The sequence below is a fragment of the Carcharodon carcharias genome, chromosome 11 (assembly GCF_017639515.1).
Source record: "Carcharodon carcharias isolate sCarCar2 chromosome 11, sCarCar2.pri, whole genome shotgun sequence".
Classification (NCBI taxonomy): domain Eukaryota; kingdom Metazoa; phylum Chordata; class Chondrichthyes; order Lamniformes; family Lamnidae; genus Carcharodon; species Carcharodon carcharias.
Genome location: NC_054477.1, coordinates 92,115,860 through 92,237,755, shown reverse-complemented (window position 1 = coordinate 92,237,755; position 121,896 = coordinate 92,115,860). Strand labels below are relative to the sequence as shown.

At 51.3% G+C, this 121,896-nt stretch overlaps 1 pseudogene; it reads left to right on the top strand.

Moving 5' to 3' along the window:
• The first annotated feature begins 611 nt into the window (after nt 1–611).
• On the top strand, nt 612–79,736 carry LOC121283903 (annotated as a pseudogene).
• Nucleotides 79,737–121,896: the final 42,160 nt, after the last annotated feature.

Here is a 121,896-nt window from a genome sequence, read left to right as displayed (position 1 = left end):
ATAGGGAAAGGACAAGGTAAAAAGCAGTGCAGAGATTAGGGTAATGAAAATCAGAGTATGGCAGGAAGGAACAGAGCTTATAAACTTAAGAGTCATCAGCAGATAAGGCCAGAGGTGGCAAAAATGATAGAGTTGAAGTCTTTGTATCTGAATGCATGCAGCTTTCATAACAAAATAGATGAATTGTTGGCACTAATAGAAATAAATATGTATGACCTGATAGCCATTACAGAGACATGGTTGCAGAGTGACCAAGGCTGGGACCTGAAATTAGGGTATTTGACATTTTGAAAAAAATAGGAATCTAGGAATAGGTGGGCTGTTAATTAAGGATGACCTTAGAGAGATGAACTTAGCTTGAAAGAGCAAGATGTAGAACCAGTTTGGGTAGGGATAAGAAATAGGAAAGAAAACTTGCAGGAATAGATTATAGGCCCCCTAATAGTTATGCTGTAGGACAGAATTTACAGGAAGAAATAACTGGGGCATGTAAGAAAGGTACTGCAATATGGAGATTGGGACCAGGGAGAAGTTGAGAGTGGGTTGGTGAAAGGGGTAGTGAGAGACCGAAGGAGAGTGGGACAAGGAGACAGCGACTCTGCACAGTGGACATGTCCTGGATAGTCCGACCGGCCCTTGGCCTGATACCTCCTACAGTGCGGAATGCTTCTGTTCGACATAGTCACTGGCAGATGTCCCTGTTAGCACTCAGAGACTCCTTACCAATGAGAGCTGAACCTAAGCAAAAGAAGAAAGTGGATCCCAGGAGAAAACAGGCAGTGAGAGACCGTCTGAGAAAAAGAGTGAAGAAATTGGAACGGAAGATTGAAAACAGCGCGAGAGGAGAGTCAGTCGGGAGATTGAAAACAGCGCGAGAGGAGAGTCAGTCGGGAGATTGAAAACAGCGCGAGAGGAGAGTCAGTCGGGAGATTGAAAACAGTGCGAGAGGAGAGTCAGTCGGGAGATTGAAAACAGCGCGAGAGGAGAGTCAGTCGGGAGATTGAAAACAGCGCGAGAGGAGAGTCAGTCGGGAGATTGAAAACAGCGCGAGAGGAGAGTCAGTCGGGAGATTGAAAACAGCGCGAGAGGAGAGTCAGTCGGGAGATTGAAAACAGCGCGAGAGGAGAGTCAGTCGGGAGATTGAAAACAGCGCGAGAGGAGAGTCAGTCGGGAGATTGAAAACAGCGCGAGAGGAGAGTCAGTCGGGAGATTGAAAACAGCGCGAGAGGAGAGTCAGTCGGGAGATTGAAAACAGCGCGAGAGGAGAGTCAGTCGGGAGATTGAAAACAGCGCGAGAGGAGAGGTGATTGGGAGATTGAAAACAGCGCGAGAGGAGAGTCAGTCGGGAGATTGAAAACAGCGCGAGAGGAGAGTCAGTCGGGAGATTGAAAACAGCGCGAGAGGAGAGACACTCGGGAGATTGAAAACAGCGCGAGAGGAGAGTCAGTCGGGAGATTGAAAACAGCGCGAGAGGAGAGTCAGTCGGGAGATTGAAAACAGCGCGAGAGGAGAGTCAGTCGGGAGATTGAAAACAGCGCGAGAGGAGAGTCAGTCGGGAGATTGAAAACAGCGCGAGAGGAGAGTCAGTCGGGAGATTGAAAACAGCGCGAGAGGAGAGTCAGTCGGGAGATTGAAAACAGCGCGAGAGGAGAGTCAGTCGGGAGATTGAAAACAGCGCGAGAGGAGAGTCAGTCTGGAGATTGAAAACAGCGCGAGAGGAGAGTCAGTCTGGAGATTGAAAACAGCGCGAGAGGAGAGTCAGTCTGGAGATTGAAAACAGCGCGAGAGGAGAGTCAGTCTGGAGATTGAAAACAGCGCGAGAGCAGAGTCAGTCTGGAGATTGAAAACAGCGCGAGAGGAGAGTCAGTCGGGAGATTGAAAACAGCGCGAGAGGAGAGGTGATTGGGAGATTGAAAACAGCGCGAGAGGAGAGTCAGTCTGGAGATTGAAAACAGCGCGAGAGGAGAGTCAGTCTGGAGATTGAAAACAGCGCGAGAGCAGAGTCAGTCTGGAGATTGAAAACAGCGCGAGAGGAGAGTCAGTCTGGAGATTGAAAACAGTGCGAGAGGAGAGTCAGTCGGGAGATTGAAAACAGCGCGAGAGGAGAGGTGATTGGGAGATTGAAAACAGCGCGAGAGGAGAGTCAGTCGGGAGATTGAAAACAGCGCGAGAGGAGAGGTGATTGGGAGATTGAAAACAGCGCGAGAGGAGAGTCAGTCGGGAGATTGAAAACAGCGCGAGAGGAGAGTCAGTCGGGAGATTGAAAACAGCGCGAGAGGAGAGTCAGTCGGGAGATTGAAAACAGCGCGAGAGGAGAGTCAGTCGGGAGATTGAAAACAGCGCGAGAGGAGAGTCAGTCGGGAGATTGAAAACAGCGCGAGAGGAGAGTCAGTCGGGAGATTGAAAACAGCGCGAGAGGAGAGTCAGTCGGGAGATTGAAAACAGCGCGAGAGGAGAGTCAGTCGGGAGATTGAAAACAGCGCGAGAGGAGAGTCACTCGGGAGATTGAAAACAGCACGAGAGGAGAGTCACTCGGGAGATTGAAAACAGCGCGAGAGGAGAGGTGATTGGGAGATTGAAAACAGCGCGAGAGGAGAGTCACTCGGGAGATTGAAAACAGCGCGAGAGGAGAGTCACTCGGGAGATTGAAAACAGCGCGAGAGGAGAGTCAGTCGGGAGATTGAAAACAGCGCGAGAGGAGAGTCAGTCGGGAGATTGAAAACAGCGCGAGAGGAGAGTCAGTCGGGAGATTGAAAACAGCGCGAGAGGAGAGTCAGTCGGGAGATTGAAAACAGCGCGAGAGGAGAGTCAGTCGGGAGATTGAAAACAGCGCGAGAGGAGAGTCAGTCGGGAGATTGAAAACAGCGCGAGAGGAGAGTCAGTCGGGAGATTGAAAACAGCGCGAGAGGAGAGTCAGTCGGGAGATTGAAAACAGCGCGAGAGGAGAGTCAGTCGGGAGATTGAAAACAGCGCGAGAGGAGAGTCAGTCGGGAGATTGAAAACAGCGCGAGAGGAGAGACACTCGGGAGATTGAAAACAGCGCGAGAGGAGAGTCAGTCGGGAGATTGAAAACAGCGCGAGAGGAGAGTCAGTCGGGAGATTGAAAACAGCGCGAGAGGAGAGTCAGTCGGGAGATTGAAAACAGCGCGAGAGGAGAGTCAGTCGGGAGATTGAAAACAGCGCGAGAGGAGAGTCAGTCGGGAGATTGAAAACAGCGCGAGAGGAGAGTCAGTCGGGAGATTGAAAACAGCGCGAGAGGAGAGTCAGTCGGGAGATTGAAAACAGCGCGAGAGGAGAGTCAGTCGGGAGATTGAAAACAGCGCGAGAGGAGAGTCAGTCGGGAGATTGAAAACAGCGCGAGAGGAGAGTCAGTCGGGAGATTGAAAACAGCGCGAGAGGAGAGTCAGTCGGGAGATTGAAAACAGCGCGAGAGGAGAGTCAGTCGGGAGATTGAAAACAGCGCGAGAGGAGAGTCAGTCGGGAGATTGAAAACAGCGCGAGAGGAGAGTCAGTCGGGAGATTGAAAACAGCGCGAGAGGAGAGTCAGTCGGGAGATTGAAAACAGCGCGAGAGGAGAGTCAGTCGGGAGATTGAAAACAGCGCGAGAGGAGAGTCAGTCGGGAGATTGAAAACAGCGCGAGAGGAGAGTCAGTCGGGAGATTGAAAACAGCGCGAGAGGAGAGTCAGTCGGGAGATTGAAAACAGCGCGAGAGGAGAGTCAGTCGGGAGATTGAAAACAGCGCGAGAGGAGAGTCAGTCGGGAGATTGAAAACAGCGCGAGAGGAGAGTCAGTCGGGAGATTGAAAACAGCGCGAGAGGAGAGTCAGTCGGGAGATTGAAAACAGCGCGAGAGGAGAGTCAGTCGGGAGATTGAAAACAGCGCGAGAGGAGAGTCAGTCGGGAGATTGAAAACAGCGCGAGAGGAGAGTCAGTCGGGAGATTGAAAACAGCGCGAGAGGAGAGTCAGTCGGGAGATTGAAAACAGCGCGAGAGGAGAGTCAGTCGGGAGATTGAAAACAGCGCGAGAGGAGAGTCAGTCGGGAGATTGAAAACAGCGCGAGAGGAGAGTCAGTCGGGAGATTGAAAACAGCGCGAGAGGAGAGTCAGTCGGGAGATTGAAAACAGCGCGAGAGGAGAGTCAGTCGGGAGATTGAAAACAGCGCGAGAGGAGAGTCAGTCGGGAGATTGAAAACAGCGCGAGAGGAGAGTCAGTCGGGAGATTGAAAACAGCGCGAGAGGAGAGTCAGTCGGGAGATTGAAAACAGCGCGAGAGGAGAGTCAGTCGGGAGATTGAAAACAGCGCGAGAGGAGAGTCAGTCGGGAGATTGAAAACAGCGCGAGAGGAGAGTCAGTCGGGAGATTGAAAACAGCGCGAGAGGAGAGTCAGTCGGGAGATTGAAAACAGCGCGAGAGGAGAGTCAGTCGGGAGATTGAAAACAGCGCGAGAGGAGAGTCAGTCGGGAGATTGAAAACAGCGCGAGAGGAGAGTCAGTCGGGAGATTGAAAACAGCGCGAGAGGAGAGTCAGTCGGGAGATTGAAAACAGCGCGAGAGGAGAGTCAGTCGGGAGATTGAAAACAGCGCGAGAGGAGAGTCAGTCGGGAGATTGAAAACAGCGCGAGAGGAGAGTCAGTCGGGAGATTGAAAACAGCGCGAGAGGAGAGTCAGTCGGGAGATTGAAAACAGCGCGAGAGGAGAGTCAGTCGGGAGATTGAAAACAGCGCGAGAGGAGAGTCAGTCGGGAGATTGAAAACAGCGCGAGAGGAGAGTCAGTCGGGAGATTGAAAACAGCGCGAGAGGAGAGTCAGTCGGGAGATTGAAAACAGCGCGAGAGGAGAGTCAGTCGGGAGATTGAAAACAGCGCGAGAGGAGAGTCAGTCGGGAGATTGAAAACAGCGCGAGAGGAGAGTCAGTCGGGAGATTGAAAACAGCGCGAGAGGAGAGTCAGTCGGGAGATTGAAAACAGCGCGAGAGGAGAGTCAGTCGGGAGATTGAAAACAGCGCGAGAGGAGAGTCAGTCGGGAGATTGAAAACAGCGCGAGAGGAGAGTCAGTCGGGAGATTGAAAACAGCGCGAGAGGAGAGTCAGTCGGGAGATTGAAAACAGCGCGAGAGGAGAGTCAGTCGGGAGATTGAAAACAGCGCGAGAGGAGAGTCAGTCGGGAGATTGAAAACAGCGCGAGAGGAGAGACACTCGGGAGATTGAAAACAGCGCGAGAGGAGAGTCAGTCGGGAGATTGAAAACAGCGCGAGAGGAGAGTCAGTCGGGAGATTGAAAACAGCGCGAGAGGAGAGTCAGTCGGGAGATTGAAAACAGCGCGAGAGGAGAGTCAGTCGGGAGATTGAAAACAGCGCGAGAGGAGAGTCAGTCGGGAGATTGAAAACAGCGCGAGAGGAGAGACACTCGGGAGATTGAAAACAGCGCGAGAGGAGAGTCAGTCGGGAGATTGAAAACAGCGCGAGAGGAGAGTCAGTCGGGAGATTGAAAACAGCGCGAGAGGAGAGTCACTCGGGAGATTGAAAACAGCGCGAGAGGAGAGTCAGTCGGGAGATTGAAAACAGCGCGAGAGGAGAGTCAGTCGGGAGATTGAAAACAGCGCGAGAGGAGAGTCAGTCGGGAGATTGAAAACAGCGCGAGAGGAGAGTCAGTCGGGAGATTGAAAACAGCGCGAGAGGAGAGTCAGTCGGGAGATTGAAAACAGCGCGAGAGGAGAGTCAGTCGGGAGATTGAAAACAGCGCGAGAGGAGAGTCAGTCGGGAGATTGAAAACAGCGCGAGAGGAGAGTCAGTCGGGAGATTGAAAACAGCGCGAGAGGAGAGTCAGTCGGGAGATTGAAAACAGCGCGAGAGGAGAGTCAGTCGGGAGATTGAAAACAGCGCGAGAGGAGAGTCAGTCGGGAGATTGAAAACAGCGCGAGAGGAGAGTCAGTCGGGAGATTGAAAACAGCGCGAGAGGAGAGTCAGTCGGGAGATTGAAAACAGCGCGAGAGGAGAGTCAGTCGGGAGATTGAAAACAGCGCGAGAGGAGAGTCAGTCGGGAGATTGAAAACAGCGCGAGAGGAGAGTCAGTCGGGAGATTGAAAACAGCGCGAGAGGAGAGTCAGTCGGGAGATTGAAAACAGCGCGAGAGGAGAGTCAGTCGGGAGATTGAAAACAGCGCGAGAGGAGAGTCAGTCGGGAGATTGAAAACAGCGCGAGAGGAGAGTCAGTCGGGAGATTGAAAACAGCGCGAGAGGAGAGTCAGTCGGGAGATTGAAAACAGCGCGAGAGGAGAGTCAGTCGGGAGATTGAAAACAGCGCGAGAGGAGAGTCAGTCGGGAGATTGAAAACAGCGCGAGAGGAGAGTCAGTCGGGAGATTGAAAACAGCGCGAGAGGAGAGTCAGTCGGGAGATTGAAAACAGCGCGAGAGGAGAGTCAGTCGGGAGATTGAAAACAGCGCGAGAGGAGAGTCAGTCGGGAGATTGAAAACAGCGCGAGAGGAGAGTCAGTCGGGAGATTGAAAACAGCGCGAGAGGAGAGACAGTCGGGAGATTGAAAACAGCGCGAGAGGAGAGTCAGTCGGGAGATTGAAAACAGCGCGAGAGGAGAGTCAGTCGGGAGATTGAAAACAGCGCGAGAGGAGAGTCAGTCGGGAGATTGAAAACAGCGCGAGAGGAGAGTCAGTCGGGAGATTGAAAACAGCGCGAGAGGAGAGTCAGTCGGGAGATTGAAAACAGCGCGAGAGGAGAGTCAGTCGGGAGATTGAAAACAGCGCGAGAGGAGAGTCAGTCGGGAGATTGAAAACAGCGCGAGAGGAGAGTCAGTCGGGAGATTGAAAACAGCGCGAGAGGAGAGTCAGTCGGGAGATTGAAAACAGCGCGAGAGGAGAGTCAGTCGGGAGATTGAAAACAGCGCGAGAGGAGAGTCAGTCGGGAGATTGAAAACAGCGCGAGAGGAGAGTCAGTCGGGAGATTGAAAACAGCGCGAGAGGAGAGTCAGTCGGGAGATTGAAAACAGCGCGAGAGGAGAGTCAGTCGGGAGATTGAAAACAGCGCGAGAGGAGAGTCAGTCGGGAGATTGAAAACAGCGCGAGAGGAGAGTCAGTCGGGAGATTGAAAACAGCGCGAGAGGAGAGTCAGTCGGGAGATTGAAAACAGCGCGAGAGGAGAGTCAGTCGGGAGATTGAAAACAGCGCGAGAGGAGAGTCAGTCGGGAGATTGAAAACAGCGCGAGAGGAGAGTCAGTCGGGAGATTGAAAACAGCGCGAGAGGAGAGTCAGTCGGGAGATTGAAAACAGCGCGAGAGGAGAGTCAGTCGGGAGATTGAAAACAGCGCGAGAGGAGAGTCAGTCGGGAGATTGAAAACAGCGCGAGAGGAGAGTCAGTCGGGAGATTGAAAACAGCGCGAGAGGAGAGTCAGTCGGGAGATTGAAAACAGCGCGAGAGGAGAGTCAGTCGGGAGATTGAAAACAGCGCGAGAGGAGAGTCAGTCGGGAGATTGAAAACAGCGCGAGAGGAGAGTCAGTCGGGAGATTGAAAACAGCGCGAGAGGAGAGTCAGTCGGGAGATTGAAAACAGCGCGAGAGGAGAGACACTCGGGAGATTGAAAACAGCGCGAGAGGAGAGTCAGTCGGGAGATTGAAAACAGCGCGAGAGGAGAGTCAGTCGGGAGATTGAAAACAGCGCGAGAGGAGAGACACTCGGGAGATTGAAAACAGCGCGAGAGGAGAGTCAGTCGGCAGATTGAAAACAGCGCGAGAGGAGAGTCAGTCGGGAGATTGAAAACAGCGCGAGAGGAGAGTCAGTCGGGAGATTGAAAACAGCACGAGAGGAGAGTCAGTCGGGAGATTGAAAACAGCGCGAGAGGAGAGTCAGTCGGCAGATTGAAAACAGCGCGAGAGGAGAGTCAGTCGGGAGATTGAAAACAGCGCGAGAGGAGAGGTGATTGGGAGATTGAAAACAGCGCGAGAGGAGAGTCAGTCGGGAGATTGAAAACAGCGCGAGAGGAGAGAAACTCGGGAGATTGAAAACAGCGCGAGAGGAGAGTCAGTCGGGAGATTGAAAACAGCGCGAGAGGAGAGTCAGTCGGGAGATTGAAAACAGCGCGAGAGGAGAGTCAGTCGGGAGATTGAAAACAGCGCGAGAGGAGAGTCAGTCGGGAGATTGAAAACAGCGCGAGAGGAGAGTCAGTCGGGAGATTGAAAACAGCGCGAGAGGAGAGTCAGTCGGGAGATTGAAAACAGCGCGAGAGGAGAGTCAGTCGGGAGATTGAAAACAGCGCGAGAGGAGAGTCAGTCGGGAGATTGAAAACAGCGCGAGAGGAGAGTCAGTCGGGAGATTGAAAACAGCGCGAGAGGAGAGGTGATTGGGAGATTGAAAACAGCGCGAGAGGAGAGTCAGTCGGGAGATTGAAAACAGCGCGAGAGGAGAGTCAGTCGGGAGATTGAAAACAGCGCGAGAGGAGAGTCAGTCGGGAGATTGAAAACAGCGCGAGAGGAGAGTGAGTCGGGAGATTGAAAACAGCGCGAGAGGAGAGTCAGTCGGCAGATTGAAAACAGCGTGAGAGGAGAGACACTCGGGAGATTGAAAACAGCGCGAGAGGAGAGTCAGTCGGGAGATTGAAAACAGCGCGAGAGGAGAGACACTCGGGAGATTGAAAACAGCGCGAGAGGAGAGTCAGTCGGGAGATTGAAAACAGCGCGAGAGGAGAGACACTCGGGAGATTGAAAACAGCGCGAGAGGAGAGTCAGTCGGGAGATTGAAAACAGCGCGAGAGGAGAGTCAGTCGGGAGATTGAAAACAGCGCGAGAGGAGAGACAGTCGGGAGATTGAAAACAGCGCGAGAGGAGAGTCAGTCGGGAGATTGAAAACAGCGCGAGAGGAGAGACAGTCGGGAGATTGAAAACAGCGCGAGAGGAGAGTCAGTCGGGAGATTGAAAACAGCGCGAGAGGAGAGTCACTCGGGAGATTGAAAACAGCGCGAGAGGAGAGACACTCGGGAGATTGAAAACAGCGCGAGAGGAGAGACACTCGGGAGATTGAAAACAGCGCGAGAGGAGAGACACTCGGGAGATTGAAAACAGCGCGAGAGGAGAGTCAGTCGGGAGATTGAAAACAGCGCGAGAGGAGAGTCAGTCGGGAGATTGAAAACAGCGCGAGAGGAGAGTCAGTCGGGAGATTGAAAACAGCGCGAGAGGAGAGTCAGTCGGGAGATTGAAAACAGCGCGAGAGGAGAGTCAGTCGGGAGATTGAAAACAGCGCGAGAGGAGAGTCAGTCGGGAGATTGAAAACAGCGCGAGAGGAGAGTCAGTCGGGAGATTGAAAACAGCGCGAGAGGAGAGTCAGTCGGGAGATTGAAAACAGCGCGAGAGGAGAGTCAGTCGGGAGATTGAAAACAGCGCGAGAGGAGAGTCAGTCGGGAGATTGAAAACAGCGCGAGAGGAGAGTCAGTCGGGAGATTGAAAACAGCGGAAGAGGAGAGTCAGTCGGGAGATTGAAAACAGCGCGAGAGGAGAGTCAGTCGGGAGATTGAAAACAGCGCGAGAGGAGAGTCAGTCGGGAGATTGAAAACAGCGCGAGAGGAGAGTCAGTCGGGAGATTGAAAACAGCGCGAGAGGAGAGTCAGTCGGGAGATTGAAAACAGCGCGAGAGGAGAGTCAGTCGGGAGATTGAAAACAGCGCGAGAGGAGAGTCAGTCGGGAGATTGAAAACAGCGCGAGAGGAGAGTCAGTCGGGAGATTGAAAACAGCGCGAGAGGAGAGTCAGTCGGGAGATTGAAAACAGCGCGAGAGGAGAGTCAGTCGGGAGATTGAAAACAGCGCGAGAGGAGAGTCAGTCGGGAGATTGAAAACAGCGCGAGAGGAGAGTCAGTCGGGAGATTGAAAACAGCGCGAGAGGAGAGTCAGTCGGGAGATTGAAAACAGCGCGAGAGGAGAGTCAGTCGGGAGATTGAAAACAGCGCGAGAGGAGAGTCAGTCGGGAGATTGAAAACAGCGCGAGAGGAGAGTCAGTCGGGAGATTGAAAACAGCGCGAGAGGAGAGTCAGTCGGGAGATTGAAAACAGCGCGAGAGGAGAGTCAGTCGGGAGATTGAAAACAGCGCGAGAGGAGAGTCAGTCGGGAGATTGAAAACAGCGCGAGAGGAGAGTCACTCGGGAGATTGAAAACAGCGCGAGAGGAGAGGTGATTGGGAGATTGAAAACAGCGCGAGAGGAGAGTCAGTCGGGAGATTGAAAACAGCGCGAGAGGAGAGTCAGTCGGGAGATTGAAAACAGCGCGAGAGGAGAGTCAGTCGGGAGATTGAAAACAGCGCGAGAGGAGAGACACTCGGGAGATTGAAAACAGCGCGAGAGGAGAGTCAGTCGGGAGATTGAAAACAGCGCGAGAGGAGAGTCAGTCGGGAGATTGAAAACAGCGCGAGAGGAGAGTCAGTCGGGAGATTGAAAACAGCGCGAGAGGAGAGTCAGTCGGGAGATTGAAAACAGCGCGAGAGGAGAGACACTCGGGAGATTGAAAACAGCGCGAGAGGAGAGTCAGTCGGGAGATTGAAAACAGCGCGAGAGGAGAGTCAGTCGGGAGATTGAAAACAGCGCGAGAGGAGAGTCAGTCGGGAGATTGAAAACAGCGTGAGAGGAGAGGTGATTGGGAGATTGAAAACAGCGCGAGAGGAGAGTCAGTCGGGAGATTGAAAACAGCGCGAGAGGAGAGACACTCGGGAGATTGAAAACAGCGCGAGAGGAGAGGTGATTGGGAGATTGAAAACAGCGCGAGAGGAGAGTCAGTCGGGAGATTGAAAACAGCGCGAGAGGAGAGTCAGTCGGGAGATTGAAAACAGCGCGAGAGGAGAGTCAGTCGGGAGATTGAAAACAGCGCGAGAGGAGAGTCAGTCGGGAGATTGAAAACAGCGCGAGAGGAGAGTCAGTCGGGAGATTGAAAACAGCGCGAGAGGAGAGTCAGTCGGGAGATTGAAAACAGCGCGAGAGGAGAGTCAGTCGGGAGATTGAAAACAGCGCGAGAGGAGAGTCAGTCGGGAGATTGAAAACAGCGCGAGAGGAGAGTCAGTCGGGAGATTGAAAACAGCGCGAGAGGAGAGACACTCGGGAGATTGAAAACAGCGCGAGAGGAGAGTCAGTCGGGAGATTGAAAACAGCGCGAGAGGAGAGTCAGTCGGGAGATTGAAAACAGCGTGAGAGGAGAGACACTCGGGAGATTGAAAACAGCGCGAGAGGAGAGTCAGTCGGGAGATTGAAAACAGCGCGAGAGGAGAGTCAGTCGGGAGATTGAAAACAGCGCGAGAGGAGAGTCAGTCGGGAGATTGAAAACAGCGCGAGAGGAGAGTCAGTCGGGAGATTGAAAACAGCGCGAGAGGAGAGACACTCGGGAGATTGAAAACAGCGCGAGAGGAGAGTCAGTCGGGAGATTGAAAACAGCGCGAGAGGAGAGTCAGTCGGGAGATTGAAAACAGCGCGAGAGGAGAGACAGTCGGGAGATTGAAAACAGCGTGAGAGGAGAGGTGATTGGGAAATTGAAAACAGCGCGAGAGGAGACTCAGTCGGGAGATTGAAAACAGCGCGAGAGGAGAGACACTCGGGAGATTGAAAACAGCGCGAGAGGAGAGGTGATTGGGAGATTGAAAACAGCGCGAGAGGAGAGTCAGTCGGGAGATTGAAAACAGCGCGAGAGGAGAGTCAGTCGGGAGATTGAAAACAGCGCGAGAGGAGAGTCAGTCGGGAGATTGAAAACAGCGCGAGAGGAGAGACACTCGGGAGATTGAAAACAGCGCGAGAGGAGAGTCAGTCGGGAGATTGAAAACAGCGCGAGAGGAGAGTCAGTCGGGAGATTGAAAACAGCGCGAGAGGAGAGTCAGTCGGGAGATTGAAAACAGCGCGAGAGGAGAGTCAGTCGGGAGATTGAAAACAGCGCGAGAGGAGAGACACTCGGGAGATTGAAAACAGCGCGAGAGGAGAGTCAGTCGGGAGATTGAAAACAGCGCGAGAGGAGAGACAGTCGGGAGATTGAAAACAGCGCGAGAGGAGAGTCAGTCGGGAGATTGAAAACAGCGCGAGAGGAGAGTCAGTCGGGAGATTGAAAACAGCGCGAGAGGAGAGACACTCGGGAGATTGAAAACAGCGCGAGAGGAGAGTCAGTCGGGAGATTGAAAACAGCGCGAGAGGAGAGTCAGTCGGGAGATTGAAAACAGCGTGAGAGGAGAGACACTCGGGAGATTGAAAACAGCGCGAGAGGAGAGTCAGTCGGGAGATTGAAAACAGCGCGAGAGGAGAGTCAGTCGGGAGATTGAAAACAGCGCGAGAGGAGAGTCAGTCGGGAGATTGAAAACAGCGCGAGAGGAGAGTCAGTCGGGAGATTGAAAACAGCGCGAGAGGAGAGACACTCGGGAGATTCAAAACAGCTCGAGAGGAGAGTCAGTCGGGAGATTGAAAACAGCGCGAGAGGAGAGTCAGTCGGGAGATTGAAAACAGCGCGAGAGGAGAGTCAGTCGGGAGATTGAAAACAGCGTGAGAGGAGAGGTGATTGGGAGATTGAAAACAGCGCGAGAGGAGAGTCAGTCGGGAGATTGAAAACAGCGCGAGAGGAGAGACACTCGGGAGATTGAAAACAGCGCGAGAGGAGAGGTGATTGGGAGATTGAAAACAGCGCGAGAGGAGAGTCAGTCGGGAGATTGAAAACAGCGCGAGAGGAGAGTCAGTCGGGAGATTGAAAACAGCGCGAGAGGAGAGTCAGTCGGGAGATTGAAAACAGCGCGAGAGGAGAGACACTCGGGAGATTGAAAACAGCGCGAGAGGAGAGTCAGTCGGGAGATTGAAAACAGCGCGAGAGGAGAGTCAGTCGGGAGATTGAAAACAGCGCGAGAGGAGAGTCAGTCGGGAGATTGAAAACAGCGCGAGAGGAGAGTCAGTCGGGAGATTGAAAACAGCGCGAGAGGAGAGTCAGTCGGGAGATTGAAAACAGCGCGAGAGGAGAGTCAGTCGGGAGATTGAAAACAGCGCGAGAGGAGAGTCAGTCGGGAGATTGAAAACAGCGCGAGAGGAGAGTCAGTCGGGAGATTGAAAACAGCGCGAGAGGAGAGTCAGTCGGGAGATTGAAAACAGCGCGAGAGGAGAGTCAGTCGGGAGATTGAAAACAGCGCGAGAGGAGAGTCAGTCGGGAGATTGAAAACAGCGCGAGAGGAGAGTCAGTCGGGAGATTGAAAACAGCGCGAGAGGAGAGTCAGTCGGGAGATTGAAAACAGCGCGAGAGGAGAGTCAGTCGGGAGATTGAAAACAGCGCGAGAGGAGAGTCAGTCGGGAGATTGAAAACAGCGCGAGAGGAGAGTCAGTCGGGAGATTGAAAACAGCGCGAGAGGAGAGTCAGTCGGGAGATTGAAAACAGCGCGAGAGGAGAGTCAGTCGGGAGATTGAAAACAGCGCGAGAGGAGAGTCAGTCGGGAGATTGAAAACAGCGCGAGAGGAGAGTCAGTCGGGAGATTGAAAACAGCGCGAGAGGAGAGTCAGTCGGGAGATTGAAAACAGCGCGAGAGGAGAGTCAGTCGGGAGATTGAAAACAGCGCGAGAGGAGAGTCAGTCGGGAGATTGAAAACAGCGCGAGAGGAGAGTCAGTCGGGAGATTGAAAACAGCGCGAGAGGAGAGTCAGTCGGGAGATTGAAAACAGCGCGAGAGGAGAGTCAGTCGGGAGATTGAAAACAGCGCGAGAGGAGAGTCAGTCGGGAGATTGAAAACAGCGCGAGAGGAGAGTCAGTCGGGAGATTGAAAACAGCGCGAGAGGAGAGTCAGTCGGGAGATTGAAAACAGCGCGAGAGGAGAGTCAGTCGGGAGATTGAAAACAGCGCGAGAGGAGAGTCAGTCGGGAGATTGAAAACAGCGCGAGAGGAGAGTCAGTCGGGAGATTGAAAACAGCGCGAGAGGAGAGTCAGTCGGGAGATTGAAAACAGCGCGAGAGGAGAGTCAGTCGGGAGATTGAAAACAGCGCGAGAGGAGAGTCAGTCGGGAGATTGAAAACAGCGCGAGAGGAGAGTCAGTCGGGAGATTGAAAACAGCGCGAGAGGAGAGTCAGTCGGGAGATTGAAAACAGCGCGAGAGGAGAGTCAGTCGGGAGATTGAAAACAGCGCGAGAGGAGAGTCAGTCGGGAGATTGAAAACAGCGCGAGAGGAGAGTCAGTCGGGAGATTGAAAACAGCGCGAGAGGAGAGTCAGTCGGGAGATTGAAAACAGCGCGAGAGGAGAGTCAGTCGGGAGATTGAAAACAGCGCGAGAGGAGAGTCAGTCGGGAGATTGAAAACAGCGCGAGAGGAGAGTCAGTCGGGAGATTGAAAACAGCGCGAGAGGAGAGTCAGTCGGGAGATTGAAAACAGCGCGAGAGGAGAGTCAGTCGGGAGATTGAAAACAGCGCGAGAGGAGAGTCAGTCGGGAGATTGAAAACAGCGCGAGAGGAGAGTCAGTCGGGAGATTGAAAACAGCGCGAGAGGAGAGTCAGTCGGGAGATTGAAAACAGCGCGAGAGGAGAGTCAGTCGGGAGATTGAAAACAGCGCGAGAGGAGAGTCAGTCGGGAGATTGAAAACAGCGCGAGAGGAGAGTCAGTCGGGAGATTGAAAACAGCGCGAGAGGAGAGTCAGTCGGGAGATTGAAAACAGCGCGAGAGGAGAGTCAGTCGGGAGATTGAAAACAGCGCGAGAGGAGAGTCAGTCGGGAGATTGAAAACAGCGCGAGAGGAGAGTCAGTCGGGAGATTGAAAACAGCGCGAGAGGAGAGTCAGTCGGGAGATTGAAAACAGCGCGAGAGGAGAGTCAGTCGGGAGATTGAAAACAGCGCGAGAGGAGAGTCAGTCGGGAGATTGAAAACAGCGCGAGAGGAGAGTCAGTCGGGAGATTGAAAACAGCGCGAGAGGAGAGTCAGTCGGGAGATTGAAAACAGCGCGAGAGGAGAGTCAGTCGGGAGATTGAAAACAGCGCGAGAGGAGAGTCAGTCGGGAGATTGAAAACAGCGCGAGAGGAGAGTCAGTCGGGAGATTGAAAACAGCGCGAGAGGAGAGTCAGTCGGGAGATTGAAAACAGCGCGAGAGGAGAGTCAGTCGGGAGATTGAAAACAGCGCGAGAGGAGAGTCAGTCGGGAGATTGAAAACAGCGCGAGAGGAGAGTCAGTCGGGAGATTGAAAACAGCGCGAGAGGAGAGTCAGTCGGGAGATTGAAAACAGCGCGAGAGGAGAGTCAGTCGGGAGATTGAAAACAGCGCGAGAGGAGAGTCAGTCGGGAGATTGAAAACAGCGCGAGAGGAGAGTCAGTCGGGAGATTGAAAACAGCGCGAGAGGAGAGTCAGTCGGGAGATTGAAAACAGCGCGAGAGGAGAGTCAGTCGGGAGATTGAAAACAGCGCGAGAGGAGAGTCAGTCGGGAGATTGAAAACAGCGCGAGAGGAGAGTCAGTCGGGAGATTGAAAACAGCGCGAGAGGAGAGTCAGTCGGGAGATTGAAAACAGCGCGAGAGGAGAGTCAGTCGGGAGATTGAAAACAGCGCGAGAGGAGAGTCAGTCGGGAGATTGAAAACAGCGCGAGAGGAGAGTCAGTCGGGAGATTGAAAACAGCGCGAGAGGAGAGTCAGTCGGGAGATTGAAAACAGCGCGAGAGGAGAGTCAGTCGGGAGATTGAAAACAGCGCGAGAGGAGAGTCAGTCGGGAGATTGAAAACAGCGCGAGAGGAGAGTCAGTCGGGAGATTGAAAACAGCGCGAGAGGAGAGTCAGTCGGGAGATTGAAAACAGCGCGAGAGGAGAGTCAGTCGGGAGATTGAAAACAGCGCGAGAGGAGAGTCAGTCGGGAGATTGAAAACAGCGCGAGAGGAGAGTCAGTCGGGAGATTGAAAACAGCGCGAGAGGAGAGTCAGTCGGGAGATTGAAAACAGCGCGAGAGGAGAGTCAGTCGGGAGATTGAAAACAGCGCGAGAGGAGAGTCAGTCGGGAGATTGAAAACAGCGCGAGAGGAGAGTCAGTCGGGAGATTGAAAACAGCGCGAGAGGAGAGTCAGTCGGGAGATTGAAAACAGCGCGAGAGGAGAGTCAGTCGGGAGATTGAAAACAGCGCGAGAGGAGAGTCAGTCGGGAGATTGAAAACAGCGCGAGAGGAGAGTCAGTCGGGAGATTGAAAACAGCGCGAGAGGAGAGTCAGTCGGGAGATTGAAAACAGCGCGAGAGGAGAGTCAGTCGGGAGATTGAAAACAGCGCGAGAGGAGAGTCAGTCGGGAGATTGAAAACAGCGCGAGAGGAGAGTCAGTCGGGAGATTGAAAACAGCGCGAGAGGAGAGTCAGTCGGGAGATTGAAAACAGCGCGAGAGGAGAGTCAGTCGGGAGATTGAAAACAGCGCGAGAGGAGAGTCAGTCGGGAGATTGAAAACAGCGCGAGAGGAGAGTCAGTCGGGAGATTGAAAACAGCGCGAGAGGAGAGTCAGTCGGGAGATTGAAAACAGCGCGAGAGGAGAGTCAGTCGGGAGATTGAAAACAGCGCGAGAGGAGAGTCAGTCGGGAGATTGAAAACAGCGCGAGAGGAGAGTCAGTCGGGAGATTGAAAACAGCGCGAGAGGAGAGTCAGTCGGGAGATTGAAAACAGCGCGAGAGGAGAGTCAGTCGGGAGATTGAAAACAGCGCGAGAGGAGAGTCAGTCGGGAGATTGAAAACAGCGCGAGAGGAGAGTCAGTCGGGAGATTGAAAACAGCGCGAGAGGAGAGTCAGTCGGGAGATTGAAAACAGCGCGAGAGGAGAGTCAGTCGGGAGATTGAAAACAGCGCGAGAGGAGAGTCAGTCGGGAGATTGAAAACAGCGCGAGAGGAGAGTCAGTCGGGAGATTGAAAACAGCGCGAGAGGAGAGTCAGTCGGGAGATTGAAAACAGCGCGAGAGGAGAGTCAGTCGGGAGATTGAAAACAGCGCGAGAGGAGAGTCAGTCGGGAGATTGAAAACAGCGCGAGAGGAGAGTCAGTCGGGAGATTGAAAACAGCGCGAGAGGAGAGTCAGTCGGGAGATTGAAAACAGCGCGAGAGGAGAGTCAGTCGGGAGATTGAAAACAGCGCGAGAGGAGAGTCAGTCGGGAGATTGAAAACAGCGCGAGAGGAGAGTCAGTCGGGAGATTGAAAACAGCGCGAGAGGAGAGTCAGTCGGGAGATTGAAAACAGCGCGAGAGGAGAGTCAGTCGGGAGATTGAAAACAGCGCGAGAGGAGAGTCAGTCGGGAGATTGAAAACAGCGCGAGAGGAGAGTCAGTCGGGAGATTGAAAACAGCGCGAGAGGAGAGTCAGTCGGGAGATTGAAAACAGCGCGAGAGGAGAGTCAGTCGGGAGATTGAAAACAGCGCGAGAGGAGAGTCAGTCGGGAGATTGAAAACAGCGCGAGAGGAGAGTCAGTCGGGAGATTGAAAACAGCGCGAGAGGAGAGTCAGTCGGGAGATTGAAAACAGCGCGAGAGGAGAGTCAGTCGGGAGATTGAAAACAGCGCGAGAGGAGAGTCAGTCGGGAGATTGAAAACAGCGCGAGAGGAGAGTCAGTCGGGAGATTGAAAACAGCGCGAGAGGAGAGTCAGTCGGGAGATTGAAAACAGCGCGAGAGGAGAGTCAGTCGGGAGATTGAAAACAGCGCGAGAGGAGAGTCAGTCGGGAGATTGAAAACAGCGCGAGAGGAGAGTCAGTCGGGAGATTGAAAACAGCGCGAGAGGAGAGTCAGTCGGGAGATTGAAAACAGCGCGAGAGGAGAGTCAGTCGGGAGATTGAAAACAGCGCGAGAGGAGAGTCAGTCGGGAGATTGAAAACAGCGCGAGAGGAGAGTCAGTCGGGAGATTGAAAACAGCGCGAGAGGAGAGTCAGTCGGGAGATTGAAAACAGCGCGAGAGGAGAGTCAGTCGGGAGATTGAAAACAGCGCGAGAGGAGAGTCAGTCGGGAGATTGAAAACAGCGCGAGAGGAGAGTCAGTCGGGAGATTGAAAACAGCGCGAGAGGAGAGTCAGTCGGGAGATTGAAAACAGCGCGAGAGGAGAGTCAGTCGGGAGATTGAAAACAGCGCGAGAGGAGAGTCAGTCGGGAGATTGAAAACAGCGCGAGAGGAGAGTCAGTCGGGAGATTGAAAACAGCGCGAGAGGAGAGTCAGTCGGGAGATTGAAAACAGCGCGAGAGGAGAGTCAGTCGGGAGATTGAAAACAGCGCGAGAGGAGAGTCAGTCGGGAGATTGAAAACAGCGCGAGAGGAGAGTCAGTCGGGAGATTGAAAACAGCGCGAGAGGAGAGTCAGTCGGGAGATTGAAAACAGCGCGAGAGGAGAGTCAGTCGGGAGATTGAAAACAGCGCGAGAGGAGAGTCAGTCGGGAGATTGAAAACAGCGCGAGAGGAGAGTCAGTCGGGAGATTGAAAACAGCGCGAGAGGAGAGTCAGTCGGGAGATTGAAAACAGCGCGAGAGGAGAGTCAGTCGGGAGATTGAAAACAGCGCGAGAGGAGAGTCAGTCGGGAGATTGAAAACAGCGCGAGAGGAGAGTCAGTCGGGAGATTGAAAACAGCGCGAGAGGAGAGTCAGTCGGGAGATTGAAAACAGCGCGAGAGGAGAGTCAGTCGGGAGATTGAAAACAGCGCGAGAGGAGAGTCAGTCGGGAGATTGAAAACAGCGCGAGAGGAGAGTCAGTCGGGAGATTGAAAACAGCGCGAGAGGAGAGTCAGTCGGGAGATTGAAAACAGCGCGAGAGGAGAGTCAGTCGGGAGATTGAAAACAGCGCGAGAGGAGAGTCAGTCGGGAGATTGAAAACAGCGCGAGAGGAGAGTCAGTCGGGAGATTGAAAACAGCGCGAGAGGAGAGTCAGTCGGGAGATTGAAAACAGCGCGAGAGGAGAGTCAGTCGGGAGATTGAAAACAGCGCGAGAGGAGAGTCAGTCGGGAGATTGAAAACAGCGCGAGAGGAGAGTCAGTCGGGAGATTGAAAACAGCGCGAGAGGAGAGTCAGTCGGGAGATTGAAAACAGCGCGAGAGGAGAGTCAGTCGGGAGATTGAAAACAGCGCGAGAGGAGAGTCAGTCGGGAGATTGAAAACAGCGCGAGAGGAGAGTCAGTCGGGAGATTGAAAACAGCGCGAGAGGAGAGTCAGTCGGGAGATTGAAAACAGCGCGAGAGGAGAGTCAGTCGGGAGATTGAAAACAGCGCGAGAGGAGAGTCAGTCGGGAGATTGAAAACAGCGCGAGAGGAGAGTCAGTCGGGAGATTGAAAACAGCGCGAGAGGAGAGTCAGTCGGGAGATTGAAAACAGCGCGAGAGGAGAGTCAGTCGGGAGATTGAAAACAGCGCGAGAGGAGAGTCAGTCGGGAGATTGAAAACAGCGCGAGAGGAGAGTCAGTCGGGAGATTGAAAACAGCGCGAGAGGAGAGTCAGTCGGGAGATTGAAAACAGCGCGAGAGGAGAGTCAGTCGGGAGATTGAAAACAGCGCGAGAGGAGAGTCAGTCGGGAGATTGAAAACAGCGCGAGAGGAGAGTCAGTCGGGAGATTGAAAACAGCGCGAGAGGAGAGTCAGTCGGGAGATTGAAAACAGCGCGAGAGGAGAGTCAGTCGGGAGATTGAAAACAGCGCGAGAGGAGAGTCAGTCGGGAGATTGAAAACAGCGCGAGAGGAGAGTCAGTCGGGAGATTGAAAACAGCGCGAGAGGAGAGTCAGTCGGGAGATTGAAAACAGCGCGAGAGGAGAGTCAGTCGGGAGATTGAAAACAGCGCGAGAGGAGAGTCAGTCGGGAGATTGAAAACAGCGCGAGAGGAGAGTCAGTCGGGAGATTGAAAACAGCGCGAGAGGAGAGTCAGTCGGGAGATTGAAAACAGCGCGAGAGGAGAGTCAGTCGGGAGATTGAAAACAGCGCGAGAGGAGAGTCAGTCGGGAGATTGAAAACAGCGCGAGAGGAGAGTCAGTCGGGAGATTGAAAACAGCGCGAGAGGAGAGTCAGTCGGGAGATTGAAAACAGCGCGAGAGGAGAGTCAGTCGGGAGATTGAAAACAGCGCGAGAGGAGAGTCAGTCGGGAGATTGAAAACAGCGCGAGAGGAGAGTCAGTCGGGAGATTGAAAACAGCGCGAGAGGAGAGTCAGTCGGGAGATTGAAAACAGCGCGAGAGGAGAGTCAGTCGGGAGATTGAAAACAGCGCGAGAGGAGAGTCAGTCGGGAGATTGAAAACAGCGCGAGAGGAGAGTCAGTCGGGAGATTGAAAACAGCGCGAGAGGAGAGTCAGTCGGGAGATTGAAAACAGCGCGAGAGGAGAGTCAGTCGGGAGATTGAAAACAGCGCGAGAGGAGAGTCAGTCGGGAGATTGAAAACAGCGCGAGAGGAGAGTCAGTCGGGAGATTGAAAACAGCGCGAGAGGAGAGTCAGTCGGGAGATTGAAAACAGCGCGAGAGGAGAGTCAGTCGGGAGATTGAAAACAGCGCGAGAGGAGAGTCAGTCGGGAGATTGAAAACAGCGCGAGAGGAGAGTCAGTCGGGAGATTGAAAACAGCGCGAGAGGAGAGTCAGTCGGGAGATTGAAAACAGCGCGAGAGGAGAGTCAGTCGGGAGATTGAAAACAGCGCGAGAGGAGAGTCAGTCGGGAGATTGAAAACAGCGCGAGAGGAGAGTCAGTCGGGAGATTGAAAACAGCGCGAGAGGAGAGTCAGTCGGGAGATTGAAAACAGCGCGAGAGGAGAGTCAGTCGGGAGATTGAAAACAGCGCGAGAGGAGAGTCAGTCGGGAGATTGAAAACAGCGCGAGAGGAGAGTCAGTCGGGAGATTGAAAACAGCGCGAGAGGAGAGTCAGTCGGGAGATTGAAAACAGCGCGAGAGGAGAGTCAGTCGGGAGATTGAAAACAGCGCGAGAGGAGAGTCAGTCGGGAGATTGAAAACAGCGCGAGAGGAGAGTCAGTCGGGAGATTGAAAACAGCGCGAGAGGAGAGTCAGTCGGGAGATTGAAAACAGCGCGAGAGGAGAGTCAGTCGGGAGATTGAAAACAGCGCGAGAGGAGAGTCAGTCGGGAGATTGAAAACAGCGCGAGAGGAGAGTCAGTCGGGAGATTGAAAACAGCGCGAGAGGAGAGTCAGTCGGGAGATTGAAAACAGCGCGAGAGGAGAGTCAGTCGGGAGATTGAAAACAGCGCGAGAGGAGAGTCAGTCGGGAGATTGAAAACAGCGCGAGAGGAGAGTCAGTCGGGAGATTGAAAACAGCGCGAGAGGAGAGTCAGTCGGGAGATTGAAAACAGCGCGAGAGGAGAGTCAGTCGGGAGATTGAAAACAGCGCGAGAGGAGAGTCAGTCGGGAGATTGAAAACAGCGCGAGAGGAGAGTCAGTCGGGAGATTGAAAACAGCGCGAGAGGAGAGTCAGTCGGGAGATTGAAAACAGCGCGAGAGGAGAGTCAGTCGGGAGATTGAAAACAGCGCGAGAGGAGAGTCAGTCGGGAGATTGAAAACAGCGCGAGAGGAGAGTCAGTCGGGAGATTGAAAACAGCGCGAGAGGAGAGTCAGTCGGGAGATTGAAAACAGCGCGAGAGGAGAGTCAGTCGGGAGATTGAAAACAGCGCGAGAGGAGAGTCAGTCGGGAGATTGAAAACAGCGCGAGAGGAGAGTCAGTCGGGAGATTGAAAACAGCGCGAGAGGAGAGTCAGTCGGGAGATTGAAAACAGCGCGAGAGGAGAGTCAGTCGGGAGATTGAAAACAGCGCGAGAGGAGAGTCAGTCGGGAGATTGAAAACAGCGCGAGAGGAGAGTCAGTCGGGAGATTGAAAACAGCGCGAGAGGAGAGTCAGTCGGGAGATTGAAAACAGCGCGAGAGGAGAGTCAGTCGGGAGATTGAAAACAGCGCGAGAGGAGAGTCAGTCGGGAGATTGAAAACAGCGCGAGAGGAGAGTCAGTCGGGAGATTGAAAACAGCGCGAGAGGAGAGTCAGTCGGGAGATTGAAAACAGCGCGAGAGGAGAGTCAGTCGGGAGATTGAAAACAGCGCGAGAGGAGAGTCAGTCGGGAGATTGAAAACAGCGCGAGAGGAGAGTCAGTCGGGAGATTGAAAACAGCGCGAGAGGAGAGTCAGTCGGGAGATTGAAAACAGCGCGAGAGGAGAGTCAGTCGGGAGATTGAAAACAGCGCGAGAGGAGAGTCAGTCGGGAGATTGAAAACAGCGCGAGAGGAGAGTCAGTCGGGAGATTGAAAACAGCGCGAGAGGAGAGTCAGTCGGGAGATTGAAAACAGCGCGAGAGGAGAGTCAGTCGGGAGATTGAAAACAGCGCGAGAGGAGAGTCAGTCGGGAGATTGAAAACAGCGCGAGAGGAGAGTCAGTCGGGAGATTGAAAACAGCGCGAGAGGAGAGTCAGTCGGGAGATTGAAAACAGCGCGAGAGGAGAGTCAGTCGGGAGATTGAAAACAGCGCGAGAGGAGAGTCAGTCGGGAGATTGAAAACAGCGCGAGAGGAGAGTCAGTCGGGAGATTGAAAACAGCGCGAGAGGAGAGTCAGTCGGGAGATTGAAAACAGCGCGAGAGGAGAGTCAGTCGGGAGATTGAAAACAGCGCGAGAGGAGAGTCAGTCGGGAGATTGAAAACAGCGCGAGAGGAGAGTCAGTCGGGAGATTGAAAACAGCGCGAGAGGAGAGTCAGTCGGGAGATTGAAAACAGCGCGAGAGGAGAGTCAGTCGGGAGATTGAAAACAGCGCGAGAGGAGAGTCAGTCGGGAGATTGAAAACAGCGCGAGAGGAGAGTCAGTCGGGAGATTGAAAACAGCGCGAGAGGAGAGTCAGTCGGGAGATTGAAAACAGCGCGAGAGGAGAGTCAGTCGGGAGATTGAAAACAGCGCGAGAGGAGAGTCAGTCGGGAGATTGAAAACAGCGCGAGAGGAGAGTCAGTCGGGAGATTGAAAACAGCGCGAGAGGAGAGTCAGTCGGGAGATTGAAAACAGCGCGAGAGGAGAGTCAGTCGGGAGATTGAAAACAGCGCGAGAGGAGAGTCAGTCGGGAGATTGAAAACAGCGCGAGAGGAGAGTCAGTCGGGAGATTGAAAACAGCGCGAGAGGAGAGTCAGTCGGGAGATTGAAAACAGCGCGAGAGGAGAGTCAGTCGGGAGATTGAAAACAGCGCGAGAGGAGAGTCAGTCGGGAGATTGAAAACAGCGCGAGAGGAGAGTCAGTCGGGAGATTGAAAACAGCGCGAGAGGAGAGTCAGTCGGGAGATTGAAAACAGCGCGAGAGGAGAGTCAGTCGGGAGATTGAAAACAGCGCGAGAGGAGAGTCAGTCGGGAGATTGAAAACAGCGCGAGAGGAGAGTCAGTCGGGAGATTGAAAACAGCGCGAGAGGAGAGTCAGTCGGGAGATTGAAAACAGCGCGAGAGGAGAGTCAGTCGGGAGATTGAAAACAGCGCGAGAGGAGAGTCAGTCGGGAGATTGAAAACAGCGCGAGAGGAGAGTCAGTCGGGAGATTGAAAACAGCGCGAGAGGAGAGTCAGTCGGGAGATTGAAAACAGCGCGAGAGGAGAGTCAGTCGGGAGATTGAAAACAGCGCGAGAGGAGAGTCAGTCGGGAGATTGAAAACAGCGCGAGAGGAGAGTCAGTCGGGAGATTGAAAACAGCGCGAGAGGAGAGTCAGTCGGGAGATTGAAAACAGCGCGAGAGGAGAGTCAGTCGGGAGATTGAAAACAGCGCGAGAGGAGAGTCAGTCGGGAGATTGAAAACAGCGCGAGAGGAGAGTCAGTCGGGAGATTGAAAACAGCGCGAGAGGAGAGTCAGTCGGGAGATTGAAAACAGCGCGAGAGGAGAGTCAGTCGGGAGATTGAAAACAGCGCGAGAGGAGAGTCAGTCGGGAGATTGAAAACAGCGCGAGAGGAGAGTCAGTCGGGAGATTGAAAACAGCGCGAGAGGAGAGTCAGTCGGGAGATTGAAAACAGCGCGAGAGGAGAGTCAGTCGGGAGATTGAAAACAGCGCGAGAGGAGAGTCAGTCGGGAGATTGAAAACAGCGCGAGAGGAGAGTCAGTCGGGAGATTGAAAACAGCGCGAGAGGAGAGTCAGTCGGGAGATTGAAAACAGCGCGAGAGGAGAGTCAGTCGGGAGATTGAAAACAGCGCGAGAGGAGAGTCAGTCGGGAGATTGAAAACAGCGCGAGAGGAGAGTCAGTCGGGAGATTGAAAACAGCGCGAGAGGAGAGTCAGTCGGGAGATTGAAAACAGCGCGAGAGGAGAGTCAGTCGGGAGATTGAAAACAGCGCGAGAGGAGAGTCAGTCGGGAGATTGAAAACAGCGCGAGAGGAGAGTCAGTCGGGAGATTGAAAACAGCGCGAGAGGAGAGTCAGTCGGGAGATTGAAAACAGCGCGAGAGGAGAGTCAGTCGGGAGATTGAAAACAGCGCGAGAGGAGAGTCAGTCGGGAGATTGAAAACAGCGCGAGAGGAGAGTCAGTCGGGAGATTGAAAACAGCGCGAGAGGAGAGTCAGTCGGGAGATTGAAAACAGCGCGAGAGGAGAGTCAGTCGGGAGATTGAAAACAGCGCGAGAGGAGAGTCAGTCGGGAGATTGAAAACAGCGCGAGAGGAGAGTCAGTCGGGAGATTGAAAACAGCGCGAGAGGAGAGTCAGTCGGGAGATTGAAAACAGCGCGAGAGGAGAGTCAGTCGGGAGATTGAAAACAGCGCGAGAGGAGAGTCAGTCGGGAGATTGAAAACAGCGCGAGAGGAGAGTCAGTCGGGAGATTGAAAACAGCGCGAGAGGAGAGTCAGTCGGGAGATTGAAAACAGCGCGAGAGGAGAGTCAGTCGGGAGATTGAAAACAGCGCGAGAGGAGAGTCAGTCGGGAGATTGAAAACAGCGCGAGAGGAGAGTCAGTCGGGAGATTGAAAACAGCGCGAGAGGAGAGTCAGTCGGGAGATTGAAAACAGCGCGAGAGGAGAGTCAGTCGGGAGATTGAAAACAGCGCGAGAGGAGAGTCAGTCGGGAGATTGAAAACAGCGCGAGAGGAGAGTCAGTCGGGAGATTGAAAACAGCGCGAGAGGAGAGTCAGTCGGGAGATTGAAAACAGCGCGAGAGGAGAGTCAGTCGGGAGATTGAAAACAGCGCGAGAGGAGAGTCAGTCGGGAGATTGAAAACAGCGCGAGAGGAGAGTCAGTCGGGAGATTGAAAACAGCGCGAGAGGAGAGTCAGTCGGGAGATTGAAAACAGCGCGAGAGGAGAGTCAGTCGGGAGATTGAAAACAGCGCGAGAGGAGAGTCAGTCGGGAGATTGAAAACAGCGCGAGAGGAGAGTCAGTCGGGAGATTGAAAACAGCGCGAGAGGAGAGTCAGTCGGGAGATTGAAAACAGCGCGAGAGGAGAGTCAGTCGGGAGATTGAAAACAGCGCGAGAGGAGAGTCAGTCGGGAGATTGAAAACAGCGCGAGAGGAGAGTCAGTCGGGAGATTGAAAACAGCGCGAGAGGAGAGTCAGTCGGGAGATTGAAAACAGCGCGAGAGGAGAGTCAGTCGGGAGATTGAAAACAGCGCGAGAGGAGAGTCAGTCGGGAGATTGAAAACAGCGCGAGAGGAGAGTCAGTCGGGAGATTGAAAACAGCGCGAGAGGAGAGTCAGTCGGGAGATTGAAAACAGCGCGAGAGGAGAGTCAGTCGGGAGATTGAAAACAGCGCGAGAGGAGAGTCAGTCGGGAGATTGAAAACAGCGCGAGAGGAGAGTCAGTCGGGAGATTGAAAACAGCGCGAGAGGAGAGTCAGTCGGGAGATTGAAAACAGCGCGAGAGGAGAGTCAGTCGGGAGATTGAAAACAGCGCGAGAGGAGAGTCAGTCGGGAGATTGAAAACAGCGCGAGAGGAGAGTCAGTCGGGAGATTGAAAACAGCGCGAGAGGAGAGTCAGTCGGGAGATTGAAAACAGCGCGAGAGGAGAGTCAGTCGGGAGATTGAAAACAGCGCGAGAGGAGAGTCAGTCGGGAGATTGAAAACAGCGCGAGAGGAGAGTCAGTCGGGAGATTGAAAACAGCGCGAGAGGAGAGTCAGTCGGGAGATTGAAAACAGCGCGAGAGGAGAGTCAGTCGGGAGATTGAAAACAGCGCGAGAGGAGAGTCAGTCGGGAGATTGAAAACAGCGCGAGAGGAGAGTCAGTCGGGAGATTGAAAACAGCGCGAGAGGAGAGTCAGTCGGGAGATTGAAAACAGCGCGAGAGGAGAGTCAGTCGGGAGATTGAAAACAGCGCGAGAGGAGAGTCAGTCGGGAGATTGAAAACAGCGCGAGAGGAGAGTCAGTCGGGAGATTGAAAACAGCGCGAGAGGAGAGTCAGTCGGGAGATTGAAAACAGCGCGAGAGGAGAGTCAGTCGGGAGATTGAAAACAGCGCGAGAGGAGAGTCAGTCGGGAGATTGAAAACAGCGCGAGAGGAGAGTCAGTCGGGAGATTGAAAACAGCGCGAGAGGAGAGTCAGTCGGGAGATTGAAAACAGCGCGAGAGGAGAGTCAGTCGGGAGATTGAAAACAGCGCGAGAGGAGAGTCAGTCGGGAGATTGAAAACAGCGCGAGAGGAGAGTCAGTCGGGAGATTGAAAACAGCGCGAGAGGAGAGTCAGTCGGGAGATTGAAAACAGCGCGAGAGGAGAGTCAGTCGGGAGATTGAAAACAGCGCGAGAGGAGAGTCAGTCGGGAGATTGAAAACAGCGCGAGAGGAGAGTCAGTCGGGAGATTGAAAACAGCGCGAGAGGAGAGTCAGTCGGGAGATTGAAAACAGCGCGAGAGGAGAGTCAGTCGGGAGATTGAAAACAGCGCGAGAGGAGAGTCAGTCGGGAGATTGAAAACAGCGCGAGAGGAGAGTCAGTCGGGAGATTGAAAACAGCGCGAGAGGAGAGTCAGTCGGGAGATTGAAAACAGCGCGAGAGGAGAGTCAGTCGGGAGATTGAAAACAGCGCGAGAGGAGAGTCAGTCGGGAGATTGAAAACAGCGCGAGAGGAGAGTCAGTCGGGAGATTGAAAACAGCGCGAGAGGAGAGTCAGTCGGGAGATTGAAAACAGCGCGAGAGGAGAGTCAGTCGGGAGATTGAAAACAGCGCGAGAGGAGAGTCAGTCGGGAGATTGAAAACAGCGCGAGAGGAGAGTCAGTCGGGAGATTGAAAACAGCGCGAGAGGAGAGTCAGTCGGGAGATTGAAAACAGCGCGAGAGGAGAGTCAGTCGGGAGATTGAAAACAGCGCGAGAGGAGAGTCAGTCGGGAGATTGAAAACAGCGCGAGAGGAGAGTCAGTCGGGAGATTGAAAACAGCGCGAGAGGAGAGTCAGTCGGGAGATTGAAAACAGCGCGAGAGGAGAGTCAGTCGGGAGATTGAAAACAGCGCGAGAGGAGAGTCAGTCGGGAGATTGAAAACAGCGCGAGAGGAGAGTCAGTCGGGAGATTGAAAACAGCGCGAGAGGAGAGTCAGTCGGGAGATTGAAAACAGCGCGAGAGGAGAGTCAGTCGGGAGATTGAAAACAGCGCGAGAGGAGAGTCAGTCGGGAGATTGAAAACAGCGCGAGAGGAGAGTCAGTCGGGAGATTGAAAACAGCGCGAGAGGAGAGTCAGTCGGGAGATTGAAAACAGCGCGAGAGGAGAGTCAGTCGGGAGATTGAAAACAGCGCGAGAGGAGAGTCAGTCGGGAGATTGAAAACAGCGCGAGAGGAGAGTCAGTCGGGAGATTGAAAACAGCGCGAGAGGAGAGTCAGTCGGGAGATTGAAAACAGCGCGAGAGGAGAGTCAGTCGGGAGATTGAAAACAGCGCGAGAGGAGAGTCAGTCGGGAGATTGAAAACAGCGCGAGAGGAGAGTCAGTCGGGAGATTGAAAACAGCGCGAGAGGAGAGTCAGTCGGGAGATTGAAAACAGCGCGAGAGGAGAGTCAGTCGGGAGATTGAAAACAGCGCGAGAGGAGAGTCAGTCGGGAGATTGAAAACAGCGCGAGAGGAGAGTCAGTCGGGAGATTGAAAACAGCGCGAGAGGAGAGTCAGTCGGGAGATTGAAAACAGCGCGAGAGGAGAGTCAGTCGGGAGATTGAAAACAGCGCGAGAGGAGAGTCAGTCGGGAGATTGAAAACAGCGCGAGAGGAGAGTCAGTCGGGAGATTGAAAACAGCGCGAGAGGAGAGTCAGTCGGGAGATTGAAAACAGCGCGAGAGGAGAGTCAGTCGGGAGATTGAAAACAGCGCGAGAGGAGAGTCAGTCGGGAGATTGAAAACAGCGCGAGAGGAGAGTCAGTCGGGAGATTGAAAACAGCGCGAGAGGAGAGTCAGTCGGGAGATTGAAAACAGCGCGAGAGGAGAGTCAGTCGGGAGATTGAAAACAGCGCGAGAGGAGAGTCAGTCGGGAGATTGAAAACAGCGCGAGAGGAGAGTCAGTCGGGAGATTGAAAACAGCGCGAGAGGAGAGTCAGTCGGGAGATTGAAAACAGCGCGAGAGGAGAGTCAGTCGGGAGATTGAAAACAGCGCGAGAGGAGAGTCAGTCGGGAGATTGAAAACAGCGCGAGAGGAGAGTCAGTCGGGAGATTGAAAACAGCGCGAGAGGAGAGTCAGTCGGGAGATTGAAAACAGCGCGAGAGGAGAGTCAGTCGGGAGATTGAAAACAGCGCGAGAGGAGAGTCAGTCGGGAGATTGAAAACAGCGCGAGAGGAGAGTCAGTCGGGAGATTGAAAACAGCGCGAGAGGAGAGTCAGTCGGGAGATTGAAAACAGCGCGAGAGGAGAGTCAGTCGGGAGATTGAAAACAGCGCGAGAGGAGAGTCAGTCGGGAGATTGAAAACAGCGCGAGAGGAGAGTCAGTCGGGAGATTGAAAACAGCGCGAGAGGAGAGTCAGTCGGGAGATTGAAAACAGCGCGAGAGGAGAGTCAGTCGGGAGATTGAAAACAGCGCGAGAGGAGAGTCAGTCGGGAGATTGAAAACAGCGCGAGAGGAGAGTCAGTCGGGAGATTGAAAACAGCGCGAGAGGAGAGTCAGTCGGGAGATTGAAAACAGCGCGAGAGGAGAGTCAGTCGGGAGATTGAAAACAGCGCGAGAGGAGAGTCAGTCGGGAGATTGAAAACAGCGCGAGAGGAGAGTCAGTCGGGAGATTGAAAACAGCGCGAGAGGAGAGTCAGTCGGGAGATTGAAAACAGCGCGAGAGGAGAGTCAGTCGGGAGATTGAAAACAGCGCGAGAGGAGAGTCAGTCGGGAGATTGAAAACAGCGCGAGAGGAGAGTCAGTCGGGAGATTGAAAACAGCGCGAGAGGAGAGTCAGTCGGGAGATTGAAAACAGCGCGAGAGGAGAGTCAGTCGGGAGATTGAAAACAGCGCGAGAGGAGAGTCAGTCGGGAGATTGAAAACAGCGCGAGAGGAGAGTCAGTCGGGAGATTGAAAACAGCGCGAGAGGAGAGTCAGTCGGGAGATTGAAAACAGCGCGAGAGGAGAGTCAGTCGGGAGATTGAAAACAGCGCGAGAGGAGAGTCAGTCGGGAGATTGAAAACAGCGCGAGAGGAGAGTCAGTCGGGAGATTGAAAACAGCGCGAGAGGAGAGTCAGTCGGGAGATTGAAAACAGCGCGAGAGGAGAGTCAGTCGGGAGATTGAAAACAGCGCGAGAGGAGAGTCAGTCGGGAGATTGAAAACAGCGCGAGAGGAGAGTCAGTCGGGAGATTGAAAACAGCGCGAGAGGAGAGTCAGTCGGGAGATTGAAAACAGCGCGAGAGGAGAGTCAGTCGGGAGATTGAAAACAGCGCGAGAGGAGAGTCAGTCGGGAGATTGAAAACAGCGCGAGAGGAGAGTCAGTCGGGAGATTGAAAACAGCGCGAGAGGAGAGTCAGTCGGGAGATTGAAAACAGCGCGAGAGGAGAGTCAGTCGGGAGATTGAAAACAGCGCGAGAGGAGAGTCAGTCGGGAGATTGAAAACAGCGCGAGAGGAGAGTCAGTCGGGAGATTGAAAACAGCGCGAGAGGAGAGTCAGTCGGGAGATTGAAAACAGCGCGAGAGGAGAGTCAGTCGGGAGATTGAAAACAGCGCGAGAGGAGAGTCAGTCGGGAGATTGAAAACAGCGCGAGAGGAGAGTCAGTCGGGAGATTGAAAACAGCGCGAGAGGAGAGTCAGTCGGGAGATTGAAAACAGCGCGAGAGGAGAGTCAGTCGGGAGATTGAAAACAGCGCGAGAGGAGAGTCAGTCGGGAGATTGAAAACAGCGCGAGAGGAGAGTCAGTCGGGAGATTGAAAACAGCGCGAGAGGAGAGTCAGTCGGGAGATTGAAAACAGCGCGAGAGGAGAGTCAGTCGGGAGATTGAAAACAGCGCGAGAGGAGAGTCAGTCGGGAGATTGAAAACAGCGCGAGAGGAGAGTCAGTCGGGAGATTGAAAACAGCGCGAGAGGAGAGTCAGTCGGGAGATTGAAAACAGCGCGAGAGGAGAGTCAGTCGGGAGATTGAAAACAGCGCGAGAGGAGAGTCAGTCGGGAGATTGAAAACAGCGCGAGAGGAGAGTCAGTCGGGAGATTGAAAACAGCGCGAGAGGAGAGTCAGTCGGGAGATTGAAAACAGCGCGAGAGGAGAGTCAGTCGGGAGATTGAAAACAGCGCGAGAGGAGAGTCAGTCGGGAGATTGAAAACAGCGCGAGAGGAGAGTCAGTCGGGAGATTGAAAACAGCGCGAGAGGAGAGTCAGTCGGGAGATTGAAAACAGCGCGAGAGGAGAGTCAGTCGGGAGATTGAAAACAGCGCGAGAGGAGAGTCAGTCGGGAGATTGAAAACAGCGCGAGAGGAGAGTCAGTCGGGAGATTGAAAACAGCGCGAGAGGAGAGTCAGTCGGGAGATTGAAAACAGCGCGAGAGGAGAGTCAGTCGGGAGATTGAAAACAGCGCGAGAGGAGAGTCAGTCGGGAGATTGAAAACAGCGCGAGAGGAGAGTCAGTCGGGAGATTGAAAACAGCGCGAGAGGAGAGTCAGTCGGGAGATTGAAAACAGCGCGAGAGGAGAGTCAGTCGGGAGATTGAAAACAGCGCGAGAGGAGAGTCAGTCGGGAGATTGAAAACAGCGCGAGAGGAGAGTCAGTCGGGAGATTGAAAACAGCGCGAGAGGAGAGTCAGTCGGGAGATTGAAAACAGCGCGAGAGGAGAGTCAGTCGGGAGATTGAAAACAGCGCGAGAGGAGAGTCAGTCGGGAGATTGAAAACAGCGCGAGAGGAGAGTCAGTCGGGAGATTGAAAACAGCGCGAGAGGAGAGTCAGTCGGGAGATTGAAAACAGCGCGAGAGGAGAGTCAGTCGGGAGATTGAAAACAGCGCGAGAGGAGAGTCAGTCGGGAGATTGAAAACAGCGCGAGAGGAGAGTCAGTCGGGAGATTGAAAACAGCGCGAGAGGAGAGTCAGTCGGGAGATTGAAAACAGCGCGAGAGGAGAGTCAGTCGGGAGATTGAAAACAGCGCGAGAGGAGAGTCAGTCGGGAGATTGAAAACAGCGCGAGAGGAGAGTCAGTCGGGAGATTGAAAACAGCGCGAGAGGAGAGTCAGTCGGGAGATTGAAAACAGCGCGAGAGGAGAGTCAGTCGGGAGATTGAAAACAGCGCGAGAGGAGAGTCAGTCGGGAGATTGAAAACAGCGCGAGAGGAGAGTCAGTCGGGAGATTGAAAACAGCGCGAGAGGAGAGTCAGTCGGGAGATTGAAAACAGCGCGAGAGGAGAGTCAGTCGGGAGATTGAAAACAGCGCGAGAGGAGAGTCAGTCGGGAGATTGAAAACAGCGCGAGAGGAGAGTCAGTCGGGAGATTGAAAACAGCGCGAGAGGAGAGTCAGTCGGGAGATTGAAAACAGCGCGAGAGGAGAGTCAGTCGGGAGATTGAAAACAGCGCGAGAGGAGAGTCAGTCGGGAGATTGAAAACAGCGCGAGAGGAGAGTCAGTCGGGAGATTGAAAACAGCGCGAGAGGAGAGTCAGTCGGGAGATTGAAAACAGCGCGAGAGGAGAGTCAGTCGGGAGATTGAAAACAGCGCGAGAGGAGAGTCAGTCGGGAGATTGAAAACAGCGCGAGAGGAGAGTCAGTCGGGAGATTGAAAACAGCGCGAGAGGAGAGTCAGTCGGGAGATTGAAAACAGCGCGAGAGGAGAGTCAGTCGGGAGATTGAAAACAGCGCGAGAGGAGAGTCAGTCGGGAGATTGAAAACAGCGCGAGAGGAGAGTCAGTCGGGAGATTGAAAACAGCGCGAGAGGAGAGTCAGTCGGGAGATTGAAAACAGCGCGAGAGGAGAGTCAGTCGGGAGATTGAAAACAGCGCGAGAGGAGAGTCAGTCGGGAGATTGAAAACAGCGCGAGAGGAGAGTCAGTCGGGAGATTGAAAACAGCGCGAGAGGAGAGTCAGTCGGGAGATTGAAAACAGCGCGAGAGGAGAGTCAGTCGGGAGATTGAAAACAGCGCGAGAGGAGAGTCAGTCGGGAGATTGAAAACAGCGCGAGAGGAGAGTCAGTCGGGAGATTGAAAACAGCGCGAGAGGAGAGTCAGTCGGGAGATTGAAAACAGCGCGAGAGGAGAGTCAGTCGGGAGATTGAAAACAGCGCGAGAGGAGAGTCAGTCGGGAGATTGAAAACAGCGCGAGAGGAGAGTCAGTCGGGAGATTGAAAACAGCGCGAGAGGAGAGTCAGTCGGGAGATTGAAAACAGCGCGAGAGGAGAGTCAGTCGGGAGATTGAAAACAGCGCGAGAGGAGAGTCAGTCGGGAGATTGAAAACAGCGCGAGAGGAGAGTCAGTCGGGAGATTGAAAACAGCGCGAGAGGAGAGTCAGTCGGGAGATTGAAAACAGCGCGAGAGGAGAGTCAGTCGGGAGATTGAAAACAGCGCGAGAGGAGAGTCAGTCGGGAGATTGAAAACAGCGCGAGAGGAGAGTCAGTCGGGAGATTGAAAACAGCGCGAGAGGAGAGTCAGTCGGGAGATTGAAAACAGCGCGAGAGGAGAGTCAGTCGGGAGATTGAAAACAGCGCGAGAGGAGAGTCAGTCGGGAGATTGAAAACAGCGCGAGAGGAGAGTCAGTCGGGAGATTGAAAACAGCGCGAGAGGAGAGTCAGTCGGGAGATTGAAAACAGCGCGAGAGGAGAGTCAGTCGGGAGATTGAAAACAGCGCGAGAGGAGAGTCAGTCGGGAGATTGAAAACAGCGCGAGAGGAGAGTCAGTCGGGAGATTGAAAACAGCGCGAGAGGAGAGTCAGTCGGGAGATTGAAAACAGCGCGAGAGGAGAGTCAGTCGGGAGATTGAAAACAGCGCGAGAGGAGAGTCAGTCGGGAGATTGAAAACAGCGCGAGAGGAGAGTCAGTCGGGAGATTGAAAACAGCGCGAGAGGAGAGTCAGTCGGGAGATTGAAAACAGCGCGAGAGGAGAGTCAGTCGGGAGATTGAAAACAGCGCGAGAGGAGAGTCAGTCGGGAGATTGAAAACAGCGCGAGAGGAGAGTCAGTCGGGAGATTGAAAACAGCGCGAGAGGAGAGTCAGTCGGGAGATTGAAAACAGCGCGAGAGGAGAGTCAGTCGGGAGATTGAAAACAGCGCGAGAGGAGAGTCAGTCGGGAGATTGAAAACAGCGCGAGAGGAGAGTCAGTCGGGAGATTGAAAACAGCGCGAGAGGAGAGTCAGTCGGGAGATTGAAAACAGCGCGAGAGGAGAGTCAGTCGGGAGATTGAAAACAGCGCGAGAGGAGAGTCAGTCGGGAGATTGAAAACAGCGCGAGAGGAGAGTCAGTCGGGAGATTGAAAACAGCGCGAGAGGAGAGTCAGTCGGGAGATTGAAAACAGCGCGAGAGGAGAGTCAGTCGGGAGATTGAAAACAGCGCGAGAGGAGAGTCAGTCGGGAGATTGAAAACAGCGCGAGAGGAGAGTCAGTCGGGAGATTGAAAACAGCGCGAGAGGAGAGTCAGTCGGGAGATTGAAAACAGCGCGAGAGGAGAGTCAGTCGGGAGATTGAAAACAGCGCGAGAGGAGAGTCAGTCGGGAGATTGAAAACAGCGCGAGAGGAGAGTCAGTCGGGAGATTGAAAACAGCGCGAGAGGAGAGTCAGTCGGGAGATTGAAAACAGCGCGAGAGGAGAGTCAGTCGGGAGATTGAAAACAGCGCGAGAGGAGAGTCAGTCGGGAGATTGAAAACAGCGCGAGAGGAGAGTCAGTCGGGAGATTGAAAACAGCGCGAGAGGAGAGTCAGTCGGGAGATTGAAAACAGCGCGAGAGGAGAGTCAGTCGGGAGATTGAAAACAGCGCGAGAGGAGAGTCAGTCGGGAGATTGAAAACAGCGCGAGAGGAGAGTCAGTCGGGAGATTGAAAACAGCGCGAGAGGAGAGTCAGTCGGGAGATTGAAAACAGCGCGAGAGGAGAGTCAGTCGGGAGATTGAAAACAGCGCGAGAGGAGAGTCAGTCGGGAGATTGAAAACAGCGCGAGAGGAGAGTCAGTCGGGAGATTGAAAACAGCGCGAGAGGAGAGTCAGTCGGGAGATTGAAAACAGCGCGAGAGGAGAGTCAGTCGGGAGATTGAAAACAGCGCGAGAGGAGAGTCAGTCGGGAGATTGAAAACAGCGCGAGAGGAGAGTCAGTCGGGAGATTGAAAACAGCGCGAGAGGAGAGTCAGTCGGGAGATTGAAAACAGCGCGAGAGGAGAGTCAGTCGGGAGATTGAAAACAGCGCGAGAGGAGAGTCAGTCGGGAGATTGAAAACAGCGCGAGAGGAGAGTCAGTCGGGAGATTGAAAACAGCGCGAGAGGAGAGTCAGTCGGGAGATTGAAAACAGCGCGAGAGGAGAGTCAGTCGGGAGATTGAAAACAGCGCGAGAGGAGAGTCAGTCGGGAGATTGAAAACAGCGCGAGAGGAGAGTCAGTCGGGAGATTGAAAACAGCGCGAGAGGAGAGTCAGTCGGGAGATTGAAAACAGCGCGAGAGGAGAGTCAGTCGGGAGATTGAAAACAGCGCGAGAGGAGAGTCAGTCGGGAGATTGAAAACAGCGCGAGAGGAGAGTCAGTCGGGAGATTGAAAACAGCGCGAGAGGAGAGTCAGTCGGGAGATTGAAAACAGCGCGAGAGGAGAGTCAGTCGGGAGATTGAAAACAGCGCGAGAGGAGAGTCAGTCGGGAGATTGAAAACAGCGCGAGAGGAGAGTCAGTCGGGAGATTGAAAACAGCGCGAGAGGAGAGTCAGTCGGGAGATTGAAAACAGCGCGAGAGGAGAGTCAGTCGGGAGATTGAAAACAGCGCGAGAGGAGAGTCAGTCGGGAGATTGAAAACAGCGCGAGAGGAGAGTCAGTCGGGAGATTGAAAACAGCGCGAGAGGAGAGTCAGTCGGGAGATTGAAAACAGCGCGAGAGGAGAGTCAGTCGGGAGATTGAAAACAGCGCGAGAGGAGAGTCAGTCGGGAGATTGAAAACAGCGCGAGAGGAGAGTCAGTCGGGAGATTGAAAACAGCGCGAGAGGAGAGTCAGTCGGGAGATTGAAAACAGCGCGAGAGGAGAGTCAGTCGGGAGATTGAAAACAGCGCGAGAGGAGAGTCAGTCGGGAGATTGAAAACAGCGCGAGAGGAGAGTCAGTCGGGAGATTGAAAACAGCGCGAGAGGAGAGTCAGTCGGGAGATTGAAAACAGCGCGAGAGGAGAGTCAGTCGGGAGATTGAAAACAGCGCGAGAGGAGAGTCAGTCGGGAGATTGAAAACAGCGCGAGAGGAGAGTCAGTCGGGAGATTGAAAACAGCGCGAGAGGAGAGTCAGTCGGGAGATTGAAAACAGCGCGAGAGGAGAGTCAGTCGGGAGATTGAAAACAGCGCGAGAGGAGAGTCAGTCGGGAGATTGAAAACAGCGCGAGAGGAGAGTCAGTCGGGAGATTGAAAACAGCGCGAGAGGAGAGTCAGTCGGGAGATTGAAAACAGCGCGAGAGGAGAGTCAGTCGGGAGATTGAAAACAGCGCGAGAGGAGAGTCAGTCGGGAGATTGAAAACAGCGCGAGAGGAGAGTCAGTCGGGAGATTGAAAACAGCGCGAGAGGAGAGTCAGTCGGGAGATTGAAAACAGCGCGAGAGGAGAGTCAGTCGGGAGATTGAAAACAGCGCGAGAGGAGAGTCAGTCGGGAGATTGAAAACAGCGCGAGAGGAGAGTCAGTCGGGAGATTGAAAACAGCGCGAGAGGAGAGTCAGTCGGGAGATTGAAAACAGCGCGAGAGGAGAGTCAGTCGGGAGATTGAAAACAGCGCGAGAGGAGAGTCAGTCGGGAGATTGAAAACAGCGCGAGAGGAGAGTCAGTCGGGAGATTGAAAACAGCGCGAGAGGAGAGTCAGTCGGGAGATTGAAAACAGCGCGAGAGGAGAGTCAGTCGGGAGATTGAAAACAGCGCGAGAGGAGAGTCAGTCGGGAGATTGAAAACAGCGCGAGAGGAGAGTCAGTCGGGAGATTGAAAACAGCGCGAGAGGAGAGTCAGTCGGGAGATTGAAAACAGCGCGAGAGGAGAGTCAGTCGGGAGATTGAAAACAGCGCGAGAGGAGAGTCAGTCGGGAGATTGAAAACAGCGCGAGAGGAGAGTCAGTCGGGAGATTGAAAACAGCGCGAGAGGAGAGTCAGTCGGGAGATTGAAAACAGCGCGAGAGGAGAGTCAGTCGGGAGATTGAAAACAGCGCGAGAGGAGAGTCAGTCGGGAGATTGAAAACAGCGCGAGAGGAGAGTCAGTCGGGAGATTGAAAACAGCGCGAGAGGAGAGTCAGTCGGGAGATTGAAAACAGCGCGAGAGGAGAGTCAGTCGGGAGATTGAAAACAGCGCGAGAGGAGAGTCAGTCGGGAGATTGAAAACAGCGCGAGAGGAGAGTCAGTCGGGAGATTGAAAACAGCGCGAGAGGAGAGTCAGTCGGGAGATTGAAAACAGCGCGAGAGGAGAGTCAGTCGGGAGATTGAAAACAGCGCGAGAGGAGAGTCAGTCGGGAGATTGAAAACAGCGCGAGAGGAGAGTCAGTCGGGAGATTGAAAACAGCGCGAGAGGAGAGTCAGTCGGGAGATTGAAAACAGCGCGAGAGGAGAGTCAGTCGGGAGATTGAAAACAGCGCGAGAGGAGAGTCAGTCGGGAGATTGAAAACAGCGCGAGAGGAGAGTCAGTCGGGAGATTGAAAACAGCGCGAGAGGAGAGTCAGTCGGGAGATTGAAAACAGCGCGAGAGGAGAGTCAGTCGGGAGATTGAAAACAGCGCGAGAGGAGAGTCAGTCGGGAGATTGAAAACAGCGCGAGAGGAGAGTCAGTCGGGAGATTGAAAACAGCGCGAGAGGAGAGTCAGTCGGGAGATTGAAAACAGCGCGAGAGGAGAGTCAGTCGGGAGATTGAAAACAGCGCGAGAGGAGAGTCAGTCGGGAGATTGAAAACAGCGCGAGAGGAGAGTCAGTCGGGAGATTGAAAACAGCGCGAGAGGAGAGTCAGTCGGGAGATTGAAAACAGCGCGAGAGGAGAGTCAGTCGGGAGATTGAAAACAGCGCGAGAGGAGAGTCAGTCGGGAGATTGAAAACAGCGCGAGAGGAGAGTCAGTCGGGAGATTGAAAACAGCGCGAGAGGAGAGTCAGTCGGGAGATTGAAAACAGCGCGAGAGGAGAGTCAGTCGGGAGATTGAAAACAGCGCGAGAGGAGAGTCAGTCGGGAGATTGAAAACAGCGCGAGAGGAGAGTCAGTCGGGAGATTGAAAACAGCGCGAGAGGAGAGTCAGTCGGGAGATTGAAAACAGCGCGAGAGGAGAGTCAGTCGGGAGATTGAAAACAGCGCGAGAGGAGAGTCAGTCGGGAGATTGAAAACAGCGCGAGAGGAGAGTCAGTCGGGAGATTGAAAACAGCGCGAGAGGAGAGTCAGTCGGGAGATTGAAAACAGCGCGAGAGGAGAGTCAGTCGGGAGATTGAAAACAGCGCGAGAGGAGAGTCAGTCGGGAGATTGAAAACAGCGCGAGAGGAGAGTCAGTCGGGAGATTGAAAACAGCGCGAGAGGAGAGTCAGTCGGGAGATTGAAAACAGCGCGAGAGGAGAGTCAGTCGGGAGATTGAAAACAGCGCGAGAGGAGAGTCAGTCGGGAGATTGAAAACAGCGCGAGAGGAGAGTCAGTCGGGAGATTGAAAACAGCGCGAGAGGAGAGTCAGTCGGGAGATTGAAAACAGCGCGAGAGGAGAGTCAGTCGGGAGATTGAAAACAGCGCGAGAGGAGAGTCAGTCGGGAGATTGAAAACAGCGCGAGAGGAGAGTCAGTCGGGAGATTGAAAACAGCGCGAGAGGAGAGTCAGTCGGGAGATTGAAAACAGCGCGAGAGGAGAGTCAGTCGGGAGATTGAAAACAGCGCGAGAGGAGAGTCAGTCGGGAGATTGAAAACAGCGCGAGAGGAGAGTCAGTCGGGAGATTGAAAACAGCGCGAGAGGAGAGTCAGTCGGGAGATTGAAAACAGCGCGAGAGGAGAGTCAGTCGGGAGATTGAAAACAGCGCGAGAGGAGAGTCAGTCGGGAGATTGAAAACAGCGCGAGAGGAGAGTCAGTCGGGAGATTGAAAACAGCGCGAGAGGAGAGTCAGTCGGGAGATTGAAAACAGCGCGAGAGGAGAGTCAGTCGGGAGATTGAAAACAGCGCGAGAGGAGAGTCAGTCGGGAGATTGAAAACAGCGCGAGAGGAGAGTCAGTCGGGAGATTGAAAACAGCGCGAGAGGAGAGTCAGTCGGGAGATTGAAAACAGCGCGAGAGGAGAGTCAGTCGGGAGATTGAAAACAGCGCGAGAGGAGAGTCAGTCGGGAGATTGAAAACAGCGCGAGAGGAGAGTCAGTCGGGAGATTGAAAACAGCGCGAGAGGAGAGTCAGTCGGGAGATTGAAAACAGCGCGAGAGGAGAGTCAGTCGGGAGATTGAAAACAGCGCGAGAGGAGAGTCAGTCGGGAGATTGAAAACAGCGCGAGAGGAGAGTCAGTCGGGAGATTGAAAACAGCGCGAGAGGAGAGTCAGTCGGGAGATTGAAAACAGCGCGAGAGGAGAGTCAGTCGGGAGATTGAAAACAGCGCGAGAGGAGAGTCAGTCGGGAGATTGAAAACAGCGCGAGAGGAGAGTCAGTCGGGAGATTGAAAACAGCGCGAGAGGAGAGTCAGTCGGGAGATTGAAAACAGCGCGAGAGGAGAGTCAGTCGGGAGATTGAAAACAGCGCGAGAGGAGAGTCAGTCGGGAGATTGAAAACAGCGCGAGAGGAGAGTCAGTCGGGAGATTGAAAACAGCGCGAGAGGAGAGTCAGTCGGGAGATTGAAAACAGCGCGAGAGGAGAGTCAGTCGGGAGATTGAAAACAGCGCGAGAGGAGAGTCAGTCGGGAGATTGAAAACAGCGCGAGAGGAGAGTCAGTCGGGAGATTGAAAACAGCGCGAGAGGAGAGTCAGTCGGGAGATTGAAAACAGCGCGAGAGGAGAGTCAGTCGGGAGATTGAAAACAGCGCGAGAGGAGAGTCAGTCGGGAGATTGAAAACAGCGCGAGAGGAGAGTCAGTCGGGAGATTGAAAACAGCGCGAGAGGAGAGTCAGTCGGGAGATTGAAAACAGCGCGAGAGGAGAGTCAGTCGGGAGATTGAAAACAGCGCGAGAGGAGAGTCAGTCGGGAGATTGAAAACAGCGCGAGAGGAGAGTCAGTCGGGAGATTGAAAACAGCGCGAGAGGAGAGTCAGTCGGGAGATTGAAAACAGCGCGAGAGGAGAGTCAGTCGGGAGATTGAAAACAGCGCGAGAGGAGAGTCAGTCGGGAGATTGAAAACAGCGCGAGAGGAGAGTCAGTCGGGAGATTGAAAACAGCGCGAGAGGAGAGTCAGTCGGGAGATTGAAAACAGCGCGAGAGGAGAGTCAGTCGGGAGATTGAAAACAGCGCGAGAGGAGAGTCAGTCGGGAGATTGAAAACAGCGCGAGAGGAGAGTCAGTCGGGAGATTGAAAACAGCGCGAGAGGAGAGTCAGTCGGGAGATTGAAAACAGCGCGAGAGGAGAGTCAGTCGGGAGATTGAAAACAGCGCGAGAGGAGAGTCAGTCGGGAGATTGAAAACAGCGCGAGAGGAGAGTCAGTCGGGAGATTGAAAACAGCGCGAGAGGAGAGTCAGTCGGGAGATTGAAAACAGCGCGAGAGGAGAGTCAGTCGGGAGATTGAAAACAGCGCGAGAGGAGAGTCAGTCGGGAGATTGAAAACAGCGCGAGAGGAGAGTCAGTCGGGAGATTGAAAACAGCGCGAGAGGAGAGTCAGTCGGGAGATTGAAAACAGCGCGAGAGGAGAGTCAGTCGGGAGATTGAAAACAGCGCGAGAGGAGAGTCAGTCGGGAGATTGAAAACAGCGCGAGAGGAGAGTCAGTCGGGAGATTGAAAACAGCGCGAGAGGAGAGTCAGTCGGGAGATTGAAAACAGCGCGAGAGGAGAGTCAGTCGGGAGATTGAAAACAGCGCGAGAGGAGAGTCAGTCGGGAGATTGAAAACAGCGCGAGAGGAGAGTCAGTCGGGAGATTGAAAACAGCGCGAGAGGAGAGTCAGTCGGGAGATTGAAAACAGCGCGAGAGGAGAGTCAGTCGGGAGATTGAAAACAGCGCGAGAGGAGAGTCAGTCGGGAGATTGAAAACAGCGCGAGAGGAGAGTCAGTCGGGAGATTGAAAACAGCGCGAGAGGAGAGTCAGTCGGGAGATTGAAAACAGCGCGAGAGGAGAGTCAGTCGGGAGATTGAAAACAGCGCGAGAGGAGAGTCAGTCGGGAGATTGAAAACAGCGCGAGAGGAGAGTCAGTCGGGAGATTGAAAACAGCGCGAGAGGAGAGTCAGTCGGGAGATTGAAAACAGCGCGAGAGGAGAGTCAGTCGGGAGATTGAAAACAGCGCGAGAGGAGAGTCAGTCGGGAGATTGAAAACAGCGCGAGAGGAGAGTCAGTCGGGAGATTGAAAACAGCGCGAGAGGAGAGTCAGTCGGGAGATTGAAAACAGCGCGAGAGGAGAGTCAGTCGGGAGATTGAAAACAGCGCGAGAGGAGAGTCAGTCGGGAGATTGAAAACAGCGCGAGAGGAGAGTCAGTCGGGAGATTGAAAACAGCGCGAGAGGAGAGTCAGTCGGGAGATTGAAAACAGCGCGAGAGGAGAGTCAGTCGGGAGATTGAAAACAGCGCGAGAGGAGAGTCAGTCGGGAGATTGAAAACAGCGCGAGAGGAGAGTCAGTCGGGAGATTGAAAACAGCGCGAGAGGAGAGTCAGTCGGGAGATTGAAAACAGCGCGAGAGGAGAGTCAGTCGGGAGATTGAAAACAGCGCGAGAGGAGAGTCAGTCGGGAGATTGAAAACAGCGCGAGAGGAGAGTCAGTCGGGAGATTGAAAACAGCGCGAGAGGAGAGTCAGTCGGGAGATTGAAAACAGCGCGAGAGGAGAGTCAGTCGGGAGATTGAAAACAGCGCGAGAGGAGAGTCAGTCGGGAGATTGAAAACAGCGCGAGAGGAGAGTCAGTCGGGAGATTGAAAACAGCGCGAGAGGAGAGTCAGTCGGGAGATTGAAAACAGCGCGAGAGGAGAGTCAGTCGGGAGATTGAAAACAGCGCGAGAGGAGAGTCAGTCGGGAGATTGAAAACAGCGCGAGAGGAGAGTCAGTCGGGAGATTGAAAACAGCGCGAGAGGAGAGTCAGTCGGGAGATTGAAAACAGCGCGAGAGGAGAGTCAGTCGGGAGATTGAAAACAGCGCGAGAGGAGAGTCAGTCGGGAGATTGAAAACAGCGCGAGAGGAGAGTCAGTCGGGAGATTGAAAACAGCGCGAGAGGAGAGTCAGTCGGGAGATTGAAAACAGCGCGAGAGGAGAGTCAGTCGGGAGATTGAAAACAGCGCGAGAGGAGAGTCAGTCGGGAGATTGAAAACAGCGCGAGAGGAGAGTCAGTCGGGAGATTGAAAACAGCGCGAGAGGAGAGTCAGTCGGGAGATTGAAAACAGCGCGAGAGGAGAGTCAGTCGGGAGATTGAAAACAGCGCGAGAGGAGAGTCAGTCGGGAGATTGAAAACAGCGCGAGAGGAGAGTCAGTCGGGAGATTGAAAACAGCGCGAGAGGAGAGTCAGTCGGGAGATTGAAAACAGCGCGAGAGGAGAGTCAGTCGGGAGATTGAAAACAGCGCGAGAGGAGAGTCAGTCGGGAGATTGAAAACAGCGCGAGAGGAGAGTCAGTCGGGAGATTGAAAACAGCGCGAGAGGAGAGTCAGTCGGGAGATTGAAAACAGCGCGAGAGGAGAGTCAGTCGGGAGATTGAAAACAGCGCGAGAGGAGAGTCAGTCGGGAGATTGAAAACAGCGCGAGAGGAGAGTCAGTCGGGAGATTGAAAACAGCGCGAGAGGAGAGTCAGTCGGGAGATTGAAAACAGCGCGAGAGGAGAGTCAGTCGGGAGATTGAAAACAGCGCGAGAGGAGAGTCAGTCGGGAGATTGAAAACAGCGCGAGAGGAGAGTCAGTCGGGAGATTGAAAACAGCGCGAGAGGAGAGTCAGTCGGGAGATTGAAAACAGCGCGAGAGGAGAGTCAGTCGGGAGATTGAAAACAGCGCGAGAGGAGAGTCAGTCGGGAGATTGAAAACAGCGCGAGAGGAGAGTCAGTCGGGAGATTGAAAACAGCGCGAGAGGAGAGTCAGTCGGGAGATTGAAAACAGCGCGAGAGGAGAGTCAGTCGGGAGATTGAAAACAGCGCGAGAGGAGAGTCAGTCGGGAGATTGAAAACAGCGCGAGAGGAGAGTCAGTCGGGAGATTGAAAACAGCGCGAGAGGAGAGTCAGTCGGGAGATTGAAAACAGCGCGAGAGGAGAGTCAGTCGGGAGATTGAAAACAGCGCGAGAGGAGAGTCAGTCGGGAGATTGAAAACAGCGCGAGAGGAGAGTCAGTCGGGAGATTGAAAACAGCGCGAGAGGAGAGTCAGTCGGGAGATTGAAAACAGCGCGAGAGGAGAGTCAGTCGGGAGATTGAAAACAGCGCGAGAGGAGAGTCAGTCGGGAGATTGAAAACAGCGCGAGAGGAGAGTCAGTCGGGAGATTGAAAACAGCGCGAGAGGAGAGTCAGTCGGGAGATTGAAAACAGCGCGAGAGGAGAGTCAGTCGGGAGATTGAAAACAGCGCGAGAGGAGAGTCAGTCGGGAGATTGAAAACAGCGCGAGAGGAGAGTCAGTCGGGAGATTGAAAACAGCGCGAGAGGAGAGTCAGTCGGGAGATTGAAAACAGCGCGAGAGGAGAGTCAGTCGGGAGATTGAAAACAGCGCGAGAGGAGAGTCAGTCGGGAGATTGAAAACAGCGCGAGAGGAGAGTCAGTCGGGAGATTGAAAACAGCGCGAGAGGAGAGTCAGTCGGGAGATTGAAAACAGCGCGAGAGGAGAGTCAGTCGGGAGATTGAAAACAGCGCGAGAGGAGAGTCAGTCGGGAGATTGAAAACAGCGCGAGAGGAGAGTCAGTCGGGAGATTGAAAACAGCGCGAGAGGAGAGTCAGTCGGGAGATTGAAAACAGCGCGAGAGGAGAGTCAGTCGGGAGATTGAAAACAGCGCGAGAGGAGAGTCAGTCGGGAGATTGAAAACAGCGCGAGAGGAGAGTCAGTCGGGAGATTGAAAACAGCGCGAGAGGAGAGTCAGTCGGGAGATTGAAAACAGCGCGAGAGGAGAGTCAGTCGGGAGATTGAAAACAGCGCGAGAGGAGAGTCAGTCGGGAGATTGAAAACAGCGCGAGAGGAGAGTCAGTCGGGAGATTGAAAACAGCGCGAGAGGAGAGTCAGTCGGGAGATTGAAAACAGCGCGAGAGGAGAGTCAGTCGGGAGATTGAAAACAGCGCGAGAGGAGAGTCAGTCGGGAGATTGAAAACAGCGCGAGAGGAGAGTCAGTCGGGAGATTGAAAACAGCGCGAGAGGAGAGTCAGTCGGGAGATTGAAAACAGCGCGAGAGGAGAGTCAGTCGGGAGATTGAAAACAGCGCGAGAGGAGAGTCAGTCGGGAGATTGAAAACAGCGCGAGAGGAGAGTCAGTCGGGAGATTGAAAACAGCGCGAGAGGAGAGTCAGTCGGGAGATTGAAAACAGCGCGAGAGGAGAGTCAGTCGGGAGATTGAAAACAGCGCGAGAGGAGAGTCAGTCGGGAGATTGAAAACAGCGCGAGAGGAGAGTCAGTCGGGAGATTGAAAACAGCGCGAGAGGAGAGTCAGTCGGGAGATTGAAAACAGCGCGAGAGGAGAGTCAGTCGGGAGATTGAAAACAGCGCGAGAGGAGAGTCAGTCGGGAGATTGAAAACAGCGCGAGAGGAGAGTCAGTCGGGAGATTGAAAACAGCGCGAGAGGAGAGTCAGTCGGGAGATTGAAAACAGCGCGAGAGGAGAGTCAGTCGGGAGATTGAAAACAGCGCGAGAGGAGAGTCAGTCGGGAGATTGAAAACAGCGCGAGAGGAGAGTCAGTCGGGAGATTGAAAACAGCGCGAGAGGAGAGTCAGTCGGGAGATTGAAAACAGCGCGAGAGGAGAGTCAGTCGGGAGATTGAAAACAGCGCGAGAGGAGAGTCAGTCGGGAGATTGAAAACAGCGCGAGAGGAGAGTCAGTCGGGAGATTGAAAACAGCGCGAGAGGAGAGTCAGTCGGGAGATTGAAAACAGCGCGAGAGGAGAGTCAGTCGGGAGATTGAAAACAGCGCGAGAGGAGAGTCAGTCGGGAGATTGAAAACAGCGCGAGAGGAGAGTCAGTCGGGAGATTGAAAACAGCGCGAGAGGAGAGTCAGTCGGGAGATTGAAAACAGCGCGAGAGGAGAGTCAGTCGGGAGATTGAAAACAGCGCGAGAGGAGAGTCAGTCGGGAGATTGAAAACAGCGCGAGAGGAGAGTCAGTCGGGAGATTGAAAACAGCGCGAGAGGAGAGTCAGTCGGGAGATTGAAAACAGCGCGAGAGGAGAGTCAGTCGGGAGATTGAAAACAGCGCGAGAGGAGAGTCAGTCGGGAGATTGAAAACAGCGCGAGAGGAGAGTCAGTCGGGAGATTGAAAACAGCGCGAGAGGAGAGTCAGTCGGGAGATTGAAAACAGCGCGAGAGGAGAGTCAGTCGGGAGATTGAAAACAGCGCGAGAGGAGAGTCAGTCGGGAGATTGAAAACAGCGCGAGAGGAGAGTCAGTCGGGAGATTGAAAACAGCGCGAGAGGAGAGTCAGTCGGGAGATTGAAAACAGCGCGAGAGGAGAGTCAGTCGGGAGATTGAAAACAGCGCGAGAGGAGAGTCAGTCGGGAGATTGAAAACAGCGCGAGAGGAGAGTCAGTCGGGAGATTGAAAACAGCGCGAGAGGAGAGTCAGTCGGGAGATTGAAAACAGCGCGAGAGGAGAGTCAGTCGGGAGATTGAAAACAGCGCGAGAGGAGAGTCAGTCGGGAGATTGAAAACAGCGCGAGAGGAGAGTCAGTCGGGAGATTGAAAACAGCGCGAGAGGAGAGTCAGTCGGGAGATTGAAAACAGCGCGAGAGGAGAGTCAGTCGGGAGATTGAAAACAGCGCGAGAGGAGAGTCAGTCGGGAGATTGAAAACAGCGCGAGAGGAGAGTCAGTCGGGAGATTGAAAACAGCGCGAGAGGAGAGTCAGTCGGGAGATTGAAAACAGCGCGAGAGGAGAGTCAGTCGGGAGATTGAAAACAGCGCGAGAGGAGAGTCAGTCGGGAGATTGAAAACAGCGCGAGAGGAGAGTCAGTCGGGAGATTGAAAACAGCGCGAGAGGAGAGTCAGTCGGGAGATTGAAAACAGCGCGAGAGGAGAGTCAGTCGGGAGATTGAAAACAGCGCGAGAGGAGAGTCAGTCGGGAGATTGAAAACAGCGCGAGAGGAGAGTCAGTCGGGAGATTGAAAACAGCGCGAGAGGAGAGTCAGTCGGGAGATTGAAAACAGCGCGAGAGGAGAGTCAGTCGGGAGATTGAAAACAGCGCGAGAGGAGAGTCAGTCGGGAGATTGAAAACAGCGCGAGAGGAGAGTCAGTCGGGAGATTGAAAACAGCGCGAGAGGAGAGTCAGTCGGGAGATTGAAAACAGCGCGAGAGGAGAGTCAGTCGGGAGATTGAAAACAGCGCGAGAGGAGAGTCAGTCGGGAGATTGAAAACAGCGCGAGAGGAGAGTCAGTCGGGAGATTGAAAACAGCGCGAGAGGAGAGTCAGTCGGGAGATTGAAAACAGCGCGAGAGGAGAGTCAGTCGGGAGATTGAAAACAGCGCGAGAGGAGAGTCAGTCGGGAGATTGAAAACAGCGCGAGAGGAGAGTCAGTCGGGAGATTGAAAACAGCGCGAGAGGAGAGTCAGTCGGGAGATTGAAAACAGCGCGAGAGGAGAGTCAGTCGGGAGATTGAAAACAGCGCGAGAGGAGAGTCAGTCGGGAGATTGAAAACAGCGCGAGAGGAGAGTCAGTCGGGAGATTGAAAACAGCGCGAGAGGAGAGTCAGTCGGGAGATTGAAAACAGCGCGAGAGGAGAGTCAGTCGGGAGATTGAAAACAGCGCGAGAGGAGAGTCAGTCGGGAGATTGAAAACAGCGCGAGAGGAGAGTCAGTCGGGAGATTGAAAACAGCGCGAGAGGAGAGTCAGTCGGGAGATTGAAAACAGCGCGAGAGGAGAGTCAGTCGGGAGATTGAAAACAGCGCGAGAGGAGAGTCAGTCGGGAGATTGAAAACAGCGCGAGAGGAGAGTCAGTCGGGAGATTGAAAACAGCGCGAGAGGAGAGTCAGTCGGGAGATTGAAAACAGCGCGAGAGGAGAGTCAGTCGGGAGATTGAAAACAGCGCGAGAGGAGAGTCAGTCGGGAGATTGAAAACAGCGCGAGAGGAGAGTCAGTCGGGAGATTGAAAACAGCGCGAGAGGAGAGTCAGTCGGGAGATTGAAAACAGCGCGAGAGGAGAGTCAGTCGGGAGATTGAAAACAGCGCGAGAGGAGAGTCAGTCGGGAGATTGAAAACAGCGCGAGAGGAGAGTCAGTCGGGAGATTGAAAACAGCGCGAGAGGAGAGTCAGTCGGGAGATTGAAAACAGCGCGAGAGGAGAGTCAGTCGGGAGATTGAAAACAGCGCGAGAGGAGAGTCAGTCGGGAGATTGAAAACAGCGCGAGAGGAGAGTCAGTCGGGAGATTGAAAACAGCGCGAGAGGAGAGTCAGTCGGGAGATTGAAAACAGCGCGAGAGGAGAGTCAGTCGGGAGATTGAAAACAGCGCGAGAGGAGAGTCAGTCGGGAGATTGAAAACAGCGCGAGAGGAGAGTCAGTCGGGAGATTGAAAACAGCGCGAGAGGAGAGTCAGTCGGGAGATTGAAAACAGCGCGAGAGGAGAGTCAGTCGGGAGATTGAAAACAGCGCGAGAGGAGAGTCAGTCGGGAGATTGAAAACAGCGCGAGAGGAGAGTCAGTCGGGAGATTGAAAACAGCGCGAGAGGAGAGTCAGTCGGGAGATTGAAAACAGCGCGAGAGGAGAGTCAGTCGGGAGATTGAAAACAGCGCGAGAGGAGAGTCAGTCGGGAGATTGAAAACAGCGCGAGAGGAGAGTCAGTCGGGAGATTGAAAACAGCGCGAGAGGAGAGTCAGTCGGGAGATTGAAAACAGCGCGAGAGGAGAGTCAGTCGGGAGATTGAAAACAGCGCGAGAGGAGAGTCAGTCGGGAGATTGAAAACAGCGCGAGAGGAGAGTCAGTCGGGAGATTGAAAACAGCGCGAGAGGAGAGTCAGTCGGGAGATTGAAAACAGCGCGAGAGGAGAGTCAGTCGGGAGATTGAAAACAGCGCGAGAGGAGAGTCAGTCGGGAGATTGAAAACAGCGCGAGAGGAGAGTCAGTCGGGAGATTGAAAACAGCGCGAGAGGAGAGTCAGTCGGGAGATTGAAAACAGCGCGAGAGGAGAGTCAGTCGGGAGATTGAAAACAGCGCGAGAGGAGAGTCAGTCGGGAGATTGAAAACAGCGCGAGAGGAGAGTCAGTCGGGAGATTGAAAACAGCGCGAGAGGAGAGTCAGTCGGGAGATTGAAAACAGCGCGAGAGGAGAGTCAGTCGGGAGATTGAAAACAGCGCGAGAGGAGAGTCAGTCGGGAGATTGAAAACAGCGCGAGAGGAGAGTCAGTCGGGAGATTGAAAACAGCGCGAGAGGAGAGTCAGTCGGGAGATTGAAAACAGCGCGAGAGGAGAGTCAGTCGGGAGATTGAAAACAGCGCGAGAGGAGAGTCAGTCGGGAGATTGAAAACAGCGCGAGAGGAGAGTCAGTCGGGAGATTGAAAACAGCGCGAGAGGAGAGTCAGTCGGGAGATTGAAAACAGCGCGAGAGGAGAGTCAGTCGGGAGATTGAAAACAGCGCGAGAGGAGAGTCAGTCGGGAGATTGAAAACAGCGCGAGAGGAGAGTCAGTCGGGAGATTGAAAACAGCGCGAGAGGAGAGTCAGTCGGGAGATTGAAAACAGCGCGAGAGGAGAGTCAGTCGGGAGATTGAAAACAGCGCGAGAGGAGAGTCAGTCGGGAGATTGAAAACAGCGCGAGAGGAGAGTCAGTCGGGAGATTGAAAACAGCGCGAGAGGAGAGTCAGTCGGGAGATTGAAAACAGCGCGAGAGGAGAGTCAGTCGGGAGATTGAAAACAGCGCGAGAGGAGAGTCAGTCGGGAGATTGAAAACAGCGCGAGAGGAGAGTCAGTCGGGAGATTGAAAACAGCGCGAGAGGAGAGTCAGTCGGGAGATTGAAAACAGCGCGAGAGGAGAGTCAGTCGGGAGATTGAAAACAGCGCGAGAGGAGAGTCAGTCGGGAGATTGAAAACAGCGCGAGAGGAGAGTCAGTCGGGAGATTGAAAACAGCGCGAGAGGAGAGTCAGTCGGGAGATTGAAAACAGCGCGAGAGGAGAGTCAGTCGGGAGATTGAAAACAGCGCGAGAGGAGAGTCAGTCGGGAGATTGAAAACAGCGCGAGAGGAGAGTCAGTCGGGAGATTGAAAACAGCGCGAGAGGAGAGTCAGTCGGGAGATTGAAAACAGCGCGAGAGGAGAGTCAGTCGGGAGATTGAAAACAGCGCGAGAGGAGAGTCAGTCGGGAGATTGAAAACAGCGCGAGAGGAGAGTCAGTCGGGAGATTGAAAACAGCGCGAGAGGAGAGTCAGTCGGGAGATTGAAAACAGCGCGAGAGGAGAGTCAGTCGGGAGATTGAAAACAGCGCGAGAGGAGAGTCAGTCGGGAGATTGAAAACAGCGCGAGAGGAGAGTCAGTCGGGAGATTGAAAACAGCGCGAGAGGAGAGTCAGTCGGGAGATTGAAAACAGCGCGAGAGGAGAGTCAGTCGGGAGATTGAAAACAGCGCGAGAGGAGAGTCAGTCGGGAGATTGAAAACAGCGCGAGAGGAGAGTCAGTCGGGAGATTGAAAACAGCGCGAGAGGAGAGTCAGTCGGGAGATTGAAAACAGCGCGAGAGGAGAGTCAGTCGGGAGATTGAAAACAGCGCGAGAGGAGAGTCAGTCGGGAGATTGAAAACAGCGCGAGAGGAGAGTCAGTCGGGAGATTGAAAACAGCGCGAGAGGAGAGTCAGTCGGGAGATTGAAAACAGCGCGAGAGGAGAGTCAGTCGGGAGATTGAAAACAGCGCGAGAGGAGAGTCAGTCGGGAGATTGAAAACAGCGCGAGAGGAGAGTCAGTCGGGAGATTGAAAACAGCGCGAGAGGAGAGTCAGTCGGGAGATTGAAAACAGCGCGAGAGGAGAGTCAGTCGGGAGATTGAAAACAGCGCGAGAGGAGAGTCAGTCGGGAGATTGAAAACAGCGCGAGAGGAGAGTCAGTCGGGAGATTGAAAACAGCGCGAGAGGAGAGTCAGTCGGGAGATTGAAAACAGCGCGAGAGGAGAGTCAGTCGGGAGATTGAAAACAGCGCGAGAGGAGAGTCAGTCGGGAGATTGAAAACAGCGCGAGAGGAGAGTCAGTCGGGAGATTGAAAACAGCGCGAGAGGAGAGTCAGTCGGGAGATTGAAAACAGCGCGAGAGGAGAGTCAGTCGGGAGATTGAAAACAGCGCGAGAGGAGAGTCAGTCGGGAGATTGAAAACAGCGCGAGAGGAGAGTCAGTCGGGAGATTGAAAACAGCGCGAGAGGAGAGTCAGTCGGGAGATTGAAAACAGCGCGAGAGGAGAGTCAGTCGGGAGATTGAAAACAGCGCGAGAGGAGAGTCAGTCGGGAGATTGAAAACAGCGCGAGAGGAGAGTCAGTCGGGAGATTGAAAACAGCGCGAGAGGAGAGTCAGTCGGGAGATTGAAAACAGCGCGAGAGGAGAGTCAGTCGGGAGATTGAAAACAGCGCGAGAGGAGAGTCAGTCGGGAGATTGAAAACAGCGCGAGAGGAGAGTCAGTCGGGAGATTGAAAACAGCGCGAGAGGAGAGTCAGTCGGGAGATTGAAAACAGCGCGAGAGGAGAGTCAGTCGGGAGATTGAAAACAGCGCGAGAGGAGAGTCAGTCGGGAGATTGAAAACAGCGCGAGAGGAGAGTCAGTCGGGAGATTGAAAACAGCGCGAGAGGAGAGTCAGTCGGGAGATTGAAAACAGCGCGAGAGGAGAGTCAGTCGGGAGATTGAAAACAGCGCGAGAGGAGAGTCAGTCGGGAGATTGAAAACAGCGCGAGAGGAGAGTCAGTCGGGAGATTGAAAACAGCGCGAGAGGAGAGTCAGTCGGGAGATTGAAAACAGCGCGAGAGGAGAGTCAGTCGGGAGATTGAAAACAGCGCGAGAGGAGAGTCAGTCGGGAGATTGAAAACAGCGCGAGAGGAGAGTCAGTCGGGAGATTGAAAACAGCGCGAGAGGAGAGTCAGTCGGGAGATTGAAAACAGCGCGAGAGGAGAGTCAGTCGGGAGATTGAAAACAGCGCGAGAGGAGAGTCAGTCGGGAGATTGAAAACAGCGCGAGAGGAGAGTCAGTCGGGAGATTGAAAACAGCGCGAGAGGAGAGTCAGTCGGGAGATTGAAAACAGCGCGAGAGGAGAGTCAGTCGGGAGATTGAAAACAGCGCGAGAGGAGAGTCAGTCGGGAGATTGAAAACAGCGCGAGAGGAGAGTCAGTCGGGAGATTGAAAACAGCGCGAGAGGAGAGTCAGTCGGGAGATTGAAAACAGCGCGAGAGGAGAGTCAGTCGGGAGATTGAAAACAGCGCGAGAGGAGAGTCAGTCGGGAGATTGAAAACAGCGCGAGAGGAGAGTCAGTCGGGAGATTGAAAACAGCGCGAGAGGAGAGTCAGTCGGGAGATTGAAAACAGCGCGAGAGGAGAGTCAGTCGGGAGATTGAAAACAGCGCGAGAGGAGAGTCAGTCGGGAGATTGAAAACAGCGCGAGAGGAGAGTCAGTCGGGAGATTGAAAACAGCGCGAGAGGAGAGTCAGTCGGGAGATTGAAAACAGCGCGAGAGGAGAGTCAGTCGGGAGATTGAAAACAGCGCGAGAGGAGAGTCAGTCGGGAGATTGAAAACAGCGCGAGAGGAGAGTCAGTCGGGAGATTGAAAACAGCGCGAGAGGAGAGTCAGTCGGGAGATTGAAAACAGCGCGAGAGGAGAGTCAGTCGGGAGATTGAAAACAGCGCGAGAGGAGAGTCAGTCGGGAGATTGAAAACAGCGCGAGAGGAGAGTCAGTCGGGAGATTGAAAACAGCGCGAGAGGAGAGTCAGTCGGGAGATTGAAAACAGCGCGAGAGGAGAGTCAGTCGGGAGATTGAAAACAGCGCGAGAGGAGAGTCAGTCGGGAGATTGAAAACAGCGCGAGAGGAGAGTCAGTCGGGAGATTGAAAACAGCGCGAGAGGAGAGTCAGTCGGGAGATTGAAAACAGCGCGAGAGGAGAGTCAGTCGGGAGATTGAAAACAGCGCGAGAGGAGAGTCAGTCGGGAGATTGAAAACAGCGCGAGAGGAGAGTCAGTCGGGAGATTGAAAACAGCGCGAGAGGAGAGTCAGTCGGGAGATTGAAAACAGCGCGAGAGGAGAGTCAGTCGGGAGATTGAAAACAGCGCGAGAGGAGAGTCAGTCGGGAGATTGAAAACAGCGCGAGAGGAGAGTCAGTCGGGAGATTGAAAACAGCGCGAGAGGAGAGTCAGTCGGGAGATTGAAAACAGCGCGAGAGGAGAGTCAGTCGGGAGATTGAAAACAGCGCGAGAGGAGAGTCAGTCGGGAGATTGAAAACAGCGCGAGAGGAGAGTCAGTCGGGAGATTGAAAACAGCGCGAGAGGAGAGTCAGTCGGGAGATTGAAAACAGCGCGAGAGGAGAGTCAGTCGGGAGATTGAAAACAGCGCGAGAGGAGAGTCAGTCGGGAGATTGAAAACAGCGCGAGAGGAGAGTCAGTCGGGAGATTGAAAACAGCGCGAGAGGAGAGTCAGTCGGGAGATTGAAAACAGCGCGAGAGGAGAGTCAGTCGGGAGATTGAAAACAGCGCGAGAGGAGAGTCAGTCGGGAGATTGAAAACAGCGCGAGAGGAGAGTCAGTCGGGAGATTGAAAACAGCGCGAGAGGAGAGTCAGTCGGGAGATTGAAAACAGCGCGAGAGGAGAGTCAGTCGGGAGATTGAAAACAGCGCGAGAGGAGAGTCAGTCGGGAGATTGAAAACAGCGCGAGAGGAGAGTCAGTCGGGAGATTGAAAACAGCGCGAGAGGAGAGTCAGTCGGGAGATTGAAAACAGCGCGAGAGGAGAGTCAGTCGGGAGATTGAAAACAGCGCGAGAGGAGAGTCAGTCGGGAGATTGAAAACAGCGCGAGAGGAGAGTCAGTCGGGAGATTGAAAACAGCGCGAGAGGAGAGTCAGTCGGGAGATTGAAAACAGCGCGAGAGGAGAGTCAGTCGGGAGATTGAAAACAGCGCGAGAGGAGAGTCAGTCGGGAGATTGAAAACAGCGCGAGAGGAGAGTCAGTCGGGAGATTGAAAACAGCGCGAGAGGAGAGTCAGTCGGGAGATTGAAAACAGCGCGAGAGGAGAGTCAGTCGGGAGATTGAAAACAGCGCGAGAGGAGAGTCAGTCGGGAGATTGAAAACAGCGCGAGAGGAGAGTCAGTCGGGAGATTGAAAACAGCGCGAGAGGAGAGTCAGTCGGGAGATTGAAAACAGCGCGAGAGGAGAGTCAGTCGGGAGATTGAAAACAGCGCGAGAGGAGAGTCAGTCGGGAGATTGAAAACAGCGCGAGAGGAGAGTCAGTCGGGAGATTGAAAACAGCGCGAGAGGAGAGTCAGTCGGGAGATTGAAAACAGCGCGAGAGGAGAGTCAGTCGGGAGATTGAAAACAGCGCGAGAGGAGAGTCAGTCGGGAGATTGAAAACAGCGCGAGAGGAGAGTCAGTCGGGAGATTGAAAACAGCGCGAGAGGAGAGTCAGTCGGGAGATTGAAAACAGCGCGAGAGGAGAGTCAGTCGGGAGATTGAAAACAGCGCGAGAGGAGAGTCAGTCGGGAGATTGAAAACAGCGCGAGAGGAGAGTCAGTCGGGAGATTGAAAACAGCGCGAGAGGAGAGTCAGTCGGGAGATTGAAAACAGCGCGAGAGGAGAGTCAGTCGGGAGATTGAAAACAGCGCGAGAGGAGAGTCAGTCGGGAGATTGAAAACAGCGCGAGAGGAGAGTCAGTCGGGAGATTGAAAACAGCGCGAGAGGAGAGTCAGTCGGGAGATTGAAAACAGCGCGAGAGGAGAGTCAGTCGGGAGATTGAAAACAGCGCGAGAGGAGAGTCAGTCGGGAGATTGAAAACAGCGCGAGAGGAGAGTCAGTCGGGAGATTGAAAACAGCGCGAGAGGAGAGTCAGTCGGGAGATTGAAAACAGCGCGAGAGGAGAGTCAGTCGGGAGATTGAAAACAGCGCGAGAGGAGAGTCAGTCGGGAGATTGAAAACAGCGCGAGAGGAGAGTCAGTCGGGAGATTGAAAACAGCGCGAGAGGAGAGTCAGTCGGGAGATTGAAAACAGCGCGAGAGGAGAGTCAGTCGGGAGATTGAAAACAGCGCGAGAGGAGAGTCAGTCGGGAGATTGAAAACAGCGCGAGAGGAGAGTCAGTCGGGAGATTGAAAACAGCGCGAGAGGAGAGTCAGTCGGGAGATTGAAAACAGCGCGAGAGGAGAGTCAGTCGGGAGATTGAAAACAGCGCGAGAGGAGAGTCAGTCGGGAGATTGAAAACAGCGCGAGAGGAGAGTCAGTCGGGAGATTGAAAACAGCGCGAGAGGAGAGTCAGTCGGGAGATTGAAAACAGCGCGAGAGGAGAGTCAGTCGGGAGATTGAAAACAGCGCGAGAGGAGAGTCAGTCGGGAGATTGAAAACAGCGCGAGAGGAGAGTCAGTCGGGAGATTGAAAACAGCGCGAGAGGAGAGTCAGTCGGGAGATTGAAAACAGCGCGAGAGGAGAGTCAGTCGGGAGATTGAAAACAGCGCGAGAGGAGAGTCAGTCGGGAGATTGAAAACAGCGCGAGAGGAGAGTCAGTCGGGAGATTGAAAACAGCGCGAGAGGAGAGTCAGTCGGGAGATTGAAAACAGCGCGAGAGGAGAGTCAGTCGGGAGATTGAAAACAGCGCGAGAGGAGAGTCAGTCGGGAGATTGAAAACAGCGCGAGAGGAGAGTCAGTCGGGAGATTGAAAACAGCGCGAGAGGAGAGTCAGTCGGGAGATTGAAAACAGCGCGAGAGGAGAGTCAGTCGGGAGATTGAAAACAGCGCGAGAGGAGAGTCAGTCGGGAGATTGAAAACAGCGCGAGAGGAGAGTCAGTCGGGAGATTGAAAACAGCGCGAGAGGAGAGTCAGTCGGGAGATTGAAAACAGCGCGAGAGGAGAGTCAGTCGGGAGATTGAAAACAGCGCGAGAGGAGAGTCAGTCGGGAGATTGAAAACAGCGCGAGAGGAGAGTCAGTCGGGAGATTGAAAACAGCGCGAGAGGAGAGTCAGTCGGGAGATTGAAAACAGCGCGAGAGGAGAGTCAGTCGGGAGATTGAAAACAGCGCGAGAGGAGAGTCAGTCGGGAGATTGAAAACAGCGCGAGAGGAGAGTCAGTCGGGAGATTGAAAACAGCGCGAGAGGAGAGTCAGTCGGGAGATTGAAAACAGCGCGAGAGGAGAGTCAGTCGGGAGATTGAAAACAGCGCGAGAGGAGAGTCAGTCGGGAGATTGAAAACAGCGCGAGAGGAGAGTCAGTCGGGAGATTGAAAACAGCGCGAGAGGAGAGTCAGTCGGGAGATTGAAAACAGCGCGAGAGGAGAGTCAGTCGGGAGATTGAAAACAGCGCGAGAGGAGAGTCAGTCGGGAGATTGAAAACAGCGCGAGAGGAGAGTCAGTCGGGAGATTGAAAACAGCGCGAGAGGAGAGTCAGTCGGGAGATTGAAAACAGCGCGAGAGGAGAGTCAGTCGGGAGATTGAAAACAGCGCGAGAGGAGAGTCAGTCGGGAGATTGAAAACAGCGCGAGAGGAGAGTCAGTCGGGAGATTGAAAACAGCGCGAGAGGAGAGTCAGTCGGGAGATTGAAAACAGCGCGAGAGGAGAGTCAGTCGGGAGATTGAAAACAGCGCGAGAGGAGAGTCAGTCGGGAGATTGAAAACAGCGCGAGAGGAGAGTCAGTCGGGAGATTGAAAACAGCGCGAGAGGAGAGTCAGTCGGGAGATTGAAAACAGCGCGAGAGGAGAGTCAGTCGGGAGATTGAAAACAGCGCGAGAGGAGAGTCAGTCGGGAGATTGAAAACAGCGCGAGAGGAGAGTCAGTCGGGAGATTGAAAACAGCGCGAGAGGAGAGTCAGTCGGGAGATTGAAAACAGCGCGAGAGGAGAGTCAGTCGGGAGATTGAAAACAGCGCGAGAGGAGAGTCAGTCGGGAGATTGAAAACAGCGCGAGAGGAGAGTCAGTCGGGAGATTGAAAACAGCGCGAGAGGAGAGTCAGTCGGGAGATTGAAAACAGCGCGAGAGGAGAGTCAGTCGGGAGATTGAAAACAGCGCGAGAGGAGAGTCAGTCGGGAGATTGAAAACAGCGCGAGAGGAGAGTCAGTCGGGAGATTGAAAACAGCGCGAGAGGAGAGTCAGTCGGGAGATTGAAAACAGCGCGAGAGGAGAGTCAGTCGGGAGATTGAAAACAGCGCGAGAGGAGAGTCAGTCGGGAGATTGAAAACAGCGCGAGAGGAGAGTCAGTCGGGAGATTGAAAACAGCGCGAGAGGAGAGTCAGTCGGGAGATTGAAAACAGCGCGAGAGGAGAGTCAGTCGGGAGATTGAAAACAGCGCGAGAGGAGAGTCAGTCGGGAGATTGAAAACAGCGCGAGAGGAGAGTCAGTCGGGAGATTGAAAACAGCGCGAGAGGAGAGTCAGTCGGGAGATTGAAAACAGCGCGAGAGGAGAGTCAGTCGGGAGATTGAAAACAGCGCGAGAGGAGAGTCAGTCGGGAGATTGAAAACAGCGCGAGAGGAGAGTCAGTCGGGAGATTGAAAACAGCGCGAGAGGAGAGTCAGTCGGGAGATTGAAAACAGCGCGAGAGGAGAGTCAGTCGGGAGATTGAAAACAGCGCGAGAGGAGAGTCAGTCGGGAGATTGAAAACAGCGCGAGAGGAGAGTCAGTCGGGAGATTGAAAACAGCGCGAGAGGAGAGTCAGTCGGGAGATTGAAAACAGCGCGAGAGGAGAGTCAGTCGGGAGATTGAAAACAGCGCGAGAGGAGAGTCAGTCGGGAGATTGAAAACAGCGCGAGAGGAGAGTCAGTCGGGAGATTGAAAACAGCGCGAGAGGAGAGTCAGTCGGGAGATTGAAAACAGCGCGAGAGGAGAGTCAGTCGGGAGATTGAAAACAGCGCGAGAGGAGAGTCAGTCGGGAGATTGAAAACAGCGCGAGAGGAGAGTCAGTCGGGAGATTGAAAACAGCGCGAGAGGAGAGTCAGTCGGGAGATTGAAAACAGCGCGAGAGGAGAGTCAGTCGGGAGATTGAAAACAGCGCGAGAGGAGAGTCAGTCGGGAGATTGAAAACAGCGCGAGAGGAGAGTCAGTCGGGAGATTGAAAACAGCGCGAGAGGAGAGTCAGTCGGGAGATTGAAAACAGCGCGAGAGGAGAGTCAGTCGGGAGATTGAAAACAGCGCGAGAGGAGAGTCAGTCGGGAGATTGAAAACAGCGCGAGAGGAGAGTCAGTCGGGAGATTGAAAACAGCGCGAGAGGAGAGTCAGTCGGGAGATTGAAAACAGCGCGAGAGGAGAGTCAGTCGGGAGATTGAAAACAGCGCGAGAGGAGAGTCAGTCGGGAGATTGAAAACAGCGCGAGAGGAGAGTCAGTCGGGAGATTGAAAACAGCGCGAGAGGAGAGTCAGTCGGGAGATTGAAAACAGCGCGAGAGGAGAGTCAGTCGGGAGATTGAAAACAGCGCGAGAGGAGAGTCAGTCGGGAGATTGAAAACAGCGCGAGAGGAGAGTCAGTCGGGAGATTGAAAACAGCGCGAGAGGAGAGTCAGTCGGGAGATTGAAAACAGCGCGAGAGGAGAGTCAGTCGGGAGATTGAAAACAGCGCGAGAGGAGAGTCAGTCGGGAGATTGAAAACAGCGCGAGAGGAGAGTCAGTCGGGAGATTGAAAACAGCGCGAGAGGAGAGTCAGTCGGGAGATTGAAAACAGCGCGAGAGGAGAGTCAGTCGGGAGATTGAAAACAGCGCGAGAGGAGAGTCAGTCGGGAGATTGAAAACAGCGCGAGAGGAGAGTCAGTCGGGAGATTGAAAACAGCGCGAGAGGAGAGTCAGTCGGGAGATTGAAAACAGCGCGAGAGGAGAGTCAGTCGGGAGATTGAAAACAGCGCGAGAGGAGAGTCAGTCGGGAGATTGAAAACAGCGCGAGAGGAGAGTCAGTCGGGAGATTGAAAACAGCGCGAGAGGAGAGTCAGTCGGGAGATTGAAAACAGCGCGAGAGGAGAGTCAGTCGGGAGATTGAAAACAGCGCGAGAGGAGAGTCAGTCGGGAGATTGAAAACAGCGCGAGAGGAGAGTCAGTCGGGAGATTGAAAACAGCGCGAGAGGAGAGTCAGTCGGGAGATTGAAAACAGCGCGAGAGGAGAGTCAGTCGGGAGATTGAAAACAGCGCGAGAGGAGAGTCAGTCGGGAGATTGAAAACAGCGCGAGAGGAGAGTCAGTCGGGAGATTGAAAACAGCGCGAGAGGAGAGTCAGTCGGGAGATTGAAAACAGCGCGAGAGGAGAGTCAGTCGGGAGATTGAAAACAGCGCGAGAGGAGAGTCAGTCGGGAGATTGAAAACAGCGCGAGAGGAGAGTCAGTCGGGAGATTGAAAACAGCGCGAGAGGAGAGTCAGTCGGGAGATTGAAAACAGCGCGAGAGGAGAGTCAGTCGGGAGATTGAAAACAGCGCGAGAGGAGAGTCAGTCGGGAGATTGAAAACAGCGCGAGAGGAGAGTCAGTCGGGAGATTGAAAACAGCGCGAGAGGAGAGTCAGTCGGGAGATTGAAAACAGCGCGAGAGGAGAGTCAGTCGGGAGATTGAAAACAGCGCGAGAGGAGAGTCAGTCGGGAGATTGAAAACAGCGCGAGAGGAGAGTCAGTCGGGAGATTGAAAACAGCGCGAGAGGAGAGTCAGTCGGGAGATTGAAAACAGCGCGAGAGGAGAGTCAGTCGGGAGATTGAAAACAGCGCGAGAGGAGAGTCAGTCGGGAGATTGAAAACAGCGCGAGAGGAGAGTCAGTCGGGAGATTGAAAACAGCGCGAGAGGAGAGTCAGTCGGGAGATTGAAAACAGCGCGAGAGGAGAGTCAGTCGGGAGATTGAAAACAGCGCGAGAGGAGAGTCAGTCGGGAGATTGAAAACAGCGCGAGAGGAGAGTCAGTCGGGAGATTGAAAACAGCGCGAGAGGAGAGTCAGTCGGGAGATTGAAAACAGCGCGAGAGGAGAGTCAGTCGGGAGATTGAAAACAGCGCGAGAGGAGAGTCAGTCGGGAGATTGAAAACAGCGCGAGAGGAGAGTCAGTCGGGAGATTGAAAACAGCGCGAGAGGAGAGTCAGTCGGGAGATTGAAAACAGCGCGAGAGGAGAGTCAGTCGGGAGATTGAAAACAGCGCGAGAGGAGAGTCAGTCGGGAGATTGAAAACAGCGCGAGAGGAGAGTCAGTCGGGAGATTGAAAACAGCGCGAGAGGAGAGTCAGTCGGGAGATTGAAAACAGCGCGAGAGGAGAGTCAGTCGGGAGATTGAAAACAGCGCGAGAGGAGAGTCAGTCGGGAGATTGAAAACAGCGCGAGAGGAGAGTCAGTCGGGAGATTGAAAACAGCGCGAGAGGAGAGTCAGTCGGGAGATTGAAAACAGCGCGAGAGGAGAGTCAGTCGGGAGATTGAAAACAGCGCGAGAGGAGAGTCAGTCGGGAGATTGAAAACAGCGCGAGAGGAGAGTCAGTCGGGAGATTGAAAACAGCGCGAGAGGAGAGTCAGTCGGGAGATTGAAAACAGCGCGAGAGGAGAGTCAGTCGGGAGATTGAAAACAGCGCGAGAGGAGAGTCAGTCGGGAGATTGAAAACAGCGCGAGAGGAGAGTCAGTCGGGAGATTGAAAACAGCGCGAGAGGAGAGTCAGTCGGGAGATTGAAAACAGCGCGAGAGGAGAGTCAGTCGGGAGATTGAAAACAGCGCGAGAGGAGAGTCAGTCGGGAGATTGAAAACAGCGCGAGAGGAGAGTCAGTCGGGAGATTGAAAACAGCGCGAGAGGAGAGTCAGTCGGGAGATTGAAAACAGCGCGAGAGGAGAGTCAGTCGGGAGATTGAAAACAGCGCGAGAGGAGAGTCAGTCGGGAGATTGAAAACAGCGCGAGAGGAGAGTCAGTCGGGAGATTGAAAACAGCGCGAGAGGAGAGTCAGTCGGGAGATTGAAAACAGCGCGAGAGGAGAGTCAGTCGGGAGATTGAAAACAGCGCGAGAGGAGAGTCAGTCGGGAGATTGAAAACAGCGCGAGAGGAGAGTCAGTCGGGAGATTGAAAACAGCGCGAGAGGAGAGTCAGTCGGGAGATTGAAAACAGCGCGAGAGGAGAGTCAGTCGGGAGATTGAAAACAGCGCGAGAGGAGAGTCAGTCGGGAGATTGAAAACAGCGCGAGAGGAGAGTCAGTCGGGAGATTGAAAACAGCGCGAGAGGAGAGTCAGTCGGGAGATTGAAAACAGCGCGAGAGGAGAGTCAGTCGGGAGATTGAAAACAACAGCGCGAGAGGAGAGTCAGTCGGGAGATTGAAAACAGCGCGAGAGGAGAGTCAGTCGGGAGATTGAAAACAGCGCGAGAGGAGAGTCAGTCGGGAGATTGAAAACAGCGCGAGAGGAGAGTCAGTCGGGAGATTGAAAACAGCGCGAGAGGAGAGTCAGTCGGGAGATTGAAAACAGCGCGAGAGGAGAGTCAGTCGGGAGATTGAAAACAGCGCGAGAGGAGAGTCAGTCGGGAGATTGAAAACAGCGCGAGAGGAGAGTCAGTCGGGAGATTGAAAACAGCGCGAGAGGAGAGTCAGTCGGGAGATTGAAAACAGCGCGAGAGGAGAGTCAGTCGGGAGATTGAAAACAGCGCGAGAGGAGAGTCAGTCGGGAGATTGAAAACAGCGCGAGAGGAGAGTCAGTCGGGAGATTGAAAACAGCGCGAGAGGAGAGTCAGTCGGGAGATTGAAAACAGCGCGAGAGGAGAGTCAGTCGGGAGATTGAAAACAGCGCGAGAGGAGAGTCAGTCGGGAGATTGAAAACAGCGCGAGAGGAGAGTCAGTCGGGAGATTGAAAACAGCGCGAGAGGAGAGTCAGTCGGGAGATTGAAAACAGCGCGAGAGGAGAGTCAGTCGGGAGATTGAAAACAGCGCGAGAGGAGAGTCAGTCGGGAGATTGAAAACAGCGCGAGAGGAGAGTCAGTCGGGAGATTGAAAACAGCGCGAGAGGAGAGTCAGTCGGGAGATTGAAAACAGCGCGAGAGGAGAGTCAGTCGGGAGATTGAAAACAGCGCGAGAGGAGAGTCAGTCGGGAGATTGAAAACAGCGCGAGAGGAGAGTCAGTCGGGAGATTGAAAACAGCGCGAGAGGAGAGTCAGTCGGGAGATTGAAAACAGCGCGAGAGGAGAGTCAGTCGGGAGATTGAAAACAGCGCGAGAGGAGAGTCAGTCGGGAGATTGAAAACAGCGCGAGAGGAGAGTCAGTCGGGAGATTGAAAACAGCGCGAGAGGAGAGTCAGTCGGGAGATTGAAAACAGCGCGAGAGGAGAGTCAGTCGGGAGATTGAAAACAGCGCGAGAGGAGAGTCAGTCGGGAGATTGAAAACAGCGCGAGAGGAGAGTCAGTCGGGAGATTGAAAACAGCGCGAGAGGAGAGTCAGTCGGGAGATTGAAAACAGCGCGAGAGGAGAGTCAGTCGGGAGATTGAAAACAGCGCGAGAGGAGAGTCAGTCGGGAGATTGAAAACAGCGCGAGAGGAGAGTCAGTCGGGAGATTGAAAACAGCGCGAGAGGAGAGTCAGTCGGGAGATTGAAAACAGCGCGAGAGGAGAGTCAGTCGGGAGATTGAAAACAGCGCGAGAGGAGAGTCAGTCGGGAGATTGAAAACAGCGCGAGAGGAGAGTCAGTCGGGAGATTGAAAACAGCGCGAGAGGAGAGTCAGTCGGGAGATTGAAAACAGCGCGAGAGGAGAGTCAGTCGGGAGATTGAAAACAGCGCGAGAGGAGAGTCAGTCGGGAGATTGAAAACAGCGCGAGAGGAGAGTCAGTCGGGAGATTGAAAACAGCGCGAGAGGAGAGTCAGTCGGGAGATTGAAAACAGCGCGAGAGGAGAGTCAGTCGGGAGATTGAAAACAGCGCGAGAGGAGAGTCAGTCGGGAGATTGAAAACAGCGCGAGAGGAGAGTCAGTCGGGAGATTGAAAACAGCGCGAGAGGAGAGTCAGTCGGGAGATTGAAAACAGCGCGAGAGGAGAGTCAGTCGGGAGATTGAAAACAGCGCGAGAGGAGAGTCAGTCGGGAGATTGAAAACAGCGCGAGAGGAGAGTCAGTCGGGAGATTGAAAACAGCGCGAGAGGAGAGTCAGTCGGGAGATTGAAAACAGCGCGAGAGGAGAGTCAGTCGGGAGATTGAAAACAGCGCGAGAGGAGAGTCAGTCGGGAGATTGAAAACAGCGCGAGAGGAGAGTCAGTCGGGAGATTGAAAACAGCGCGAGAGGAGAGTCAGTCGGGAGATTGAAAACAGCGCGAGAGGAGAGTCAGTCGGGAGATTGAAAACAGCGCGAGAGGAGAGTCAGTCGGGAGATTGAAAACAGCGCGAGAGGAGAGTCAGTCGGGAGATTGAAAACAGCGCGAGAGGAGAGTCAGTCGGGAGATTGAAAACAGCGCGAGAGGAGAGTCAGTCGGGAGATTGAAAACAGCGCGAGAGGAGAGTCAGTCGGGAGATTGAAAACAGCGCGAGAGGAGAGTCAGTCGGGAGATTGAAAACAGCGCGAGAGGAGAGTCAGTCGGGAGATTGAAAACAGCGCGAGAGGAGAGTCAGTCGGGAGATTGAAAACAGCGCGAGAGGAGAGTCAGTCGGGAGATTGAAAACAGCGCGAGAGGAGAGTCAGTCGGGAGATTGAAAACAGCGCGAGAGGAGAGTCAGTCGGGAGATTGAAAACAGCGCGAGAGGAGAGTCAGTCGGGAGATTGAAAACAGCGCGAGAGGAGAGTCAGTCGGGAGATTGAAAACAGCGCGAGAGGAGAGTCAGTCGGGAGATTGAAAACAGCGCGAGAGGAGAGTCAGTCGGGAGATTGAAAACAGCGCGAGAGGAGAGTCAGTCGGGAGATTGAAAACAGCGCGAGAGGAGAGTCAGTCGGGAGATTGAAAACAGCGCGAGAGGAGAGTCAGTCGGGAGATTGAAAACAGCGCGAGAGGAGAGTCAGTCGGGAGATTGAAAACAGCGCGAGAGGAGAGTCAGTCGGGAGATTGAAAACAGCGCGAGAGGAGAGTCAGTCGGGAGATTGAAAACAGCGCGAGAGGAGAGTCAGTCGGGAGATTGAAAACAGCGCGAGAGGAGAGTCAGCCGGGAGATTGAAAACAGCGCGAGAGGAGAGTCAGTCGGGAGATTGAAAACAGCGCGAGAGGAGAGTCAGTCGGGAGATTGAAAACAGCGCGAGAGGAGAGTCAGTCGGGAGATTGAAAACAGCGCGAGAGGAGAGTCAGTCGGGAGATTGAAAACAGCGCGAGAGGAGAGTCAGTCGGGAGATTGAAAACAGCGCGAGAGGAGAGTCAGTCGGGAGATTGAAAACAGCGCGAGAGGAGAGTCAGTCGGGAGATTGAAAACAGCGCGAGAGGAGAGTCAGTCGGGAGATTGAAAACAGCGCGAGAGGAGAGGTGATTGGGAGATTGAAAACAGCGCGAGAGGAGAGGTGATTGGGAGATTGAAAACAGCGCGAGAGGAGAGTCAGTCGGGAGATTGAAAACAGCGCGAGAGGAGAGTCAGTCGGGAGATTGAAAACAGCGCGAGAGGAGAGTCACTCGGGAGATTGAAAACAGCGCGAGAGGAGAGTCAGTCGGGAGATTGAAAACAGCGCGAGAGGAGAGCACTTCGGGAGATTGAAAACAGCGCGAGAGGAGAGTCAGTCGGGAGATTGAAAACAGCGCGAGAGGAGAGTCAGTCGGGAGATTGAAAACAGCGCGAGAGGAGAGGTGATTGGGAGATTGAAAACAGCGCGAGAGGAGAGTCAGTCGGGAGATTGAAAACAGCGCGAGAGGAGAGTCATTCGGGAGATTGAAAACAGCGCGAGAGGAGAGTCAGTCGGGAGATTGAAAACAGCGCGAGAGGAGAGTCAGTCGGGAGATTGAAAACAGCGCGAGAGGAGAGTCAGTCGGGAGATTGAAAACAGCGCGAGAGGAGAGTCAGTCGGGAGATTGAAAACAGCGCGAGAGGAGAGTCAGTCGGGAGATTGAAAACAGCGCGAGAGGAGAGTCAGTCGGGAGATTGAAAACAGCGCGAGAGGAGAGTCAGTCGGGAGATTGAAAACAGCGCGAGAGGAGAGTCAGTCGGGAGATTGAAAACAGCGCGAGAGGAGAGTCAGTCGGGAGATTGAAAACAGCGCGAGAGGAGAGTCAGTCGGGAGATTGAAAACAGCGCGAGAGGAGAGTCAGTCGGGAGATTGAAAACAGCGCGAGAGGAGAGTCAGTCGGGAGATTGAAAACAGCGCGAGAGGAGAGTCAGTCGGGAGATTGAAAACAGCACCAGAGGAGAGTCAGTCGGGAGATTGAAAACAGCGCGAGAGAAGAGTCAGTCGGGAGATTGAAAACAGCGCGAGAGGAGAGGTCATTGGGAGATTGAAAACAGCGCGAGAGGAGAGTCAGTCGGGAGATTGAAAACAGCGCGAGAGAAGAGTCAGTCGGGAGATTGAAAACAGCGCGAGAGGAGAGTCAGTCGGGAGATTGAAAACAGCGCGAGAGGAGAGTCAGTCGGGAGATTGAAAACAGCGCGAGAGGAGAGGTCAGTCGGGAGATTGAAAACAGCGCGAGAGGAGAGTCAGTCGGGAGATTGAAAACAGCGCGAGAGAAGAGTCAGTCGGGAGATTGAAAACAGCGCGAGAGGAGAGTCAGTCGGGAGATTGAAAACAGCGCGAGAGGAGAGTCAGTCGGGAGATTGAAAACAGCGCGAGAGGAGAGTCATTCGGGAGATTGAAAACAGCGCGAGAGCAGAGGTCGATTCGGGAGATTGAAAACAGCGCGAGAGGAGAGTCAGTCGGGAGATTGAAAACAGCGCGAGAGGAGAGTCAGTCGGGAGATTGAAAACAGCGCGAGAGGAGAGTCAGTCGGGAGATTGAAAACAGCGCGAGAGGAGAGTCAGTCGGGAGATTGAAAACAGCGCGAGAGGAGAGTCAGTCGGGAGATTGAAAACAGCGCGAGAGGAGAGTCAGTCGGGAGATTGAAAACAGCGCGAGAGGAGAGTCAGTCGGGAGATTGAAAACAGCGCGAGAGGAGAGTCAGTCGGGAGATTGAAAACAGCGCGAGAGGAGAGTCAGTCGGAGATTGAAAACAGCGCGAGAGGAGAGGTCAGTCGGGAGATTGAAAACAGCGCGAGAGGAGAGTCAGTCGGGAGATTGAAAACAGCGCGAGAGGAGAGTCAGTCGGGAGATTGAAAACAGCGCGAGAGGAGAGTCAGTCGGGAGATTGAAAACAGCGCGAGAGGAGAGTCAGTCGGGAGATTGAAAACAGCGCGAGAGGAGAGTCAGTCGGGAGATTGAAAACAGCGCGAGAGGAGAGTCAGTCGGGAGATTGAAAACAGCGCGAGAGGAGAGTCAGTCGGGAGATTGAAAACAGCGCGAGAGGAGAGTCAGTCGGGAGATTGAAAACAGCGCGAGAGGAGAGTCAGTCGGGAGATTGAAAACAGCGCGAGAGGAGAGTCAGTCGGGAGATTGAAAACAGCGCGAGAGGAGAGTCAGTCGGGAGATTGAAAACAGCGCGAGAGGAGAGTCAGTCGGGAGATTGAAAACAGCGCGAGAGGAGAGTCAGTCGGGAGATTGAAAACAGCGCGAGAGGAGAGTCAGTCGGGAGATTGAAAACAGCGCGAGAGGAGAGTCAGTCGGGAGATTGAAAACAGCGCGAGAGGAGAGTCAGTCGGGAGATTGAAAACAGCGCGAGAGGAGAGTCAGTCGGGAGATTGAAAACAGCGCGAGAGGAGAGTCAGTCGGGAGATTGAAAACAGCGCGAGAGGAGAGTCAGTCGGGAGATTGAAAACAGCGCGAGAGGAGAGTCAGTCGGGAGATTGAAAACAGCGCGAGAGGAGAGTCAGTCGGGAGATTGAAAACAGCGCGAGAGGAGAGTCAGTCGGGAGATTGAAAACAGCGCGAGAGGAGAGTCAGTCGGGAGATTGAAAACAGCGCGAGAGGAGAGTCAGTCGGGAGATTGAAAACAGCGCGAGAGGAGAGTCAGTCGGGAGATTGAAAACAGCGCGAGAGGAGAGTCAGTCGGGAGATTGAAAACAGCGCGAGAGGAGAGTCAGTCGGGAGATTGAAAACAGCGCGAGAGGAGAGTCAGTCGGGAGATTGAAAACAGCGCGAGAGGAGAGTCAGTCGGGAGATTGAAAACAGCGCGAGAGGAGAGTCAGTCGGGAGATTGAAAACAGCGCGAGAGGAGAGTCAGTCGGGAGATTGAAAACAGCGCGAGAGGAGAGTCAGTCGGGAGATTGAAAACAGCGCGAGAGGAGAGTCAGTCGGGAGATTGAAAACAGCGCGAGAGGAGAGTCAGTCGGGAGATTGAAAACAGCGCGAGAGGAGAGTCAGTCGGGAGATTGAAAACAGCGCGAGAGGAGAGTCAGTCGGGAGATTGAAAACAGCGCGAGAGGAGAGTCAGTCGGGAGATTGAAAACAGCGCGAGAGGAGAGTCAGTCGGGAGATTGAAAACAGCGCGAGAGGAGAGTCAGTCGGGAGATTGAAAACAGCGCGAGAGGAGAGTCAGTCGGGAGATTGAAAACAGCGCGAGAGGAGAGTCAGTCGGGAGATTGAAAACAGCGCGAGAGGAGAGTCAGTCGGGAGATTGAAAACAGCGCGAGAGGAGAGTCAGTCGGGAGATTGAAAACAGCGCGAGAGGAGAGTCAGTCGGGAGATTGAAAACAGCGCGAGAGGAGAGTCAGTCGGGAGATTGAAAACAGCGCGAGAGGAGAGTCAGTCGGGAGATTGAAAACAGCGCGAGAGGAGAGTCAGTCGGGAGATTGAAAACAGCGCGAGAGGAGAGTCAGTCGGGAGATTGAAAACAGCGCGAGAGGAGAGTCAGTCGGGAGATTGAAAACAGCGCGAGAGGAGAGTCAGTCGGGAGATTGAAAACAGCGCGAGAGGAGAGTCAGTCGGGAGATTGAAAACAGCGCGAGAGGAGAGTCAGTCGGGAGATTGAAAACAGCGCGAGAGGAGAGTCAGTCGGGAGATTGAAAACAGCGCGAGAGGAGAGTCAGTCGGGAGATTGAAAACAGCGCGAGAGGAGAGTCAGTCGGGAGATTGAAAACAGCGCGAGAGGAGAGTCAGTCGGGAGATTGAAAACAGCGCGAGAGGAGAGTCAGTCGGGAGATTGAAAACAGCGCGAGAGGAGAGTCAGTCGGGAGATTGAAAACAGCGCGAGAGGAGAGTCAGTCGGGAGATTGAAAACAGCGCGAGAGGAGAGTCAGTCGGGAGATTGAAAACAGCGCGAGAGGAGAGTCAGTCGGGAGATTGAAAACAGCGCGAGAGGAGAGTCAGTCGGGAGATTGAAAACAGCGCGAGAGGAGAGTCAGTCGGGAGATTGAAAACAGCGCGAGAGGAGAGTCAGTCGGGAGATTGAAAACAGCGCGAGAGGAGAGTCAGTCGGGAGATTGAAAACAGCGCGAGAGGAGAGTCAGTCGGGAGATTGAAAACAGCGCGAGAGGAGAGTCAGTCGGGAGATTGAAAACAGCGCGAGAGGAGAGTCAGTCGGGAGATTGAAAACAGCGCGAGAGGAGAGTCAGTCGGGAGATTGAAAACAGCGCGAGAGGAGAGTCAGTCGGGAGATTGAAAACAGCGCGAGAGGAGAGTCAGTCGGGAGATTGAAAACAGCGCGAGAGGAGAGTCAGTCGGGAGATTGAAAACAGCGCGAGAGGAGAGTCAGTCGGGAGATTGAAAACAGCGCGAGAGGAGAGTCAGTCGGGAGATTGAAAACAGCGCGAGAGGAGAGTCAGTCGGGAGATTGAAAACAGCGCGAGAGGAGAGTCAGTCGGGAGATTGAAAACAGCGCGAGAGGAGAGTCAGTCGGGAGATTGAAAACAGCGCGAGAGGAGAGTCAGTCGGGAGATTGAAAACAGCGCGAGAGGAGAGTCAGTCGGGAGATTGAAAACAGCGCGAGAGGAGAGTCAGTCGGGAGATTGAAAACAGCGCGAGAGGAGAGTCAGTCGGGAGATTGAAAACAGCGCGAGAGGAGAGTCAGTCGGGAGATTGAAAACAGCGCGAGAGGAGAGTCAGTCGGGAGATTGAAAACAGCGCGAGAGGAGAGTCAGTCGGGAGATTGAAAACAGCGCGAGAGGAGAGTCAGTCGGGAGATTGAAAACAGCGCGAGAGGAGAGTCAGTCGGGAGATTGAAAACAGCGCGAGAGGAGAGTCAGTCAGGAGATTGAAAACAGCGCGAGAGGAGAGTCAGTCGGGAGATTGAAAACAGCGCGAGAGGAGTCAGTCGGGAGATTGAAAACAGCGCGAGAGGAGAAGTCAGTCGGGAGATTGAAAAGAGCGTGAGAGGAGAGGTCAGTCGGGAGATTTAAAACAGCGCGACAGGAGAGTCAGTCGGGAGATTGAAAACAACGCGAGAGGAGAGTCAGTCAGGAGATTGAAAACAGCGCGAGAGGAGTCAGTCGGGAGATTGAAAACAGCGCGAGAGGAGAGTCAGTCGGGAGATTGAAAACAGCGCGAGAGGAGAGGTGATTGGCAGATTGAAAACAGCGCGAGAGGAGGGTCAGTGGGGAGACTGAAAACAGCGCGAGAGGAGAGTCAGTCGGGAGATTGAAAACAGCGCGAGAGGAGAGTCAGTCGGGAGATTGAAAACAGCACGAGAGGAGAGTCAGTCGGGAGATTGAAAACAGCGCGAGAGGAGAGTCAGTCGGGAGATTGAAAACAGCGCGAGAGGAGAGTCAGTCGGGAGATTGAAAACAGCGCGAGAGGAGAGACACTCGGGAGATTGAAAACAGCGCGAGAGGAGAGTCAGTCGGGAGATTGAAAACAGCGCGAGAGGAGAGTCAGTCGGGAGATTGAAAACAGCGCGAGAGGAGAGTCAGTCGGGAGATTGAAAACAGCGCGAGAGGAGAGTCAGTCGGGAGATTGAAAACAGCGCGAGAGGAGAGTCAGTCGGGAGATTGAAAACAGCGCGAGAGGAGAGTCAGTCGGGAGATTGAAAACAGCGCGAGAGGAGAGTCAGTCGGGAGATTGAAAACAGCGCGAGAGGAGAGTCAGTCGGGAGATTGAAAACAGCGCGAGAGGAGAGTCAGTCGGGAGATTGAAAACAGCGCGAGAGGAGAGTCAGTCGGGAGATTGAAAACAGCGCGAGAGGAGAGTCAGTCGGGAGATTGAAAACAGCGCGAGAGGAGAGTCAGTCGGGAGATTGAAAACAGCGCGAGAGGAGAGTCAGTCGGGAGATTGAAAACAGCGCGAGAGGAGAGTCAGTCGGGAGATTGAAAACAGCGCGAGAGGAGAGTCAGTCGGGAGATTGAAAACAGCGCGAGAGGAGAGTCAGTCGGGAGATTGAAAACAGCGCGAGAGGAGAGTCAGTCGGGAGATTGAAAACAGCGCGAGAGGAGAGTCAGTCGGGAGATTGAAAACAGCGCGAGAGGAGAGTCAGTCGGGAGATTGAAAACAGCGCGAGAGGAGAGTCAGTCGGGAGATTGAAAACAGCGCGAGAGGAGAGTCAGTCGGGAGATTGAAAACAGCGCGAGAGGAGAGTCAGTCGGGAGATTGAAAACAGCGCGAGAGGAGAGTCAGTCGGGAGATTGAAAACAGCGCGAGAGGAGAGTCAGTCGGGAGATTGAAAACAGCGCGAGAGGAGAGTCAGTCGGGAGATTGAAAACAGCGCGAGAGGAGAGTCAGTCGGGAGATTGAAAACAGCGCGAGAGGAGAGTCAGTCGGGAGATTGAAAACAGCGCGAGAGGAGAGTCAGTCGGGAGATTGAAAACAGCGCGAGAGGAGAGTCAGTCGGGAGATTGAAAACAGCGCGAGAGGAGAGTCAGTCGGGAGATTGAAAACAGCGCGAGAGGAGAGTCAGTCGGGAGATTGAAAACAGCGCGAGAGGAGAGTCAGTCGGGAGATTGAAAACAGCGCGAGAGGAGAGTCAGTCGGGAGATTGAAAACAGCGCGAGAGGAGAGTCAGTCGGGAGATTGAAAACAGCGCGAGAGGAGAGTCAGTCGGGAGATTGAAAACAGCGCGAGAGGAGAGTCAGTCGGGAGATTGAAAACAGCGCGAGAGGAGAGTCAGTCGGGAGATTGAAAACAGCGCGAGAGGAGAGTCAGTCGGGAGATTGAAAACAGCGCGAGAGGAGAGTCAGTCGGGAGATTGAAAACAGCGCGAGAGGAGAGTCAGTCGGGAGATTGAAAACAGCGCGAGAGGAGAGTCAGTCGGGAGATTGAAAACAGCGCGAGAGGAGAGTCAGTCGGGAGATTGAAAACAGCGCGAGAGGAGAGTCAGTCGGGAGATTGAAAACAGCGCGAGAGGAGAGGTCAGTCGGGAGATTGAAAACAGCGCGAGAGGAGAGTCAGTCGGGAGATTGAAAACAGCGCGAGAGGAGAGTCAGTCGGGAGATTGAAAACAGCGCGAGAGGAGAGTCAGTCGGGAGATTGAAAACAGCGCGAGAGGAGAGTCAGTCGGGAGATTGAAAACAGCGCGAGAGGAGAGTCAGTCGGGAGATTGAAAACAGCGCGAGAGGAGAGTCAGTCGGGAGATTGAAAACAGCGCGAGAGGAGAGTCAGTCGGGAGATTGAAAACAGCGCGAGAGGAGAGTCAGTCGGGAGATTGAAAACAGCGCGAGAGGAGAGTCAGTCGGGAGATTGAAAACAGCGCGAGAGGAGAGTCAGTCGGGAGATTGAAAACAGCGCGAGAGGAGAGTCAGTCGGGAGATTGAAAACAGCGCGAGAGGAGAGTCAGTCGGGAGATTGAAAACAGCGCGAGAGGAGAGTCAGTCGGGAGATTGAAAACAGCGCGAGAGGAGAGTCAGTCGGGAGATTGAAAACAGCGCGAGAGGAGAGTCAGTCGGGAGATTGAAAACAGCGCGAGAGGAGAGTCAGTCGGGAGATTGAAAACAGCGCGAGAGGAGAGTCAGTCGGGAGATTGAAAACAGCGCGAGAGGAGAGTCAGTCGGGAGATTGAAAACAGCGCGAGAGGAGAGTCAGTCGGGAGATTGAAAACAGCGCGAGAGGAGAGTCAGTCGGGAGATTGAAAACAGCGCGAGAGGAGAGTCAGTCGGGAGATTGAAAACAGCGCGAGAGGAGAGTCAGTCGGGAGATTGAAAACAGCGCGAGAGGAGAGTCAGTCGGGAGATTGAAAACAGCGCGAGAGGAGAGTCAGTCGGGAGATTGAAAACAGCGCGAGAGGAGAGTCAGTCGGGAGATTGAAAACAGCGCGAGAGGAGAGTCAGTCGGGAGATTGAAAACAGCGCGAGAGGAGAGTCAGTCGGGAGATTGAAAACAGCGCGAGAGGAGAGTCAGTCGGGAGATTGAAAACAGCGCGAGAGGAAAGACACTCGGGAGTTTGAAAACAGCGCGAGAGGAGAGTCAGTCGGGAGATTGAAAACAGCGCGAGAGGAGAGTCAGTCGGGAGATTGAAAACAGCGCGAGAGGAGAGTCAGTCGGGAGATTGAAAACAGCGCGAGAGGAGAGTCAGTCGGGAGATTGAAAACAGCGCGAGAGGAGAGACACTCGGGAGATTGAAAACAGCGCGAGAGGAGAGTCAGTCGGGAGATTGAAAACAGCGCGAGAGGAGAGTCAGTCGGGAGATTGAAAACAGCGCGAGAGGAGAGTCAGTCGGGAGATTGAAAACAGCGCGAGAGGAGAGTCAGTCGGGAGATTGAAAACAGCGCGAGAGGAGAGTCAGTCGGGAGATTGAAAACAGCGCGAGAGGAGAGTCAGTCGGGAGATTGAAAACAGCGCGAGAGGAGAGTCATTCGGGAGATTGAAAACAGCGCGAGAGGAGAGTCAGTCGGGAGATTGAAAACAGCGCGAGAGGAGAGTCAGTCGGGAGATTGAAAACAGCGCGAGAGGAGAGTCAGTCGGGAGATTGAAAACAGCGCGAGAGGAGAGTCAGTCGGGAGATTGAAAACAGCGCGAGAGGAGAGTCAGTCGGGAGATTGAAAACAGCGCGAGAGGAGAGTCAGTCGGGAGATTGAAAACAGCGCGAGAGGAGAGTCAGTCGGGAGATTGAAAACAGCGCGAGAGGAGAGTCAGTCGGGAGATTGAAAACAGCGCGAGAGGAGAGTCAGTCGGGAGATTGAAAACAGCGCGAGAGGAGAGTCAGTCGGGAGATTGAAAACAGCGCGAGAGGAGAGTCAGTCGGGAGATTGAAAACAGCGCGAGAGGAGAGTCAGTCGGGAGATTGAAAACAGCGCGAGAGGAGAGTCAGTCGGGAGATTGAAAACAGCGCGAGAGGAGAGTCAGTCGGGAGATTGAAAACAGCGCGAGAGGAGAGTCAGTCGGGAGATTGAAAACAGCGCGAGAGGAGAGTCAGTCGGGAGATTGAAAACAGCGCGAGAGGAGAGTCAGTCGGGAGATTGAAAACAGCGCGAGAGGAGAGTCAGTCGGGAGATTGAAAACAGCGCGAGAGGAGAGTCAGTCGGGAGATTGAAAACAGCGCGAGAGGAGAGTCAGTCGGGAGATTGAAAACAGCGCGAGAGGAGAGTCAGTCGGGAGATTGAAAACAGCGCGAGAGGAGAGTCAGTCGGGAGATTGAAAACAGCGCGAGAGGAGAGTCAGTCGGGAGATTGAAAACAGCGCGAGAGGAGAGTCAGTCGGGAGATTGAAAACAGCGCGAGAGGAGAGACACTCGGGAGATTGAAAACAGCGCGAGAGGAGAGGTGATTGGGAGATTGAAAACAGCGCGAGAGGAGAGTCAGTCGGGAGATTGAAAACAGCGCGAGAGGAGAGGTGATTGGGAGATTGAAAACAGCGCGAGAGGAGAGTCAGTCGGGAGATTGAAAACAGCGCGAGAGGAGAGACACTCGGGAGATTGAAAACAGCGCGAGAGGAGAGTCAGTCGGGAGATTGAAAACAGCGCGAGAGGAGAGTCAGTCGGGAGATTGAAAACAGCGCGAGAGGAGAGGTGATTGGGAGATTGAAAACAGCGCGAGAGGAGAGACACTCGGGAGATTGAAAACAGCGCGAGAGGAGAGTCAGTCGGGAGATTGAAAACAGCGCGAGAGGAGAGGTGATTGGGAGATTGAAAACAGCGCGAGAGGAGAGTCAGTCGGGAGATTGAAAACAGCGCGAGAGGAGAGGTGATTGGGAGATTGAAAACAGCGCGAGAGGAGAGTCAGTCGGGAGATTGAAAACAGCGCGAGAGGAGAGGTGATTGGGAGATTGAAAACAGCGCGAGAGGAGAGACACTCGGGAGATTGAAAACAGCGCGAGAGGAGAGTCAGTCGGGAGATTGAAAACAGCGCGAGAGGAGAGTCAGTCGGGAGATTGAAAACAGCGCGAGAGGAGAGGTGATTGGGAGATTGAAAACAGCGCGAGAGGAGAGTCATTCGGGAGATTGAAAACAGCGCGAGAGGAGAGTCAGTCGGGAGATTGAAAACAGCGCGAGAGGAGAGTCAGTCGGGAGATTGAAAACAGCGCGAGAGGAGAGTCAGTCGGGAGATTGAAAACAGCGCGAGAGGAGAGGTGATTGGGAGATTGAAAACAGCACGAGAGGAGAGTCAGTCGGGAGATTGAAAACAGCGCGAGAGGAGAGTCAGTCGGGAGATTGAAAACAGCGCGAGAGGAGAGGTGATTGGGAGATTGAAAACAGCACGAGAGGAGAGTCAGTCGGGAGATTGAAAACAGCGCGAGAGGAGAGGTGATTGGGAGATTGAAAACAGCGCGAGAGGAGAGTCAGTCGGGAGATTGAAAACAGCACGAGAGGAGAGTCAGTCGGGAGATTGAAAACAGCGCGAGAGGAGAGTCAGTCGGGAGATTGAAAACAGCGCGAGAGGAGAGTCAGTCGGGAGATTGAAAACAGCGCGAGAGGAGAGTCAGTCGGGAGATTGAAAACAGCGCGAGAGGAGAGTCAGTCGGGAGATTGAAAGCAGCGCGAGAGGAGAGACACTCGGGAGATTGAAAACAGCGCGAGAGGAGAGACACTCGGGAGATTGAAAACAGCGCGAGAGGAGAGTCAGTCGGGAGATTGAAAACAGCGCGAGAGGAGAGACACTCAGGAGATTGAAAACAGCGCGAGAGGAGAGTCAGTCGGGAGATTGAAAACAGCGCGAGAGGAGAGTCAGTCGGGAGATTGAAAACAGCGCGAGAGGAGAGACACTCGGGAGATTGAAAACAGCGCGAGAGGAGAGTCAGTCGGGAGATTGAAAGCAGCGCGAGAGGAGAGACAGTCGGGAGATTGAAAACAGCGCGAGAGGAGAGACACTCGGGAGATTGAAAACAGCGCGAGAGGAGAGTCAGTCGGGAGATTGAAAACAGCGCGAGAGGAGAGACACTCAGGAGATTGAAAACAGCGCGAGAGGAGAGTCAGTCGGGAGATTGAAAACAGCGCGAGAGGAGAGTCAGTCGGGAGTTTGAAAACAGTGCGAGAGGAGAGTCAGTCGGGAGATTGAAAACAGCGCGAGAGGAGAGTCAGTCGGGAGTTTGAAAACAGCGCGAGAGGAGAGTCAGTCGGGAGATTGAAAACAGCGCGAGAGGAGAGACACTCGGGAGATTGAAAACAGCGCGAGAGGAGAGGCACTCGGGAGATTGAAAACAGCGCGAGAGGAGAGACACTCGGGAGATTGAAAACAGCGCGATAGGAGAGTCAGGCGGGAGATTGAAAACAGCGCGAAAGGAGAGTCAGTCGGGAGATTGAAAACAGCGCGAGAGGAGAGTCAGGCGGGAGATTGAAAACAGCGCGAGAGGAGAGTCAGGCGGGAGATTGAAAACAGCGCGAGAGGAGAGTCAGTCGGGAGATTGAAAACAGCGCGAGAGGAGAGGTGATTGGGAGATTGAAAACAGCGCGAGAGGAGAGGTGATTGGGAGATTGAAAACAGCGCGAGAGGAGAGTCAGTCGGGAGATTGAAAACAGCGCGAGAGGAGAGTCAGTCGGGAGATTGAAAACAGCGCGAGAGGAGAGTCAGTCGGGAGATTGAAAACAGCGCGAGAGGAGAGTCAGTCGGGAGATTGAAATCAGCGCGAGAGGAGAGACACTCGGGAGATTGAAAACAGCGCGAGAGGAGAGTCAGTCGGGAGATTGAAAACAGCGCGAGAGGAGAGTCAGTCGGGAGATTGAAAACAGCGCGAGAGGAGAGTCAGTCGGGAGATTGAAAACAGCGTGAGAGGAGAGACACTCGGGAGATTGAAAACAGCGCGAGAGGAGAGTCAGTCGGGAGATTGAAAACAGCGCGAGAGGAGAGTCAGTCGGGAGATTGAAAACAGCGCGAGAGGAGAGTCAGTCGGGAGATTGAAAACAGCGCGAGAGGAGACTCAGTCGGGAGATTGAAAACAGCGCGAGAGGAGAGTCAGTCGGGAGATTGAAAACAGCGCGAGAGGAGAGTCAGTCGGGAGATTGAAAACAGCGCGAGAGGAGAGTCAGTCGGGAGATTGAAAACAGCGCGAGAGGAGAGTCAGTCGGGAGATTGGAAACAGCGCGAGAGGATAGTCAGTCGGGAGATTGAAAACAGCGGAAGAGGAGAGTCAGTCGGGAGATTGAAAACAGCACGAGAGGAGAGTCAGTCGGGAGATTGAAAACAGCGCGAGAGGAGAGTCAGTCGGGAGATTGAAAACAGCGCGAGAGGAGAGTCAGTCGGGAGATTGAAAACAGCGCGAGAGGAGAGGTGATTGGGAGATTGAAAACAGCGCGAGAGGAGAGGTGATTGGGAGATTGAAAACAGCGCGAGAGGAGAGTCAGTCGGGAGATTGAAAACAGCGCGAGAGCAGAGGTGATTGGGAGATTGAAAACAGCGCGAGAGGCGAGGTGATTGGGAGATTGCAAATAAAAGGAGGGGAAGCTGAAGAGGAGTGGCCAGTGTGTGAGTGGCCCAGTGAAGGAGTGGAGCTTTGAGGCTTTGGCTCAAGAGGCTTCGGCGAGGAGATTCTGAGGACGAATTTGCTCCCAGTGAAGTAAGGCCGGATAAGTTCCTTTAATTAAATTGGAAATAGGTAATGGAGGCAGAAGTTAGGGCAGTCGAGTGCTCCGAATGCAGCATGTGGGAAGTCTGGGACAGCACAATTGTCCCTGATGACTACACCTGCAAAAGATGCATCCAGCTGCAGCTCCTGACAAAATAAGTTAGGGAACTGGAGCTGGAGCTAGATGAACTTCGGATCATTCAAGAGGCAGAGGCAGTGATAGACAGGAGTTTCAGGGAGACAGTCACCCCTAAAAATCAGGAGGCAAGTAGCTGGGTGACTGTCAGGAGAGGGAAGGGAATAGACAGAAAGAGCAGAGCACCCATGTGGCCGTTCCCATCAACAACAGGTATACCGTTTTGGATACTGTTGGTGGGGATGACCTACCAGGGATAAGTTGTAGTGGTCACGTCTCTGGCACCAAGACTGGACCCTCAGCTCAGAAAGGAAGGAGGGAAAAGAGGAGAGCAGTAGTGATAGGGGATTCGATAATTAGGGGGACAGATAAAAGGTCCTGTGGGAGAAATCAAGAATCCTGGATGGTCTGTCTGTTGCCTCCCTGGTGCCAGGGTCCGTGATATCTCCGATCGAGTTCTCAGTATTCTCAGGAGGGAGGGTGAGCAGCCAGATGTTGTGGTCCATGTAGGGACCAATGACGTGGATAGGAAGGAGGAGGAGGTCCTGCAAAGAGAGTTTAGGGAGTTAGGTGCAAAGTTGAAGGACTGGACCTCGAGGGTTGTGATCTCAGGAGTGCTACCCGTGCCACATGCTAGTGAGGCTAGAAATAGGAAGATAATGCAGTACATAGGTGGCTAAGGAGCTGGTGCAGGAGGGAGGGCTTCATGTTTCTGGACAATTGGGCTCTGTTCCAGGGAAGGTGGGACCTGTTCCGATGGGACGGTTTAAACCTGAACTGGAGGGGGACTAACATCCTTGTGGGTAGGTTTGCTAGTGCTGCTCTGGGGGGTTTAAACTAGATTTGCAGGGGGAGGGGAACCAGAGTGTTAGAGCAGATAGTGAGGTGGAGGAGGATAAAGGTCAAGTGAGGAATGCATGTATAGACAGAAATCAAAGGTTTGTATGTGATAGAAATGTTCTCAGGTGCATCTATTTCAATGCAAGGCGCATTGTCGGAAAGGCAGATGAACTTAGGGCGTGGATTGGCACATGGGATTACAACATTATTGCTATTAGTGACACTTGGATGCAGGAGGGGCAGGACTGGCAGCTCAATGTTCCAGGGTTCCGTTGTTTCAGACGTGATAGAGGGGGAGGGATGAAAGGGGGAGTGCATTACTAGTCAGGGAAAATATCACAGCTGTGCGTAGACAGGACAGCCCGGAGGGCTCCGTCTACGGAGGCCGTTTGGATGGAGCTGAGGAACGGGAAAGGTGTGACCACACTAATAAGGTTGTATTATAGACCGCCCAATAATCAGAGAGAATTGGAGGAGCAAATCTATAGAGAGAAAGCAGACTGATGTAAGAAACAGAAAGTTGTGATAGTAGGAGATTTTAACTTTCCACATATTGACTGGGACTCCCATACTGTAAAAGGGCTGGATGGCTTGGAGTTTGTCAAATGTGTTCAGGAAAGTTTTCTAAATCAATATATAGAGGTATATTGAGCATGCAATACTTGATCTCATATTAGGGAACCAGACAGGTCAGGTGACAGAAGTATGTGTAGGCAAACATTTTGGGTCCGGTGACCACCATGTCATTAGTTTTAAGTTAATTATGGATAAGGATAGGTCTGGTCCTCGAGTTGAGATTCTAAATTGGAGAAAGGCCAATTTTGTGGAAAGGAGAAAGGATCTAGGAAGAGTGGATTGGGATAAGTTGTTTTCTGGCAAGGATATGTTCAGTAAGTGGAAGGCATTCAAAGGCGAAATTTTGAGAGTGCAGACTTTGCATGTTCCTGTCAGGATTAAAGGCAAAGTTAACAGGCATAGGGAACCTTGGTTTTTAAGGGATATTGGCGATCTGGTTAAGAAGAAGAGAGAGGTGTAAAGCAGATATAGGCAACAAGGAGCAAATGCGGTACTTGTAGAGTATAGAAAATGTAAGAAAATACTAAAGAAGGAAATCAAGAAGGCAAAAAGAAGACACGAGGTTGCTTTGGCAGATAATGTGAAGGTAAAACCGAGGGGTTTCTACAAAGATATTAAGAGTAAAAGGATAGTAAGGGACACAATTGGTCCCCTTGAAGATCAGAGTGGTCGTCTATGTGTGGAGTCTCATGAGATGGGGGAGATCTTAAATAATTAAATAGTTTTTTTGCATCAGTATTTACTCAGGAAACTGGCATAGTGTATAAGGAAGGTAGGGAAACAAGCAGTAGTGTCATGGAACATATAGAGATTAAAGAAGAGGAGGTGCTTACTGCCTTACAGTGAATAAAGTTAGATAAATCCCCCAGGCCTGACATGATGTTCCCTCGGACCTTGAGGGAGATTAGTGTAGAAATTGCAGGGGCCCTGGCAGAAATATTTAAAATGTCCTTAGCCACGGGTGAGGTGTCGGAGGATTGGAGGGTAGCTCAGGTTGTTCCGTTGTTTAAAAAAGGCTCCAAAAGTAAACCAGTTAATTACAGGCCAGTGAGCCTGACGTCAGTAGTAAGTAAATTATTGGAAGGTGTTCTGAGAGATCGGATATACAATTATTTGGCCAGCTAGGGGCTGATTAAGGATAGTCAGCATGGCTTTGTGCATGGTAGGTCGTGTTTAACGTAACTTATAGAGTTTTTCGAGGCGGTTACTAAGCAAGTAGATGAGGGAAAGGCTGTGGATGTTGTCTACATGGACTTTAGTAAGGCCTTTGACAAGGTCCCACATGGGAGGTTAGTTCAGAAGGTTCAGACACTTGGTATCCATGGAGAGATTGTAAACTGGATTCGAAATTGGCTGTGTGGGAGAAGATTGGTGGGAGTGGTAGTGGATGATTGCTTCTCAGACTGCAGGTCTGTGACTAGTGGTGTGCCTCAGGGATCTGTGCTGGGACCATTGTTATTTGTTGTCTTTATCAATGATCTGGATGATAATGTCATAAATTGGATCAGCAAGTTTGCTGATGACACTAAGATGGAGGCATTGTGTACAGTGGGGAAGGCAGAGGGATCTGGACCAACTGGAAAAATGGGCCAGAAAATGGCAGTTGGAATTTAATGCAGAAAAGTGTGAGGTGTTGCATTTTGGAAGGACAAACCAAGGCAGGACATACACAGTAAATGGTAGGGTACTGAGGAATGCGGAGGAACAAAGGGATCTGGGAGTTCAGATACATAATTCCCTGAAAGTGGCCTCACAGGTAGACAGGTTTGTAAAGAAAGCTTTGGCATACTAGCCTTCATAAATCAAAGTATTGAGTAAATGAGTTGGGATGTTATGGCGAGGTTGTATAAGACATTGGTGAGGCCAACTTTGGAGTATTGTGTGCAGGTCTGGTCGCCTAACTACAGGAAGGATCTCAGTAAGATTGAAAGAGTGCAGAGAAGATTTACTAGGATGTTGCTGGGTTTTCAGGAGTTGATTACAGGGAAAGATTAAACAGGTTAGGACTTTATTCCTTGGAGCATAGAAGAATGAGGGGAGATTTGATAGAAGTTTACAAAATTATGAGGGGTATAGACAGAGTAAATGCAAGTAGGCTCTTTCCACTTAGATTAGGAGAGATAAACATGAGAGGACATAGCTTTAGGGTGAAAGGGGAAATGTTTAGGGGGAACTTCTTCACTCAGAGAGTGGTGAGAGTATAGAACGAGCTGCCATCTGACGTGGTAAATGCGGGCTCACTCTTAAGTTTTAAGAATAAATTGGATAGATACATGGATGGGAGAGGTCTGGAGGGTTATGGACTGGGTGCAGGTCAATGGGACCAGCGGTATAATATTTCGGCACAGACTAGAAGGGCCGAATGCCCTGTTTTTCTGTGCTGTAGTGTTCTATGGTTCTATGTGTTCCTCCAGAGCTAAGCCTGATTGAAGATTTAATCACTCCAACTAAGTTCCTTGATGAATCCAGAGTCCAAGATCCTCCCAAGCTGACATTGGAAAAGATCGAGAGGCAAGCACTTAGGATGAAGGAGTGGCCATGGTATAAGCAGAAAGAAAATAAAAAGGAAGTTGAAATGATCTAGTCCATGATTGAGGCACAGCAGCAGGCCCTGCAGAAACTGCAGCTCGAATCGGAGGAGTTGTTCCAGGCTGCCATTAAACAGGACCAAGGGCTAGTTCCATTGGAGTTACAGGATGTAGTTTTACTCCCCCCATAGTTAACTATGAGGCACCTGATGGAAATACAGAGATATCACAGAAGTGACATGCCTGAGACCATTGCTGCTTTTGGATTGTCCTTGTAAGCTAATTTTTCTAAATAAAGTGAATGTTGACACGTCAAAAAAAAAAATCATGGGTGACTTTAATCTACAGTTAGATTGGGTGAATCAGGTTGGCAAAGGTACACTGGAAAATTAGTTCATTAGAATGGATTTGGAACAATTTCTTAGAGCAGTACATTCTAGAGCCAACCAGAGAACAAGTTGTTCTAGAATTGGTAATATGCAATGAGACAGGTTTAATTACAGTTCCTCTGACATGTCTTCCTTCTTCCTTAACCGAGGTTTTCCACCCACGCTGGTTGACAGGGCCCTCAAACGTGTCCGGCCCATCTCCCGCGCATCTGCCCTCACACCTTCCTCTCCCTTCCAGAAACATGATAGGGTCCCCCTTGTCCTCACTTGTCACCCCATCATCCTTCGCATTCAAAGGATCATCCTCCGCCATTTCTGCCAACTCCAGCATGGTGCCACCACAAACACATCTTCCCTTCAACACCCCCCCCCCCCCGGCGGCATTCCACAGGGATCGTTCTTTCCGGGAGATCCTGGTCCACTCCTCCATCACTCCCCACACCTCAACCCCCTCCCATGGCACCTTCCCATGCAACCGCAGAAGGTGTAACACCTGCCCCTTCACTTCCCCTCTCCTCACCGTCCAAGGCCCCAAACACTCCTTTCAAGTGAAGCAGCATTTCACTTGCACTTCCCTCAATTTAGTCTACTGCATTCGTTGCTCCCAATGCGGTTTCCTCTACATTGGAGAGACCAAACGCAAACTGGGTGACTGCTTTGCAGAACACCTTCGGTCTGTCCGCAAGCATTACCCACACCTCCCTGTCGCTTGCCATTTCAACACTCCACCCTGCTCTCATGCCCACATGTCCGTCCTTGGCTTGCTGCATTGTTCCAGTGAAGTTCAACGCAAACTGGAGGAACAGCACCTCATCTTCCAACTAGGCACTTTACAGCCTTCCGGTCTGAATATTGAGTTCAACTATTTTAGATCATGAACTCTCTCCTCCATCCCCACCCCCTTTCCGATTTCACCCCCCCTTTTTCCAATAATTTATGTAGATTTTTCTTTTCCCACCTATGTCTATTATTTTTAAATGTATTTCCATCCATTGTTTTATCGCTACCTTTTAGCCTTTTTCAATTCCTTCACTCCACCCCACCCCCACTAGGGCTATCTGTACCTTGCTTGTCCTGCTTTCTACCCTTAATTAGCACATTCCTTAGATAATATCACCACCTTCAACACCTCTTTGTCCTTTTGTCTGTGACATCTTTTGGTTATCTCCACCTATCACTGGCCCTTTATCCAGCTCTACTTGTCCCAGCCCCCCCCCCCCCACCCCCCTTAAACCAGCTTATATTTCACCTCTTTTCTATTTTTACTTAGTTCTGTTGAAGGGTCATTTGGACTCGAAACGTTAACTGTGTTCCTCTCCGCAGATGCTGCCAGACCTGCTGAGTTTTTCCAGGTATTTTTGTCTTTGTTTTGGATTTCCAGCATCCGCAGTTTTTTGCTTTTATCTTAATTAATAACCTCATGGTAAAGGAGCCTCTAGGCAACAGCAATCATAACATGATAGAACTTTACATTCAGTTTGAAGGTGAGAAGTGTGTGGTATAAGACTTGTGTTTTAAGCCTAAATAAATGTAATTATATAGGCATGAAGGCAGAGTGTACTGAGAAACTATTAAAAGGTAGGACAGTAGAGATGCAGTGGCAGACTTTTAAGGAAATATTTCATAACTCAGAAAAGATTTATTCCAGTGAGTAAGAAAAACTCTAGAAAGATGCATCATCAGTGGCTACATAAGGAAGTTAAGGGTAGTATCAAATTGAAAGAAACACTGTACAAATCTGTAAAGATTAGCGGTAGGTCAGAAAGTTGGACAGATTTTAAGGGGAGACCTTTCTCCATATCAGGCGGGGAGTGCGGGAGTGGGAGCTGGTGGGTGCGGCGACCAGGACCGTGCCGCCATTTTGCGCAGGCGGGCCAATTCAGGCCCGCCCAGCGTGTTTGGTGACTCCCGGGGACTGCGGGAGTGTATGGGTGCAGGTGGAATGGCAATCGCCACCAGGTCCAATGGCGACCCGGCAGCCTGTTTAAAGGCCAAGCTGCAGCCGCACCAAGGCTGCTGTACACGGCCAGAGGCTGGGGCAAGGCAAACCTGAAAGAGCCACGTAGGAAGGTAGGGCGCATGGCCAGTGTACGCCCAGGTTTTCTGACGAGTGCCTTGCTGCCCTCCTCGAGGAGTTGGCAGCACGGTGGGACGTTCTTGTCCCCGAGGACAGGAGGAGGAGGCCACCCCACTTGACCAAGCGTATGTGGGAGGAGGTTGCGGAGGTCATGAGCTCCCACGATGTGGTTCAGCGCTCGTGGACCCAGTGCCACAAGCACTTCAATGACCTGCTGCGCACAGGTAAGGTGAGTAGCATGTTGGCATCGTTCACTGCACCCATCATGTAACATTCTCTCCTGCTGGCAGACCACCCATGTCTGAGTGGCCTGAGTGCAATGAGTTAGTGATGACATGTGTCCTTAGCTGGGCGACCCACCAGAGATTGCCTATGCGTTCGTCAGCATGAAAGGGTTGAGATGAGATGGGTTCTGCACCCGCATGACTGTGGTGGATTCAACCTGGAGGAGCTACACCCAGGCGCACTGGTCGCACTCCACGACATGTGGAAGTCAGGGTGATGACATGGTGTGAGGGGATCTTCAAGGTCCTGTGGCACAGATGGATGTGTTGCCCTCTGCGCTCCATGTCATAGTGCCTCCTTGCAACAGCTGGTACAACTGTGTGCACCAAACTATGATGAAGGCAGCATATGGGTGGGGGAAAGGACACACCTGGCATATTTGTGTGAGTGCCAGCCACCAGTGGGGAAAGGATGCACTGCAGACCTGCAATGACCAACTGGGCTTGGGGTGGGCCGGTCGCGAGGAGATTGATCGTACAAGTATCACTTATCAATGCAACTTTTTCATTTGCAGAAGAAGAATTTTCATAACAGCGCCAAGCAGCTGAGGACTGGCGGTGGGCCAGCCCAGATCTTGATGCTCAGCCGCTATGAGCTGGAGCACTGGACCTGGAGAGGCGGCACGTGCCTAGATCCACTGGAGCTGGAGAGGTTGGGGTTCCACGGGCAGGTATGTATGGCCAGCACTCACATCACCAGTAGTCTCCCAACATCCATGCTATTGCTGATTGTTCAGTAAGTGACGTTACAAACATGGCTTGCCCAGTGCGTGTGGAATGATGAGCACTTGATGATCCGGGGGACAGGCATGTACATTGACATTGCCTGCAGGCTAACTGATCAAATGTCCTTACTCTTCCTTTCAGCATCATCGGCACACGGCCGGAACCCGGAGCAGCCGGGGCCCCCTCTGACACCTGAGGGGCATGAAGTTGCACCATTATAAGCTTCACACCATCTCGGCCAGGCAGGCACCAGCGCAGAAACTGGCACCTCAGTGGGCATCATATCTTTGGCTAGTGTCCCGGGTCACAGCGGTGAGGGCACTTCACAGTCACTGGAGGAGCTGGTAGAGAGAGAGTGCCGATGGCACCTGCATTCGGAGGACTGAAGGGGCTCCAGCACATGCTCAGTCTGTGGCAGATGATGAGCCTCTGAAGTCGTGGGCAATGCAGCCAAGTGCTGACATGTGGCCAGGTGTTCGGGAACATCTGGTGGAGAAACATGAGGCTGTGCTTGGCTTGGTGTCAGTGGTTGAGGAGTCTACACGGGCTGTGGCTGATGCATTGAGCATCATAGCTGAGTGCCAAGCTTCCTCCATGGAGAGATTGTTGACTCTCATGGAGAGGCAGCTCCAGGGACAGGATCAGGGGTTCCTAAGGTTGCGCTTGGACCTGCACACCCTCACAGGGGCATTGACCTCATCTGGTCAGTGCCCATGTGGGTGGTAGTTTGGCCACCAGGTATGCGACCTCGGTGCCCATCCATCTACGGTGAGCAGGGAGGGTCAAATGGACCTCACGTCGGTGGAGCAGCTGCCTGTCGTCTCTGCTGGCGCCTCTCAGGGCACTGCAGATGAGGGCAGCAGCTCCTCCACCCCTTTGCCAGTGACCGCGGCACCCAATGAGGCTGCGATGACTGGGGAGATGCCAGCTGAGGAGCTGGCAGCTCCCTTCCAGGCGGGTCCATCACAGGCTCGACGAGCCAGAGGACATCCGCCAAGGTCATCGAGGCCAACAGGACATCAGAGAGAGCAGGCTGTCTCACAACAGGGCACCACAAAGACAAAGCACCCACAAACAAAAGATGAAGGCACCATAGGCACACCCCGAGTTCATCACTGGTGGTTTTCTGTTGCCCCCCTCCACAAGAGTTGTTTAGCACTTTGTGTGTTGTCCAATACATTTTTATTTCTGTTATGTGAAGAGGCTTTGGTTACAATATTAAATTTATGTCATCTCAAATGGCTATGGGTGCCTCTTTATTTGGAATGGTGCATGGATTCCTGAGATTTGATGGCTGATTAGTGTGTCTTTTAGATTTATTGACTGCGCTCATCACTAATCCTCCTATCCAGACAGATGAGGTCTCCAGGATGGAGGATACATGCCAGGCTTGTGTTTCAGATCCATATGTGCTGTGCTAGCTAAAGGTTCCTTGGGTTAGAGCATCCTGGGTATCCCTGCCTGCCTGGAGCATGCCCGGGTCAGCATGTGCCCCCTCTGCATTTCCCTGTGCGTCCTCATCCTCGGACTCATTGCTGGACTCATCGTGCTCAGCCCCAGCCACTCCGCCTACAGCTTCTTCGTCCACAGCGTCCCCACTTTGCAGAGATAGATTGTGCAGAGCATGCAATCACTACAAGTGACACTCGATCTGTAGGATACTGGAGTGCGCCCCCAGAATGGTCCAGGCATCTGAAGCTCATTTTGAGAAGACCGATGGCTCTCTCCACCACAGCCCTTGTGGAGGCGTGACTTCTATTATACCACTGCTCAGCCTCTGTTCTTGGATGGCAGAGAGGCGTCATGAGCCACCTTCTGAGGGGATAGCCCTTGTCACCCAGCAGCCATCCATCCAGCTGGGCTGGAGCACTGAAGAGCCCTGGCATCTGGGAGTGTCTGTGGATGTAGGCATGGTGGGAGCTGCCTGGGTACCTTCCACAGACTTGTAGAATCAGCATCCTGTGATCACACACTATCTGCACGTTCATGGAGTGGAAGCCCTTCCTGTTGATGAAGGCACCGGGCTCACCTGCTGGCACCTTTATGTCCTCATGTGTGGAGTCTTTTGTACCCTAGACACGGGGGAAGCCACCAGTCACTGCAAAGCATCTGGCTCACTGTGTCTGGCTTGCCTCATCCCAGCGATAGTGGATAAAGATCAGTGCGCGCCTGAACAGAGCTTGACACAAGTGTGGACAGCCAATTGGGAGACACCGCAGAGATCACCCACTGACCCCTGGAAAGAGGCGGAGGCATAGAAGTTGAGGATAGCTGCTACCTTTAGAGACACGAGCATGGGATGTCCACCCACACAGTTGACTGATATCTCATAACCATTCATCTGACAGGTATAGTTGACTGTCTCCCTTGAGAGACGGAGCCTCCTTCAGCACTGCACCTCAGACGTAGGTGCTTTGTGCTCTGTATACCCTGGCAGCAGGATAGTGGCATCTTCTGTGGCCACTTGCGCCTTGGACTACCTCTTGACCTTGCGCCCCTTGTGCCTGTGCCTGAGCTCCCAAAGGTGGCTCCCCTGGAGGCTGAATGTGGACTCCTGGCCTCCTCCCCCTTCTAGCCCTCCCTTCCTCCTCAAATGAGGTACCTCCAATGGAGAGATCACCTCCCATTCCCAGGCTCAGAGAGGCTTGTTAAAACCTACAGGTCCCAAAACAAATCCTCACTGAAAAATGCTGACCTGAAGGTAGTGAGTGCAGTCCAAGCAGCTGCTACGCATTTGAGACTTCTCCACCTCACGCACGCAACTTGCAATAACTGCTGAACACTAACTATTAAATGTCTGGATTTGCAAAATCAATGATCCCTCTTTCCCATCCGTGGATGTGGATCATTAAAGTTTCAGATAGCTGAAAGCCTGTTGTGCCCGTGCGACGAGCCGAATATTGCACAGGCGCCCTAAAATCCAGGACAATTGGAGCCTCAACTACCTTAATTGCCCGCTAATGACTGGCGGCCACACAACAGACATCGTCATGTGTCTGCCCAGCAAAATATCGCGATGGCGGGTGGTAATGTCGGGTCCTGCCCCCTGCATGCCGATGGAAAAATTCTGCACCAAGAATCTGCAAAGAATGACTTAAAAAAAATAGAGGGAGAAAGTAGAATATGAGAGAATTGTGGGAACATGTGAACTTTGGCAGGGAGAATAGAAAAGCAGTATACCATATAAAAGGAGAGAGATTGCAGAACAAAAGGAGAGAGATTGCAGAACTCGGTGGTACAGAGGGATCTGGGTGTCCCGGTACATGAATCAGGAAAAGTGAGTACGCAGGTACAGCAAGTGATTAGGAAGGCAAATGGAATGTTGGAATTTATTGCAAGGGGAATAGAATATAAAAGTAGGGAAATTTTACTGCAGCTGTACAGGGCTCTGGTGAGACCACATCTGGAGTATCTGTACATAGCTTTGGTCTCCTTATTTGAAAAAGGATATAATTGCCTTGGAAGTAGTTCAGAGAAGAGTCTCTCAACTGATTCCTGGGATGAAGGGCCTATCTTATGAAAAAAGGTTGAACATGTTGGGCCTATACCCAGTGGAGTTTCGAAGAATGAGAGGTGATTGTTGTGGGGTGTTGGATACCGTTTGGTAGGTCTTAATAAAGTCTTCATAGTCTTAAGTAGGTTAACTGTGTGTGTGTATGAAGGCTGCAACACAGACTACTGAACTCTTGCTCTTTGCTGCAGAGAACTATAATGTGTCCTACTGCCACTACATTCCTATTTACTCTTTCCACTTGAATGGCCTTCTGTACCAGAGTGCCATGGTCAGTTCAGTCATACAGTTTATTAAATACAAGAACTATGTACATATATATAATCAAGGGTTCAAGCTGGGAGCTGTCTCCATGCTTGCTTGTGCTCATGGCTCTGTTCAACACTAGGCTGACCTCTGGGTGTGGATCATGTGTTCTTTTACATCACTGTGTGGGCAGTACTGTACTCAGTCCCACATTAACTCTTTGAGCAGAATTGTCTCAGATTTGTTCTAAGTGCAGTGGCGGGCATGAAATAAGTTGTTATTTCAACTATTATACCGGCTGTAATGGCTGGCTTTTGCACCGGATCATCTCATTCTTGGCATCCTGCCTCTTTACTTATGCATTCCCGGGAAATGCTGGATTGCTGGCGGGCAGGCTCAGGTTTGCCCACCACACCGTAATGTCAACACTTTTTCTCTCCAGGCGCCATATTTAAAGCTCACCAGAGCTCAGCCTACTTTATGTCTACAGACCAGGACTGCTCCAGGTGACAGATGGCCCAAAAGCAAAGAAGACCGCAGCCCCCAAATTTAGTGATGCCTCTTTGGCACACCTGCTGGACACAATGGAAGGCCGCCGCGATATCCCCTACACCTGCTCTGGCCACAGGAGGTCCAGCAGAGTCAGAATTCCAGCCTGGGAGGTGGTGGCAGTGGCAGTCAGCACCACCGGAGCATAGCGGAGGTCAGCCATCCAGTGCAGGAAAAGGATGAATGATCTCATCCATTCCGCCAGGATAAGTCAACCACCTCATCACACTCAACTCACACTTTCACAAACCCATCATCCACAGGGATCCCACACCTCAAGGGATAATACCACAAACTCTCACACACACCCTCACATCTCCTTCAGGCTGTTATGTCTGGAGCTCACATTCTCATCCCATCCATGTCTCCGCTCACCACACAAATATTCCAGGCAGTGCCATGCGTCCTGCTCACACTCCCTCCATCTGTTTTTCTGCAGGAGAAGCTGGCTCGCAACAGCAGGGAGAGGTCTCAGACTGGGGGTGGAATGGCCCACATTAGATCCCTCAGTCACTTTGAGGAACGTGCCATTGAGCTGACTAGAGAGTATGTGGACCGTGCCTGTGGCGACAGTGAGGTCGGCAGCGAACACCCATGTGAGGACCCTTCCCCACATCATCCCCTTCTCAACGCATCTGCAAGTACTCTCTCTTCTGCTTTTGACTCTGCTGCCATGCAGTAATTATCTTTACTTTTGTTCACAAGGATCTCTGCCAAGCGACTGACACCCTCAGCCAGCCAATCCCTCAGCTCCATCCAGGTCTGCACCTCTAGCCAAGAGGACACCTCCTCCATTGAAGAGCTGGAAATAAGCAGCCTTGAAGACCTGTCACGGTGCTTGCCCACACCCTCCACCAGTGCAGAGACACACACCTCGGCGGGGGAGAGGCATTGGATGGCAAGCCTCTGGATTCAGCCTTCCAACTCATCATGGAGTGTCAACAGAAAGTGAGGGAACATCATGCAGAGCTGTTGGGAGCCCTCAACAGAGTGGCATACAAATTGGAGGAGTGTGCCACCTGCTCTCTGATGAAGTGGTGCCCATGTGCATGTATGGAGATCTCCATGGGAAGGATGGTCGATGCCATGGAGATCCTGGTCCAGCAGAATGCGGAGGTGTGTGCAGACCTGCATTCCATCATGGTAGCCATAGTTCCTGGAGTGGCAATGTGAGAGAGTAATGGGGCACCTTGACATCCCTCCAGGTGCTCCTTCTCCTTCTCATGAAGCTATTAATGTATATAATATTATTGGAAAATATTTTTCTTTTAAAATAGAGGTTTAGTCTGTGGGTGTGTTTTAATTGGATTAAAGTGAGCTAGTCTGGGTGCTTTGATGGGTACTAGCTTTGATATGTAAGGGAGATAGCGTGCAATTGTATTTTTTGAATCAAGCACTCAAGAAGTGGGGTGAAAATTGATCCTTATCTAGCAGCTATCAGCAATATGTTTATATTACTAATAAAGTTGGTACTATGAAGGGGATTTATTGTTAGAGAGGTTTAGTTCAGAGATTGTTGATACAATGAGAATTAACATTCAATGGGCAGTGGTAGGTATAACAAGACAACCGTTTTGGGTGTGCGGAGCAGAGGCAGTGTGAGATCAAAAAGCAGCTGTAAACCACCAACTGGCTCCACAGCAACCAAACCTCATTTGGAAGGGAACCTCATTTTGAATTTGTAAGGTGAAAATGCTTTGCCTGGTGTCAGTTAAGTGTATGGGTTGCTGTTGCCTTAATGGAGATTAGTTTGGGAATTTGTTAAAAGCTATGATAGTAGTAATTTGTCACCATGTGTGTATATATATATTAATCTATGTAAATTAATAAAACGTTTCACTTAGTTTAATGTAAAGCCTCGAGAACTGATGGTCTAATTCCTAAATTTAGAGTCGCATCTCCAACATAATACTTAAAGTTATAGGTTATGGCAGTTGTTTAAAGTTTCCCTCTAGGATTTTTAAATTACTCCACTTTACCACCTGCATCCATCATAACAATTGGGGGCTGTGCTGGGATAAATTGTATTTCTGATTCCTTGATTGGTTAAGAATTGGCGAATCTTAAAGCTTATGAGTACGAGAGGCACTTTGAATTCAGGAGTTGGTGAGGTATTTTAGAAGTGGTGAGACTGCAATATGACCTTGGCAATTTGGAATGACTTGTCTGGGAGCAGAGGAGATAACTCTGTTTGGGTTGGAGAGAATAACCAAAGTAAGTTAACAGAGTTGGCGGATAATTTACAATTGGGGTTACCTGTGGGGGCTAGGAAATCTGATATAGTTAAAAGTATAGCACAGCATCTACAGTTGAAAGTGAAACCTGACACTAGTGAGTCACAGCTGGAGGTAGTGAGACTTCAGTTACAAATGAAGAAGCTTGAATTAGAACAAGCAAAGGAACTGAAAAAGCTTGAATTTGAAGCAAGGGAATGAGAAAGTGTGAAATTATAGCTGGAATGGTGGAAAAATTGCCCATTGCAGAAGTTCAGTTTATTCTGGGTAATGATATAGCTGGATCGCAAACGTGCATGACGCCTATGGTAGTTGAGCAGGGTGTAGAAGTGTTTTCAACAGAAGTGCTACAGAAGGAACATCCTGGATTGTTTCCTAATCATGTTATAATGAGGTCAAAGACCCATAGGGAAGAACAAGATAAACAGGATGAGCAGGCAGTTCAACGGCAAGAAGAAGGTATCAAAATCCAATTAGCTGGCACTGCATTTGATAACATTGTTCAGGAGGAAGGAATGCAGTACAGTTCAGCTGAAGTTTTTAACTCAAAGAGGCTAGTGGAGTTACAGAAAAAAATGATTTGCAATTAAAACAGTTGTACCTGAAAGCTTATCCAAAAACCAAAATATATTCCGGTATGTTATTATCTTCAAGGGAATATACTAATGAGAAAATGGTGGTCGGATTATGTCTCAGCAAATGAAAGCTAAAGGGATGTGTATCAGATTGTTATCCCATTAGGGTACAGAAATGAGATTCTGAGGATTGCTCATGAAATTCCAATGGGACATTTAGGAATTAGGAAAACACAGGGAAAGATACAGAGGGTTTTTTTTGGCTAGGATTGCATAGGGATGTAGTCAAATTCTGTAGAATCTGTCATATATGTCAAGTAACAGGAAAGCCACAAGCAGTGATTAAGCCGGCGCCTTTAATCCCAATACCAGCATTTGAAGAACCTTTTACCAAGTTCATGATTGATTGCTTAGGACCCCTACCTAAGGCTAAAAGTGGAAATCAGTATTTATTGACAATAATGGATGTGTCTACCAGGTTTCCTGAGGCGATACCTTTAAGAAATATCACAACTAAGAAGATTGTGAAAGAGCTAATAAAATTTTTTTACAAGATCTGGCTTACCTAAAGAAATACAATCAGATCAGGGGTCAAATTTCATTTCACAGCGGTTTAAAGAAGTAATGAACAGTTTGGGGATAAAACAGTTTAAGTCAACAGCTTATCACAAGGAGCTTTGGGAAGATGGCATCAATCTTTAAAAACTATGATAAGAGCATACTGTCATGATTATGCGCAGGATTGGGATACAGGAATTCCATTTTTGTTATTTGCTATTAGAGACGCTTCTAATGCAGTGACTGGTTTTAGCCCCTTTGAACTTGTTTATTGTCATGAGGTAAGGGAACCACTGAAATCGATTCATGAGAAATTGGTGGGTCAAAATTCAGAAACTACTCTCCCGGACACCAAATTTCAGGGAAAGATTGAACAGAGCGTGTGAGATGATAAAGATATCATAGCAAGTGGTGAAAGTGAAAGCAGATAAGAAGGCTAAAATTCACAGGTTTGTTTCTGAAGAGAAAGTACTAGCTTTGTTACCAGTTCTAAGTGATTCATTAAATGCAAGATTTAGTGGGCCTTACAGGGTTGAAAAGAAATTGAGTGAAGTAAATTATTTAATAAGTACTCCAGATAGAAAAAAGAAGCAGAGGGTGTATCATGTAAATATGCTTAAAATGTACTTTGACAGAGAAGAGGAACAATAAGAGGTATTAGTGGTGGTGGATAATGAGAAAGAGGTAGAAGTGCAGGACTCTGAAATTGATTTTCCTCTAATCAAATTGAATAATGTGGGGGTGCTTGAAAATTTAAATGTAATATTGGGCAATATTTTCTCCCCATCAGGGGGATGTGCGGGCGCGAATGGGCGGGTTCCCGATTGGAGCCCCCAGTAGGGGGCCCGCCACTATTTTACGTGGGCGGGCTAATTAAGGCCCGCCCAGTGTGACGTCCACAAGGAAACGCTATGCACTAGCTGTGTGGGCGGGGTCAGGGGGTGGGGGGGCAGGGGCGGGGGCGGCTGGCAATGACATCAGGTTGGTTCACCTAAACCCAAGTACATTGAAATTGATCTGACATGACTCCAAGGTTGTGTGAACCCATCACGACAGTTCATGGCTCCCTCAGGGAGATCGGCTCAAATGTTAAACTTTAAATAAAGCTGAGAAAAAAATTTCGCTGCCATGTCCCCTCATATGTCACATGAGCTGGGTCGTGTAAATATCTTCTATTTTGAAATATTTTTACATTTTTAAATCCCTCATGAGACCTCAAGTCCGCCCTTCAAAGGCAACCTCACCCCTGCCCCACACATTCATTTGCATCCCCCCCAAAACCTCACGACCCCGACACCTTTGTTACCGCCCCACCACACACAACCTCACCCCACCCTGGTAAACCTTCCTCTCCCAGTCAAACCTAAACCTTCCTCCCCCACTCATAGCTGGAACTTCCTCTCTCCCCTCCAGACTGATCATCCATAGTAGCCCATGGCCAAGACCCCTGGTGTTCTGATGTAGACCCAAGACATCAACGGAGATGTCCCACCTTCCATGAGCTGCTTCATGGCAGAGCCATGTCCATGAGAATCTGCTTAGCATGCAATGCACATGTTCCTCTAGTGTTCAGTAGTTATAGGGCTTCAGCATCTTCTGCTCGTCAGATGTGCACGACCTGAACAAGGCCTTAATAGTACATCCTGACTTCTGCTCGTCATACTTGTCCAGATGTGTTCCAGGCTGGCATAATGGGTAAATCTCACACGGGAGGATGATTCTGGTTGGGCCTTACTTTGCTTCCCATTACCAGGATGCAAAGTGCGTTCACACCGGCCTCCAGCGGGATTCACATTCCACTGTTATGTGTGCCAGGCAGACCAAATCCATGAGGGATACCTGGGGCAGAATTTTGCCGTCAGCGAGCAGGGGGCGGGGCCCACTTGCTGACATATAAAAAGACAAGGGATGACATCGGGTAGAACCCCCGAAGTCATCCCACCCCATTTAAATTTTCAGGATGGCCGGGACGCAGCAAAATTAGCTGCGGGCCTGCCGACCTGTCAATGGTCAATTGAGGCCTTTGACAGGATCATTTAAACAATTAAAGGACCTGCCCGTCCAACCTTTATGTTGGTGGGCAGGCCAATAACCCCAGCAGCAAATAGAGAAAACATGAAACCTCATCCAGCGTCGGGATGAGGTTCCATGCAGGGTTTTAAAAACTTTAATAAAGTTATAACGTAGATTACGAACAATTCCCATCTCGTGTGGGGACATGTTAGGGATTTTTTTCTTTCTACTTTTAATCTTTTTCAAAGTAGAAGCCATCTCCCTAAGGCTGCACTTTGTCTCTGGGAGATGTGCACTCTTTCGTGCACATGTGTGAAAGTGCACACTCTCGTTTTTGGGGAATGCCCCCCACCCGCACAGGAAGCGCATAGTGCTTCCCGCCAGACGTCATGCTGGGCGGGCCTTAATCGGCCCACCCATGTAAAATGGCGGTGTGGCCCGCTTCTCTGGTGGGGATCAGCTCCCCACCCGCTGGACGTTGGGTCGGGCCCACCCGCCGGACAGGCAGAAAATTCTGCCCCAGGTTGCGCTATCACAATGGTTATGTAATTTGTATTTATTATGAGATGCCTACATTGAATCCAGAAGATATAGGTCCATCAATTATAAATTAAAAATAAATTAAATTAAAATATTTATTAACAAAAGAAAATATTTCAAACACATATATAAGACTACAAAATTAATCTATAATAACTCCTAAAATTCCTAATTAACCTCCCAATTACTGTCCCTTTAAGGCAATGGTCCAAAAATAGATTTTAGATTTTAAACAGATCCAGCAAATTAATACAATTCCCTGGACAGTGTAGTTTCAAATGACTTTTCAACAGCTTTAGTTTCAGTAAGACAGCACAAACACTGGAGGCTTCATTAAAGTCATTTCACGCACCCCTGTTAGATCTCACATGGCCTTCTCCTGACACAAAGACTCATTCTAGTTTGTATATGTTTCTCACTCTTAATATGTAAATTCTATTGTTTCATATGTCTTTGAAACTGTATTTTCCTCGCAATATAACACCTTTTATGTTGCTATTATTTGTTGTTAGTAACCTTTGGGAAAAATAAACACATTCCTTAACCTTGCTTATCTGGATAGTTGTAAACAGGCTCAAATCCTTTCGAAATCCAAATCTCCCTTCATCTATCTAAAAATGCAAATTCCCTTCACACTTTGTATGCTAAACCAGCATCTATGTTCACACATTAGCAAGTCAAGCATCTAGCTTCTTTTGATGAGTTAAAGCTTGCAGTCTACTTGACTCCAAATGTAATTAAATCACACACAAACAGACCCAATTATACTTACCCCCATAAACTTCACAATAAACCACAAAAATATTATGACACTGCCATGGCGGACACCAACGGATGATCCTGCTGTTCTTCCATGCCAGCATGAAACCGATTTCTGCCACTCAAGCCAAATTGTCCCCCATGCCCCCAATGATACCTGACGCCAATGCGGCTGGAAGTTTCTGCCCTATATGTGCCAGACCTTTATACTACAGTGATCTTATTGAAATATGTAAGGTCCTGAGGGGACTTGATAAGGTGGATACTGGGAGGATGCTTCTTCTTGTGGGGGTGACTCGAACTAGGGGACACAGTTTAACAATAACAGGTCTCCCTTTTAAGACAGGGATGCAGAGAATTTTTTCTTTCAGAGTGTTGTTAGCCTGCGGAATTCTCTTCCCCAGAAGGCAGTGGAAGCTGGGACATTGAATTTATTCAAGTCTGAGTTGGTAAATTTTTTGATAGACAAGGGAGTCAAAGGTTGGTGGCAGACAAGAAAGTGGAATTGCGACCACAATCAGATCAGCCATGATTTCATCGAATGGCAGAGCAGGCTCGAGGAGCCAAATGACTTACTCTTGCTTCTAAATCCTATGTTCCCAACCCAATCCAAATAATATTGGTAGTTAACCAAATCAGATCAAGCACAGCAGGGCTGCAGCTTAACCCCAAGTGCAATGTAACAGAGTTTTCAGAGCCATTGGTGCATTAACAACATTACTGTATTTTACACCTTTTCCTCTTCTTCATCAATTCCCTGCCCCAGGGCAGGTCCTTTGTGATTATTACACAAAGATCTCAGATTTTTTTAATCTAGGTAGGGTGGAGAGGTAGGCCCTGAATCTAGCTCATCCAGCAATGGGATTGAACTCTATGCTGTTAGAGTTAATCTGATCCACATGCTAGCTGTTTAACCAACTAAGCTGGCTGGCCCCTCTCTTATATCCTTTTATAACTCTTTTGAGTACAAACCCGTTTCCATCTGTTTCAGATGAAGTTACATTGTTTCATAGTTTGCCGTTGTGAGATTTGAACTCTTGATCTTGGGGTTACAAACCCAGTATCATAACCACTTGGCTATTTAGGCCAAGCTCCTTATATCCTTTTATAGTGCCACAATTAATAGTGTGATAAGATTAAACAATAAGGATTAAGGCAAAATAAATGAATATTTTTTGACTGCACTCACATTGAACCAAATAGATTTGCAGCACAGCAAGAGAGAGTTTGATCCATCATGTCTTGGACATTTTACAGCTATTTAAATTGAATCCCAGTGTGGTGCTTTTTTGCCGTAATCCTAAAGGCAATGGTGTCTGCCTCCAGTATATCTTGTTGCAAAGTATTCCATGCTCCAACAGCCCTGCATTAATACATTTCTTGCAGTGACAATTTTAAATTGATGACAGATCAGTCGGAACCTTCCTGCATCAAAAATAATTGAGCTTTAGGAAATTTCAGGGTTTTGACCCCGCTGGTATCTGCTGTCTGTACTACATGTGATTTTGCGGGAGGGCAGCCATTTAACCAGGCATTTCTGCATTTGCTGTCCAATTAAGGACAGCATGTGGGTTTCCGAGGCAGGAGGTCTAATAGGAGGTTAAGCAATAAAGGCTAATCATTAGATGGACAGCAGCGTCATTGGGAGGGGTGAACATTGCTACAGGTAGGAGAGCTGTTCTCAGAAATCTGATTAAATTTTAAAAATAAGAAAGGCCCACAGCTCTGAGGGCTATCAGCATGGAGGCAGAACCCTGCCACTGGAATGTTTTTGGCTGAGGCTGTGGCCTTTTCTTTCCTTCATTCATTGAGCCAGTGAGAGGAGGCACCAATGGCCTTCTGGTCCGCTGGCAGGAAGTCACCTGCAAGTTGCTTCCAGCCTCTGGACTCTGGAGACATACTTTTACCAGCATCCAGGTGGCAGGAACGGAGGCTCAGAAAATAGTGAGGAGTCATGTTGGAACGTGTCCCCATCACAGTTCTGCTGCTAGGTAGGTTTCCCAGCAGCTGATAGGAGGCTGGCTGCAAGTCAGATAGGCTGCCTACTCCTAGGAGATAGTCAGCTGATTTGCAAAGTTAAAGGCCCTATTAAAGCTCATTTTCCTCAGCTGCCAGCATTTTACCGATGGCAGGGTGGCTCCCCACTGCGTAGGAAGGCCATCAGCTTCATGGAAGTGGCCACCCTGCAGCAGCTTGGAGGACCATTGGAGCCTAAGGCTTAATGCCCCTGAAGTGGACCAAGGGCAGGAAAGGAAGATCCTCTGGCCCCAATAATCCCCTGAAGGTGTTTGCCCTGTGATCGGGCGGGTGGGGTGGCGGGGTTGGGGGGGGGGGGGGGGGGGGGGGGCGGGTGGTGGGGGGCATGTACTCGGCCATCCTTAACTTTAATTTGTATTTACCTCTCTGAGGGTGCCTCAACCTTGAGGGGCCCCTGTGATTTCCAACCTGCCTTGGCGGCGCCCACCTCTTCTGGTGGAGCAGCTGAGACTTCAGAGTTGCCCCCCACCCCCATCCCCCCCGACTCTGATTGGGCTGCAGCGTTAGAGGAGCCTGCCTGCCATCCTTAATGGGCCTGCCGACTAGGAAGCCGCCTCAGGTAAAATCAGCAAGCCGTTCCTGTTGCTAACACGTGTGGGCTTCAGAACCTGCTTTTGAACCTGATGTTGGGCACTTGAAGCTAGTGGTGAAATCAGCCCTGGGAGTCAAAATAAAGTGTGCATGTGTCTGTGCCTGACAGGCTAGGAGAGGGGAGTACGGCTGGAGCACATCCTGGTGTACTAACTAGGATGAGTCACTTTAATCTTAGGTGGCAACCAGGTAGAATTCTTTTGATTTTCATAGAAATAGTGGTTAGCCATCTGCTGAAGAAGGTTTAAATCATGGAAAACTTAATGCTCTGGTGAAGGGGTACAGGTTTCAGTTCCTCTTCCACCCCAGAAAGGACTTTAAAATGCCGCTGCAACCTTAGAAAGTCCCTAAGAATGTCAGATTAAAAAGTCTTCAATTTGTAATTTACAATCCAAAGGTAATTCTTGAATCTAAAGAGCTTTTAAGAGTGAAAACCAAATGTATCTGCAATTTCCCACCTATTTATTTTAATACCCTAAGCTGGAAACCCTATCTTAAGTCCCATTATTTTCTCCATTCCAGTTTTCCTCACATATTCAATGTAGTTTCTCCCTTTGAATTATTTTTAGGTTTCCTTGTTTTACTGGCATTTTGTCCTCTTCCTGTACTATTAAAGCCATTGAGCAGGCCTAGAAATTCATTAACACTGTACCTGTTTTATAAACATCAAAGTACATGCCCTAAAAAGGTATGAGGCCCTTTGAGTATGCAAATAGGAAGCCTGAGAGCTTTTGAGCTCCCTTGTATGCTGTTCAGGCTGAGATTACTATACTGAATATAACCATGTCCACATGTGGCCTAACCAGTGGCCATTAAATGGTTCTGGTTCATTACATTTCATTAAATTTAGTATGACCTTATTTCATATCACTTTCTGCTGCATTGGCAGGACCATTTTTGAGGCGGGAAGCCAACTGACTGATTTGCATATCTTCAAATTGCTCTTTCCCAGATAAATCTAATTATTGTCCTACCTCCAGGCAGGGCCAGAGAGAGAAATCATGGGCCCTGGTGCTTCTCCTGTTTCCAGGCCCACTGACCACATTATTTAACAATTTTAAATGATTGAATTTAAGTAAGTTTGACAATCCTGTTTCTTTGCTCTGTCCAAAAATTTTCCTGGAAATCATTTGAACAGCTAAATCCTTCACTCAATAGCCCTTGCCTCAGACAATGGTGAATGGCAGTCCATTTGTTGTTTGTAAGATTTAACTTCTTTAATTTGGAGTCAAGAATCATCCTTCCATGCAAAGGTGCAAGGCACCACTGAGTCTAAAAGATGGATAGGATAGTACAGCACGGAAGGAGGTCATTTGACCCATCAGGTCTGGACAGGCTTTTTCAAAGAGCAATCCAGTTAGCCCCACATGTCCCCATATCCCTATTTTTTTTTTCAATTCCCCTTTGAAAGCTACCATTGGACTTGTTTCCCAACACTTTGTCAGGCAGACCATTCACTTTAAAAAATGTGTTACCTTGTTTTGTCAATGGCCTTAAATGTGTGTCCTCTGTCTCGACCTTTCAGCTATTGGAAACAGTTAGGAGCTTAGGAACATAGGATTTAGGGGTAGGAATAAATTATTCAGCCCTTCAAGCCTGCTCCACCATTCAATAAGATCATTGCTGATCTGGTTGTGGTCTCAACTCCACTTTGTTTTTTGCCCCCCACCCACCCACTACATTACCCTTGACTCCCTTATCAAAAATCCATCTAAATTCTTAGTTCTCTCTATTTTCTCTGTCTTAACCCTTGATAATTTTAAATACATCTGCCAAATCTCCTCTTAGCATTTTCTACTCTGAGGAGATCACTCCCAATTCTGTAGCTCTAATCCCTTATCCCTGGATCCATTCCAGTAAATCTCTACTGTAGCCCCTCCAAAATCTTCACATCCTTCCAGAAGTATGGTGCCCAGAATTGAACACAATACTCCAGGTGGGGTGAACTAGTGTTTTATATAGAATTAGAAAAGTTGCACTCTATTCACCCCATTCCCACTAAATAGCTGACTATCCAACTTCTTTTCCTGGTCCCTTTGATAGCTGAAGTGATTCATAAAGTGGACCATCCTCAGATGCTGTCCCTTCCACATTCAAAACTCCTCTCCTAAAGAAAGCAATTCTCAATCCCTCTGTTCTTGCAAACAACCACTCTCTCGCCATCATCCTTTTCCTCTGAACATGTTGCTGCCTCTTGTGCCCATACCTCCTGCAGGTCCATTTTTGATTCTCTCCAATCAGGATTCTGTCACTGCCACAGTACTGAAACAACTCCTAGCCAAGCCTCAATTACATCCTCTTGACTGTGACTGGGGTGTATTATCTGTCCTTGATCTTCCTGCAGCTTTTGATATGGTCCCAACATTCCATTCTTTCTCTAATTTATTTTTGCTGCCATCCAGCTCAGTAAGATTGCCCTCACTTGGTCCCAGTCTTACCTATTTGATGGTAGCCAGATCTTCTCCAAAAATGGCTTCTCTTCTACACCTGTACATGCCAGCTTTCACCTATATGTTCATTGAGCACACCCAGCTCTACTCTTCCTACCAACTCTCACTACACCTCCACTGCCTCTGTATTGACAGCCTCCTCATCCGAGATCTAGCCTTAAATGAACTGTAATCTCTTCCTATCTCGCTCCCTACTCACTGTCTCAAGCTGAACCAGAGCGCAATCTCAATGTCCTATGTAGTTTGAAGGGTTAACAGAAAGGATATGCTAATAAAAGTATAGATAATGATGTACTACTGACATCAGTCAGTCTTGTATTAGGCTCTAGAGAGAGAGGTTGGAACAGCATACCTAGGAGCAACATGCCTACTCTGTAACCTGTTCAGATGTAGTACTAATAAAAAGTGTTAAGCAAATACCAGAGTATGTCTACAGTCTGTCTCGGAACCAAGCATCACGCCTAGAGTCCAAGATAGAAGTATCATCTCAGAATATTCTATCCAACTCTGATCTGAGCTTTCCATTGCAAAGTGTCTTGTACATTGGATAAATTGTACATGTTATAAACTTTCTGACTAACTGTAACACAGCTTCAAAGGGGAATGCATTTATCCGTTAAACAATGGCCAGGGTTCCGCTCTCTGGGTTCTATAAAATGCTCTGGTAGTACAAACGATTCGCATGAATAACAGTACAGCAGCAATCATCCAAGGATCAGTTGTTTGCCTTCGTTAAAAAATAGAACTGTTTTTATTTAGTTTTGGGAATCATTCCAGTGAGGGCTTTCAAAGCTGCAGGTTTCGAATTGAGGTCCATGCCATCACAATCATTGGTTGTCTACAAAGAAAGCTGGGTATTCAGAATCACTTAAAATGCACTGTACAGCATTGCCCAATTGATATTTTAAAAACCCCATCATCTCAAAATATAATTCGAATGACTTGAAATATGCCGGGAGCTGTACAAATGTAACAGCAAGGTACATTTTATGGTTTAAATGAGTGAGGAAATTCATAAGAAAAATACTGAATCAAATATGATCCCATTATTAAATTCTAGAATCTGCACACTTGAATTCTTGGCAAACACTAAACAGTTAATTTGAAGTCCAATGGAACTAATCAGATTTGCAGACCCTCAGTTATATTTCGCCTGCCCTATGCCTCTGATAGTACCCGCTCGCACCAGCCCAGCCAATCCTGTGCGTGTGTTCGATTGATAGGCAGCGCCATGAACGAATGGAAAACCAAAACCTTATGTCAATCAAGCATAGCTGCCCTGCCGTCTCTGTGGCGCTCCGCTCCTCACGCCCACTTATTTTTGCCAGAGGAAATAAGTGAAAGGTGGTAAGGAATAAAAGTTCACTTCAGAACAATTAACTGATGAAGAGCAACATCAACTTTTTATATAGAAAAGGAGCACTAGAGCCTGGGCTCTTCTAACCCCCGGGCCTCAGTGTTTAGAACCTTGTGCACCCCCTTTTCCCGGGCCTTACCTCGGGGCTTCACAATCAATTAGGGAAGGCAGGTGGGATGACCTGTCCATTCTGCCAAAGGAAGGATTTCTAATTAAAGTGACCATGACAAGGGTTACACGGGCTCAGCAGTACTTGGATTTTAGAGGCTGCAGGAACACAGGAATGGTGAGGAGAGTGGGAAAGCAGCTACTTGGGTTTCTCACTCTTACCTGGAGGCCTTGCTACATGATCTGATGGGCTGCAGTGAGGTGAGTTCCCCCAAGGATGAGAAGAGCACAATCTCACAAACTAAGCAGATTTGGATGTAAGTGGCTGAGGCGGTCAGCAGCAGAAGTGTGGTATCTCCAACTTGGAGACTGCACCAAGAATCTCAAGGACCTCAGGAGGCCAGGAAAGGTGAGTGTCATAACATTTACAGATGCCAAGTCCCACAGCTTGACTTTCTCAGTGTTCTCCTGCATAGCATGCCTCACGTCAATACATCTTGCCGCTCCACTCAATCCGCTCTCCCCAGGCATCTCATGTCCCCTTGTAAGCAGCAAACAATCTCACTCACTTTCAGCCTGTTGCTGTCTCACACTCATGCCTAAAAGCCACTATCCACAAATAGTCCTTCCTTCTTCTTCACAATAAGAGGCGCATGATCAGCAATGGGAGACTGCGACCTGATTGAGACAGAGACTGGGTGAGTACATTTGGGAATTTGGTTCAAGTGGGAATTTGGTGCATGGGGGAAAATGATGCTGTAGGTAAGGTTTACTGTAAGAAGTGACACTTAGAATAGATTGCTGTGAGTTGGGTAATTAAAGGAGTTAAGGAAGGAAGGTGCATTTTTGCTCTCTGCTTTCTAACTTTCTCAGCCTTAAGGAAGTTGTCATGCTCTGCTACAGGAGAAGAATCTAGTTATTTGGTGAGTATCTGGTAAGTTAGTAAGGTTTATTTTATTCCTAAGGTTCATAATAGTCTAGCACCTGGTGGTAAGGTTAATAAAATATGTAAAAACAAAAGTAAAATAATTGAATAAAATAATTAAATAGTTAATTAAAACACATTAAAGACGTCAGGACAGATGATGTGGCACAGCTGTAGCATATGGGAGCTCCTGGATGACGGTTCGATCCAGGGCGAACACACCTGCAGTAAGTGTTTGAAGTTTGAGCGGAGTTTATCAGCTGGAGGCTGAACTACAGAAACAACGGGTTTGAGGTTCTTTTTCAGCTTGTTCGGATGAGAGTGGGGGCTGCAGGTTGGATGAGCTAACTGGCCATGGCACCATGGTACAGGAAGCCATTCAAATGGGGGGAGCAAAAAGGAATATAATGGTATTAGGGGATAGTATAGTCAGGGGTATTGACACTGTTCTCTGCAGCAAACAGCCTGAGTCCAGATGGCTGTGTTGCCTGCCTGGTGCCAGGGTGCAGGACATATGCTTGGGGCTGGAGAGGAACTTGTAATGGGAGGTGTAGGACCCAGTCATCATGGTCCATGTAGATACCAATGACATAGGCAGGACAAAAAGGAAGTTCTGCATAGTCAGAATGAGGAGCTTGGCACCAAATTAAAAACCAGTCATAACTTCTGGGTTATTACCTGAGCCACATGCAAATTGGCATAGGACAAATCAGATTAGGGAGATGAATGTGTGGCTCAAAAACTGGCATGGGAGAAATGGGTTTTGTTTCATGTGGCACTGGCACCAGTACAGGAGAAAGTGGGATCTGTACCGTTGGGACAGTGTACACCTGAACCACGCTAGGACCGGTGATCTTGTGAGCCGCATAACTAGGGAAGTAGAGAGGGGCAATAGTGGGGGCAAGAGATCAAATTTGGGAAGATGTGGTAAACCAAAGAGTAGAGGCAAGACAAAAGAAAAAGGTATTATTACAGGAAATGCAAACAGACTGTAATAGGAAGGGATATAGAGTACAAATCTAACAGTAAATCAACAGACGAAACTAGAGGTTATAAAAAGAATAAAATGATAAAATTAAAAGCTGTGTGTCTGAATGCACATAGCATTCAAAACAAAGCAGATGAACTGAAAGCACACATAGAAATAAATAATTACAATTTGATAGCCATTGCGGAGACATGGCTGCAGGAGGACATGGATAATATTGAAAGGTACAGGATATTTAAGAAGGACAGGAAACGAGGAAAAGGTGGAGGCTCTGTTAATTAATGATGGTATTAGCACAATAGGGAGGGATGACCTAAGTTCAGGAAACCAGGATGTGGAAACGGTTTGGGTTGAGATGAGAAATGGTAAAGGCAAGAAGTTACTTGTAGGAGTTGTGTACAGGCCCCCTAACAGTAACCACATTGTAGGATTGGGCATAAAGGAAGAAATAATGAGAGCTTGTCAGAAAGGCATGGCAATAATCAAAGGAGGTTTTAATTTACATATAGACTGGAAAAGTCAGATGGGCAAAGATATCCTAGATGAGGAGTACATTGAATGTTTTTGGGATAATTTCTTAGAACAGCATGTTCTGGAGCCAACCAGAGAGCAGGCTTGGTATTGTGCAATGAGATGGGAGTAATTAATGATCTCATAGTGAAGGTGCCCCTAGGTAGCAGCGACCAAATATGATTGAATTTTACATTCAGTTTGAGGGAGAGAGAAGTGGGTCTGAGACTAAGTTTTTACTGAAATAAGGGCAATTATGAGGTCATGAAAGCTGAGCTGGCTAAAGTGAATTGGCAAATTAGGTTAAGGGGTAGATCAATAGAGATGCAGTGGCTTATATTTAAATGGATATTTCAGAATGCAAAGAATAGATACATTCCAACAAGTAAGAAACATTCCAATGGACGGACACGCCATCCGTGGTTAACTAGAAAGATCAAAGATAGTATCAAACTTAAAGAAAAAGTATATAATTGTGCAAAGGTAGGTGGAAAGTCATAAGATTGGACAGAATATAAGGGACAACAAAGAATGGCTTAAAGACTAATAAGGAGGGAAAATTAGATATGAGAGAAAGATAGCCAGAAATATAAAGACAGATGGTAAGTATTTTTTTAATAATTATTTAGAAAAGAAAAGAGTTAACAAAGTGAGCGTTGGTCCTATAGAAAATGAGTCTGGAGAACTGATAATGGAAAACAAGGAGATGGCAGATGAATTAAACAGATATTTTGCATCAGTTTTCCCTATTGAGGATACAAGTAACATCCCAGGAGCAGCTATAAACCAGGAAATGGCAGTGCGGAAGGAAGTCAGGAAAATTACAGTCACCAGAAATGTGGTACTTCGTAAATTGATGGAGCTGCAGGCTGACAAGAGTTCGGGTTCCTGATGGACTTCATCCTAGGGTCTAAAAGAAATATCTAGTGAGATAGTTGATGCATCGGTTTTAATTTCCCTAGGTTTGGGGAACATCCCATTAGAGTGGAGATAGCAAGTGAAACTCTATTATTCAAAAGGGTTGGAGACAGAAAGTGGGAACATAAAGGCTAGTTAGCTTAACATCTGTCATAGGGAAAATGTTAGAAACTATTATTAAATAAGTTGTAGCAGGGCACTTGGATAAGCTCAACGTCATCAGGCAGAGTCAACATGGTTTTGTGAAAAGGAAATCATGTTTATCCAACTTATTGGAGTTCTTTGAGGAAGTAACATGTGCTTGGATAAAGGGGAACCAGCAGATGTAATGTACTTAGATTTCCAGAAGGCATTTGATTAAGTGCCACATTAAAGGTTATTGCGTAAAATAAAAGCTCATGGTATAGGGGTTAACATATTGGCATGGATGGAAGATTGGCTAGCTAATGGGAAGCAGAGAGTAGGCATAAATGGGTCTTTTTCACGTTAGCAAGATGGAACGAGTGGCATGCCACAGAGATCAGTGCTGGGACCTCAACTGATAACAATTTATATAAATTACTTGGATGAAGGGATTGAAGGGATGGTTGCCAAATCTGCTGATGACACAAAGAAAGGTAGGAAAGTGAGTTGTGAAGAGGACATAAGGAGGCTACAAAAAGATGTAGATAAGTTAAGTGAGTGGGCAAAGTTCTGGCAGCTGGAATACAATGTGGGAAAATTTGAAAATGTCCATTTTGGCAGGAATAATAAAAGAGAAGTATATTATCAAAATGTCAAGAAATTGCAGAGCTCTGAAATACAGAGGGATCTGGTTGTCCTAGTGCATGAATCACAAGAGACTAGTATGCAAGTAATTAGGAAAGCTAATAGAATATTATAATTTATTGCGAGGGCAATTGAATGCAAAAGTAGAGAGGTTATGCTTCAGTTGTACAGGGCACCAGTGAGGGCACAGTTGGAGCACTGTGTACAGCATTTGTCACCTTAGTTAAGGAAGGATGTAAATATGTTGGAAGAAGTTCAAAGAAAGTTTACCAGACTAATACCTGGAAGGGTGGGTCATCTTATGAGGAAAGGTTGGACAGACTAGGCTTGTATCCTCTGGAGTTTAGAAGAGTAAGAGGCGACTTGACAGAAACCTTATAAGACCCTGAGGGTTCTTGACAGGTTGGATGTGGAGAGGATGTTTCCTCTTGTGGAAGAATCTAGAACTAGGGTTCACTGTTTAAAAATAAGAGGTCACCCATATAAGGCAGAGATAAGGTGAAATTTTTTTATTCAGAGGATTGTGCGTCTTTGGAACTCTCTTTTTGAAAATGTCATGGAAGCAGAGCCTTTGAATATTTTTAAGGAGGGGTGGATAGATTCTTGGTAAGCAAGGGGGTGTTAGGTTATCGACAGTAGGTGGGATGCAGATTTCAGGTTACTATCAGATCAGCCATGATCTTATGAAATGTTGGAGCAGGCTCGAGGGACTAAATGGCCAACTCCTGCTCCTTGTTCTTATGTTCCGCGCACGCCATTCTCAAGTACTCACACCTCTGGAGAAGAGGGCATGCAATTTGGCAAGAAGAAGAGGTCTGGGGTTTGGGGATGACACCCAAGTGTGAGGCACCTTGTTGGCCACTGGCAATACGTAGTTGCCTTCTCAAGGGCAATTAGTGATGGGCAATAAATGCTAGCCTAGCCAGTGACACTCACACCCCATGAGTGAATAAAAATAGCTAAGTGAGGACCTGCATAGCATTGCTTGGCCATGAGCTCAATGCAGCACTGGCAAGGCGAGAGGAAACCCGACACCTGGAGCCCCCCACCAGGTCAGCAGGGAGATAGAAGTGTGCCTTGGAAGGGAGGAGGAACAGCTGCCTTCTGCATCTGGGGCTCCTCTCAAGGCCGACCTGGGATGGACAGTGGCTTCTTAGCCCTTTTGTCAATGACACTATTGCCTCAAGAAGCCCATTGAGGACCTACACTTGTGTCGGAGCTCCTCAACATTCTGGAGCCATCCAGACCTCAGACAATCAGAGTGTGGCTGTCACGAAGCAGCACGATGAGCAGCCAGCACCCAACCTCAGCTGCACGCACTGGGATGGCATCTCGTTGGGAGCACAGGTAAGGCAATTAAGAATTAAGAAAAGTGCCCAGCTGCACTTGGGGTTCAAGGATGATATAAATATCTAGATGTTAAGTTTCCTTTTTGTTGTGCTGCTTTTCATTCCAATCCTTGCTCCTTCAATAGGGTGGAATTTATGGATTAAGGTGCATCCATTCAGCTTCTCAGTCTTGCCACTGCGCACTGTGCACCTTAGTGCTGGGTGATGAAGTGCAAAATGAAGGTGGTGACAGCAAGGCTGGTTGAACGTAAGGCTAATTGGCACCTTTCTGAAAGGGCACAATGGTCAAAGGAGGCACCTCTGTATTAGGTTGTCCTGGACCTTGCCTATGGCCCAAAAGGTTCCTCATCATGCATTGCCTGTCAGCTGGCTGCTGCACATCCACATGGTCAAAGGAGGCATTAGGATCAACGATGTCCTCGTTGTTCAGCTCCTCCCCCTCTACGGTGCTAGGTTGTGAAGTGCACAGGAGAACACTCAGAATACATAAGACCCTTGCTTGGGCATTCTGACGGGTTCCATCAGATCACTCCAGGCTCCTGAAACACATCTTCAGAAGCTCAATGGCCTGTTCAGTGGTCGCTTAGGTGGACCCATGGCAGGTATTATACCCCTCCTCTGCATCCATGTGTGGGTTCCTCTTGGCAAGAATAAGCAGAGGCATAATCATGCCAGAGTGCACAGCCGCATGCACTCCCCTCAGTGCTTCCAGCCCAGGACTGTTGCACAGGAGACATGGCTCTGAAAGGCTAGAAAAGTGCAGCCCCCGATTCAGTGATGGATCCCTGTGATGCCTTCCGGACACCATTGGAGCCTGCCGTGATGACCTCCACCCCCGCTCTGGCTGCAAGAGGTCCAACAATCTTACCACTCCAGCTTGGAAGGTGGTGGCAGTGGTGGTCAGTGCTAACACTGCACAAAGGAGGTTGGCCATCCAGTGCATAAAGAGGATGAATGATCTCATCCATGCCACCAGGGTAAGTCAACCATCTCATCACCATAAACTCATGCCTTCACAAACCCATCACACATTCACTGGCATCTCACTGCTAGCTCAAAGTACATCACCACTCACTCTCACACACATACCCTCACATCTCCATCTGGCCTCTTCTCTGGAGACTGCCTCCTCAGCTCTCACCATTTGATGCCAATTGCACAGATCAGCATGTGCCCCCAGACACACCCTGGGATATCCTCCTTCTTCAGTGCAGCCTTCATCCTGCAATCTCTTCCCTTGCCTGAGATTACTTCTACCCCTTCCCCAAGCAAGCCCTAGCCCTGGAGCTCTTGAAAACCTGCTCACCTTTCGGCTGGCCTGGTAGTTAGAGACCTGCCCGTGAGCACCCTTAAAAGTGATATGGTGAAGCCTAGTGCTGATTACTGTGAGTGCTGTGTAAAGGAAAGATTTTTTTCCCCCCAGTATTACTGTGGGACGCTTTAAGGCAGGGGTGTGTGTGTGTGTCTGTGTGTGTGTGTGTCTGTGTGTGTGTGTATGTCTGTGTGTGTGTGTGTTTGTGTGTGTGTGTTTCTCTGGGTGTGTGTGTGTTTCTCTTTGTGTGTGTGTCTCTGTCTGTGTATGTGTGTGTCTCTCTCTCTGTGTGTGTGCAGTGTGAATGGATTTTGCATTTTTAGATATGTTGAGAGGTTGTTTGATTTTCAAAGGGACATAAGATATTCACAATTGGCAAGACAAATAAGGCAAAGTTATTAAGTTTATTTTTCCCAAAACTGCTGGCCATAATGACAACATGAAAGATTTTGGCCTTTTTTGGGATTTTTGGGTATCTGCCATGGCTGCTTCTGAGGAATCATACACACACCTGAAGGATCCACTTTTGGTAGACATTGACCAGTTGGACTTTGATGAAATGGAAGCACTTTCTGTTAATGAAGGCCTCTAGCTTGTCCACTCAAACCTTGATGGCCATATATGTGCAGTTGGAGAAGACACCTGGGCATTTCAGCAATGGCCCCAAAGCCAATGGACCTCTTGGCCTGACTTTTCAGGTAGATAGTACACAGAGTTGCCACCCCTCTTGAACATGGCATTGGTCACCTCCATAATGCATTGATGTGCTGCAGGCTGAGAGATTTCTGTCCCTAGTGGATCCTGAAAAGAGCCGGATTTGTAGAAGTTGAGAGCCACAGTGATCTTCAGGCCCATCGGCATTAGGTGTCCACCAACCTCCTCCTGCAGCATGGTGCAGATATCAGTAACTGACTCCATGGAGCGCCACAGTCTTTATTGACATTGCCACTCTGACATTTGGAGCAAGTTCAGCCTTGGATGGCACTCTCTCTCCTGGGGATAGGCTCTTCTGTGCACATGCAGCTGTTGGTTTGTCCCGCTGCTTACTTTTCCTCCAGGCTGACACCAGAGCTGATCCTATTGCTGTTCATAAGGCTGTTGATGTGCCCCAGCCAGGGTGTGGACCTCCCTCTCTCTGAGCCCCTCCTTATCAATGGGGGGGCCACAGGGCCTGGGTAAATAGGGCCCATGGCAGGTGTCTTCTCTGATTCCTAGACCTTCCACCAGATGTTCCTCCACCTCCCAAACCTCTTCCTAAGTCTTTTCTTTGGTCAAGTGCCACTGCATCTATGCATCCCTGGCCATACACCCCAGAGTCCTGGGACCTTCTCCCCCTTTTCTGCTGATGTCTGGTAGCTCCCTGTGTGCACCATCCTTCCTGCTACCACATACTGACTCTGCTGATGGCTCAGGAGAGCCAACACTTATCCCCCACTTCCTGTCATTCTCTGTTTCCTGCTGCCTCATTTCACCAGGTGAGGCTTGAAAGCCATGGTCCATGTGCACCGTTGATAAAATTAGAAATGTATTGTAAAATTGGCACTAATTGGTCTTTTGAGTACCTTAATTGGTGGCCCACTGCCTCTATATCCAAAGTCTTCCCTCCACGATTCCTCACTGGTTAAAATCCAGTAGCGAGTTCAAGACATCAGACTTCTGGTCAAATGCAGTCTGCTCCCATTTTATGCCCCCGCTCCACCTCTAAATGGCTGAATAAAATTGCAGCCCACAGGTCAGAAAGAAGTCTAGTAATTATAAACTGTCTATTGGAAATGTTAGCCTTCATGAATCACAGGTGGTATAAGCAAAATCTTGAATATTTCATATGCTATTGATCTTCAGTTGTTAATATTTTCCAACTAGATTGCATGCATTTTGCTTTATATTTACAGAGGTAATAAATGTACCTAATTAATAAGTGTTTTTTTAATCTAAATTCTTTGCTGTGGCCATACATTAGACATGGCTAGAAGCCAATAACGTGGCCCAAAGCACCTAATGTGCTCAGCTTAGGGCACTTTGGGTCAGAAGCAGTGAGGAGAATAGAGGGCTGTGCCACAATGGGGTACCATCTGTAATAAAAATCACTTTTTGGCCTATGCATAGAATTTCTGGCAAAATCCATGAGGACAAAGCAGACACTAATAAAGCATAGCAATTCATGATGGCTACTATTCATGACCAATCCATTCATTTGAAGCTTACAATTTTCCAAGTAATCAATGTCTGGTTGGTTTTCAACAACAACATCTTAAATTCATATAGTACCTTTAACATAAAACATCCCAAGTTGCTTAATTCACAGGAGCATTATAAAACAAAATATGAAACCGAATCACATTAGGAGATATTAGATCAGATGACAAAAAGCTTGGCCAAAGATGTAGGTTTTAAGAAGTCTCATAAAGGAGGAAAGTGAGGCAGAGAGGTTTGGGGATGGTATTCCAGGGTTTGGATCTTGGCAACTGAAGGCTTGGCCACCAATGGTGGAGCAATTAAAATCATGGATGATCAAGAGGTCAAAATTATAGGAATGCAAATATCTTTGATGTGGGATTGAAAACCAGGATGAGAATTTTAAAATAAAAATGTTGCTTGACAGGGATCCTGTGGTAAAGTGAGGTACCCTGTCCCTTTAAGAGAATGCAAGTGTACTGATTATGTGACAGCACTGACAAATCACTGTACAGCGTGGGCAACTGGGAACTGGAAGTCCAATTTTGGAGGTTTCTGACTGAGTACGTATGATATGGTGCAATGCTCTATGTCTCAATAAACCATCACTATTTATTCTTACCTCAGTCTCTTGCTGTTATTGATTTCAAACAGCAATTGATGAGAACATATGAAGGCATGCAGTTAGAGTTCAGTTGGTCAATGAACTCATTTACCCAAGACATAAAATTGGTGACGAGGATAAAAACATTGCAAGACCCCTGATTGAGAGTCCACAAGGTGGGTGAGTAAAGCATTGGAAAGAGCATCTGTACTTTCATGTAAAATAGGCGACAGCCGGCAATCAGAGCAGAAAGCAGTGCTGCAGTTTGAAATGGAAAAAATCCTGCAGAATTCTGATTGCCGCCAAACCCAGAAAGAGCGTGAAACCCAGCATTGAAAAACTGACAGCAGCAGAGACAGAGTTTAAAAAAAGGCGACTGCTCTTAAAATGGCAATACATTTAAAAGGGTAAATACATGAAAAATGCGATGGACAGAAAATTTGGAGACCCCAGAGAGAGGGCAACTCACCGGTAAGCCAAACACCTACATTCATCATTACCTACAAAGCCTATTGGAAGTGCAGTCCCCTTTCAGTTGTTCATGATGCCTCAGTTCGGGTGTGTTGATCCATTCGACCCCATTGCAGATGACTGGTCTCAGTATGTCGGATGCCTAGCATTCTTTTTTTTATTGCTAATGACATTGCGGGGGAGGAGAAGAAGAGAGCAATTCTTTTGTCCTCATGCAGGAGAAAAATGTATGGGCTGATCCACAGCCTTACATCACCTAGCGCCCCAGGCTTGAAGACTTTCGACGAGTTAATAAAGCTTGTACAGAGCCACCTGAGACCAAAGCCTTCAGTTACTATGCAGCGCTTCAAGTTCAATTCAAGGAACAGGCTTCCGAAGGAAACAATAGCTGGCTATTTGGCCGTTTTAAAGGCATTAACTGAGCATTGCGAATTCTGAATGTCCATTACTGATGTGTTGAGAGACCGGCTGATACGCAGAATTGGAGATGATACTATCCAAAGGTGTTTGCTAGCCCAACCTAGTCTAGACTTCAATAAGGCATTAGAATTAGCTACAGTGATGGAGAAATTCCAAAGTTATGAAAGATATACAAAATGGCGCCGCCCATCTGGTCGAGCGAGACAATCTGAAAACAAAAGGTGCAAAAACTTCGGACTTCAAGGATAGGTGAAAACACTCTCTAGCTCCAGACCATTGAAAAAAAAAGTACTGCAATGAAAACCCTCAAAATGAATGAGAGAAATACATCTAAGCCTCAAGTGAGCCATCAGCAGCTCAACCAAGTCAAGTGCTTTTTCTGCCACTGCTATGGCCACATAAGATGGTACTGCAGAGAAAGGCTAAAACAACACTATAAAGGCAGAAGGAAAAATTGTGAAATATGCCTCATGGAAGCGCCAGAAAAAATAGAATCAGACATCCATCCATTACAAAACCTCAAAATGGGTAAAACATGCCAACCCGAGGAGTCATTACAGTTAACAGACAACCCATTAAGCTGGAAGTTGATATGGGAGTGCTGATGTCCATCATTGGAGAGCATACATTTAGATATCTGAATAAAGGAACCTATCCTTTGAAGTTAGAAGTTTTGGACACAAAGCTGAGGACATACACAGGCGAAGAAATAAATGCGAATGGGGTATGTCAAGTCCAGGTGCAGTATGAGGAACATACTGCAAAATTACTCCTATTTGTAATGTCAGGCAGGGGACCAAGTCTTCATGGAAGGAACTGGCTGGGAGAGATACATCTTGAGGGCCCGCTAAGTCCCGAATTCAAAACTACAAGTGTTTCTGCAAGAAAAAAATGAGTACGCAAAGACGAAATGGGAGAAGCCCATAGAAATGTTACACGGGGACAGAGTTCAAACAGAAGTCAGCAACCTTTGAAAGGAAATGGAAAATCTATTAAGGGACTTTCATGAGCTACAAAATTCAATCAGCTCCCAATTTGTGCCACTGAAGATATGCAGAAGAAAAGGAAGAGTTAAACATGTCTCTGGCCAAGTTAAGGAACAAATTAGCTGAAAAAGGGCAATGATATGTGAGTCTCCAGAAAACTAATAATGAGAATAGGAAAGAATTGGAAAAGCTAAAGCAGCTGCTGTGTTAAAGCCCTGAAGTTTTAAAGCTTGAAGGCCCTGAATTCTCAGAAGAGTTGTCGGAAAACCCAGCTACTGAGCTCCTTCACATTCAGCTCACCCCTGAATCTAATCCAGCCAACAGTGAAATTAAAGATTTTCTTCAATCAATTTATTCATCAAGGATACTTTGTGCCCTCCTACTACTACCAATGGCAAGTAATGGGATGCATCATTGTATTCTACACTAACGCTAACTTTGCCTAACACTGGAACACTATTATTGGAATAATTGTTCAGTTTCATACCAGTTAGGTATGGCGGGGCTCTAGGTGCAAGGTCTGCCTCAGTACTCTGGCACTGTGTTCAAATAAAAGCAACAACAAAACAAAAAAACACCCCTCCAGCAGCCCTCACCCCCTCATTCTCCTCTGCCCATCCATGCCAACCTATGTAAACCTATGCAAACCCATGCCCCCAACAGAACACCCTTTTCACTTACCCCACTCCCCTCCCATGTCAACTCAGCTAACATCCTTGGACATTTCCTGGACAGTTTTGACAAATATGAAACTTCCTGGACAGCTGGACAACTCCTTGATAGCTTTGCTACTTGCTGGACAATTGGACAGTTCCTTGATAGCTTTGTCAACTATGCCATTTCCTGGACAACTGTACAGTTCCATGACAACTGGACAGTCCCTTGACAGTGTGACAGTTCCTTGATGTCTGGACAGTTCTGATAGCTTGACAGTTCTTGGACAGCTGGTCAGATCGTTGATAGTTTTGAAAGCTTCAAAATTCCCTAGACATCTGGACAGGTGCTTGACAGCTGGACAGTTCCATTGAGTTTGTGCATAAAAAGTGCATAATCATGTTTGATTCTAACTATCCCAAAGGGTGCCTTGGCTCTCCTAAAGGATGACCTACCTCCTCCAAAGGTAACCCAGGACCCTAACAAAAGGGGTACATTACCTCTTCAAATGAGTACCCTGGCTATCCAAATAATCCATCAAGCTCAGACCCCTTCTGCTTGGGTCTGCTCTGCACACTCTGGGATTCATGCAGCAAAGATTCAAAAATCCAAAGTCAGTGGAGGCAGCTAGTGATGTAACTGGACAGCTGCCTCCACAGTATACGCAAGTGTGGACTCCGGCCCGAAACCAGACCCACCTCCGCGAAGATGGGAAATGCCAGGTTTGGGGGTCAGAGTGAGAAAATTCACCCATTTCTGGGATTTTCGCCAGAGGCTTTTTCCATCAGAGTGAAAATCTGGGCCTAAATTTCTGACTCTCAGACTGTGAACTTGTCTACCATGGCCTGGATATCATTGAAATCCAGTGGATCTCCCTGTTGGCTCAGAAAATGAACTCCCCTGCAATCTGCAACTATCTCTTTCTGCCATTTCCATGGATGTGGCCACATCACAGGCCTCCTTTTATGTAAACTTATTGCGTCTGTTCAAAAGATTGGGTGTCATTGTTCTTTAGGCCTCCTACAAATGTGTCTCAAAGATTGGTTTCTAATTTGCACCCTACCCATAGTGATGAGAGAGTTTCTTCAGCTAAAGAACATAATCTGCAGCAATTTCATTTGGCAACTGCTTCCCTTGCTGGAATGCAGCTCTCAGTGCAATTTAATTTTCAGTCGTACCAAAATATGAGTCCTGAATTTCATTAATGTCAGCATATTCCATAGTACTGGCTCTTGTGGGCAACACTGTTTTGACACTACCTTGAAAGCATCTGGCCCCATCATGGTGAGGAAAGCATTTGTTTTATCCTCGTGTCCTCTTTTATTCACTTTAAGCTAACTGTGTAACCTTCATTCTTACACCAACCTTATTTGTTAGAGTTGGAGTCCCCCTCATCCCCAAGACAGAACAGGCAGACTGAAGGAAGTACTCAAGCACGTGCCGGGGGTGTGAGGGGAGGGGGTGAGGGAAGTGGCCACGCACTTAGAAAAACTTATCAAAAGTGAGCATTCTTCTGTAGCTGAGACTGTGCAGCTGCAGCTTCATTGACATGCTTGGAGTCGGGCCGCTGAAAGTTTTCTGCCCACTCGAGCATCGCAAAAGCATGAAAGTGCCACCAAATGCTCCCGAACCTTTCACCCCTTGGGCACAGAGTGCAAATTAATGTGTGTTTTAGAGAGCAGCAGAGCAATTGGTCGACTGGGCAGGTTGTAGAAACCCCTTGCAAAAGGTGGCCATGGTGCAGTAACTGGTGGAGGTGCTCACAGCCCCTTGCAATGTCTTTATTAAGGTTTGGACCAGTATCACTCACGATACCAGCTAACAGCACAGCCTTGCAGTGCGGGTTGGGAGAATGCCTGCGCCTGAGCTGAGAGCACAGCATGCAGTCCAATGGCTGAAGCTGCCGCCAATCAGTCAAGTGGAGTAGGGCAGAGGTGGGTGGGGTTTCAGACAGTCAATGAGCGCACTGCACACTGGCCATTCAAGTGGGGGCCAGCATTCTCCTGCATGCTTGAAGGGGCCTTCAGACTTAACCAAGAGGGGTTCTTAGTAAACCCATGCTAACCCATGTGCCTCCCTCTTTGATCCTGCAGGAGGAGAACATCAGGATCATGGAGCCTGGTGATTTAACGGTATGCCTCATGACTCCCCGAGACCAGAGAAGATGAAGAAAGCGGTGGAGATGCCTGGCTTGGCAAAGGGAGGACCAACTCCTTCAAGATGAAGATGCGGCAGCGCCTGCTGTGCATGTAACTGAAGATCCACAGTGATCTGTAGCTCATAGGTGCCTCGGTAGACTCAGGGTCTATAGACAGCGCCTGCCATTCCTGCAGATGACTGAGAACCAGTGTCGCCAAAGACTGCGCATATCTAGGGAACGGGTTGGCCACCTGCTGCAGGATTTGGTGCCGTGGGGACATAGAGGGCATCCACTGCCAGTGGCAATGAAAGCGCCCACAGCACTGAATTTTTATGCCAGTGGCTCCTTCCAGGGCTCCACAGGTGACCTGTTCGGGATCTCGCAGGCCTCCATGCACATGCGTATCCATGAAGGCACAGAGTGCCTTTTGCCCAGGGTCAGGAAAGCTAGGAAGCACAAGCACTGGGATTTGCGCAGATCTCTGGTTTTCCACAGGTGCAGGATGCCATCAACTGCGCTCACATGGCGCTTAGATCTCCATGGCAACAAGCCGTAACTATGCCAACTGCAAGGCTGTCCACTCGCTGAATGTTCAGCTGGCATGCGACCACCACAAATGCATCCTGCAGGTCTGTGCATGGTTCCCAGGGAGGTCCACAACTCCTACATCCTTAGCAGGTCTCAGATCTCAGGCATCACTCAGTGTCCAGAGAAGCTGCAGGGTTGGCTCCTCGGGGACAAGGGCTGATGATGCCCAAGTGGCGGCCTCAGGCTGCTGCAGAACGACAGTATAACAAGACTCATGCTGTGACACAGGTTTTGATGGAGCAAACCATAGGCATTTTGAAAATTCCAGTGCCTTGACAAGTCCGTTGGAGCACTGCAAAACAGTCCACCAAGGCTGTCATGCATCATCTTCATCTGCTGTGCGCTCCACAACCTGGCGCTGCAAAGGGGGGAGAACCTAGCTCAGGAGGGGATGGAGGAACTGCACATATCTCCCAGTGAGGAGGTAGTTGAAGGGGATGATGGTGATAAGGTCCTTGAAGGCGAGGATGCCAGCGATGAGGCCATTACACTGGCCAGACGAGGCAGGGGTGCTCATAGACATAAGATTCGTGGAGGATGAAGGGGAGATGCAGTGAGGACAGCCCTGACATCTTCACCTTGCATCTGTGAATGTTTGACTCCTGTGTGGCTGATGGCAGCGCACATACCCTCAGTGCTCAGTCTCCTGTGATGGAGATACAGTAGAGGCCTTAATACTCACTAGAGTATTCCAAGTCGATGATGACGACATACAATGAGGTCACTCCATCGACCTTCACGTAGCCTCTATGAATGTCTGACTCCTGTCTGGCTAAGGGCAGCTCACTTGTGCTCTGTGATCAGGGTCATATCATGGAGATGCAGCGTGAAGCATTCATTGAACCTGATCCTTTGTTAGCCTTTAGTATCTGACCACTTCATGGCTCATCTTCACTTTGTCTTGCTTTTCTCTTAGTTTGCTATTGACAAAAACTAGTTTAAGCAAACTAAGCATTGTCCTATGAGTGTGTTTAACATTGATTCATAAGGTGAGCAACCTGTTGAAGACTGCGGGGCTATTCTGTAAGATAACAAAATTGTCTGGTCTGCGATGAAGAGAAACATGGGGATTACTGCCTAGCTTGTCACCTAGCAAGGCTTCTTCACAATCTGTAAGCTTCTTTCTGCTGGGTGATGTGGTGGTACTAGAGGGTGGTGAATATATTCTTGCTCAGAAATATTTCAAACCCTGGTCACTGGACACAGATGCTGAAGAGATGGGGGGGGGGCCAGCCCCACCTCAAAGGTGCTGAGAGCACATAGAGAGAATGACAGTGGACCATTTGGAGGCCATGATCCAGATGGTGATTTTATCAAATGTCCCGCCTTTGTCCCCAGTCAGCTCCTCCTCTCCCAACTCCATCAACTTGGGAGGTAAGATCAGGCATTGTGCCAATCCCGCTTGGCCTCAGTGAAGCAGCCCTCTGCCACATGTACTCCTTCCGGTACCAGGCTTTCATCCGCCTGGCCCTGAAGGAGTGCACAGAGCGGAGCTTTAATGTTCTGCATGAGTTTTTTGAACAGCAGACTGCATGTGGTCTCACACCTGCAAGGAAGTGGGGCATGTTAGGAAGAACTGCCCATCCTCCAAGGCCACTGGCAGCACCCAGGAGGAAGGGCAAGCACGCCGAGGCGGGCCCCCAGGCCCAATCCCAACCCAAGACCCCCAAGGCGCCAACTTGGGGAAGTAGAAACATCTGGACCCCGTGTCACGGTAGCGCGTGATCCCGGGATGGTTGGCGCCTCAACGCCTCGTGCGGGACTCTGCACAGGGTCCCGGGTCCAACGATGTTGGGGCACGGGACCTCAACTTCGTGGTCTTACTTGAAAAGATGCCCATGCAAAAACCCAGAGGGCGGAGCGTCTGGGTGAGGGAGGTGAAGTGGTGGGGGCCTCACACGTGGAGGTCTCCCTGGCCCCTTGCCTCCCATGGAAGAGGTGCTGCTCCTTAGATGGGGAGGGATTCATGACTCCTAGAGTCAGAGTTGATTCCTTCCCAGATGAAGAGGAGGTGACATCTCTGCCTTCGAAACCCTCATTCCACCCTCTGGGGGAGGGTGGGGTTGATTGTGTCTCCTTGCAGTGCCCCGGGCAGGGCCGCTCAGGGGGCGATGAGGGTTTTGCCTTTGAGGTGGCACCCCATCCTTACCCACCCTGTAACCCCAAGATGCCATCTGGCCTGCCAGGGGGCCGTGGTGATTCCCCAATTGCTGGGTCATTGGGTGGTGGTGGCGAGGAGGGCCTCCCCGCTCCTTCTCAGCCTTTGGCGCTGTGCGCTCCTGTTTTGGGTCTGGAACTTTTTCCAGATTCCCTGGGTGACCCGTGCCTGGGGCGGAGTGGGTCTCTGAGCCGCTGCCATCCTCGGACACAGAGTCCTGAGAGGAGAGCAGAGATGACCCCACTGGCCTTGATCCTGGGGGTGGGATTGAGGCAAGGGTAGACCCAGCTGGTGGCTCTGAATCAGCCCCCACATTCAATGCGGGGGAGGGGTTGGAAGCTAAAGGCTACCCGGAGGAGTATAGGGTTTTGATAGCGAGCACCATGACGACCTTGAGTCGTTGGAGCCAGGTGAGGTGATGGGGGCTTTGGTGCCCACTGTCGACACCCCACTCATCCCTATTGGGGAACTCCAGGATTTTGTTGCGAGCAATCGCGGTCACCGAGACAGGGTCAAGTTGGCCTTGGACCGCTGGCATTCATATCCGCTGGTGTTCTGGTGCACCCGTGAGGTACTAAAGGTCCCTGGGCTGGACCGGAACACCAAGCAGAGGGTCCATACATTTCTCGCTGGGCTCCTGAAGGAGGGGAAGATTTAAAAAAGTCCTCTCCTTCTTACACTTTGCACTAGGTGATAGTAGCAATTCTGATAATGAAGACTACCATAGCTAGCCTCAACATCCACGGCAGCAAGGACACACAGCACAGGATCTAGAACTTCTCGGTCCTCGGGGATGGGAAGTATACGGTGTGCTTCCTGCAGGAAACCCAGACTGCTCCAGGAGACAGAGCTACGTGGCTCCGGGAGTGGTGAGGAGCGTCTACATGAGTCACCTAGCCTCCAATTCTGGCGGGGTGACTATCTTGTTGGCCCCACATTTTCAGCCAGAGATCTTGGGGATCAAGGAGCTGGTGCCAGGCCGGTTGCTGCACCTTACTGTGTGCCTGGGGGGCGCGGCGCTTCACTTTGTGAATGTGTATGCTCCCCTGGGCACGCAGCAGCAAGCGAGTGTCTTTGAGGAAGTGTTCACTCATCTCAGCTCCATTGACGCAGGCGAGAGCATCGTCCTTGGGGGGGATTTCAACTGTACCTTCGGGGCTACGGACCGTCACGATGCCCAGCACCGTGCGCTTGGTGTGAGTAAGTTGTAAGACCTGGTCAGGTCATTCGACTTGGTGGACGTCTGGCGAAATCTCCATCCTGACTCCAGTGTTTTCACTTTCGTGTCACCTGGATTTGAAGTGTCCAGACTCGACCACATTTATGTTTCGAAGGCATACGTGTCCAGTGTTCCATTGGCTTCTGTGCGGCAGGTGCCGTGCATGGACCACCGTCTGGTGTGGGCGGAGCTCGCTCCGTTCTGTGCTCGGATGGGGTCCGTGTACTGGCACTTTAACAACCTGCTGCTGGAGGACGAGTGGTTCCTGGGCTCATTCCGTCATTTCTGGGCCAGTTGGAGAAGGAAGCGGGGAGGCTTCCCCTTGTTGAGGCTATGGTGGAACATGGGCAAGACTCACGTCCATGTCTTCTGTTGGGATTATGTGAGGGTGTTGACAAAGAGGTAGAAATCCAAGGTCGAGGGATTGGAGAAGGAGGTGCTCGACCTGGAGGCACGTCTCCGTCAGCCCGATGTGGACCCGGCCCTGTGGTTGGTGTACGAGGAGAAGAAGGGCCCGCTGCGGGACCTCATCTCATCGGGTACCGCGGCATCTACGTGAGCTCACGGATCCGGTTCCTCAAGGAGCTGGACCACGGCTCCACCTTCTACTCGCAGGAAAAGCAGCACAGGGTCCGTCAGCAGCTCCTTACACTTCTGGGTGATGACGGATCCCTTGCCTTGGATCCGGAGGGCATTAGAGCCATTGCCAAAACCTACTACACTGCCCTGTTCTCTCCGGATCCGTCCAGCGAGGATGCTCCCAGAGTTTTGTGGGAGGACCTGCCGCAGGTCGGCCCAGAGGGCGCTGGAAAGCTCGACTCCCCTATAAGTCTGGGGAGCTGACCAGCGCCCTTGGCAGCCTCTCCAGGGACAAATCCCTGGGGCTGGACAGGCTGACCGTGGAGTTCTTCAGGGGTCCTGGGGGAGGATATTGCAACCGGGGAGATGCCCCTCTCATGGAGCAGGGCTGTGATTGCCTTGCTGCCTAAGAAGGGGGATCTTCGCCTTCTTAAAAACTGGCGCCAGGTCTCCCTCCTCAGCATGGATTACAAGATCTTTGCCAAGGCCATGTATTCTCGCCTTGGCACCGTGCTGGACCACATAGTCCACCCTGACCAGCCCTACGTGGTCCCGGGCCACACATCTTTGATAATATCCATTTGGTCTGGGACACCATCCACTTTTCCCAGAAGACTGGTCTGTTGAACGCCTTCCTGCCTCTTGACCAGGGGATGGCGTTCGACAGGGTGGATCATGAATATTTATTCGGGACTCTACGAGCATTTGGGTTCGGGATGCATTTTGTCTTCCGGATCTGACTTCTGTACGTTGCCGCAGTGAGTCTAGTGAAGGTTAATGGGTCCCTGACGGCACCCCTTCGCTTTGGGATGGGAGTGCGTCAGGGCTGCCCCCTGTCTGGCCAATTGTATTCTATCTGTGTGGAGCCTTTCCTGCGTCTCTTGTGGAGGAGGTTGTCAGGATTGGTTCTGCACAGGCCAGGCATTGGGGTGGTCCTCTTGGCTTTTGCCAATGACGTGCTCCTTATGTTCACCTTCCCGGCTGACCTGCGGAGGATGTGCGAGTGCCAGGAGGTCTACTCTGCTGCGTCCTCTGCCGGAATCAACTGGGGCAAGTGTTCTGGACTCCTGGTCGGTCAGCGGCAGGTGGATCCTCCTTCCAAGGAGAACAGGCCTTTCACCTGAAGCAGGACCAGCCTCCTCTACCTGGGGGTCTATCTCTGCCCTGCTGAGGAATCCTGGCTGGTGAACTGGCAGGAGCTGGAGACCAAAGTCGCCACTCGCCTGCTGGCACTGGACAGGACTGCTCCGGGTGCTGTCTTACCGGGGTTGGATTCTGGTCATAAACCAGCCGATTGTCACCATGTTGTGGTACCGGCTGGTCACTTTGACCCCTCCCCTGGACTTTGTCCCGAAAATCCAGAGAATGCGCGTCAACTTCTTCTGGGACAAATGGCTGCACTGGGTCACTGCTGATGTTCTGAGTCTTCCACTTAGGGAGGACAGTCAGGTGCTGGTGTGGCTACACACCCAGGTGGCGACTTTCCACCTTCAGGCCCTGCAGTGATACCTTTACGTTGAGCGCCCTGTGAGATGGTGGGCCCTTGTGATGTATTTCTTCCGCCAGATACACAGCCTGAATTATGACGTGTGGCTCCTTATTGTAAACCTGAGGGGCCTTCGTGGCTCCTTACAGGCATTGGCCATCTTTTACTAGAACCTGATCAAAGGCTGGAACATGGTCGCCTCACGACACAGCTCTCCGCCGTCAGGAGTAACGACTATCGTCAGAGAGCTGCTGCTCAGGAATCCTCCCCTCCGTCCATTTTCAGTGGCTGGCGGAGAGGAGGACTGTGGCTGCCGGGGTGACCAGGATCAGGGACATGCTGGGTGATGGAGGAATGGGCTGGATGCTCCTGCAGGAGTTGGCGCATCGTGCATTGGTGGATGTCCAGCTCGCAGCCAATTCCATTCAAGAATTTAGGACGGTTGTGTTCGGCCCCGATATCATTCTGGGTCTCCAGGTGGTGCAGGTGCGTGGTGGTCTTCCATCTGAGCGTATCCCTGTTTGGATGGAGTTCCACATCGGCCCCAAGCCCCGAACCCTTCCTTAGGAGCCGGAGTCCCGCAACTTGAGCTGCCTCGCAGAAATGACCTCCGTGTCCTTTAGTGTGGCGTAGAGGGGTTTCCTGTGTGGGCTGCTGCTATACACCCTTCACTTCCTTGCCCTTGCCCGCGGCCTGGACATGTCCTGGCATACCTTGATTCTGCCCGGCCGCATAGGCCCCCAGTGGGGGTTCCCCCTTTCCAATCGGGACCTGGGGTGGAAGGTATTGCACGTAGCAGTCCCGTACAACCATTGATTCACGGGATCCCAAGGTGCCTGTGTCTTTTGCGGTCTTGTTTAGTCTGTGGACCACGCTTATACTGGGTGTTGTAGGCTGCACTCCCTTTTCAGTTATTTAAAAAACCTTTCACCGATGTTTTGTTTGCATTTCTGTCCCTCGCTCCTGATCTACAGGCACCCGGTGCGGAGGGGAGGCTGGGAGGGAAGAGGACCTCCTTGTGAACCTGCTCCTGGGCCTGGCCAAGTTGGCTATTAAGAGGTCCAGGCAGCGAGTGATCGAGGGGGTTGTCTGACACGACTGTCTACCTCTCTTTCGCTGGAGGGCATCCCTGGAGAAGGAGCAC